This window comes from Chaetodon auriga, chromosome 13, assembly GCF_051107435.1.
Source record: "Chaetodon auriga isolate fChaAug3 chromosome 13, fChaAug3.hap1, whole genome shotgun sequence".
NCBI classification, from domain to species: Eukaryota; Metazoa; Chordata; class Actinopteri; order Chaetodontiformes; family Chaetodontidae; genus Chaetodon; species Chaetodon auriga.
The window spans coordinates 24,171,743-24,275,759 of record NC_135086.1 but is presented as its reverse complement, the minus strand read 5'-3'; the positions used below and the strand labels follow the sequence as shown (position 1 = coordinate 24,275,759).

Below are 104,017 nucleotides of genomic sequence, written 5' to 3'. Positions count from 1 at the left end.
TGCTTAGGTCTAGCAAGCATAATGTTTACAATGGTAGTACAGTATGCTAACATTTGGAAAACACAAGTTGATTTACTAATTATGAACTTTGAATCCAAATACAGTGATCTCCACAGTGATCTAATGGTATCTGGACATAGGTTGGAGACATAAGTTACTGTGCTAATTTCAGTGAGGAAAATATGTGGCTCTTCAGACAGCACAATGGCTCAGCGGTCGGTACTTTCCCTCACAGCAAGAAGGTCTTCCATGTAAAAAGAGAAAACTGTTTTATATTTCATATTTCAAAGAAAATGAGCATGTCCACCTAGACAGGTCACAATGTTAAAATATGTCATTTAATTGCACATGATGGCTTGACATTGTGATCCATCTTTTAGCTGTAAGACTCGGTTTCATTGTTGCATCTCAAAAAATTGTGCAACAATTGACGAGCCTAAGAGAGCCATTCAGCAGTCCACTGTTCCCTCAATGGGGGAGCCACCTCCGAAGGCCACCATTGTTTGCATGGCCTTGTTATTTTCCCTATAGGCAAACAGCTCTACTCAGGAGCTGCATTCTCCTCTTGTTCATTTTTCTCTTGTTCGTCACCTTCTCAGTCATGTTAGAGTGACTGAAATTACTGAGTGAGTGAGTTAACTGTCCATCTCCTCAGGAAAAAGACAGTAATCTGCTGTGTGTGCATGTGTTTGCGTGCATGTTTGACGGGGGGCAAAATTGTCTCATCATAGTTATTTTTTAAGGCCTGTCGCTCCATGTCTCTTGTCTAGAATACAATTTAAATGAGCCACTCTGGAGGAAGCACTGAGCATCTCTGCTGATCCTGCATTAACATTTTGTTGACAGATCCAGCAAGTGTAGTGCATGAAAGCGTCTGAGCAGCTGAACACTGTGAAACACCCCTCATCCATCTTCTTGTGGACATTACATAAACACACCAGGTTCCTCTCTGGCTCTTCTGACTGATTTTCCCTGACTGAGCACATCATTACACCCAGTAAATCAATTTTGCATAACATACGTCCAGACATGAAGAGTGCACCAGCTATATCTCAGTGACAGGACAGAAAGTGGAATCTTTCTGCTCCAACCTTTTAGGTCAGCAGTGTTGAGACAGCCAACACACTGAAGAACACTTGAAATACTGATGTTGGAAAAATAGGAAAGAAAGAACAACGAGTCAATAAGAAAACATAAAGAAATTCACCTATACTGATCAGATGAAGAGATGAAGTCAAAACAAAGAAAAGAAACAGCAGGTAAATAGGTTGATTTACCTTTAGAATAACTGGGTTTAGAAAATGGAGGCATGCATAAATAGGTGGATTTTATTTTCCAATGTATGCTCTCCTTGGTAAGATTCCAAAGCTTGATCCCTTAGAAAAAAAAAGTGGTGGAAATAGAATTGAGTCTCCAATAATAGTTTTGTGGCCTCTTGGAGGCAGCAAAAACAAGTTGTGAACACAACATTCATATATCATCATGATATGGTGAACTTGAGCAAATTGCTTTTTCATCCAGCAACAATATCATTCAATTGAAGTCATGTTTTGGGCTATCTAATGAATATAAGTCCAATGTCTCTTAGCTCCATCTTTGGTCTCCACCAACCCCTGAGGGAAATATCTGACTTGCTGCTAAATGCTCCATGATGTGCACCAGCTAACCTCTGTGTCTATCAGCTGTTTGGTGCTGAGAAGGTAATATATAGTGTTTTTTTGTTTTTTGTTTTTTTGTTTTGGTTTTTTTTGGGTTTTTTTTGCTGAAAGCAGCTGAGTGAACAGAGAGTGACCAAAAAAAATGCTAAAATAATCAAATCAACAAAATCTGCGCAAGTCAATAAAATCAGGCCGGTGGGGTTTGCAGCCACATGGAGGACAGAAAAAGAATACTTTGCAATGTGATGTTTAATCACATAATAATATATCAAAATTTAGATAGACATCAAAGCTCCTGTAGACTCACAGTCCACCCACACAGGTGTTTTCACTTACATTGCGTAGTTCGACCTCTTTTCATTACTGTGTGGGCATGTACACACTGAGCTCGACTGACTGTTGCTTTTGTTGTAACTTTTATGGCAAGACAAATCACAACTTTGATATCGTTTTTTTGCACATAGAGTTGGGTGACATCCATAATACCCAGCATGGCTCCACCAGACCTATACATGCCCAGAGGTGTAAGTAGCCAGTATTGGAGTAAAACACCTTTGTTTGTTGGGTTTCAGCCTTTCATCTGCAAAGTACAGGAACCAGTATCTGCAGCTATCAGATAAATGTAGTGGAGTAAAGAGTGCAATATTTCCATCTGAACTGTAATGGATTAGAAGTATAGAAATGCAAAACATGGAAATAATGAAAGGATAAGTACCTCAAAATTAAAATTGAAGTAAACAAATGCAGTACTAGTAAATGTACTTAGATGCATTCCACCACTGAAATAAATGATACATGGAGGTGACAATTTCAATTTTATAGTGGAAGTTCTTCATCTGTATTAGAGTGAATGGAAGTAAAATGGCATCTTCTGAAAGGAGGAAGATCAGTCTTGATATCTGTGAATATCCTGGCTGTGTGTACTTAAGTCCAACTTTTAAAAGGGAACGGATGACCTGAATGGCTGGAATAAAACCACAACACTGGTATTGAACTGTGTTACAAGAGGCGCATCTGATGAACCCACCAGGCATGAGTCAAGAGGTATCCTAGCATAAAAAAAACCTTGACTGTCTCACAAAATGGAAACTCTCTGGCATGTATCAGAGACATACTGCTTTCTTTCAGAGTTGACTGCTGGCTCAGGGTCTGCCATTTATCTGCCTCCTCTCGTGCCTCCTCAGCTCAAACACACCCTCTCACTGGGATCTCAATTAATGTGACGCAACCGGGCTCTCTAAACAAACCGCACTGTGCTGCTTTGGTACAAACTTCAGTTTATATTTCCAAGAATAGATGCGGTAACTACCATGTAATACTAATCTGGTGACGTTTAAGAAAAGCGCAGAGGATGATGGGGGGGTGAAGGGTTGAAAAGGGAAAACACACTAGTTCATCCCAGATATGTCCGTTTTCCATTCCACGAGGGCTATCAATAGACTTCGCTTTGGGAACCTCTGATTCCATCATGAGTTTGTTTTGCTGTTGTGTCTCCATGACAATTTCCCTTCAAAGAGAATGCTCCAGCAAGATAATTTCCAAAAATATACACACCCTGAACCAGAAGGACTGACAGGGCAGCCAAGGTCTCCTCGTTCAGATTTCATTTCCTGAAGAGTGTCCCTTGTCTCTGTCCCAGGGTCTTCCAGTAGGACTTGGCCAGGATTTTAGAAATCAGGAATCGAAATTCCCCTGCTGCCAACACATTTTTGGATTTTTTTTGTTTTGTTTTGTTTTGTTTTGTTTGTTTGTTTTCAGTTTATGTTTGAATTTTACTATGTAACAGTTAAATTATAGATACTGAAACTTTTTTCTCGCTATTAGATGATGTACGTAAATATTTTTTCAAAGACTTCTCTCCATACTGCCATACTTTTTTTGAGTTAAACAGCAATAGGGTACATGACCCTGTTGTTCTTAGCTCTTAACTGGTCCAAAATGTGTGTGTTGTCCACATTGTGATGATACAGTTACGTTGCTGCCACTGTGGCATTTTCATTTGTTTGAAGGACTTGTGTTGAGGGCTGAGGGGGAGTAGGTTTGGGTGGGGGTGGGAATGGGGGTGTTACGCAATGCATGACATGGCAGGGTGAGATTCAACGTCTGTTGTGGCAACCCAGGAGGGAAACAGTGGCAGTTCTGCAGCATACAACAGTTAATATTCCTATCCACCATTACTACACTATGGGCTAAGGCTTGAGTTCACCGCCTGGTCAGGTTACAAAACATGTGCTTCTGCTTGCACCTCATGTAAATTTAAAATTTGCTCCACATAGCAGTTCTCACTTAATTTAACACAGTGTACATGTGGCTGACTAACATCCTGCAAACACAAATCAAACTAGATATGTGAAAGAGCAGTGAAAGCTGTGCAGGCTATTTGTCTGAATTTTAAGCCTGTGTCAGTTTTTCAACCAACCTGTGGGAACCTTTTCTCTGCATGTGTGAAGCAAACAGAAGGTGTTTTACTGCCATCCGCTTGTCTCTTCATTAGAATGCAGCACCAGCCTGCAGCTGCACGCAGAGCGAAGAGAGAGGAATGATGAAACCAGAGCTAAAAATAGCTGCCTCCCAGGATCCCCCCTCATACGGCATTGTAAACACTCAGAAAGCCAGCGACAGGCAGTACCGGCCTAGGCCTCTGTGTGTGTGTGTGTGTGTGTGTGTGTGTGTGTGTGTGCGTGCGTGCGTGTGTGTGTGTGTGTGTGTCTGTGTGTGTGTGTGTGCATATATGGCTTATGAGCCAGTGTGTGTTGGACACATTGCGGTCCTCCTCACCCTCCTCTCTTCGTCATAAACCACTGTTTGGTTTGGCAAGCATGCATCATCAAGCTGCTGTACAATTAAAGCCATCTGTGGGGTTTTTACTTGAACAAGTCTGGGGAACGTTACCGCCTCACAGCTTTTCAGCAAACACAAAGCACTCGCCTTGATAAACCCAAGCTCAGTCCATATTCCCTTTATGAAAGTACAAATTGTCTGCATTATGCAAGCATGACAACAGGCACTGTGTTATTCAATCACTTTTATCACAAGGTCTGTCATTACATGAGAGGGTGCCCACTTTTTACATAAGCAATGTCGAAGTCTGTAGAGACAGACAGGTAGGTTATCTTCCTGCTAATCTTCAAGTAAATTAGGCAGTATCATCAAAATAAGACGTTATCAAAGTGTAGCAGGTAATCTTAGCTGATTCTGTGGAAGATTTGATGATTTGATCATATGCATAAAACACAGCAGAAGAAAGAATCAGGTCATCCAATTTAAACTGAGTAGCATTAAAAGTGCAACAAATCTGTAAATAGGTATCCATGTGATCGACTGTGCAGTGTGTCTAAGATCAAATAATTGTTAAAATCAATGTGGTTCATTTTGGCTGTTCTCATAGGAATCCAGACAGCTGGATTGTCAGGGCGTCTCTGTTTGATGCAAATGAAATAAGGAAAATGACAATGCAAACAACCTCAAATCCCCATACAACAAATCCATGTGACCAAAGAGGACAACATGTTCCCCACAGCCTGGAGATAACAGAGGAACCCTAGAGATATAAAACTGTATATTTGGGCCAGATGAGCTTCAAACAACCTGAACCAAAAATACTACAGAGCATCATCACCACATTCAACCCAACGACTGACTGAATGGAAGGTTTATTTGTGTTGGATGCTGATTTAGAGTATTAATACCTCTGATCAATGAGACTAATACACCTGAGGGATGAAAAGGGCAATATATGTATTGCTTGCTTAAAATCAATTCAACACGGTAACCCCATGAATAACAATAAAAGCTGTGTATTTCATTTCCACTGTCTGCGGAAACACATGATACTGCAAACTATGCTGATAAGACCCTTAAACCCAATTAACGCACAAGACTTCAGAATTCAGGTCAGATCAGATCAGATTTCAAGCATAACATATTGGACAACATCAACCAATTTAATGTAAAAGCACAAATCAGCTCCTGTAAATGTTGGGTGTACCTTGATGTGCATGTGTCTATAAATGGGACTTATCCAGTGGTATATTTTAAACAGGCAATAAAGGCTGTTTATGTAGCAGTCTGCCATTAATGATAAACATAAAGTCAGTGACTTAGCTGCTGTCCAAAAACATTTCAGTATCACTCCCATGCAGTCATTCTTTCTTTATGCAGTAACCTAAAATGTTTGTCTTGCATTCCAAAAGATGTTTTTCTTTTGTGCAGGGCTGCATGTCTGTGCAATAATACAGCCTTAATGTTCTCAGATCCAGGATGGATCAGAGATCATAGAGAAACTGAGGGAGATGGGTTTCCATGGCAATACTGTTTCTTTTTCCTTCTCCCCAGCTTGACGTCACATCAGGCTCCCCGGTAAACCTTAAGCACAAAGGTGCGTATGCATAGACGAGAGCAGAAGAGGGAATGAATACAAAAACGGGAGACAGTGACACTGCAGAGATCCATATTCATGTGGTGAAAGTAGCATGAATCATCTATTGACCGTTGAGGCAGTACCTCCTGTTTCTCCATAGTGGCCAACTTAGTACTACTGTGTGTCTTACATGTATCTTTCATGTTGTATTGCTTCAACAAAATAATTTCTTTTAGGTCTCTTATCTAAAAATAATGCATTTTTGCTGTCTTCTAATGTTTTATAAAATGATCTTAATGTCAGACAAGGCAGGAAAAATACTGAAAGCTGCTGCTCCTCTAGTGATGCACACATCAACTGGCTTGTAGAGATTACTGAGTTGCATAAAAACTAAGCCTTACCCTAGTTTAATACTCTGTGTACAATTCTGCCATCTTGTGGTTTCCAGTGAAATTTCTGTTTGTTAGTTGTGAATTTAACACAGACACACAGATTTTGCTAAGAAAAACATCAGACAATGAAACTCAAAAGCCCTGGTAATATATCAGAATTCTTGTGATATATAGGCAGTGAATGCTTTTATTGAGGCACTTTATACTGTGAGTGTTAAAATCTTGAAGAGCTTTACATCTGTTTTCATACCAGGATAATATTATGACTATAAACAGGAGTAGTCAAGGTAATTCTGTATTATATTGCATTAAGTTACCTTTTACACAATAACAAATTATTTAGCAACTCGTGCCAGGATGTCTCAAGTCTGGTTCATTTTTGGGTCTAGCATGGTGGGGTGCTTTCCCTGCATAGACCTTGGGTCCAAATTAAGGTCCCAGCAGGTCCGTATGTGTGCGAGGTGCACACTGTGAAAGGCGTGAGCAAAGGAGCATGTGTGTGTTTGAGTGACAGATGTGTGAAGGAGGCTGTGAGAATATTGGCTAACTGAGGGTGTCATGGGCAGGGAGCCACATCACAGGGACATGACCTCTCTGCAGTGGGTCTCCTCAGAGGACAAGATGGTGTCAAGAGACTGAAAGCAAATTTATCTTGTCTGGCTACTGAATAGCAATATCTCTCTCTGGATGAGAGGCTTTAAAGACTTCCTCCATGGAAAATCAAATTTTTAACCTTGTTAATATATCCATATGGTGTTTTATGGTGATACAATACATATCATGAGTCAACTAAGCAGTTAAGGACATGGCTGAGCATTTCCAACTGCAGAGGACCAATGTCTAAAAAAAAATGGATTCAGACAGCCAGAGTTTCATACAGTACATCACATTCCTAAGGAACTAATCTTTTCAACTTGCAAGGCAAGGCAAAGGCAAGGTCAATTTTTTTGTATAGCACATTTCATACCCAAAGGCAGCCCAAAGTACTTTACAGAGAACATAAGCAAAAGCACAAGAAACAATTGATGCCAAAAGCACATAGAACAAAAACAATAAAAGCAAACAGGCATACAGAATAAAACCAATAAAACAAAGAAAAGTAGAAAGAATTAAAAAAAAAAAACAAGTAAACTAATATATAAATAGGAATGAATTTGTTTTAAAAGAAAATTAATTAAAAGCAATGGTAAACATGTAGGTCTTTAGCGTTTCAAAAGTAGTCAGTTATGTCTCTAGTTTTAGCTCATCTGGCAATTTGCAACATAGATGAGCAGCACAGAAGCTAAAGGCAGCTTCACCATGTTTAGTTTTGACTCTGGGAACAGCCAGTAATCCAGAAACAACCAACTGGAGAGGTCTCTAAGGTTTGTACTGGATCAGGAGATCTGATCGGTATCTAACCTGTCAGTGATTTATGGACAAGCAATAGAATTTTGAAGTTGATTCTGTAAGAAACTGGTATCCAATGAACTGATCTGAAAGTTACATACTGAGCTTTTTTCGTCCTTGCTACAAACGGATTCTGGATGAGCTGATGGTGCTGAAGTAATTGCTGTCTGATACATACCTGTGAACAGTGCATTGCAGTAGTCCAACTTGCTTGATTAAAAAGCATGAAAAAGCTTCTGTAGATCATGTCTTTCTTCACTGGCCCGAAAACAGTGGCTTCAGTAATGTCCTTGTTTAACTGGAGAAAATTTTACATCCAGCTACTAATGTATTTTGTGTACTGTCCCAGGGAGTTGACTGAACTAAATTCATTTGGTGACACAACTATATATATATACATATATATGTGCATGTCATCTGCATAGGTGTGAGCCCTACAGTTTTAAATAATTTCAGTTAATGGTATTTTTTGGTAATATTAAATAACAAAGAGTCATACCTTGCTAAACAAAACAATTCAGGACTATGTTAGAGACACTAAACCAGTGTTAATTAGTATATAATGATCAACCATATTAAATGCAGCAGCAAGGTCCAATAATACAAAGACATGGACTTCACTATCTACATAATTTTTGTGGAGAGTATCTTCATAGAAATCATTGTAAATTTGGAATTTGCTTTCCACCACTCAAGCTCAGCTTTTCAAGTCTCTTTTCAAGTTTGGTCTGTGGGATGTTCCTCCACGGTACCTTTTCCTTAACAGAAGTAACTGGTGCAATTTCATCAATGACGTTTAAGATTTTAGAACCACAATTGTCCAGAAGATCATCGACTTACAATGACAGAGAGGAGGGTATCATGGAGATTTCATGACAAATTGCTACACTACTGTATTCACTGATACATATTTTTTGTTCAGACTAATCGAATGTGTCCACTATGAAAGTCCTATCAAACAACCTTTGGAGATAACCTCGTCCAGTATATGCCGTGTGTTGTGAGCAGGCTCTTTTACAGACTGAGAGAGTCGAATATTTTCAAGGATAAAAGCACATTTTTGAGCATTCCTATCATTTGGGTTATCAACATAAATATTAAAAAAAAAAAATTGTCAAAAAATTTAGCTGAACATTTCAATGGCCTATAGATATTTAATAGAATAGTTTTAGTCCTCCTATTTAGTTTAACAGAGAGATTTTGTATGTCCCAAATGAAAATTGTTTACACAAGAACATATCCTTTTTCAGCTACTCTACCTCTTCTTCTTCCTGCTCTCGCTAAGACCTGCTGCCCTGTTCAGGTTTCAGTTGAAAACACAACATCAAATTTATGATCTGTGATAAAATCATCAATCAAAAGGGATCTTAAATTTAGCAGGGAATGGCAATTGGTAAAACTGTGTTGGATACACCCTGTTATGTTTATCTCTAATCAGGACAGGAATTTAAGATATCACACAATAAGGGCAGGTCTCACATGGAGGAGTGCTTTGCAAGGGACATTTGATGGGATAAAATCTAGAATCCCCATTAGTTTTGCAAACAGAGTGAGAGACTGATGATGACATGATGACATATTGCTTACCTGCAGCTTATAGGACATCCATGAGGAAAAAGAAGTCATGTGTTAGTTTCTCAGACTGATGTGATTTTATGACATTTAATCCGACATGTGCAGCTACTGTGGAGATGGAGGTGTGATCATTAATACATTTTGGAACAGCATTGATGATGTCCTGTCCTGTAGCAGATGTTTGTTGCGACTTGAAGTTAACTGTATCCTCAGGCTTGAAGTTAACTAGTATCCTTGGTGGATACTTCTGACAGGGAAGCCCTCTCTGTAGCTGCCAGAGAGGGGGCTGTTTTCAAGGTGGCACCTGAAGACAAGCATCCAATTGGAGTTTGAGAAGGTGAACAGCCCAAGTTTTTCAAGTTGCAAGACTGTTTGGACTGTGTTGCAGCAACAGTGGAAATATCTGGGATCAACTTATCCTTTTCTTCAAGTTCATATTTCAGTTGGGAATGTCAGATTTCACCTTAGAGATGGTAACTTCACAGGGGCCACATAACTCTATGCTGAATGTAATGGTAGTTTAAAATAGTCTCTGTTAGCCACTCCACTAAGATTAAAAAAAAAAAAAAAAAAAACGACAGGAGGACTAGAATATTTATCTGTTTGAAAGGTCACTAGACAATGGCTGAAAAAAGGGTCCAAAAGTCGGGATTTTGCTTAATATCCTGAGTAAAAGCAACCAGCTAGCCTAGCCACCAGGCTAAAAACAAACCTAGTTAAGCTAGCGGCACTCGAGAATTGGCGGTTGAGTTATGGAGTTAAAGACCCAAATGTCCAATGAGTAAATCCTGTGAGGGCCAAATTCCAGGATGAGTCTGGTCACAATCAAGCATAATAGCTCACTTTGCTCATAAGAATCAGGATGATTAAAATGTTAGTTAACTGTAAGAAAGACCAATCAGATTACATTTAGAGCTCACTTAACCAGGGGCCCATTATCCACTGTTCACACAACAGCAAATGCTCGCTGAGTCTTGGAAAAAGGATTGGATTGTGCCCCAGCAGAATTAGCCTATATGGCATGTTGTCCAACCTTGTCGGAAATCCTAAGTATTTATAACTGATGCAAATGGCCACAGTCGAAGGGGGCGTCATAGATTTATGCTATCATTCAACTATGGGGATAGAGTTTCTCCTGAAAGACAATCATTGTGTTGCACTCAGTTGATCACCAGAGAAGTGAAAGAAATTGAATCAAGAATGAAAAAATAGAGTTTAGAGAGATGTTCAAACCCTGGCTCCTTTCACATTGGCACAGCTTCACAATGTAAATTGGGTGTGAATGTTAGATTGTCGGTTTTCAAAAAGTTACTGAAATGGTTGAACAAAACCATCCTTATAAAAAAAATGTTGAGGGGAGGACTTTATGAAGCTACTCACCCACCCGATAAGCAGTTCTGATAGTGTAAACTGGCATCTTAACCGCAGCGCAAGTTTGTTGATGTTTTTTTCTTAAGAAGCCTTCTTGCTGTGCATCTCTTTGTCAGACACATACTTCAACATCATATACAAACCCTTATTTTAGATTCAAACAGCCAGGAACCACTCTTATTCTCCACAAGGAAATGATTGAATTTTTGTACATTCAATAGATCAAAAGAGAAAGAGATTGTAAACACTGGCTCAGCTTCAGTGGGGTTTGGCTGCAGCCTCAGGTTAGTTTATCTGACCACATACAATATTCCTATGTTCATGAGAGCATGTAATGTTAGTGCAGATCAAAGACATTTTACATGCAGCTGTAGTGGTACTCATGGTTGCTGTCATCCTGAATTTAGCTTCAGATGAAACCATGTGCTTCAAACAGGCCAGGGTGTCACATCGCTGCTTTTCATCAGCTGCCTGAACTGCATCAGCAATCATCATTTATTGAGCAATCCATTAAGAGTATTGCTGTGAGACATTTTCAGGAAAACTGCGTACATCATGGCGGGTATTACTCATCATAACACTACAGGCCTAAGCTGTTACCGACAGAGGCATTTCGTCAGCTTTAGCTTTAGCTGTCTAAGTGTTTTTGGTCAATTTTAAAATTTGTTTTCTCTCTGCTATTTTTAACCCTGCAGAAGATTTTGTTTTGCTTTTGACTTTGTTTGTCGACCTTGTCTGCATGTTTCTGTCACTCCTCCTTCTCACTCTGTCTTCCTGCAGTAAGTTAAGTCCATCTCTCTTCTCCCGTCTATCCATTGTTGCCATACAAGGTAACTCTTGCAGCCAGAAACCGCATTCCTTGGATTAACATAGTTCCTCTCAGCTGCTGAGAAAAATCATATCCACACAAGTTATAAATAACTGAGGTGAAGGAAACAGCAGGAATGTTTTAGGACTCAACCTCATAAAAGCAGTTTTTGTCAGTTTTTCATTACAAACAATCATAAAACATCTACATGATACAGATGGTATAATTGAAACTAACTAACTAATCCATACACCCTTTTCTGGAAAACCTATATCACAGACAAATTATTTTCTTATCAGAGTAATTTTATATTTTAAAACATGTCTGGAAATCTTCTTCTTTGCATAATTTCTCAGTTTCTGTTGTGCAATGCATTGTGGAACAACAGTTGCCATTAATAGCACATTCAATAACTGAAGGAAAAAGAGCATGCATACTGATATTATTGACCATACTCAAACTTTGTCACTTTTCCTGGGTGAACACACTACATGGACAAAAGTATGTGAACAACACTGCTGCCTTAATGTACTTAATACTCTTCTGTGAAGATCTTCCACATGGTTCTGGCTCCACTATTGTAGTCCAACACTGAGGTTGAGTGATAAGGCCTGGCTCAAGATGTCCAGTTCATCCTAAAGGTGTTGGATGGGGTTCAGGTCAGGGCCCTATGCTTTCTTCATGGACCTGGCTTTGTGCATGAGGGCAGCCAAAGTATACTGTTGTCTAAAATATAACTGTGCGCTGTAACATTAAGATTATGTCAACTGAAACTAGGGGATGGAGTCCAAATCATGAAAAGAGCCTAAAACCAAAAGTACACATGACACTATGGACTGCAGCTTCAAACATCATCCACGAGAGGGTGCACACTGGCTCAATGTGTGCATTCTCTGAAACCACCTCACTTTCTCTGTCCTATTACCCACTAAAAGCCTCAGCCTCAGTAAACAAAGAGGCTTTAGAGGTGAATAGCTGCAGCTGGCTGAGAGAACATGCTGGCTGGACTCCCTTTGTGTTGTTGGGGGTCACAGCGTTGTTCCAGTGAGCTGAGCGTCAGCACTAACAGCAGCTGGCATGCTCCAGGCTCTTACTGGCAAATCCCACTGAGTCATCAGCAAGCTGCACCTCTTTGTCAACAGGTTTAGCTGAGCTCTGTGACCTCCCTCCTGTACTCCTGTCACCTCTGTGTCATTGGACTCCCAACACTGACATTCAGGCACACCAGAGTAGGACACATACAGAGTGAAGACCAGGAGGACAGACACAATTAAGAGCTCAAGTATACGGTGTGTGCATGCACCTCAAGACCTGTGCCCCAGTAATCATTTGTGGAATGCAACTCATTAGATGTTGAGACCGTTTTAATTTGCATAATGTGATTTAATGTTTTTTGCTTCCTCATTCTTTTTTTTATTTACTTTTTTTTTTTTTATTAACATTGTAGTTTCATTCTGTAGAATAAGGGTGCATGTTTTTACATGAAGGATGAAGATGTGTGTGGAAGCATAGAAGTATGTTACTTTATTGCTTTTATTATGTTGGTATTTTCATGCCATTTTATTTTATTCATATTTATTTATTTATTTAATAAAGTTGGTATGCTGGCCACCTTGTATCACAGAATTTTTGTTACTTTATGAAACAATGTCATGAGTGATCAGTACCAATTAATAAAAATGTCAATGATATTATGAGCTTTACCTTTAGAAAAGATGTCTCATAAACAACATCCAGTATCAATATGTTACTGCTTAAAATATTTGTAGTTGTATCAGATTTCTAGCAGGTTTTGAAAAAAAAATTGTCCCTGTGTTTTGTGCATCACAGAGGAGCTCGGTATCATGTCAAACTTTATATTTACTCACACTGAGTACAATCTATATGATCAAGCTGTAATTAAAGAAGGTCTGCAAAGGCAGACATGTTGGCTTGACGTATTGATTTTATTGATGTCTTGAATGTAGGAGCAATGTGCAGAAAACTTCTTTTTTTAAGTTATATATTTAAATTACTAGTGGAACCAATCTTTAATTCACAAGCTCCAAGTGTGGAAAAATCGTGAAAGAAAAGAGTAATAACTATATCTGAGGTCTTTGGCTATGCCATGAATGCGCAATGCAGTTCAGAGCATCCATTGTGTAACAAAGCTAAAACAAAAAGATTAAGTGAGGTAACTGATTCTGGAAAATGGCTCTCAGGTATAAAAACAAAAGGTACCATGGAACTGCTATTATTATGGATATTAAGGCAATCTTAGTTTTACCTGCATGTATCTATATACTGAGCAAGGAAAAGTCATTTCTGCCTAAATTCAAGCTACTGTTTTTCAACAGTTTGTTTACATCTTGCTAATACTGCATTTAGAGATGTAAAGGGACTGTATTTATATTGCGCTTTTCTCGTCCGACGACCACTCAAAGTGTTATATACACAGAATCGGCAGCAATTTGGGGTTCAGTAACTTGCATGCAAATTACCGAGGCCAGGGTTCCAACCACCGACCTTCTGACAAGTGGATGACTGCTCTACCTCCTGAGCTACAGCCAAAGCATCTCTACCACTTCATCCTTTCTCAGTTAGGTCTAAGCTAAGCTTGTATTTCAGCCTGCAGATGTTTGTCTTGTGTCTCATATATGTGTACACAATAGTGCAGTAGTATTGCAATACCCAAACAATGGTTGATTGAAACAATGGACATCCACATATTCATTATAAAGCTTAGCTCCTGATAGCAACTACAACTTCCACATTTAGCAACCAAATCAATGGGAATATACTGCTAGTTATATAAGTTCCACACATATATGGATATACAAACACAAACAAATTACGTCTTATTAGGCTGATCATCTAATCATTTTTCCTTTTGTAACACACATTGGTTGTCAGTAAGACCCAAAAAGCTTTTTTCTTGTTCTTGAAGGCCATTCATTTATTCGTACTCCAGAACAACAGAACAGAAATTAGGCTGGCAAGTAATGAAAATGTCCACTTTCAGAAAACTGCATGGTGAGGACTTCTGTCTCAAAAGTAGTCACAATATCATGGAATGAAAGTCTTAACCTATATCCCGAAAACAACAGTCAGCCACATGACTGTCTCGGTGCAGCTTTATTCATTGATCCTGATAGCGTACCTTTAAATCCTATCCATACCACTGCTAAGAAAGCTAAGAGGTCCAGTATTGGAAATGAGGTTCTGCAGTCTATTGAATGTGATCAATCTGGGAAAGACTCAGACTTCATGTTGCCCACTTATTTTAATTGCCTCAGAATTTCCTTGTAATTTATACCATCTCTTATTATCAGCAAAACAGAACATGGAGGAATGAGTACACTGAGCACAATCCTTTTTTATTAAATTTCCAAAGAACAGTTATGTAAAACATGAATTTTAAGAATAACAGTCTAAAAGCTGTGGACGCGGCGGAAAGAGCCAACGTTGGGGTTCACGGCTGCCCACTCTGTGAAGCGGCGGTACTCTCCTCTCTCCAGCAGGTACTGGCGTCCACGGTAGTTGGGAAGCTCGTAGAAGACCCAGGCACCATCCTGCACCTGGGCAGAGTGAACCTCGCGGAAGTGCCACTGGTCGGGCAGGTTGCTCAAATCTTCAGTGCTCTCCAACATCTGACCACTGAAATCAGGACGCTCGTAGACACGAATCCTAAACACACCATAAGTCTGCGAGACAAAGCCCGGGAGTTCTGTTAATCTCTGCACAAGAGATGACCCAGCAGCTAAGATGGCACAAGTCCAGAAAATATACAATATGCTTTGAATATTGTTGATGCTATATGTTGTTATATAGTATATATGTTGTTAGTTTTGAGTATTTGTTTTACATTGCAACTGAAGATAAGGTTCCAAATGTATCTTTTTTTCTCATTCCAATGTATTTTCATTAAATATCCAACCTTGTCTTCTAGAAATTACATAAATATACTATTAATTTGTGTTGTGTGCAGCAGGAGGTGGTAGGGGTGGATAGCTGGACATACAACACAAAACACAGGATTTTATGCCACGTTCATGTCATGTGGGATGCAAGTGTTCACATTACAAGACAGGATGGCTGCAGAGTTAAAAATGGTGTGCATTAACTATATAACACAATATCAATTAAATCATTTTATTTAATTGAGATGTAATCACATTGAACAAGACACTTTGGCTGACCCTAGGTGTCCATGTTGCTTGACTTTCACACACTTCTATATTATGAAGTTCCAAGTTGGATATATTGGAGCTTTCAAAATTTCTTACTTTCCCAGAAGTCATAATTACTCAGAAGTTGACATGAGTCATAAATTCATCATATCCAATATGATATGACTGTGACATGACCCTGAACTTCAAGGAGACTGGAGGTTGAGTCCTGTGTGTGGTCAAGTTTAGCCAGCAAAAGCACTTTGTTTAAGTTTTATGCAAAGATCATGGTTTCAATGAAATGTTAATAATAATAATAATAATAATAATAATAATAATAATAATAATAATAATAATAATAATGTTTTAACTTTTTCAATATTAATATAGACCGGAATCTGTCCCTAACCGAAACTAAGGACTGAATGCCTAAACATGATTTGCAAGAGCAGATTTTGTTGGAAAACACATGGTACATTCCTCAACATACATTTGCTGTTTCAAATTAGAAGTATATAAATGGAATTTCCAGAGTGCCAGAACTCAATCATTATTCATATTGAATTACTGAAGTACATCATACTTGCCAGCACTTACTGTAAAGCTTCTCATTGTCATGTTTTCTGAAGGAACTCACGTTTCGTATGATCCGGCAGGACCTGATGCTGTCATTATAGCCCATCCAGCGCTGGTAATCAGGATACTCCCCCCTGGTCAAAATGTACTGGTAGCCCAGGTAGTTGGGCCTCTCATACAGGACCCAGGCCCCACTCTCCACACGAATAGAGTTGCAGCGGCTGAAGTGGGTGTTGAGCTCTGGACAGTCACTGTGACACTCATAGTAGCGACCTTGGAAGCCTTTGTCTTCATAAAACACGATCTGGAGAGGGCAGTGGAAATTTTAAACCAATGTATATGATATATCACATCATATAATACCTTTGTATATGCTAACTCTGGACACATTTCTGAATTGTATAACATCTAAAATTCAACTCAGTACTTGGTAAATAGCAGTCACCTAGCATGCAAGCATGCAACACAGAGAACAAATTTTAAAAAAAAAGGAAGGAAAAAAAGGAAATTGGACAGCTGATGATCGCACAATCTATGAAACAACCCAACAAATGGAGGAATGTCAAGCACAACTTGAGTCTGAGGAGATCAAGTCTCAAACACTTGTAGGAAAAAGAATAACTTGATTGCTACTTGTCAGGGTAAAGGGTAAAGTCATTGTTTATACAACAACTGATGCTGGAGGTTTGGCCTCGTCTAACAAATCAAATAACGCAGACAGTTGGTCTCAAGCATTATCTGCTTGTCTGCCTACCTTTCCCACATGGTCCATGTTTGGGCCTCACACCAATTTTTGATAAGTGTTTGTTAATCCCACCTTTGACATAGACAATATTGCCTACAGGCCTGGTCCAGATTTATATATGCAGTGTATGTGGGCACACTAAAATGCACTGCCAGGGCCATCATTGTCATTTTAATTGCCTCAGCATTTATATCTGCACAATGGCTGATGCTGCAATTGTTTTAAAAATGCTCAGCTTTATACCGTGTTTACTCACTATTGCAACAGCTGACCTTTTGATCTGTCAATGCCTGATTCCAGAAACTATTTATCGATCCAATTAAATTGTCTCCTCTCAAGCTGGTACTGACACTGATGAAGTGAACTTGGCTTGTGGCCACATAGCACTGTGGCTGTAACATCTGTGGTATAGAGTACAAGTGTATTCAGACTGTCATGTTCCACCCGCAGTTTACATCCACGCACAGTCAGCTGACTGCTCTCGGACAAGCTCTGAAAGACCTGGTGGATGGAAGGACATAGAAAAAATTCTCTATCAGCCACTGAATGTGCTTGTAGTCATGGAACACCATGATTCATTACTCAAATGACTGGAAGTTGTCCTACTTGACATAAAATTAATGCTTAAACGATTGGTGCATTAGTTCATCAGTCAATCATAAAATGAATCAACAACTATCTTGAGAAAATATTCATTGTAATTTTTCAAGCAAGTGTGGAAAACAATTCGTATTTTCATTCTCTCAAGTGAGAGGATTTGCTGCCTTTTTTTTCCTCTTTCATTACAGTAACCTGAACATTTCTGCATTTTGCACTGTTGGTCAGACAAAAGAAGCCATTTGAAGTCATTTTAATTTCATAGGCCAAATGATTAATCAATTAACTGGCTGTGGAAGGAATCCCTTTGCTTTCTGAAGATTTGTTAAACTTCTAAGTTTTTGTACTGATTTGTTGTAGGTGAGATATAATTTCATTTGTTTCCTTTCATTTATTCGTATAAGGGAAGTTGTGTCCATCTCAGGAGAGCATAACAGAATTGCTGTTATTTAAAGTAAATGACATGATTCAGACCAAGAAAGTATAGAAGCATTGTCAAGTGCTTCATTGTTTGTGTTTATATAGGCGTTCACTGACTTTCACTGTGATAAAAACTGTGATCATACAGAGGCCCCTAATGATCAGGAAACCCCACTGCTCTGTAATTACTACAACATTTATATTAGTGAGGGTATACTAAACATTAGAAACCACCCTCAGTATAATGCAATACAGTTCAAAAGCATCACAAGCTGATGTATCCTAAATGGATGTGTCATAATGTGAATGACTCAACACTATTCTAAAACAATTTCAACAAAAACATTTTAGCTTAGCTGAAACTGGATGTGGATTTTCTTTTAATCTTTACTGAGGGCTTGAACATCACTTGTGGTGATATGTATGATATACCATACTCTATATGTATTAGAAAAATAAATAATTGGCTGTACACTGTTGCCCATAAAGTTGGAATAATTTTGTTTTCAGACAAAATCCTCTGATTGTTCCTATTTAAATGCATCGGTCATCACTTTTGATCAGGTGGAATGATTACATTATGTAAAGTAATCATTATGTACATTATCAAGATATACACTTTATCTGTCAAGAATAAATCACATTGTCACAAAAAAATATTTTATTCCAACTTCATGAGCAACAGAGTAGTTCCATTATTCAGTCATTTATTTCTATTCTGTAATAAGAGAAGGCTTTAAATTAATCTTGACACTGGCAGAAAGAAACATTAGCATCAAATAAATTTATTGCAATGCATTACATTACAAGAAACTTTAAGTGGTTGAATTTCACAGCTGCATGATTCTTCTGATGGAGGCCACAGTTGCTTTCAGAGCTCCCCACTCTGAGTGGTGTCGATACTCTCCTTTCTCCAGCAGGTACTGGCGACCACAGAAGTTGGGATGTTCAAAGAAAACCCAGGAGCCCTCCAGGACCTTGCAGGACTGGACTTCATGTCTGAGCCATTTCTCTTGGAGAGACTTTGTGTTTTCTGTCAACTCCATAGATTTGCCAGCAAAGTTTGGCCGGTCAAACAGCATCAGCTTGTATGGCCCCTTGGTCTGAAACAAAAACAAATATATGTTCAATCTGATGTTTGAGGAATAAAGTGTGTTTATTTTTTGTTTGATGGCTTACATTTTTAATGATCCTGCAGGATCTGACGCAGTCATTGAAGCCCATCCAGTAGCAGTAGTCATTGTACTCCCCTGGACCAATGACATACTGGTAGCCCATATAGTTGTTACGCTCGTACAGAACCCACCAGCCACCTTCTACCTTGATCGAGTTGCATCGGCGGATGTAGCCATGCAGGTCAGCTGAGTCCCCTTTGCAGTCGTAGGACTTTCCATGGAAGTCCCGGTCTTCGTAGAACAAAATCTGAAAAGAATAGAGGAGTATGTAAATAAAAAAGTCTTTTATTTGCAAGTGTGTGTGCACATATTTTCATTTTCATTGACAAAACATCTAACATCTGTGTTTCTGCACAAAATTTAGAGTTATTATCTCCTGCAAGTATAAAATCACTTTTAGAAAAATTGATTCTCACCTTCTCCATCTGTGGTGCTTAAAGTACTAGACACTGTAACAAACGCAGTAGTTTTTATACATGGCAGAGACAATACTGCCAAATGCATGGTTAGCAGTGCATGTAACAGTTATTACAATTCAAATATTCATCTAGATGCTGCCCATTGTTCTTGCTCGCTGGATTGCCTTTCCACACACAATGGTTGTTTAGCAGTGCCAAGTATCTAAACCTCTGTCACTGCTCGATTCATACCGATCTGAAGCGTTGACCTGCAATAAATGTGTTTTATTAATGCAATTTTATGTAAGCTACTGGTGACAATGGTAACAAAAATGTATCTAAGGACAAAAAAATAAAATTTCCCATTAATTAGCTTCAGCTTGTTATTTAGTTCTGGTTTTAATAAATTTCTAGGAGCTTTAAAAAAAAAAAAAAAAAAAAAAAAAGTCAAATGCTTTCTATACAGAAGTTAATTAAGTTCCTTTGTATGTGTCAGAACCCGGCACAATTTCTAGTTTTTTTAATTTCTTTGTCTTGCATGACCATTAAGCTCTGTGGGTAGTTTGGCGCTGTATACAGATATGATAGTTCTGTTGACAGGATGATGGGTAGGCCCACTTAAGTATTCAATTAGATTTTCATATTCAATGAAGTAAGAAAAAAAAGCCCACCTGAATCTTTCTATCTCTGTTATTCCTGTTACATACGTTGCAGAATGAACATGCAGTGGGACTTCTAATTCCTCTGTTTATAGTTTTATCAAGTTATCAAGTTTCATCAAGTTAAGTTTTGATCTTGCTGGGACAAATTTTTAAGGTGATTAGTCAGAAAATAGTTGCACTGTAATAAATGCAATCCACCTGTTCAGGAGACCACATGTATGTCTTAATGTTGCTGAAAATTAATCCTTACTCACAGTTGAACAGGCCAACATTGTCAGTCTGGATTTGACACCCCTAAGCACCACAATGTACATCACTATGGAATATGATTCACTATGAATCAAAGGGTCTATGCAAAAGACTATGTTATTTCTTGTTCATTAAGAATTAAAGTGAAAAGTTAAAGATAATGTCATCACAAACAGGGTCTGTGGTGCATGAACAATAACTTTAAACAAAGGCAAGTTTGTTGACCTGAAATTATGACATTGTGAAGTCAACCTACATCCCAAATCAAGGTCTGCACAGACATTTTTGTGGCTCACCAACTGGCAATATGTTGATGTTGAAATGTTTTAGCTATTAATGTCTAATGGTAGCCTTTTTGTAGATTAATGTTAATGTTTTCACTTATCTGACACTTGTCATGTTTTTCTGATTCTTGCTATATAATCACTGTGTCTGCAAATCTTTAATATGATCTCACACCAGTATGTGTTGAAATGTAATTTGTGTTGGACAATTTTATTGGTGCACATGAGAAGAGCTTAGACTAAAAGTGATCAAGATGTCAGATAACTTGGTAACACAGAATATAAACACCAGTGTAATGGGTAAGAAAGACTTTTATTGATTTGAGTGCAACACAGGGTTCTGGGGAGAAGGGTAGATGTCCAAATGGAGAAAGCAAGAGGGAGGCTGAAAGGTTTTTGAATCTTAACCTTTTGGAACTCTGAATTTCTTAAGGGGTTCAAGAACTCCCTCAAGATTCTGGAAATTCAGTGGCATTAGGGCCATGGAACTTGAAAAAAATGTTGGTTTGGAACCCTTTACGTATTCTAGAACTGATGCACTCATGCTGTGGAACTCAAGGTTCTGGAGCTTGATTTTCTTTAGAATTCTCAAACTTCTGTGGTCTTAGCATTCATATTACTCTTTTAGGTGCTACAGAACCCTGCATGGCCACTGCTGTTCTAGAACTCTGTTATCATGCGGAAGGATCCCACAGCAGGGGAAATGGCACCCCAGTCTGTATAGCTGGGGTACTCGCCACGTTCCAGGAAGTACTGGTGTCCATGGTAGTTGGGCTGCTCATAGAGGACCCATGCACCATCCATCACCACACAGGAGTGAAACTCCTGGAACTTGAGGGCCTCGTAAACCGATGGGCAATCCTTAACACATTCTGCTGCTTGGCCTCCGAAATTCTGCTTGTCATAGAATCTGATCTTCCAGGACTTTCCATATACCTTGAAAGAGTTAAAGAATCAAAGTTGATGAAATTATGTTAGTATTTAATAAAAACATTGTTTATGGTTTGACTTGTTTGTTTTTTTAACTTCATTTATATTGAGCTCATATCTACAAATGGGTGTCTTGGCTGTTTTCCTAGTTTCCTTCAATAACTGATGTGCACTCTGCTGCCAAATCATGAGCCTTTTATCTCTCCTTTTTGTCTGTTGGCCTTTGACTGATTACTGCTTGGTTGGTGCACTCTGTGGTATTTCACAGGAGCTGGGCACTGCAAAAATTAACCCAGAAATGTAACCAAAAAAAAAAAAGCCCCAAATTTGACTTCCCAGACAAGCTATCACTATCTTGTTTTACGTAATTTATACCATGACATAGTGAGCTGAAACAGGTGCATTGACATTAAAATTACATAAAGAAAATCTCTACTAAACATTCAAAGCTTTGCTGCCTGTTTGATATGTTCTAAAAAGCATCTCGTGGTTATTCAGCTTACATTTTTGATAGAGCGACATGACTTGATGCTATCATTGAATCCCATCCACTGCTGGTGATCAGGGTATTCCCCGGGGCTCAGGACGTACTGGTAGCCAGTGTAGTTGGGACGCTCGTACAGCACCCAGCAGCCACTCTCCACCTTAATGGAGTTGCAGCGACTGAAGTAAGAGCGCAGGTCAGAGCAGTCAGTGCTGCACTCATAGCATCGGCCTTGGAAATTCTTATCCTCAAAGAATACAATCTGGATGGAAGAAACAAATTCTGGTAAACTATCATTCCAATATTGTAACAAATACAACAATTTCATCTTGTGCCTAGCTGCCATCAAAATGACAGCAAAGTAGAAAAGACAGTTTACATGCACTAGAGTTATTGTCTGAAAGATCTTGAAAAAAAAAAAGCTTAGAAAGCAGAGTTTGCTCCTTACCTTCCCCATTGTTAATGATACTGCTTGCCTCCCACCCACTGCAGCTGTGTTGTGGTTTATATCGAAATGCAGAATGTGCAGACGAGGGAAAGCTTTTGTCATCTAAATTAGCTTGATTTGCATATCAGCAAAATGGTTTGGTCAAGTTTGATTTCCCTTTGTCCACATGATCTCGTATCACAAAATTGCCAAAACTGACATGGAAAACTTATAAAGGCCAAGAGCCATACTTAATGTTAACTGTGCATATTGTTTTCATTGGGTTCTGATCTATCAAGCAATTGCTTGTTTGTTATTTGATACCTATCTGCAGTTCTTTTATGTCAAACTGGAAATTATTTGGTAAATTATCTTTATTTTACTTTTTTTTTACAGGATAAGATACAGAAAATCATTGTGAGGACAAGGATCATTACAATCTTTGACTGGTTGGCGTCACTGAATCTTCTAACTGTGACATTTCACTTAATTCCAGTACTTAAGCATCTTTGTTGTGCTAGCAATACACCAGTGTGCTATTTTATCCAGACAACCAGCAGGTTAGTTGTTGGTTACAAATTGTCAGTTAAACAATAGTAAAATGCAATGCAAACAAAATCAGAGATTACAGAAAATACAGAATTTCACTGTCTTTTTAGCTCTTTCATCTCTGTTTGAAACTTTAATGCCATGACGCATCATAAAGGACATCGCAAGGTCTTAATGAGTGAAAGAAACATTTTAAACACAATGAAATTAAATCTGTTTCATTACACTGAATATCCTTTTCCCTGCTAAAAGTGATTTTTATAAAAACACAATTCAATCCCAGTTCAAGCTGCAGTGCCACCTCCTTAGAAATGAACTCACAACAGGGAAAATACAGGTGAAACTAATAACATTAATCATTGCCTCACGAAGTGGAGTGCAGCCATGGGTAATGTTGTTAGTTACAACTTGTTTGACTGCCGTGAGAAAAGGTCTATTTGTCTCATTCATGAAAGTCTGAGTGAATTTATTGTTTCTATAGACTTTTGCTCGGTTGACAAGCAAAGAGAATATAAGGGTGTATCGTAAGAGAAGTCCGTACTTGATTCCATGAAGTTGTGGTTTGGATGCGCCATTATATTTGTTAAAATGTCTTTTAAGGACCCCATTAAACCTGTTAACTTGAGTCTCATTGGAGGGCATGTTCATTCTAAACCAATGGCAAAACATATCTGACCTGAAATCATGAATTTAAAAGAATAGCTGAATTTCCTATACATTTGTGTGTAAATGAAACACACAACACTGCATGTACTCTAGGAATTAGGATCTGAATAAATATCGTAATGTAAAACTTAATTGCAATTTGGAATATTTCTAGTTAATAATAAATCCATAACCTTTCTTCAGTGTGCTTCTATCTATATCTCTGTTGCTATTTAATTTATATAACACAAACATAGTCTAATAATAAAGCTTTTCACACTGTATTGATGTTGATCTTGTGTTTTATGCTGAATTAAATAGACCCACCAGTAATTCATTTTAAGTGGAAACAGGGCTCAAGAGGTGATGTGTAGTAGCTAAAACTAATGCAACCCACAGCCCACTATCATTTCTACCAGCATCAAACAAAGACTGACGCTGACTTCCTGTGAGTTTTCAAACTGGCCTTCAAAACTGAAAATACCCATAGCCAGTTCAAATGAAATGAGACATCCATCTAATCATACATACTGTGCACAGCAACAGGTCTTTTTCACCAAAAACACTTTGAATGTCACAGTAGGAAAAAACAAATGTAGAAAATATACAAATTAATTAGGTTAAATTCCACTTAGCTACTTCAGTTTCAGGGTCCAGGGATTGCTCATGCTGGCACGCTGCCATGGCTCAGTGGTACATTTGAATAGAACAGAGCCACTGTTACTGTTAATAATAACTGCAATGACAAGTCAAAGTGTCCGCTGTGAAAAAGGCCTGTCATAAAAATAGAAAGATTTAAAAGACGTATAAGAACTACCATTGAAAAAGTAGTCAGAAGTAACTTAATCATACTAACCTTTGTAAGCTGTTGCAAATTTTGGTTCCAACAGATACTGAGTCACTCTAAATATATCATTTATAGGCCAGTGCACACAAAGTGACATTTTTCCCTTTCAGATAATTGGCAGTAAAGAGTGAAAGGAAACATGGGAAAAGAGAGAGGAGTTACATGTTTACATGCTGACTGTCATAGACTACCAGCCCAGGCAGAGAGCCCCCCCCACCCCCACCCCTTTTCAAAAAGGCCAGGGCTCAAAGCTGACTTTTTCAGCCTTACTTACCACTTACTGTGGTTTAGGTGCATTTCAGGGAATCTCAAATATAACACTGAAAAAATGTGGAGCAAATGTAATAAAATAGACTTATTTAGTTATTTGAAATATTCTTAAGCCATCCATTGTCTGAACTTAACAACAAATTCAAACAAGAATAACATATCAATTCAGACAGTTCAAATTGTGATTAAAGATTTTTCTTGTCACTAATCTTCCTCAGTCTGAGAAATGTAAAAACTGCAGCTCAGTTCTTCTCCCTCCTCTCTTGCCTTGTGTCTTCCACCCATTTTCCCTGCCTTTGTTCTGGATCATGATGGCACAAATGAAATTAACAGCGATCGCAGAGCTGCTTATTCATCAGCTTCCAGATAATTTGAATAACAAAACCCTGTTACAGCACGTATAAAGTATAAAAGCCGCCTGGCAGCCACAGGTTGTTGGACAGATTCCCACAAACACAGATCATCAAACATGGGCAAGGTATGTAGAGAGCAGAGCAGATAACAGCCACTTTTCTGTGCTGGAGAAACTCGGCACACACAATGTAAACAAGTGGGACAAATAAGAGAGGGTCATCAGTTTAAGTTTATAAAAATATATCTGTAGAAGAAAAAGGCCTGTTCCACCTCAGTTTGTACTCTTTTTTGTTCTTGTTCTCTACAGATCATCTTCTACGAGGACAGGAACTTCCAGGGGCGCTCCTATGAGTGCATGAGCGACTGCTCTGACATGTCCTCCTACCTGAGCAGGTGTGCTTCTTGCAGGGTGGAGAGCGGCTGCTTCATGGTCTACGACCGTCCCAACTACATGGGAAACCAGTACTTCCTGAGGAGAGGAGAGTATTCTGACTACATGTCTTTTGGCATGAGTGACTCTATTCGATCCTGCCGTTTAATTCCTCAGGTATGCAAGGATTTTGAAAAGATAAGCATTATTATAAATGAGAATCCATATTCAGGTAATCTTTAATGTAACGTAAGAGCTGTTAGTGATTGAAAATAGTCAGTCTCTTTTATGTTCCTGCTGCATGTTAAAATAATGGTTTGACAGTATCTATTGAGAAAGACTTGAAATTCTTACAAATATAGCATTGCACACTCACAAACACACATTTTACAACATTAACAGAAGCAAAGCTGCAATCTAAATTCTTTCCTCTGTGTATTCATCACAGCACAGAGGTTCTTACAGGATGAGGATGTTCGAGAGGGAGAACTTCCAGGGCCAGAGTCACGAGCTGATGGATGACTGCGACAACATCCAGGACCGCTACCGTATGTCCGACTGCCAGTCCTGCAACGTGATGGATGGCCACTGGCTGATGTACGAGCAGCCCCACTACAGAGGCAGGATGATGTACCTGAGGCCCGGAGAGTACAGGAGCATGAGAGATATGGGATACAGTGGCATGAGGCTCAGCTCTGCCAGGCGTATAATGGATTCCTGTTGAAGCGGAGGAAAAGAAATGTGTTGTCGAAATAAATAAAAGAGGAATCAAATGTCACCTTGTCATCATGTTATTTCATATCTAATAGAAGATTGGCTTTTTTGTGCCTGTGAGAGTAACATCTGCAAAACCTGACTTTAAAATGAGCTAGTACATCATGTTCACCCAGCTCAGTCACACATTGTATGGCAGTATTACAAGTTTAATGTAAAAAATCTATTGACACATAAATAAAGGAGAGGAAAGATACATATGCATACTGTATTATGAGGTTGTATACAAAGAAAATCTTTTAAATCACCATACATGCTATGCATCTGAATCATTGGATTCTGCAATGATCAAAAGCTAACAGATTACCATACACACTATAACAAGTGTAAGTCACAGTTATTTAACTATATTCTCTATTAGAACTCTGTTAGAACTTCATACAGTTTATAAACTTTCTGCATATTAAACAGCACACATGTCCAAACATGGCTGAGTGTTGAGCTCATCTCACTACAGAGCGGTTTATATGAACACACAGTCCTGTGGAGTCATGCTGCCCTGACGCTTCTACACACACACACACACAAAAAAAAAAAAAAGGGTAACTCTTAAAGGGGACCTCAACCAATTTTACACATAAAGTTCAGTTTACTCCCGAGTCTGTATAAACAGTTGTGCACTGTCTTCTGTGGGCCTGGAGGGGTTTTCTGAAGTGTGTTAAAATAATAATCCCCTAATGATGTCATCAGGCCATTATCGCTGAGGGTTTAGGGATCAGTGGTCAGGACGTGGGTGACCCAGCAGTTTTAATCTTGATTCACATTAGAGACTAAAGGTTCAGCCTCTGCTTCTTTGATTTTGACCCCTCTTATAACCCACTTCTCATACATCCCCCTCCTGTAAAAAAGTACACTAGTAAATTGGACTACACCTTTAAAACAGGTTTTCAGTATCTGTGAATACATTTAGTCTATGCTCACTTCTTGTGTGACTCGTTTTGCCTCAAGAAACTTTGATGCTACAAATCATGTTTCATAATTCCTTTCATTTCTTCATGGTTCATTATGTGTACAGTAATTGTTCATAATGTACTATTCAGTTTGTAATTGCTTCAGTTTTAGTTGCTTATCTGAGCTGTGCATTTTGTACCTGGGATCTTTTATACTTGGGATGGGATCTTTTCTTTTCTCACTGCCTGTGGTGATGGACACCCATGCTACATCAGAGTAGCAGGGGTCATTCAGCCTCTGGATTATACATTACAGACACTCTACAACAAACAACACACATTCAGATCGCATCACGTTATCATCGCCAGTACTAAGTAAGTAAGAGCTGTAGATTCATAATACATTAATACATGCTGATTCTTCAAAATATTAGTTTTAATGTTGTCACATAAAATGTATTGTGTACCTGTAGAAAATCTGTTGTACCTGACAGAGAGATTATGTGTTTACACCCATAAATCCATATTTTACTTTATTCGTATCATTCAAAATAACAGTCTAAAAGAACATCATGGATGCAGGAAGTATTCAGATCTTTTATGCAAGTAAAAGTAGCAATATCTCAATGTAAAAACAGAAATAAAAGCCATGCAATATAAATGTTGGCAGTAAATTATGGCAGTAGGATTCTTTGGTATTTACTATTTTTAATAATCTGTACAATTGTACGTAGACATAGTTGTTTTTTCTATTCTGTATCTTGTGAACTTATATAGTTTGATTTTTTTTACCTCTTTATGCCACTGTGCTTGCTTTTTGTAACGGCTTTCTGTAATGACTAAATTTCCCCAGTGTGGGATCAATAAAGTCTTATCTTATCTTTCTTATGCAAAAGTAGGTAAGTATGATCATGAAATTGTACTAGATTTAATGTATCAAAAGTAAAGTTACAAGGTGCTTCACATCTGTACAGAAAATTCAGTACCATAAAATACAAGAGTGCAGAAAAATGCTTAATGAGTAAGAAGCATTTTACTGTTGTAGCTAGTCAAAGTGGACTGATTTGAAGAATTTTGTACAGAAGGTTGTTTTACAATAAATGCTACCACTTTATATATTAAACCTGAGTTTGTTTGTTTGTTTTTTTCTCATAAAACCTCCTAATTTATCTTGAATAGTGTCAAAGGATTACATTTGTCATTATTCTTGTCTGTGAACTGTTGAGTTCTTCAGTGAAGTTCAGAATAAGATAACAGACATCATTTTATGTATTCAGACTGATGATATGAATATAACAAAGTGCTTGTCACCACATACCTAACACTGACAGCACAAAGAGTCCCAGCTGCTACGTTTGCTGCTGTCACCCACCTGTACCCCATAGGAGAGCTGCTACAGTTGGCACTGCACCAGATGCATACAGTCTGGAATAATAACCATTTACAGACCGATTTAACAAACATTATAGCCCTGTATGGAACGCTGCTGAGTAAGATATTCAAAACAATGGCTCCATAGATCATTTAGCTATCATGATGGGTATAAAAGTGAGAGACAGTTTGGCTGGGCAAAGTACCAGTGCAATCAGTATAGGCTTGAACGCCAAAATGGGCAGAGTAAGAGACCATTTTCATGTTCTAATTTAGGTTGATAAATACATTACACACACACACACACACACACATATATATACATATATATATATATAAACATATTACGGATCACTAGCTATTCGTTAAGACTGTTATTTGTCACATTGCTTTAAAATGTACTGTTTTATTTTCAGATCATTTTCTACGAGGACAAGAACTTCCAGGGTCGCTCCTATGAGACCAGCAGTGACTGTGCTGAGCTGACCTCCTATTTGAGCCGCTGCAACTCCTGCAGGGTGGAGAGCGGCTGCTTCATGGTCTACGAACGTCCAAACTACATGGGCCACCAGATGCTGGCAAGGAGGGGAGAGTATCCCGACAACCAGCGCCTAATGGGAATGAGCATGAGTGACTGTATCCGTTCCTGCCGCATGATCCCCATGGTATGAATTTTGTGCTGATTCATGATTGGCCGTCATGTGCGTAAGGTTAAAGATACAAAAAGATTAATGGAAAAACTCTCCAACAGGGTGCAGAAGAACCATTTTGGATTCTTAAGTAACCTTCTGTCTTTTCATATGCCATTTAACAGCACAGAGGTCCATTCAGGATGCGGATTTACGAGAAGGAGAACTTTGGAGGTCAGATGTCTGAGGTGATGGACGACTGTGACTCCATCCAAGATCGTTACCATATGTCTGACTGCCAGTCAGCTCATGTGATGGACGGCCACTGGCTGATGTATGAGCAGCCCCACTACAGAGGCAGGATGATGTACCTGAGGCCCGGAGAGTACAGGAGCATGAGAGATATGGGAATGGGTCCCATGGACATGAGGATCGGATCCATCAGACGTATCATGGACTCCTGTTAGAGAACTGAACAGGCTTGAGACTTTAAAATGTAATCAATAAATATGAATAAAGAAGAGATTAATTCATCATTCATGTTGAGTTTCAAAACATCAATCAGTAAGCCAGAGGGAAATTTGGGACACTATGACAAAATTACAGAGAAAATTGCATGAATTACCGACAGGCAACTGCTTCTGTATGTCAAAAGACAGTTTTGGAGTGCAGTGAAAGCTGCTGTTTTAATAACTGCATCCCACAAGTCAAGACTTCTTTGCCCTACTAGATCTGTTGTGTCATACAAGATGCACGTGACTTTAAAATGAATTTTAAGGGATGCAAATGGTAGCTCTATGACTGTGCATGATTTTCTACAAGTTTCCTGAAATCACTGTAATACATAGATGATACGATACAGTTTGTGTGCTAAGAAATACAGCAAATAAATAAAATATAGCCCAAAAGGAAGACATGTCGGTGTTTTACTAGCATGTCACTATTTCGTCTTAAAGTGTCAAAATTCCAGTAATCAGACAATACTAACAATGGCTGTAAAGCTCTGGTAATTTGCTAGCTTGTTCACTGAGACATCAAAGTAAATACAGTATTTTCACTTTCTTGATGGGCAGTATGAATAGGATGAATGATCACAGCAAGCACAGAATGTTTCAACATACAAATGGGAATGTGAATGTTGTTTTAAGACATACTTATAAAAGTATGAGCGTACCCTTTAATGGAACAGAGTCATCATTAATGTTAATTAACGATGTGCTTTCCTGTACTTTTCCATTACGACCCATCAACTCCTGAGATGGAAAACATAAAAAAATAAAACAAATAGGTAAAAGCTGCAATGTGACTTAATTTTAACAGTGAATGAGTACAATTAGGGCAGGCACAGCAATAAATCGCGTTTTTAGTTATCTATGAGGATCCAAATGGAGAACAGTACAAAGTGGGAAGTGGTGAGAAAAACGGTAACTTCTGTGTTTTTGAGCATGTTCAGTCATTTTACTCTTCTGGGCAAAACGAATGAACACTGGCTTGAAAAAAAAATAGAAAAAGAGGGCACATGATAAATTCGGTGACAATGGTGTTAATTTTGTGTCAAGACCAGAGTACACTTATGGAACATATTCAAACATTTGAAATATACATCATTACTTTATCTCCATCACTATTCCATTATAAAACCATGCCCACAGTGTGAGTGAAACATGTTGGCAACAACTCTCCATAAACCCACCAGCATCCATATTTGGTTTTACAATCATGACTCACAGTGACACTAAACATGACTGAAAAGTGTATTCAAACATTTAAATCTTTAGTTAAAACATCTGATAGCTAACCAGTCCTCATGTTAACAAAAAGGAACCGGCAAGTGGTAATGAGAACATAGATGGTCCCATACTTAATATCTAGATTAAATTCTTTAACCTTGTAGCCCCCAATGTGCTTTTGAAACCAACTAACACAAAAATCTGAATAATTCTACAAAATGTCAGACTACATTGGGTTCCAATAGCTGGTTCCAAGTTGGTAAAATACACATATTCATTAAGCTTACAATCCAAAAAAAAAACAAAAAAAAAAAACCTTTGTGAACAAAAACATTAAAGTATTTATTTAAACAAATCCTCCAAACCTAAATTACAAAGCGAAATTTGTCATCACCTCGCAAAATGACCCATATGAATTGGGATTTTTTTTTTTTTTTGCTTTGTTTGTTTGTTTGTTTGCACCCCTATCAAATAAATGGTTGTTAGCAAAAAGATTCATATAGCTGCTTCTTATCTGTGACATCTAAAGTTAGGTTAGGTTAAGGCAACTCAAACTACTTTTTTAACCACAGTACACTCAATGGACTAAGTCATGAATAAACTGCAGTTATCAAACATACAGAAACAGAACGAATAAGGGAAATGGTCAGTTATGTCTACAATGAGGCAACATAATATAAGTTCAGTATCTAAAAGAAGTCTAAAATATCATATATAAATCCATGCATCCATTCTCAGTCCAGCCTTTGTGGAATTTCCTCATTTGTATGTATCTGTTCAAGGTTGTTGAAGTGACATCATCATTGCCAGAATGAAGAATTTAATATTCAACTGACACTTTTCATGATATTTTTATTTAAATGGATGCTGAATTATACAATAATGAGACATATTTCTAATCATGTGATAAGTGAAATATCCAACACACTTTGGAAGATAGAGATGACTATCATATTACGGTTGGAAGCTTCTCTTTATTTTCTTTATGTTAGACAACAATACTGCCTGTATACAGTACATGCATTTCCACCAGAGTGGTACAGTGTGAGATAATAACCCTTTAGCGCCCTGACTGCTCAGTAGGCTTCTATGACATGTTGCTGGGTCAGGGATTTGCACAATAGAAGCCCTACATACTTTTTTCACATTGAGCAAGTATAAAAGTAACGGTTACCACTGACAGAAACACACAGCAGCCACAGCTCAGTCCCGAGGAACAACCAAACAACCATGACCATGGGCAGGGTAGGTACTGGGGAATCATCCATCCAAAAAAACAATTCCACTTCAATTTCAAATTTAGAAGGCTCAAATTAATTGTGATTGGATAGTCATTAAAAAAGCCTCTCAGAGCTCAGTGAAAATGGTGCTATGAAACATTGTTGTGTTTTCAGATCATCTTCTACGAGGACAGGAACTTCCAGGGGCGCCACTATGAGACCAGCAGCGACTGCCCTGAGCTGACCTCCTACCTGAGCAGGTGCCACTCCTGCAGGGTGGAGAGCGGCTGCTTCATGGTCTACGACCGTCCCAACTACATGGGAAACCAGTACTTCATGAGGAGGGGCGAGTACGCTGACTACATGAGCATGATGGGAATGTCAGACTGCATCAGGTCTTGCCGTATGATCCCCATGGTACAGAAGGATATTCATTCTCTACATAGTATTTCCTTCAGACATATTTGAATGGTTGTCTGATCATTTTTTTGGGCTGTGAATATTTTCTCTTCAGCACAGAGGATCCTACAGGATGAGGATCTATGAGAGGGAGAACTTCGGTGGTCAGATGAAGGAGCTGATGGAAGACTGCGACAACATCATGGACCGCTACCGTATGTCCGACTGCATGTCCTGCAACGTGATGGACGGCCAGTGGCTGATGTACGAGCAGCCCCACTACAGAGGCAAGATGATGTACCTGAGGCCCGGAGAGTACAGGAGCTTCAGGGACATGGGCATGAGTGGCATGAGGTTCATGAGCATGAGGCGTATCATGGATTCCTGCAACTAAATTTTCAATAAATATCATTAAGTAAATTCCATAAAGTAACCCACTCTTCTATTTTGTCTATACATGGTAAACTTTCATTCATATATGAACTGCATAATAGAAAATAAAGATTTTACAATTTGTTTCCAGAGTCTTGTTATCAATTTAAGAAAAAACACTTGATAAACACTGCACCTTTCCAATTTGATGGGATTTTACAATTTAAATGATTGTCTCTGCTGCACACAATTCACCCTTTAGTGTACATCTTTTTCCAGAAAATATACAGACTATGAAATTAAAGAAAGTTTTTAATTCTTGTATTTGTGGTTTGCTTCCAATCATTAAGTGTCTTGGTCAGGTTAATAGGATCACATCCGTATATAATTTTGTAAGAAATCATTTCAAGTCATGTAGGGCCATATTTATTTAACTGCTTTATATTTGTTCTCTTTGACCCTAAAATGTGGCCTTCTGAGACAATGGTCGAGATTAGTGCTCAAAGTAGTTTTGAATACATAGTTCGTTATGTCAGAGCCTGGTTCTGCTGCAGGTTTTTCCTCGCTACTGCTTGCTCACGGGGGAATTGTTGGGTCTCTGTAGATAAAGAATATGGTTTGTACCAGCTCTATATGGAAAGCGTCCTGAGACACCTTCTGCTGTGATTTAGTACTATGTTAATAAAATGAATTGAATTGAAAAGAATTGAATTATGTATTGTCAATTTGCCACGTTTGGACATGTATATATGTATATATGAAAGAAAGCCAGGGTTAAAAAATGAGGACATTAACAGGGCCTTGTGCAAACACACTATTGACTAGCATTATAGCAATAGCAGCATACAGTGTTTTTGGATGTTGAACTGTACCAAAAAGACAGAATATAGTACCTCAGCCTGTGCTGCACCAATTCTGACCAGAATTTTATTAAAGTGCAATTCAAATTTGCTGCAGAACTATTTTAACACAACTGAAATGCACTCAACCACTGAATTTCACTCAAAGCAAAAAATAAAACAATACACAGGTATGTTTAGACAGGTCAGGTAACGGCAACATAGAGGGGGAAAAATGGACGTGATTCAGTTTTTCAGTCACAACCTGAACAAACTTGGATCAAAGATGAGCTTTGACTCTGGGTTTCAGCTTCCAGGTGCAAATCTTTGCACAGTGACAGTCGAAGGAAGGCCAATAATACATTTCCAACGGTTCAGGGGAACTAGAATCAGGCGCTGTGTACAGGTGAATGTGGGGATTGATTAATCTCTTTATGAGAGCAGCAGCGGTGATAATAAAGAATCTTTCTCTAAGCTTTCCAATAGCTGCAAAGATATAACAAGTGTGTGTAGCCCTTTTTGTAGTTTATGAATCTTAATTTAATGATGTCTACATGGTAATGTGCTGTTGTATGTGTTGTAATACTGGCTCTGGTTGAACTTGCTGTCTTTCAGCCAGATGTTCAGTTTCATTGTTCTGGCCAGCAATTAAAGTCTGTTTCAATCAAATCTCTTCATACAGAATGTGATTTTTGTGTCATCATTGTACCTTTACTCAATGAAATGAACAACATAACTTAAGTAATGTTATGTTCAACTTTACAAAAGCTGATTTAATAAATCCAAGTTAGGAAATAGACCAGAAAGTAATGAGACAGAAATTGCTCAAAGAGGAGACAGAGCACTGATTATACAAGCAACTAGCAACAGGAAGGAAACCGATTTGAAGATGAATCTTTTTTTATTTCTTTTTTCAGGTAATGTGCTAGCTAATAGTGAAATTCATTGAAAATTCTTCAGATAAATGACACTGATCTGAAGTGCATCAATCATACCTCGTAATGAAAGAAACTCATTAGCTACGTGTGTGTGTGTGTGTGTGTGTGTGTGTGTGTGTGTGTGTGTGTGCGTGCGCGTGTGCGTGTTTCTGAAAAATGCTGGTCCATGTGACATTATTTGAGAACAGTAAATAGAAGTTGTAGCTGTTGTAAAGTCTGTCTGTGTATCAGCCTTGTGCCTGTAAATGTATTTTGTGTGGCGGGGGTAAAGTATGTGTCACTATTCATGTGGCTACATTAAATAATGGGACTTTAACAGCATATTAATCATCTCTTGCTGTTGTAGAAGACTCAAACATACAAAAACTAAACCTGAAATTATGTTTCTCTGAAGATTCTTATAAACATCTCTGCAAAAAATGAAGGAAAGGGTGATAAGACTTATATTGGAGCTGATGCATACATCCCCCAAATCTCAGCTACGCGTCATGCAGATGTACAAACCAATCAGACAAGTAGATTGGTTTGTTCAACTCCTATCAGGAGGCAGGTTGGAAACAAAAGCAAACATAAACATACTATGTAGGAGCATTGCAAACAAACTATAAATAGCTATAAATGCTGTGAAATAAATTAAAGAAACTAACGTATCTGACTGACCCACATGCACTTTCCCCTACATGCAACATGTATTTTTCCAGTTTAACAATTTCAGGTTGAAATAGACAACCTTGATGCATATAATGCATATAAAAAATCAGTGAACTGGATATGTATGCATTACAATGAAAATGTAGTATGCAAGTGTGGCAGCACACCTTGAGTTGCCTGCGTAAACTGACTTACATGTTCACTTTAAGAGGGATGGGTGCCTCTGAAATATGGCTGTGACAAAACCAATAAAAATTAAAACACTGAATATTTGCATTTTGAATTCCATAAGATTTTGTTGAGTGATTTCATAGTATTTATTAGATTTGTCTACAGGCCCTTCAAAGGGCATGACATTTCAAGATATTGAGAATATTTGGTATTTGAGATCAAATGAATCAATACAATGCAAATAAATCCTACAGTGATAATAATCCTAAACTCATTACCATCATCATGACACTCCAAATTATTATAGAGTTTTTGTTTTTTGTTTTTTGTTTTTTTTTATTTAGCTATTTTACTATATTAACTCTAATTCAAGGGCAGTGTGCATTAGTTGATAGCTAACATTCATGGCCTTCAGGGATGCCACCATGCTAATTTGAGATGACAATAATATGGCGTGCTAATTGTGGTCTTGTTTGAAGTCCTTTGCCCACTGCATATTAAGCTTTGGTAAAATATAAACTCACTGGCTCCCACTGTTTTAGGGGAATCAGAAAGTGAGATCAAGCTTGAAGTCACTGTCACTTGTAATTAGCCTATTAATAGAGTCAAAAGTAGTATATTGTGCAGTTTCAAGCAAAAATGTTTAGACTGACTCATATCACCAAATAAAACATAAAGGAGAATTCTGTTTAGAGGTTGTGACCCTGATGGTATATGCGTAAGCAACTCAAAACTCTATAGGCTTCTATAATAGGCTGCTGGGTCAGGACTTTGAACAATAGAGGGGCACACAGTCTTTGTCTCTGACCAGGTATAAATGTACCTTGTTCAGGCAGGCAGGGTAGCCATTCAAAAACAGTTCTCTGAGAGATCTGTGAAACCACCAACATGGGCAAGGTAGGAAAGAGTCAAAATTATTAAATCAGAGTCATTTGCCTACAAATATGAATGGGGACAGGGCAATGATTTTCATCATTAAAACTCTTCAATACTTTTTTTTCAGATCATCTTCTATGAGGACAGGAACTTCCAGGGTCGCTCCTATGAGTGCATGAGCGACTGCTCTGACATGTCCTCCTACCTGAGCAGGTGCCATTCCTGCAGGGTGGAGAGCGGCTGCTTCATGGTCTACGACCGTCCCAACTACATGGGAAACCAGTACTTCATGAGGAGGGGCGAGTACGCTGACTACATGAGCATGATGGGATGGAGTGGTGGTATCAGGTCTTGTCGTATGATCCCCATGGTAGGTATAAAACACGCCTACGAAGGTGATTTTTAAGTAATACCTTTTAACAAAAAAACATAACATTTTCTCTTGTTTCTCAAAAAAAATAGCACAGAGGCCAGTTCAGGATGAGGATCTATGAGAGGGAGAACTTCGGTGGTCAGATGCATGAGCTGATGGACGACTGCGACAACATCATGGACCGCTACCGTATGTCCGACTGCATGTCCTGCCATGTGATGGACGGCCACTGGCTGATGTACGAGCAGCCCCACTTCAGAGGCAGGATGATGTACCTGAGGCCCGGAGAGTACAGGAGCTTCAGGGACATGGGCATGAGTGGCATGAGGTTCATGAGCATGAGGCGTATCACTGATATGTGTTAATTATACATTTTGACTTTAATAAATGATATAACTTTCTATTTTGTTGTGTCAGAGTTACCCCGTTTCCAAAAATTTGGGAATGTTGTGTAAAAAGTAAATAGAAACAGAATGTGATGACTAACCCATATTTACTGACAATAGCACAAAGGCATCATATCAAATGTTGAAAGTAAGAAATTTCATTGTTTTTTCTGTTTTGTTTTGTTTTGTTTTGTTTTGTTTTGTTTTTTTTTAATTATATCCTCATTAGAATTTGATATCAGCAACATGTTTCAAAAAAAAGTTGGAACAGTGGCAACAAAAGACTTTGTAAAAGTTGTAAAACACTAAAAGAAAAAACATCTGGTAGAAAATCTCTCAATGAATTAGGTTAACTGGGAACAGTATGGTAACTGGTTTGGTTCCAATTTGGGGGATTCCATTGTTTACAGTACATAAAGTTTTTAAATATTCAGAGAATCTCAAGAAATCTCTGTACGTAAGGGACGAGGCAGAAAACCAACATTGGATGACTGTGATCTTCAGGCCATCAGACATCACTGCATTGAAAACAGACACGATTCTGTAGTGGACATCACTGCATGGGCTTCGCTACACTTCCAGAAACCATCATCTGTGAACACAGTTTGTCACCGCATCCACAAATGCAAGTTTTTTTTTTTGTTTGTTTTGTTTTTTTTTTAGGGCATGACATAAATATGACAACAGACATTTGAAGCTTTGAATTTCTAAAAAAAATATATATATATACATTTGGTAGAGCCCTACCAGCTTTCAATCATACAGTTCAACTTAATATAATGTACAAACAAAATTTGCTATACTGGATGTACTGTACCTCAAGCACATCTCTTCAGATACTTACTGGTACTTTCTAACACAATTTTCATGGAACATGTCCAAATGGATGCTTCCATACAGGTGCACTGCATGTTACAATTAAGCAACATCCAATCATGCTCTGTGGCGTTTGTGACCAGGTACAGTGTCCAAGACAAACAGGTATAATGTCTCTATGTAAGTTGAAATTGATTTGGGATTCATTGTACAACCCCAATTTAAAAACAAATGTTGGGAAATAAAACAGGATTTGATAATTTGCAAATCCTTGCTGGCATACTCAGTATGTGTTATTGTAAAAGTACAAAGACAATATATTTAATATTTTACTGCAACATTGTAATTGATTTTTGGAAATATATGCTTATTGTGAATTTGATGCAAGCAACAAGTTCAGACAGGGCAAATAAAGACTGTGAAAGTTGTGGAATGCTCAAAAAATACCTGTTTGGAATATTCTACAGGTAAACAGGTTCATTGGTAATAGGTGATAGGGGCATCATTCACGATATAATATCAGGTTCAAAATCTGTATCCGGACAAATATTGATATCTCTGTTAAATTCAGATGGATTAAATAACATTCTCTCATCCAGTGTAAACCTATGTTTTGTGATAAGACTGTCTGTCAAGAAGCACAGGCACAATTATCACAGATCCATTTTGTCGAGAGTCACAAGATGTCATTCTAGGAACAGGTGTACATTCAAAATTTTTGTACCTGAGATACATCACTTTCTCCAGTACTGTAACCCTATCCTTATACTGTATCTGAGAAACTTCAACACTAACACACTTGGTCTTGGTTTTTCTCCTTGGCCAGGTGGTTTTTCAGAACAGTGAGCACATTGTAGTTCTATTTGTGGTCTTTTTTTTTCAGTTTTTCTGAGATGATTTTTGCGATCTTTTCCTCAGAGTCAGACCACTTCTCATGGTCAGTCCCTGGAATTCCTTCTTAGATCAAACTTTGACTGATTCTCCAAATAATCAACTTTGCCATTCATGTTGTCAAGGTTTCAGTTTATTGTTTTCATGGCATTATAAAGTTTTTTTACCCTGAATTGACAAGTTGTCATTCAGTGACTTTAACTCATCTTCATCTTTCTGGGTGTATTGTAGAATTGATTTGAGGTTACATGGCTCCTTTAAGTCTCCATAGTCTTTTGTTGATGGGGCCATGAGCATTTGGGCAAAGCCCTATCATTGGTACTCCCCTGTTGTTGGAGCATGTCTGGGGAAAACAACTTTTGTTGTTCTAGGAGGGCACATACCTGTGCAGTGGTGATTGGGTCCTCATTACTTTTCACAACCTTTGGTGGCATGATTTTACTCCACCTATGTGAGGATGTAGTCCTTAGAAATCAAAGGCCAGGAATCAGGCATGACATTTAGACTGATCCAATAGATAAGAAAGGGACTGTATTGTATTCAGGTGGGCTGTTTCAAGCTCAAGCCCTCAGGAAAGCATGGTGGTGGCCATCTTCTTTCCATGAGTTCTTGCATCCATTGTGGGGGGGGAAATGGGCTTGAGCGGATGGATAGGATTTGGGCTCGTTTACCATGAGCTGGACTGTTTTTGTTGTTGTTGTTGTTGTTGTTGTTGTTGTTGTTTTCAATTAAAATTTAAATACATTAAAAATTACAGTATATTAAAAATAGATTCATACATTGTATTGTTTAATTTGCAAACACATCCAGTCACTCAGTACACCGTTACAAAAAAGAAGTTTATATAAGTATACCATTAGTATAACTCTTTTAAACTGATAATAGGAGAGTATACTTTCAGTTTACTTTTGATGTACTTATCAGAGATATATTTAACAATGTTATACTTAAGTATACTTGGCTTATACTGAAAAGTGTACAGAATAGTCTAAGTATACTTGGCTTATACTGAAAAGTATACAGAAAAGTAAGTACATTTTGCTTATACTCGTACTTGAACTTTTGATCGAGATATACTTAGGAAAAGTATAATAATGTTCAAGCACATTTGGATTGAAGTTGTGCTTATTCTTGTGATAGTAGCCTATTAAAATATTTTTCCCATACATATTGGCTTCTTTGAAGTATACTGCAGTATGTTTTACATAATATCTCATGAACTTACATATTCCACAAGTAAATTTGCAGTCACAAGTCAGCTTTGGGGTGAAATAGCTTAGGGTAAATAGTACATGGGTGGAACTGAACTTGATCTTTTATGCAGTGTTATTAACCCACACAGAAACACAGAAACATTTATCTGATTTTATTTGAGAAAAAAATTGATATTTCTTCCAAGGTCTCAGTAGTGTGACACACTTGATACATACTGGCTGCTATTATGAGCCGTCCCTTACGAAAAAGAAGTATACTTCAAGTTCATTTTATTAAGTATACTAAAGTAAAGCTTAGGTATATTTTTCCAAGTATACTTTATGCAGCAAGTATACTAAAATCAATGTACTAGTAGTATACTACTTTTGCAATACTTCTTGGGACTAAACTGGCCCACTTTTAGTTTATATAAAAATACATATTAAGTATACCTAAATAGTAATCTAGTAGTATATTTTAAAGTGTGAAAATAATATAGAAATAGTAAAGTATAAGTATGATGTTAACTTCACCTAAAAAAGACTTTAAAGTATATAAGTAGTAAACTAGCAGTATACCTATAAGTTTACTTGTAGTACAGTTTTAGTACAAAATAAAACTTAAATGTAAACTACTTGTGTACTCAAAGTTTACTACCCTTAACCTTAAAAAAATGTACTAAAAAGTGTGCTAGAAGTATACAATTAGAAAACTAAGAGTACACCTGTAAGTTTACTTGTAGTATACTTGCAGTGCAAAATAAAACTTAAATGTAAACTAACTGTGTACTCAAAGTTTACTTCTCTTACACTTAAAGTATACTTTTTATAAATTAAAAATGGGCCAATTTAGTCCCAAGAAGTATTGAAAAAGTACACTCAGAAGTATACTACTAGTACATTGATATTAGTATACTTGGAAAAAAAAAAATATATATATATATATATATACACATACATACTTAATAAAATGAACTTGAAGTATACTTCTTTTTGGTAAGGGTTCAAGGTTGCAACCTTGATATGGCAGAATTTTTAAAAATTCTGCTGAGAGGACATAAACATAGACTTACCATCATACCCACCCCTGGCATATCCAACAGACACACACACAAACTGCAAATCTGTATTTCCATTGAAACAGAAATCTACATGCTTGCAACACTACAACACTGTAAGCAAGGAAATCCAGAAGAGCAGTTCTTCCTCAGGTGACTGAGAATGTCCCTGCAAGATTTGATCAAAATGTGTCAGCGAAAAGAGTCTATCAGCAATTATATTGAGAGGGATATTATAGTATCCATGAGGCATGAACGGTCACTGAAAGATTTGATGAGTATGAAAATTATGTGAATCATATGCTATGGCCTTCACAGTCATCAGCTGTCAACCCAATTGAATACCTATGGGAGATTGTTTGGAAGAAGGGTGTTCTCCCTCCAGAAGAGTACCAGAGACTTTTATAATCAATACCAAGGAACACTGAACCTGTTGTGGCAGCATGTTGTGCCCCAACACCTTACTAAGACAATTTATGTTGATTTTTTCCTCGGTCACTCATCTGTATAGACTATAGTCTTTATCAGTTTGCCATTGAATGAATTTTTTCATCCAGGTGTAACGCTGAATGAATGAAGTCTTTAGTGCCGTATCATTACTGTTGAAGCTAGTCAGCTACCCCATGTAACTGGTTCTTAGAGATTACAAAGAATAGGTTGACATTATTTACTTAAGGTAGCTATCTCATTTTACCGTAATAACATTAAGTTAACCACTGCATAGAGTTAATCAAATGTTGACATTAAAACTCAAATTAGCTGATGACTAGTTTGGTATAACTGTGAGAGAATTTTCTATCACAGGCCTTCTGTACAGTTAGGCGCCCAAAGGTCTCAAGGTTGGATAACACAGAAATGTCAGACGGAGACACATTAACATAATATTTAGAGGCCATTCTAGCAGACATCAGACAGGAATTCTCTTCTCCTGATGTTACTAGAGAGGTAGCCAAGGTCTTATAGATAAACTGTACAGACAGATACCGGCCCGATTCGAGGAAGAATGCTTGAGGTCTCATTTTAAAGGAATTAGGTCAAAGGTGTCCTCGGTTAGAGGGTTGGATGTCATACGTAGGTATGGGTATTTATACACCCCATTAGAAAGGACATCTTCAGACTTTGGTGTGGCACTACCTTGGTTCACTTGTGGACAATGTGTTGCTCATCAACTTCTCCTTGATGCATCAAGCCTGCAATAAATACTTCTGCCTAAGACATCTGAAGTCTCCTGGTGAACTCCCTCCTTCAGCTCACAAGAATTTCCACTACAATAACCATAGATTGTATAAAGCATGGACGTTGTCTTGTCACCTCATCCATTGGTTTCTGAAGAACCATTGTGAAGCTCAGTGACAGCGGCTACAGCTGTCGCCATCTTGGCAGTGCCTGCCTCTGCAAAACTCCTGGATAAAAAATGGGTAAACAAGTGCAGTGTGGGTGGAGCTGAGGCGGGCCAAATGAAGCTTGGTTTCTGAAACCTACCATGTGGCTTTCACTCAAAGCAGCCATTCCCATAATTATGCATAACTTTAAGCCTTAATATAATTCAAATGACAGAGTTATAGAAAAATTACAGTCATCATCAACAGGGAAATTAACTCTGTAGACCAAGCCAGTTTTTGTACCAGGCTGTCAACATGTTTATTTTTTATGTAAAGTTCAGCATTTTAATATGAGGGTATATGGGAATTGACTCGTTTTTGGAGCCAGCCTCAAGTGGCCATTCAAGGAACTGATTTTGGCTATTCCGTGTTGGCTTCATTTTTCAGCCACAGAGGTTTGCAGCTTGGGTATAACCAGTGCCTTTGAGAGAAAGGGTGTACCCAAACCCTCACTCCACATGGCTCTTGGTATGACATAATCACACCATTTAGTCATGTACATATAGTACTGTAGTCACTGACTGCTGTATAAACTTTTGTATGCATGACAATGTTTTTTGTGTTTCTTGACAATCGCTGATCCAAATTACTTCACGCTCGACAAAATCTATTTTATACTTGCACTCTTTGCTACTTTGGGCTGCAACTGCTGCACAACAATCTCCCTCAGATTAAATAGTTCTATCTTACTTTATGCATCTAATGAATTTTCAAGTGGGATCTAAAGTATTATGAAGTATTGTTCAGTGTCCATCAAGTCATGCAGAGAGAGGGGCTTTGTTACTGAAAAGTCCAGGGAGTATAACATCAACTTCACGTTTCTGATGGGACGGTTTGTTGTAATTTGGGTTTACACTTGCCAGTCAATTTTCACATTTAACATGAAGTAAATGTGGATTTCAACATTTGACTTCAGTATTGTTGCATGTTTTTTACATGCTCTACAAACAGCTGGATAAACAAGCTTTGTTATTATAGTTGAGCAGGGGAGCTGCTATGTAGATTACCTATGTAGGTTACATTCCTGTAACAAACCACACCTGCAGAATCCATTTGGTAACCACAAATATTTATAAGAAATTTATGTTTGGAGGCTGAAATCTCTACTTGTCAGTGTTGCAGTCCAATGTTAATTACCTCATACATTATCCACTGGCACTGAGCACTAGTGCATAGCAGGGGTGGGGAACCTTTTTCCTACTTTGAGCCACTTCAGTTTTTATAGAATCCTTTGAGAGTCATCCTGTGATAGCTCAAGGTCTTCTGAATCTCCACCAGGGGGAGCAGTCGGTGGTGGACTTCTCCATCAATTTCTGGACTGTGGCTCACGAGAGTGAGTGGAACGCAGCCGCCCTCCGAGAGGCCTGCACAGTTAGGCCTCTGAGGCCAATGACATCAATGTCAAGAACCACTTAGACTCATCTCCTCTGCCTTCGAATTGCTCCAGGGGCCCAAGATCTTCACCAAGCTGGACCTATGCAATGCATATCATCTGCTCAGAGGCTCAGGCTTGGTGGTCCCTGTTCTTCACCTGTTTCAACTTCACCCTCTCCTACCAACCCAGCTCTTGGAACATCAAGCCCGATGCTCTCTCACACCAGTTTCAACCACCCCCAGTCCACTGGGCAGGTGGAGTGGATGAATCAGGAAATGTAGACCACTCTTCGCTGCATGGCTTCACAAAACCCCTCCTCCTGGTCACAACAGATCTTATGGGGCAAATATGCACACAATACCCTAGTCAGCTCCGCTACCAGCCTGTCTCCCTTCCAGTGCACCTACAGGTTTCAGGCTCTGCTCTTCCCTGCACTGGAAAGGGAGGTCTCCTGCCCCTCCGTTCGCTGTTGTCAATGCACCTGGGTTTGAGCCAGTCTCACTCCTCCACACTGTGGGTCGTTATACCATCCAGAATACTGTGAAGGTCAGAGGATGTGGCTGTCCATTCAGGACTTTCTGCTCAGGGTGAAATCCAAGAAAATGGCTCCCAGGTTCAGGTCCAGGACCTTTCCCCATCCAAAGAATCATCAGTCCCACAGTGATAAGGTTGAACCTTCTGCGCTCATGCCGCTGGGGCCAGGTGCCAAAGAGAGATCATGGGTTCCCACTCGACACATCCTGGATCATGGACTCCTCACCCGTTTCCACTTACGGCAACCGAACAGCACAGCAGGGCCCCTGCAGCTTCGAGAGGGAGGATAATCAGGACTGTGCTGTCCCCTGTGGAAGAGTATTTATTCTCAGACAGAACCAAACTCACTGACAAAGAAGAACCACTGCCAGAAACTGGTGAGGAAGATTGATTGATTGATGTTTTAAAACAAGTGGTGGGGATTTTAGGATTCATTGTGTGTACCCTTGCCTAAATGTATAAGGTATGTGGACAGTGGTAAGAGTGGTGGGTATACTCAAGACATACAAACAGTGTATAGAACTTGAGCAGAGGGAGGTTGTTGTACCTATCTTTAAGCTTGTCATTGTTTTGCAGCTCAACTATTTCTTGTTGTAGATTTTCAGGTATATCAGCTGGTTCCACAATAAACAGTGTAGCAATTATGTTCAGTTCTTTATTTTTACTTTTTATGTCCTGAAACCACACTCAGCGGCATATTCAGATGTCACAGCAGGCTTTTGTTCTTGGAGAGTCGGAAAATGCACAGTGTTACCTCTTTCCAGTTCTACTTGCCACAGCTTTAATTTTGCTTCAAATGATTTCATATTTGAAAGCAGAGAGCTAAGAAGAAGCTGGCTGGAGGTTGAGGTTCAGCTTGGAGAAGTACTTTGTCATGTCCACCATGAAGTTCAGATCACGTAGATACTTTCTATCACTGAGGCCCACATTAGGTTTTTCCTCCATGACTTTTTTAGACAATCCAATACATTTTTACTTTTTCCAGTGCTAGAGTTCTGCCGTAACATGAAGGCACTCAAATTCTCCTTCTGAATGAGGTTTCAGCTTCTTAGCTACTAGCTTGCTCACCACAAAATCTGCCTGCAGAAGACTGTCCCTGTCAGAAAGTAGTCTTGTTAAAGCTGCTTGATGGGTATCCAACCACTGCGAAAGAGCATTAACTCTATCCAAACACATTTGTCCTTACAGCTCATCCAGTTTAGCATTTTTCAAGCTGTAATGGTGTTTCATCACTGCATGTGCGTCCCACCAAACTAACTTCAGCACAATGGTTTGACTTTTACTTACACAAAACAATAATAATTTGTCCATTTCTCTTGGAAAATGTAACACTCTGCTTCTACTTTCCTTTTCTTGACAGTTGTCATGATGCATATCATTGATGACACAAGACTGCTTCATGTGGGTTGCATTCACCATGACCATGACCCAAACAGGCATACAGCTAGAAAGGGCTGTCCAGAAAGAATCTGAATTTCTGGGTTCATTTGTTTGTATTTAAAATTAAATATATTATTATTATTATTATTATTATTATTATTATTATTATTACGGGGTAACAAATTGTTGCCCTTTGTTCTCATTTTCAGGCCTTTTCTGCCTTTCTTTCTTTGTTCTGGCACCGTAATTTTGGTTTTGAGTTCTGTACAGAAAGTGCCAGGTGGGCACTCTAAACACAGACTGAGACAAACTGTCAGCAACCGCTCACTATTCCTGGTGAGCAAGGTCAGGCTGAACCATTCAGTGTTTGTATTGAAGGGTGTCATGTTGGCTGCATGGATCATTTTAGCAAAAAAAGGAATGACAAACACACCACAATTATATTCGGCTCATTTACTGTATATTAGGGGTCCTAATAATGTCTTCAGATAATTAATGTTCAATATTCATGTAGTATTTAGTCATTCAAGCCCCCCACCCCCCACCCCCTATGGCACCCCTGCAGATGTGCATTATATACTGGCATGTCAGACTGTTGTGGTCACACAAAAGGATGCTCATGTATATACATTGTCCACTTACCAATCAGAGGGCCATACAATGTATTCTGAAATGTGTAAAAAGAGACTATTGTTAGTTACACTGTATTGTAACTTCAAAAAATGCTCATTGTATTGACTTTCCTATGGAAAAATCCATTCTAAAGTCTTCTAGGGGATCCAGTCACATGGAAATGTGACAAATGCCCCTCAGCACTCTATAGGCCTCTATACCATGTTGCTGGGTCAGGAGTTTACACAATGGCAGCCACAGATTCTTTGGGTTTGGTCAGGTATAAAAGTAACAGTTAAAACAGGACCACCATCAGTGTAGCAGCAGCACAGTTCTCTGAAGAACTAAAACAACTACCATGACCATGGGAAAGGTAAGCACACTCATCTCACCCACTGTTTTTAACTAACTATCATTTATATCAATATTATTTTTAAGCTTAAATCCCTGTTACTTCTATTTTGCCCCTTTTCAGATCATCTTCTACGAGGACAGGAACTTCCAGGGGCGCTCCTATGAGTGCATGAGTGACTGCTCTGACATGACCTCCTACCTGAGCAGGTGCCACTCCTGCAGGGTGGAGAGCGGCTGCTTCATGGTCTACGACCGTCCCAACTACATGGGAAACCAGTACTTCATGAGGAGGGGCGAGTACGCTGACTACATGAGCATGATGGGAATGAGAGACTGCATCAGGTCTTGCCGTATGATTCCCATGGTAGGTATAGAACAGCCTCTGGTCATAACTTGGTTCTATTACGGATGACAACCCTGACAGAACTTGATATTAAGATGTTAATTAATTTTTGTTTTATAAAAAAAACAGCACAGAGGCCAGTTCAGGATGAGGATCTATGAGAGGGAGAACTTCGGTGGTCAGATGAATGAGCTGACGGATGACTGCGACAACATCATGGACCGCTACCGTATGTCCGACTGCATGTCCTGCAACGTGATGGATGGCCACTGGCTGATGTACGAGCAGCCCCACTACAGAGGCAGGATGATGTACCTGAGGCCCGGAGAGTACAGGAGCTTCAGGGACATGGGCATGAGTGGCACAAGGTTCATGAGCATGAGGCGTATCATGGACATGTAAAAACAGTTGTCTCCAATATGTCTAAATAAGCAAAAACAATAAAACACTTTTTTTGACAAAATATTTTTACCTGTTGTGTCATTTAATACTAAATAAGTGCATGACTGGGAAGCCAATTCCAGTGATTTCTAGTGCACTGGCCAAACACTGGCATGGGATATCATGATGGAATGCACAGAAATATGCTTTTAAAGATTTTACTATTGCGGATTGTCCTGCTTTGTTCTGTAGTAAGATAACTGGACAATGACTGGCCAGATCGAGCCTGATCTCATTTCCAAAGCATCAAATACTGATGTTTTGTCACGCCACTCGGTCTTTCATACAGACACAGTGGGTATCCTTCAGCACCTGTATGAGACGCACTGGGCTTTCAACTAACTCCACTATAAACCCATATTCATATTAGACCTGCAGAGCAAGCTGACATAGTATAAAGGCCGAGAAAATCCTCAGAGGGGTGGAGGAATCTTTTCCTAAACCTTACCAAGTAGTTTTGGTGCCTAAATAAGACCAAGCGGTCTAGGTGCCTGAACCTAATCAAACTGCCAACATTAACCACATGTTTAAAGGGTTTCTAGCCAGAAAACATTGCAGGGATAAGAATATGTTCAATGGCCGGAGCAGTTGCTCCAGGCATGGGTGGCTTTATATTGGAGTTCGTTGAAAGCGTGGTGTGTCTCATAGAGATACTCAAGGGTGCCTTGTACGTCTGTTTGGATTGCTGAGGGGAATGACAAAGTGACAATGTTTGACACTGGGAATGAGTACAGGTTGCCAGATTGCCAAGAGATTTAGAAAGAATATTCATAATCCCCAAAGGATGAATCCAATGGTTTCAATGACCCCTTGACCTTTACTCTAGTGCTTTTGTCAGTTCAAAATTGCACCTCACCAACACTTTATATAGATTGTCCAGACTATGAAATGCATTTATTGACCCCAGCCTTTGCTGACCTTTTCTCTGGCAACACCATCAGTCCACACAAATTATTAAAACCTAATTGCCTGACAAATTTACTAAGCACAATTATGCAACCCAAGAGGATTAAACCTCTCCAAATTTACATTGAAGTTATACAAACTAATCGGCTGGTTGGAATGAATTGTGCTGAACACATTCATGCTCCAAAAGGACAAAACCCTTTTAATTTTGAAATTCTAGCACCACCTTCAGGGAAATCCTGTCAAAAATATTGACCCTACTCTGAGCACTACTTTAAAGAGGTGCTTAGGTTGGTGTTGGTGTGGGATAAGGTGAGAAGAAATTCCAAACTTGTTTTACTGTTTTGTTTTTTTAATCATATGTCAAACAAAAGCCACCACTGTCTTTTTTGAATGTGTGCTTTCATTTTACAAAGCCATTGCAAGGAGGCATGAATGACCACTGTAAAAATATGGAGTGAAACAAAGTTGAATCAATGTGATTTGTGTAAGGCAAATAAACAAGAGTTTGCTGATGTTATTGTGCTGGCCTTTATGCTACTAAAATTCAACTTGGATCTTATTTTTTTCATTGTTTTCTTTTTGTACCATTACTAATTCTTGACAAAAAAAAAATAAATAAATTGTGAGGTGTGCGTGGTGTTAACTTTTTTCAGCTTCTGAAAGGACAGAAAATTAATGTACATATCACAGTTACAAATTTCTCAACTTAGTTGCCGCTACATTCTCTGTATATATTCTCTGTAATATATTTTACCCAATGAGGTCACTCAAACCACAGTATGTACAAATGAATGATTCATTTTTGGAAACTGATGTTTCCAAATTTTCCCAAAAAATGGTCCTTGGCAGTAAACACAATAAATTGCTATTGAATATATATATTTATGTGAAAAACTATGTACTACACACTATCTATCTCTTTGCATTTATATATTGTACATTTTGGTTTCATAACATATACAGTATTCTCCATGACTCTAAGTGAAAAGAAATCTTAACTTTGTACTCTATGCATCTCTGTATAATTTGGTAATTTATCAGACTCTTAAAGTTGCTCCCCTTTCATTGATTAAACCCCAAAAACTCATTACATACATACAGACAAAAAATGTCCTCATGTCTTACATTGGCTTAGATGTCACTCTATACTTTCGCTTTCATGTAGTTTGTGCTGATTTAAGTAGTCCCTGGCTCTATTTCCACTCAACCCCAAATTATTTTTTATTTCATGCAGTGATGCAATTTTTGCTGGCTGTGTGTGGAATAAATTTATTACACCAAACCTTGAATCAAATAACCACAGACAGAAAAAATATGCATTGTACAGGTCATACACACGTTTTTTAACAGTCACATGGGCCAGCCTATTCACATGTTGCAAGCACTGTTGGGAATGCTTTCTGTAACGAGAGAAAAGACTTTTCTAAATACTGCGAGGTACCCAGTCCCTGAAAAAATGAACATAACCTCTGCATTCTATAGGCTTCAATAGTAAAGTTGCTGAGCTAGGGGTTCTCTGAGGGGGGCCACTGATTCTTTACATTTGGTCAGGTATAAAAGGAAAGGGTTAAACCAGGTAGACAGGCAGTTCAGGAGCAAGAGCAACAACACATCTGCAACCAACATGACCAACACCGGCATGAGCATGAGGGGAAAGGTACTTTAAAGAATCTTTTTATAATTAGACTAAATTACTGTTTACAAAATGAGATCAACACATTCACCTCATGACTTGTTTTCTAACATTACAATTTCCTTTTCAGATCATCTTCTACGAGGACAGGAACTTCCAGGGGCGCTCCTATGAGTGCATGAGTGACTGCTCTGACATGACCTCCTACCTGAGCAGGTGTCACTCCTGCAGGGTGGAGAGCGGCTGCTTCATGGTCTACGACCGTCCCAACTACATGGGAAACCAGTACTTCATGAGGAGGGGCGAGTACGCTGACTACATGAGCATGATGGGAATGAGAGACTGCATCAGGTCTTGCCGTATGATCCCCATGGTAGGTATAGAACAGCATCTGGTCATACCTTGGTTCTTTTATGGGTGACAACCCTGACAAAATTTGATATTGAGACTTTTTTTTTTTTTTAATCCAAAAAAACAGCACAGAGGCCAGTTCAGGATGAGGATCTATGAGAGGGAGAACTTCAGTGGTCAGATGCATGAGCTGATGGACGACTGCGACAACATCATGGACCGCTACCGTATGTCCGACTGCATGTCCTGCAACGTGATGGACGGCCACTGGCTGATGTACGAGCAGCCCCACTTCAGAGGCAGGATGATGTACCTGAGGCCCGGAGAGTACAGGAGCTTCCGCGAAATGGGCATGAGTGGCATGAGGTTCATGAGTATGAGGCGTATCATGGACTCTTGCTACTAAATGTTCACTGAATATATGAAATATCACCAAATAAAGTAATTGCTGCAAAACTTTTTGACTTTTGTCAAGCTTATTGGCCAACTGTCACAATAAAATACATATTATGCAGTATTATACCAAAAAATGTATCACGGACCTTCAAATTCAATATATTTGAATTTTGTTAGACAGTAAGCAGTGGTTAGTGAGTAAACTTTCATTCTAAAATGTTTTCAATCTAAGGAAAAATTTGGCTGTACATTTTACTGTTAAAACCAATAGGCAAAGGCTAATCATCAGTTGAAAGGAGGATAATATTCTGGGTATTTCACAATGCACAACATTATGGGCTACAGATCATTGAAAATTCATTCATTCATTCATCTTCTTTACCCGCGCATCCCATTTCGGGGTTGCGGGGGGCTGGAGCCTATCCCAGCTAGCAATGGGCAAGAGGCGGGGTACACCCTGAACCGGTCGCCAGCCGATCGCAGGGCTACATATACAGACACACAGACAGACAACTCACACACTCACACTCACACCTATGGACAATTTGGAGACCAATTAACCTAACTTCTGTTGGAGGAAGCCGGAGTGCCCGGAGAGAACCCACGCATGCACGGGAAGAACATGCAAACTTCACACAGAAAGGCCCTGCCCGACCCAGGGTTCGAACCAGCAACCTTCTTGCTGTGAGGCACGCGCACTACCTGCTGCGCCACCGTGCCGCCCTCATTGAAAATTGAAAACAGAATTACATTTTCAATGCAAGATTTAAAAAACTAGTATTCGCACATTTACATATTCCAACATTTATTTGTGAGGCACGTAAATTGTAATCCTGTACTGGTGAAGTTTATTTGGTTATTCAGCATAATTCAAGGGTTCTGGTTATACTACAGTGGCCCGTCAGAACACTGCAGCTAAGAAGACACATGCAAATAGTCAATACACAAGCAAATTCAGAAAACATCTTCATTAATTTGGCAACACATATGCACCATTTAGAAAACAGGCTGCAAATACAGAGAGTTGTACAACAGTTGTACGCATGTTACATTTCTAAATTAAGTTCAAAACGTTCATTTGTTTTTTGATGTTCAAAAATGTGCAAAGTTTGCCTGTGTGAAGTTTCAAGACAGCAAGTAAGTGACTAAGAAACAAGCAATGGAAACATTAGACGATCACTATCTTGGCCTTGCTATTAAGACTCGTCCTCTATAGAAAGGCAGTCTGTTTTCCTAGTAATCATTTCATTTAGGCATCAACTGTGAAGTGCATTTCACTGTTGCATGCTTTCTCCTCTTTCATTCATGCCCGATTTGACCATCTTGCACTGGGGCCTGAGTCTAGCTAGTTAGACACTCTGTTGTTTGACAGAGTTTGAATTGCTGACTCATGAGCAAGATTGTTTATTTTCATTTTTATTTTCATTGTCATTTATTCATATCAATTTTTGGCAATGGTGGTTGTTTAACAGTGAAGGCAACAACTGCCATGATCCCATGCTACAACATCATCAACTCCATCTTTTGTTGTTGTTGTTGATGTTTCATTGACAGACCCCATAGCTGCAGAAAATACATACTGTAGATTTAACTTTGACACATTACGAAGTGGGAGTGTGACATGTAAAATTACAGTTCAGTATTTACTGCAGTTTCAGCTCATGGTTCGTTATGTTCATGTTACAACAATTAAAAACATGCAATATACGAAATTTCTATTAATGTATTTTGAATATGTAAACGTGGAACAGTGCCTCATTGGGAAGCCAATATCTCCAATAATATTGTCTTCATGCAAACACAAAGTTAAAACTAAAATAAAACTAAAATAAACATTGTAGCAATTCAAAACATTGTAATTTTCAATATGAAATCATGCATCCAAGCATATTCATACAATTAAATTATTTTAGGTATATTTTTACCACTTACTGTATTTTTTATTTTTTATTTTTTTTTTAGTCTTTGAATAAGAGATAAATTGTTGTAACTCTAAGTTTAATTTATGCCCTTTCATAATAAAATCCACATTAGATTTACAGAGACACATTAAATTGTTTGAACACCAGATGTGAATTACCATGAAGTACAGTTGTTATTATTACTATTGTATACAATACTACAGTTCAGAGTGTTACACTAAATTTTATTGAATGGTCTCTGGCATAACACACTGAAACAGGCATGACAACCTTAGATATAGAGGGAAATAAAGGCTTTGTGTTACCTGGTCAAAAGGGTAAATTTCTAAAGTCTTCGAGTGCCCACTCATGTGATTATATGACACTGTAACACAGGCCTGTAAAGCGCTCCATACCATGTTGCTGAGTCAGGGATTTAAATAATGGGGGCCCACTGACTGCAGGATTTGGTCAGGTATAAAAGCAAGGGTTAAACCAAACAGGACAGCAGTGCAGCAGTAGCAATAGCAACAGCGGCAGCTCACCTACAAGTATGACCACCACTGATATGAGCATGGGCAAGGTAAGCTTGTAATTTTAAACACAAATGACAAATGTCATGACTGTTGTTATTTACACAGAATATCCAATACACTTGCAAAATCAAATTATGTCAGTGGTTTTATAGTCGGCTAATGTAACCCATGTCCCCCCAGATCATCTTCTACGAGGACAGGAACTTCCAGGGGCGCTCCTATGAGTGCATGAGCGACTGCGCTGACATGTCCTCCTACCTGAGCAGGTGTCACTCCTGCAGGGTGGAGAGCGGCTGCTTCATGGTCTACGACCGTCCCAACTACATGGGAAACCAGTCCTTCATGAGGAGGGGCGAGTACGCTGACTACATGAGCATGATGGGATGGAGCGGTGGTATCAGGTCTTGCCGTATGATCCCCATGGTAGGTATAGAACAGCATCTGATCATACCTAGGTCCTATTATGGGTGGCAACCCTGACAAAACTTGATATTAAGATGTTAATTAATTTTTGTTTTTTGAAAAAAACAGCACAGAGGCCAGTTCAGGATGAGGATCTATGAGAGGGAGAACTTCGGTGGTCAGATGCATGAGCTGATGGAAGACTGCGACAACATCATGGACCGCTACCGTATGTCCGACTGCCAGTCCTGCAACGTGATGGACGGCCACTGGCTGATGTACGAGCAGCCCCACTACAGAGGCAGGATGATGTACCTGAGGCCTGGAGAGTACAGGAGCTTCAGGGACATGGGCATGAGTGGCATGAGGTTCATGAGCATGAGGCGTATCATGGACATGTGTTAGACACTTTCATTTTGAAATAAAAAAATAAAAGATAAAATTAAAACTTGTGAGTGTGACTTTCTTCTGTTCTTTCATGTTTACAAAATAATTTAATTTATGTAATACATTGAATAAACAATGTGGATCACTAATGGAAATCAGAATATAAAGAGGTGTCTAAACTAAGCATCAGAAAATGATTTTCTTGCCACTTTCCACTTGAATAACTGTTCATGAAAATGATTTTAAAAAAGACATCACAGGCAGCGGACACTGTAAAAACATATTGTCACATAAACATTGAAGATTAAAGTCCTTCATTTAAAAAAAATGGCAAACATACATTACATATACATACATTGTGCAACAGAACATAAATCACAATAAAGCCAATTAGAATTAAATACCAGAGGAATCAGAAGTACAAATAATTACAAATTATTAATCTTGTGTAAGAGGATATGACACTGTTGTAAAACGATGCTACACAGCTGGAATACACTATAAACTCTGCATTTGATTTGCATGTAAGAAATCATTTTTGTGAGATTCTTGGCTGTGTTCCACCATATCTCACAGATATTTATGACCTCATCTAAAGCAATGGTTGATCAGTTTGAGGGAGTGTTCAATATCCACTATTACTGTGATTTTATTTTATTTTTTTACATGTATTTAACGGGGTAGAAGTGTGATTCAAATCTCTTTTCAAGACTAATCTGGACAAGACATCACCATAAAATACAATACATACAGAACAAACAGCAGGTTACATGCTATAAAGATTCTAACCAATATCCAGTTAAGATGCATGAACAAGTATGAGTCTCAATCTAAAAGTAAAAATGGTACATTTATATATATAGTTCACTCTTTATTATGTTTTTTTGTGGTGCTGTCTAAATCTTCACTGAAAATTATTATATAAAAAGTAGATTGAATTGCAAATTGTTACCATGTGACCACCTTTAAGAATGCATTGTCTGAAGTCAGCTGTTGTAATTATGCAACGAGTTAATAATATGTAGATGGTGTGTGTGCGTGTGTGTGTGTGTGTGTGTGTGTGTGTGTGTGTGTGTGAATACTGTAAGTCTACATATAAAACAAGCAGACAGTATGTGATAGAATAAAAAGTGAAGGTTGCCGTAAAGCAAACAGGAGTTTGCTGCAGCCTTCGCAGAAATCATGCACACTTTTAAAATAGTGAAAACACCTTTGTGTGAATGCTTCAGATCATTTACATCCATGGTGACTTGTGGGACATTTTTGCCAGTCCAGCAAGAAAATTTGAGATGCCAGAAGAAATTTGCTGAACTGAAGATTCATACTGTGCCATAAATATGATTGACATGCACTTTGTATCTTATATTTTTCAGTATGTTACTTCTAAGCCAGAAAGAGTTGAATCATCTTGATCATATTCAAAGTAATCAAAAATGTGAAACAGATACAGAAGCTATTTGATCTAGAATGATAGAGCTTGTGAGAGGTTACATAATAACCCTTTCCCATCAGCATTCACAAACAGAGGGACTAACATTGCATGCTCATGCTGACTCATGACTTCCATACAATACTGCCATCGATTGTTTGGATGTCACGTTAGGTATAAAAAAGGCTTAAATGCCGGATAGGATTGCTATAGCATCACTCATTGTATCAGCCACCATGCACGGCAAGGTAAGTTTATTGTAGACACTTAACTGTAATTGCTGCTCCGACGATATTTGCCAGTTCTTATCATTACTTCATTGTAATCATATGTTGTATAGTTCAAATAAAGGCTACATGAATGCATCCTTTTGGTACTATTGCAACACTAAAATAAGGATTCCATAAAGATAGCTGTTTACATCAGTGTTGAGATTAATAACAATCCATCAAAATGCGTGATACTGAGCTTCAACTGCTCTTCTGGATTCTAGATCATCTTCTACGAGGACAGGAACTTCCAAGGTCGTTCCTATGAGACCAGCAGCGACTGCGCTGACATGTCCTCCCATCTGAGCAGGTGCCACTCCTGCAAGGTGGAGAGCGGCTGCTTCATGATCTACGACCGTCCCAACTACATGGGTCAGCAATACTTGCTTAGGAGAGGGGAGTACTCTGACTACCAGCGTATGATGGGTTTCGGTGACTGCATCAGGTCTTGTCGTATGATCCCCATGGTAGGTGGCAAAACATTCAGATGTCAAGAAGAACTGAGCACTACATATCTCACATGACTGCAAACAGGAGCTAAGTTTCAATCAGAATGACTAATCACTATGTATTTACATTGTCTATTAACAGCACAAAGGGTCCTATAAAATAAGGATCTACGAGATGGAAAACTTTGGAGGTCAGATGTATGAGCTGATGGATGACTGTGACAACATCCAAGACCGTTACCACATGTCTGATTGCCAGTCCTGCAACGTGATGGACGGCCACTGGCTGATGTACGAGCAGCCCCACTACAGAGGCAGGATGATGTACCTGAGGCCCGGAGAGTACAGGAGCTTCAGGGACATGGGATACAATGGAATGAGATTCAGCTCTATCAGACGTATTACTGACTCCTGTTAGCCTTACAAATGAATCTGTTCTACAACAAAAAAAAAAAGTCTGACCTCAGAAATGAACAAAATGTATTAATTTGATTCATTGTGTTTGTATATTGTATGAATTGAATGCAAAATTTTAATACACAGTGGATAAAGAGATCTATTCTAGATGAGTGTTGATGCTCATTGATTGTTTCCATTATCTTCCACATTAGTATCCGAGAAGAAAGACTTCAAATGTTAACATTTTCAAACTTGTTTTTTCCTCATATTCTCACCTAAAAAATCTCTTGGTTGCTCCTAAGTATTATTCATAATGGTTTATCTGATATAAGGGGAAAAGTTTCATTCCTCTTCTGTACATTAAAGGAAATGTGTAATTAACGAGAAGTGCTTTAGTTACCGTAAGTTATTTACAATTAAGGTTGCATTTGTAAATGAAAAAATTATGCATTTGTAGTAGCTCTAGTAAAGTAGTTATTACTGATGTTGTAGTTGATAAAAACAAATCTATTAAAGTGTAGCTTTGAGAATAAAAACATTAGGTTCAAGATATGGAATTACTTTTCCCATAAACTATCACATACTGTCCTAAGTTGTATAATATTCCATTAACTGCAGGCTAAGCAAATCCCAGTTTAAATTCTCTGAAGCATTTTTCCACGTGGTTGATGCAGTTGTTAAAGGCACAATCCATGACAATCCATTAGTTGTGTGCAGCATACATTCCATCCAAACTTGGACATGTGGTTTCAGATAAAGATTAGGTTTACATGCGGACCATGTGGACTGATTGAAATGCTGCTGAACACCCCATATGGACTGGGCTTTTAACATGCTAGCAATGTTAAAGAAGTCTACATGCAGTATTCAGTAACTCATCAGTTATTATTGTTGTTGTTGTTGTTGTTGTTGTTGTTGTAGCATTAGCACATTTGGGGAACACCAATTGAATTAGAACTGGATACTCTTTCAGAGAAAATTAAGTCTTCTCAGTTAGCTAGACTGAGCCTAAAGCTTATTGCTGTCTTCCAAAAAACAAAAGCTAAGTAACCAGAAACTATCATCCAAATGCATAATCAAAACAGTCATTTTACTGTGATTATCTGCCACCTCTTTATCGAGTTGTTTTAGCCAACAGCATTTCACCACCAACTGTACTTTGTTGTATTTAGCTATCCAATCTGCCCATAAGTGTAAAGTGGGTATTGGTAACAGGTAACACAGGCCCCATGAACTAAATGATCTAAATGTTGGGTTAAAGCTAGTTATAGCAATGTTTGATAAAAATGAAAAAATGAAAATGAAAAAAAAGTCTGGTCTGCAATACCACAAACTTATCAAATTGTTTTGGCTAACAACTTGATTCTGTCTACAGCATCATTTCAGTTTCAGTGTGCAGAAGTACAGATGTAGGCATTTTTGAGTGTTTATTCTGAGTAGAATACAATTAAGGCCATGTTAGACACAATGCAATTTGGGCTGCACTCACAACTGCTTTCAGCACACATCTGACTTAGGGGAAGTTGCAGAGAACAGAGCAAAATAGGCAGTTTACAAAACTTCTAGCAGGACTAAGTCATTTCTTGTTTTTCATATAGGCTACACAAATTGCCTAGCTTCTAAAAGCTTCCTGTGAAAACTAATCTGAACTGTGTGCTTGGTTGGAAATATGTTCCCACGATACAGCTTTCCTTCCGAGATCTCAATACAGGCTTAAACTTGTATTGTACAATTCAGGGTATTCAAACTTGCATGATATTAGATTTCCCTCCATTTTGCCTTCCATGCCTGGCTGGCTGCCTCATTTCTATTGTTCATGTGGTTATTTTTGAGTGCGAGCTCACTGAGTGGCATATCGTGCACACGTTTTGCTAGACACAGCGAAAAGCCATTGCAGTGAGGCACAAGCCATTGGAAATAATGGGTTTCAGAGCACAGTGGTGCCATTGTCACATTGTGTCTGAAAGGGCCCTTTGAACAAAAAGTTAGTTATGTATGTTGACACACATCTCCCCTAATTGCTGTATATTTGTGAGAAATCTTGCTATGAATATTGTACCTGTGACCAATAGACTTTTAAGGAGACCTGAACTCCCTGTGGTCACAGAGATGATGTGTTCTATGGTTTCATGATCAAATCACCAGAGTGGGTTCTCCTATATGATATTATCCATCCATCCATTATAGTACAGAAGGGAACCAACCTTCAACCTGATGTATTTGTGTCAGTTTTACTTTTGGAGATAAAGGCAAGTCAAGGCAAAGCAATTTTCTAATTGGTTTTACAATCATATTTTCTCAATTTCATCAAAGGTAAAGCAGATTCAAGTGGTTACTAATACAAACTTGCAAATTGGTAACTCATAAGAGGATAAATTCATAAATTCATTGGTCAACATATCTCTTCATTGGTATCAGTTAAAAGTGTGAGTAAACATACTGAAAAAATATTACCTAAAAACGAAATGAGGTTCTCTATGTGATCATTTCTGGGCAAGACTTGAAAAAACTGACACAACCTTTTGTTTGTTTGTTTGTTTGTTTGTTTGTTTGTTTTTGCTCATGATGATAAGGGGCTTGTTTGTGTTGCTATTTTCTCCCCAAAAATGTTTTATTAGATCTTTGTGCTGTTTTGGAAGTATGCTGCATTAACATGCTGTATTAACATACCTATAGATACTCTCTACTCATGGTACAAGTTTGTTTATGCTCAACAAACAATTAGGATTTTTAAAGACTGGTTTTCAGCTATTTGTGTGAATAAAAAGTCAGCATACAATTGCAAATTATTTGAAAATTAAGTTTAACAATAAATCAAAGACAACTAAGAAACATGGTTTGGTTTTGGTTTTATGTGCAGTACTAAATTCACTTTCAACAATCATTAGTCGAATTACAATAGATACAAAAAAAAATGGAAAATATATCTAAAAGAACTATTGTTCTATAAATCAATGTTTTAGCCATTAAAAAACATTAGATTAGAGGTAACATTTAATGAGCCCTTAAAAGAAAAGTATGTTTGTGGAAAAAAACAGTCTCTGTTATTCAGCAGCAAAAACAATACAAAGCGGGGCCTCTTCTCACAAATGCAACCACCGCAAATCACGATCTGTTAAAGGTCACTTTGAATTGAACCGTACACGGGGGCCTCTGCTCCATGTTGCTCTGTCAGGAATTTGAACAATGGGGTCATGTATCCTTTGGGTGCGAGGTCAGGTATAAAAGCAGCAGGGGGACATCAAGAAAACTGTGCAGTCATTTTGAGCCAAAACAGTGTACCTGTAACTGTAACCATGACCATGGGCAAGGTGTGTACAGCTTTTTAGTTTAGTTGGAATTGATGTGGAAAAAATTATACATATTATATTATTATATTATAATCTTTGATACACTGTGGTGTTATAATAATGGTTTCTTCTCTTTTTTTTTCAGATTATCTTCTATGAGGACAGGAACTTCCAGGGTCGTTCCTATGAGACCAGCAGCGACTGCGCTGACATGTCCTCCTACCTGAGCAGGTGCCACTCCTGCAGGGTGGAGAGCGGCTGCTTCATGGTCTACGACCGCACTAACTACATGGGAAACCAGTTCTTTGTCAGGAGGGGAGAGTACTCTGACTACCAGCGTATGGGAATGAGTGATTGTATCAGGTCTTGCCGCATGATCCCCATGGTACTATAACTCCCTTATTCCTGATTACGTGAAATTATACCTTAGATTCATGAACAATATTGAACCAAGCAGAGCAAAATTATTTAATTAAAAGTGATTCATTTTCACTCATTTCAATTTACAGCACAGAGGCCAGTTCAGGATGAGGATCTATGAGAGGGAGAACTTCGGTGGTCAGATGAATGAGCTGATGGACGACTGCGACAACATGATGGACCGCTACCGTATGTCCGACTGCCAGTCCTGCAACGTGATGGACGGCCACTGGCTGATGTACGAGCAGCCCCACTACAGAGGCAGGATGATGTACCTGAGGCCCGGAGAGTACAGGAGCTTCAGGGACATGGGCATGAGTGGCATGAGGTTCATGAGCATGAGGCGTATCATGGATTCCTGTTATTAGAGCACCAGTGTGTTACAGCAAGATTTTAAATAAAATCTAGTGATTCTCTTTTAAATGGCTTTCTCCATTGCTTATTACAGAGTAATCTGAAACTCACACAACAAAGAACAACCTAAAACCAAAGTACATGGGACATCCAAACGGTAAAGAAAACATTACAATTATTAAAAAATTGGTACATATTTTTGATATATTAAATATGCTTTATATACAACATCCAACACACAACAAAAAATGCTTTTTGGTACCTGTGCAAAAAAAGTTATTTGTTTAGACAGCATGGATACTGATTTTCTGTGTCATCATTTACTTGATGTAAAAGAAAGCGAACACATATATGTCAATATCAATCAAAGACACAGTATCAATTTGAATTAATGGGTGTGACCTTCAACTAAAGGCGTGCTTTGTGGTAGATGGACACCTTGAATCCTCCATGGCACACGGTGGCCTTTCTTTGTATTCAATTCAGTCAGTAAGTCAGTAAGAGCAAGATTGTTAAGTTGACCTGTTTGGGACTTTTTCTTTTTTTTTTTCTTTTTTTTTTCAGGTGATGTGATTCTAAACAAAGGTCATTATTTTCCAGGCAATAACAAATAATTTTATTGGCTGAGCCTGTACAAGGCAGACAACAAGCCTTCCTGTACCACAGCAGTGGAAGCAGTAAGTTAAATGTACTAAATCAGTACAGGTGATATATTTCACATCTGTGCACTAATATATTTTGAGTAAATGGAGAAAAAATGTAAAATAACATATAGAAAAGTACCTTCTTTTTCAAGCACACTTACATTTGTTTATGTTTCTATTCACTGTCGGTTCATTATATTAATAGATATGTAGATAAAGTAAATCCATATCACTGATTTACACATGTATATGTTGTTAAGAGTTTTCAGTTTTAATTCTATTCTTGTCAAAAGAAAATAATCAATTTGTTATGAAGTCTGTCATCCTGTTGACATGTAAAAACATAATCTTTCATAGTTTGGAGGTCATACCTGAATTTCAAAAAGGCTGACATTCATAACAATTTATTAACATTACAATGTTTGTACTCCAAGAGAATTTAAAAGAGCCAAATTTGCCAATCAGAATTGGATTGTGATACACAATGGGAAAGGTACAGCCTTTTGTTTTGCTCACAGTCTTTCTCACCAGAATTTAGTAGATTTACCCATTTTATGGTAAGTTTTCTGACCATAAAAGTTTCATTCAGTAATAGACCCTACTCAGGTGGTTGTGTAACCGGTCTTGAATTACATTATCATGATCATCTTTTTTAAATATGGATGATCTGAGTGCAAAAAAATATATTGAAATTATTATTAATCAATGACTTTCTTATCTTGCCACAAGTTAAATATGTGTTGTGTTTTTCCTGAAATACAGTATGTACTTGCAACCTCAATTCAAAAAAGTTAGAACGCTGTGTAAAACATAAATAAAAACAGAATGTGATAGTTTCCTAATCCTTTTTTGACATATACTCGACTGAAATATATACAAAAACAGTACATTTAATGATTTACTTTATCAACTGATTTTTGTAAATATCAAAATCAGAATTGTCCTTTTTGGTCAAGTATGTGTGGAATACATACATTCAAGGAATTTGACTGTAGTTTAAACATTGCACTCAATGTACTAGCATAGGAAAAAGGACATACAGTTCAAAGAGGACAAAAAAATGAATGTTACTACAAAAAGACAAAATAAACAATAAACAATATATACAAAGAGTGCTGAGGCAGTAAAAATTATATACAATGAAATTTGCAATGTGCAAATGATTACGGTATGATTATGTTGAGAGTGACTGTGAGTGATGAACGTATATGTCAAAAACTGTGCATTATTATAAATAAATAGCCAGTCAGTGGATGTTTTGGTGTCAGAGATTTAGTGAGACTGTATGACTAGCTCACTGTTCATCAGAGTGACATCTTGTGGGAGGAAAGTTTTTGTGTCTGGCTGTTTTGTTGGAACACGTTGTGTTCAGGTTGTGAGGGGTCTGCAGGGATGCTTTCTGCCTGTTTCCTCAGTCTGGAGGTGTGTAAGTCCTGAATGGAGGGCAGGTTGGCACCAACAATTTTCTCAGCAGTAGAGTCCCATGCAGTCTGTTCTTGTCCTGTTTGGTGGTAGATCCTAACCACAACCTAGCAGCTGCTAAGGCAGGTTGAACTCCCTGATCTAATCCAGGAAGTACATCCTCTGTTGTGCCTTCTTGATGATTGAGGGTATGTTTGAAGTCCACCTTAGGTCCTGAGAGACCTGACGTTTTCCACAGTGGAGACAATGTTGTTGAGGCTGCTGAGGGAGCAATGTTGAGGGGCTTCTCCTGAACTCCACTATCATCTCCACAGCTCTGGGCACATTCAGCTCCAGGTTGTTCTGGCTGCACCACCTGTTCGTCCTCCCATCTCTATGCAGATTTGTCACCATCTCGGATGAGGCCAATGACTGCTGTGTCCTCTGCAAACTTTGTGGGCTCTATTTCCGTTTCTGCTGCCGGCGCGCAGGAGGCGCAGCGCAAAGTCAGGTGCGCTTCGCTGATGGGGCGTGGCAGCACAGACTTTGGTATTTTCGTGCACTGCGCTGCGGGGGCAACTCCTCCCTCTTCTCATCTCAGTCCCACCCAGCGGCGCAACTCGGAAGGAGGGAGGGGAGAACGGAGTCATCCCCTCATCCAGAGGGGTGTCCCCCTGGAAGACTGTAGGGATGCTAGAATTCGCCAGGATGAACGAGTCATGTGCCGACCCGGGGAAATTGGCATACACGTTTGTCACCTGGCAATTTGAGTCACAGATCACCTGGATATTGATGGAATAGACCCCCCTTCGGTTCACATAAATGTGGGCTTGGGTCTCTGGGGCGCGCAACTGCACAAGTGCAGTCGATTGCTCCCAGGACCCCAGGGAATCCAAATTTCAACAAGAACCCTTGCTTAGTTTTCAGCGGACTGACTGATCCCCACCACCGAGGCCACGGTATGTTGAAAAGACCCGGTGGCAAAGAAGGTCAGAGCTGCTGTCACCCTTACCGCAACCGGGAGAGCGCAGCCGGGGTGCGCATCGGAGGCCACGATGCACGCTACCATGTCGATGACCTCCCTTGGCAGATGTAATTTGTTCCTGTGACATGCAAAAGAGTAGATGATTAAAGAAAATTGCATAGCCTACAGTGTTGAAGGCATTATTCTCGTGGCCCACCTGCACTCCTGCTCACTCATGTCTAAATATGAGGTCCTTAGATGGTAAATCCTTGGCCTCCTCCTCCTCCTCCTCCTCCTCCTCCTCAAAGCTGTGATGTACTCCATCTTTGTAGATAACGTTAAGTATTACAATGATAATATTTGTATTTGGAATGAAATGACGTGGGTAATAGCAGACAACGATCATCACTTACGTTTTTTCCGTGTGTCTGTCTCTCTCTGTCTCTCGAGTGCTCTGAGATAGATGCAGTATATATGCTCTGTAGGATGCCACGGCTGTTTCTGGTTGGCATAGTGACATTAATTGATTAGTTTGCATCCCTGTTTCACCTGTGTACATTTAGTCTGCTCCGTCGGCTGATCCTGCTGACACTTCCCCCTACTGCGCCGCAACGTCCATCCTGGCGTACCTCTGTGCACCTCGGTTTACCAAAATACCAAGGGGTCCATCAGGGGGGGCCTATGATGTCTTTCAGCTGAGTCAAAAATGGTCCTCAGAAGTGCCTCCTGCACAAAAAGACCTGAGTGTCCTCAGCAGACGCAGTCTGCTTTGGCCTTTCTCATATAGTGTATTTGTGTTGTCACTCCAGTCCAGTTTATTATTCAAGTGAAAACCCAAGTACTTTTAGGATTCCAGCAGCACAATGCCCATTCCCTTGATGTTCACTGGGGTAGGAGGAGAGTCAGCATCTTTGGTTGTCCTGCACTGATCTGGAGTTCCACTGGCACCAATCCAAAAACCACCTGGGACAGTGTTCTATACTTCCTAATATCCCCATATGTGATGAGGCCAATAATTGCAGAGTCACCAGGTAACTTTTGCAGGTGGAAGTTAGCTGATTTGTGCATGAAGTCTGCAGGGTAGAGGGTGAAGAAGAAGGGAGCCAGCCCTTGCAGGGCCCCCTATGTGGAGACAGCCATGCAAAACTCACAGTCGTGTATCCTCACGTACTGTGGTCAGTTGTTGAGGTACTCCATGATCCATGCTGTGAGGTGGTCCACCCATATGTGCTCCAACCTGTCACTCAGCAGCATGCGCTGTATGATATTGAAGGAACTGGAGAACTCAAAAAACATGATTCTCACAGTGTTGCCAGCCTTTTCCAGGTGTGAGAGAGAGATCTATATAAGAGAACAACAGTGTCTTCCACTCCAGTGACAGTGATCGGCGAACTGTAGCGGGTGCATTGATGAGCTCACCAGGGGGCGGAGATGGACAAGGACCAGCCTCTCCAGGGTCTTTATCAGGTGTGATGTCAATGTCATCGGCCTGTAGCTATTGAGGTCCTTGAGGTACATGGTCTTTGGCACAGGTACCATGCAACTTCAGGTTCAGGTTAAAAGTTCAGCAATCCCATGCAACTGGTCTGCACAGGACTTGAGAAGCCTTGAGCTGATGCCATGTCAACTCACAGCCCTTCTTGCTTTGATCCTCCTGAGTTCTTTAGTCTCTTGGTTTGATGCCGTGGATGTGCGTGGTGGCAGTAAGCTTAATGTTGTCGGAAGGACAGTTTGGTTTTGGTGTAACAGTACACAGGGGCTGCAGATGATGGGGGTTGCAGCAGGAAAGATTAATTCTACTGATGAAAATCTTCAGGTCATTCACCCACTTTTGGTTCCCCATATGCTGGGAGTTGGGTTCCTTATAGTCATAGATGGTTTTAAGGTCCCTCCAGACTCCACTGATGTTGTTCTGCACCATCTCATCCTCCATCTCCCTTCTGTAGCTGTTTTTTCCATCCCTGATTCTCCTTCTCAGCTCCCTGAGTATATTCTTCAGCTCCTCCTTATTTCCTGACCTAAAGACCCTGGGGCCTCATGTATAAAGACTTGCGTGGATTTCCTACTGAGACATGACGTGCGCTCAAATCCAGAAAACGTGATACGCACAAAAATATCCAGATGTATGAATCTGTACGCACGCATGAATCCAAGCATATATCCTTTGTGCATCCCAATCAACGTGGAATTGAGCGCACATGTTGTCCACACCACTATTTAAATACGCAAATCATATTTAAATGAGCCCTGCACCTGGGATTCGGAGAAGAGGGGCCCACCCTGTTTGAACAGAGAGTCACCGCAATTGTGGGTGACACTGCTCTCTCAGGGGTGGTGGGAGCACATGTGGGTGACTCTGATTACCCCCAAGGTAAATACCTATGTATTTGTGTAACTCACAACAAATGTGTTCATACGGTAGCCTGCTCACAGCCCTATAAGATATTCATGCGCAAGTTCATGTGTAAATGTATGGTATTGAATTTGGTTTGAAATCTTTTGAATTTAAATTTAAACATGGCAGCATATTAAAGAGGATATCAAACACTTTGACTTATGTGTGATTACTCAATTTATTATTTTAAAACACAGAAGAGGACACACAGTCGCAGCCACGTGCCACAGACTCGGGGGATTCCTCCAGCATCCCCAGCGTCTCCGGCGCCAGTACGCCGCATCCACCGGCTGCTGCTGCTGTCCACCCCACTGGCCGTGTTCTCACCCGTGCTGTGCTGGAGTCACAACAAGAAATCATTAGAGCAATAGGCGGCATAAATGATCGCCTAGATCAACTACTAGGCATCCTCACAAATATTGCTGAATCAATAAACGCATTGGTGAATAAGTGAAATCTGCGTCCTTGCCTCTTTTACATGGAAATCAAATGTGTCCAGGCCCGAATGGCCTCCTGGGTAGGATGCACATTCATGGGTCCAGCTTCTGGTTCGTCTGGTGGGGGGATATGCTGCTCTGGCAGTGGTATGGCATGCCGGTGTGCCACATTGTGGAGGACGCCGCACGCCATCACAGTGCGGCACACCTTCTCAGGACTCCAGTCCTGTCCAGACAGCGCCACCGTCCCTTCAGCAGACCGATTGTCCTCTCAACAACAGGCCGAGTGCGGGAATGGAGGTCATTGTACCTCTGCTCTAGGTCAGTCTGAGGGTTGGTGAGAGGGGTCATCAGCCAGTTCTTAAGTGGGTAGCCACGGTCGCCTGGGGTCAATTGAAAGCAGACAAAGTAAACTGGATTTACAGTTTCCGTTCGTTAATTTTATACACTGGTTACATGGATCGCACACTATTGTTGCAAATTAGTGCAGAAGTGCGCCGGGGAAAAGGTGAGGCTGATTAAGACATTTCATACTTTACGCATGGGGTTATTAACATGAGTACTTTGCACACAGAGACATCAGGGGCTTGTTAGAAAGATCTTAAGCTGTAGTTTAACCAGCAAGAAACAGCAAGTCACTAACTTTAACCACTGACTAGTAATGATGCTGTGAAGACAGGATAGAATTTGGGGGCGCACATGCTGAATGCGCATCACGGGGATTAATATTAGGACAATTACACGAATAAATTTACTCACCAAGAAGCCACCCATCGCACAGTGCCAGCTTATAGTCTGTTCCCAACCATGCTGTTACTGTATGTATGAATCGTGCGTTGAACCAGGCCACCTCACCACAATGTTGGTTAAATTGTGTGGTCAGCACATGTATGGGTACAGACAGTGCATGGCTCCTCACTGTGTTGTGCTCCAAGGCCGGCCGCAGCTCTGCACACAGTTCCAGGAGCACTGCCCTCGGGAACCTAAAGCGGCTGATGAGCCAGTTGTCATCATGTGCCAGTAAATCCTCTCTTCGTATTGCACCATTTGCAATGTCTTCTAATACTGCTAAAGCAGCCATTGTTTTTAACATTTTTTGCACCACTTTGCAAATGCCTTTAAATCCACTCGTGTAATTGCAGGTACGTGGGTGTGTTAATTGTTCATCGGTGTTAATTGTTCATGTGTCTCTGATGTACACATCCCAGCATCACCTCTAAGTGTTGCCAAAGGATCAACAGCTGTAGAAACGTGTGTACGCCAGCCATGAAGTTGGCGTGAGGCACTGCACATTTCCAGGGTCATTTCACTCTTGATACATCTGAACTTTGCCGTGAAAAAGAGCGTACGCCATGTTTTTGTGCATACGCACCCTTTGTACATAAGGCCCCTGGTGTTTTGTTTTTTCTTTGAGGAAAGCTTTTAAATCAGGGGTAATCCAGTCCTGGTGGGTACAGCATTCTCCACACAGAAGTAGATGTAGCTGTAAAAGATCACTTAGTTCGGATTGACCAACCACTGCATAAAAGTGGGCGAAGGACAACAGGTTGAATATTTGTAAGAAAACAATTTTTATAAATGTTATAAAAGTTATTATAAATGGTAATAAATAAACAAAATGTTAAAACAAGGCAGGGCCAGGTAAACTACAAGTCAGTGGAATAGGTGCTGACAGTCAGTGGAATGGAGGAAGTCAGTAGTAGTTAATAGTTGAATATAGGGGACAGACCTGTCGCTGGGTGTGCCACATTTCCCTGCATGTGGCAAAGCCGAAGAAATACACCAGGGATGGCTACACTGTTGCTGGTTGCTGCTCCGCTGGTCAGTTTTAACGTCCATGTTGCTTATTGTTCCTGATGATCCTGCCAGCAGCTGCTGCTCTACACCATATGCAGCTCTCCAGGCTTGACCCAGCTGTGTACGTACTGTAATGAACCCCAGCGGCAGCTACAGCACACTGCACAGTGTTCACAGGAGAGGATGAAAAGAAAGAAGAAGAAGAAGAAGAATCGGGGGAGACATTCCCCTTTATTTGTCACACACATGCGAACACTGCACACAAGGTGAAATTTGACTTCCGCCTTTAACCCATCCTGGTCGTCCCTCCTCCGCGGCAGACCAGGAGCGGTGGGCAGCCAGACCGGCGCCCAGGGACCCATCTTCGCTGTCACCATTGGTCAGGTGGTGATCTTCTTGCATGTTTTTAGTGGGGGTATATTTTTACGGAGGATACCCCAGGTGAACACGGGGAGAACATGCAAACATGCAAACTCCGCACACACACTCGAGCAGCAGGCACCGAAGGCATGGTGGAGGACACACCCGGTGCCCGCAGCGAGAATCGAACCCGGGACCTTCTTGCTGTGAGGCGACAGTGTTGCCACCGTGCCACCGTGCCACCAAAAGAAAAGAAAGAAGAAAACATTTACATATACACCACAAGACAGAACACCACCACCCACAGGACCACTAAATACATATACACACAGGGAGAAAGGCTTCAACACTATCACCTGCGCCAAAAGTCTGTACCTGTGCGCCTGTGCACCGGACAGGAACCTGGCAGAACCTAGTGTGGGTGTGCTGGTTAAATGGCTGCAGATTGAAGGTCACACCCTAACACACCTGTATCCCATCATCCCACCCCCATGCAATCACCTCATGTGATAGACACACCCACAGAACACACACACACACACACACACACACACACACACACACACACACTTAACCAATAGTATGACAACAATCAAAATAATAAATTACTCCAAGCCAATAAATGATTATCACTGCAAGCAAAAGAATAATAAATCAGAGCAATTACATTTAAATTACATTAAATCAGGCCAATTCCGGGCTACCCTGTTACATCGTCCTTTATATAGTGTGTGAGAGTATCAATGTCCCTCCCCCCTTGAGCATCACAAAGTACTTCCTACATAGGTGTATCAAAACAGTCCTACAAAGCCTCATCAGCCTTGTTGTACCATCTTTTCATCGTGCAAGTGCTGCCTGTGTACAAGAGGTTTGTATACAATTAAAGTCACAGCACAAAAACAACTTCTCATTTTCATCTCCGCATAAGGTCTAGATCGTTACAGTTTGTTTTCGACCATGATTGTTGCCATTTTGCAATGATGTAGCCCACAAACCCATCCACTGAGGCTATTAACATTTATGCTGCAGGAGTGGTGTAAGATGCTATGGACTATTTCTACTTCACTACATTATCTTATTAGATTTAATTTAATAACAAAATTGTGATAGTCAACCTTTTTTCAATGATAAACCTTCATCAAGCAATAAATGTCACTCAATCTCCATACAACTAAAAAGGTGGCTACAGAAGGATTTGAAAATAAAAAAAATTAAAGGAATGTCTATTTTAATTAAAGTAAAACATGTCAGCTGGTCGGCACAGACTGACCAGGTGACCACCCATCTTCACACAGATTTTCAACAAATCACCTGAGCTGTGTGAGGTTCCCTTATGCTTCAAATGATCCATAATAACTCTGGTGCCAAAACAGACCTCTATCTCTGGATTAAATGACTACAGACCTGTCACCCTGACATCTGTGGTCATGAAATCCTCTAAGAGATTGGTGTTGACTCAACTAAAAGACATCACAGGCCCCATGCTGGACCGACAATTTGTCTACCAGGCAAACAGGTTCCACACTGTAAATTAGTGGGATTGGTTCCTTTGGTATGGGACACATGAAACCCGGGCTGTCTAAATACTGCAGTCCCAGGGCAGAAATGCACAGCTATGGCACTGACTGCTTATTTCACTCATTATGTATCTTATAGCATATAAAAAACATGTGTGCGTATGGACATGTATAAAACCATTTTAGATGTAATGTCATACATTTTAAGTTTTTCACGTTAACACCATCTGCATTTTATGATCTTTGGACATGCAGGAAAGGACAAAATCAGGTGACTGACATTGGTCTTCATAATCAGGTGACTCTCATCGTCATGACAACAGTAATAACAAAACTAGTAGGTTAGGTTAAGGATAATATCATGCTTTTTGTTTTAGTAATTTAACGTGCATGCCTGACGTAACTTACAATATAAACATGACATAGGTTAAATATGTTACCCAAGTTATTTTACAGATGTAAGTTAAAACAACATTGGCTTGTGGTTTCACACAGGACATGAACGTGATCTCCTGAATGAAAGTCCTGTGTTTGTTTTACCTATCCATCCACCCCAGCCTCCTCCATATGTGGACTTTCTCAATCTTTTCACTATGTCAACTGACGTTTTTTTCTCTATGACATCAGCACCAAAAATGACAAGCGAAATGCTTGGAATGTTATTCATAAGTCATTTGGTGAGACCAGGCTGAAAAAATGATTTATGATTGAATAAGATATGCTGGGCAATAGCCAACTGTATCAGCTTAGCTTGTGCTGTATGCAAAAATGTTACAGTTGTTTTCTTTCCAGCTTTTATGTAAATGGTATAAACTGTTCTAAACATGTATAAATATGACTATAACAGAATCTAGTGTAACACTACCACTAAGGCCTACAAAATACAGAGGTGTTGCAATAGGTGTCTATTGCAAAGACGGTTAGTTCCATCTGTCTGTGACCCTTATTTGTTGAGTCATGTTGGCTCAATAGAGATATGCAAATCCGAACATGTTTCATGGCTGGATGTATCTCTTAAATTACAACATTTTTGGTGATGGGATTTAGTTTAGGTGTTTTAACAGCTAAGGACAAACCACACAAAAGAATCAAGTGCTGTACAAATTATGTTATGAATTACACATCATTTTTATTTACTCAAGTCAAATACAGCAGTCTAGCACATATCAGTGATACGCCTCATGCTCATGAACCTTGTGCCACTCATGCCCATGTCCCTGAAGCTCCTGTACTCTCCGGGCCTCAGGTACATCATCCTGCCTCTGTAGTGGGGCTGCTCATACATCAGCCAGTGGCCGTCCATCACGTTGCAGGACATGCAGTCGGACATACGGTAGCGGTCCATGATGTTGTCACAGTCGTCCATCAGCTCATTCATCTGACCACCGAAGTTCTCCCTTTCATAGATTCTCATCCTGAATGGACCTCTGTGCTGTAATACAATACAGGGAAAATGTAAGTATGGATTTTATCACACAACCACAAAACTAAACATGAAACAAATTTAGATTTATAAAAACCAAAGGGATGTAGAGAGTAGGTCTCTTACATAAGGGATCATTCTGCAGGATCTGATGGAGTCGAAGGTCATTCCCATGCTCATCATGCGCTGCATGTCATGGTACTCTCCTCTCCTCAGGAAGAACTGCATGCCCATGTAGTTAGGGCGCTCATACACCATGAAGCAGCCACTCTCCACCCTGCAGGACTGGCACCTGCTCAGGTAGGAGGACAGGTCAGAGCAGTCGCTCATGCACTCATAGGAGCGACCCTGGAAGTTCCTCTCCTCATAGAAGACGATCTGAAACAGAGACCAGAGGAAAGATCTGGATTTATATCAGTGCTAACTGTAAAATTTTTATTTATTTTTCTGTGTAAAAGCTATTATTTTGAAGATATGGGAAAACACACATAAGTAAATATCCCATTACCTTGCCCATGATGGTGGTTTAGGTTGTTCCCAGTGGATGGTTCAACTTGCTCTGCCAACTCCATGACTCCAGGGCCTTTTTATACAAAACCCCAGGGGCCACAATGCGTTGTTATTCAAATGTGCAAAGCTGATGAATTAGCAGTATGATTTTTGCTGAACAGGGCCTATAAATGTGTAACAATGGTTCTCCATACATTTCTGGCAGCAGTCATCTGCATTGTCTATTATAAGCATAAGCTTTGTGTGTGTTCTATTGTCAGTCAGAAGGTTCTCCGCATATGGTCTGATCCAGACTGATGGAAAGAACATGACATTGGGCCACATCTCTAACAAACGCGTGAGAAACCCAGAACTATAACAAATATTTAGTTCGTATAAAGAATTAAAATATACTGACTTTGCATTTTTGCAGTTTTACAACAGTTTCCCCCCACTGATAACAAATCCCGTTTGGTGAATAAAAAACGTTGTTTCATGCAAACTAATGTAAATCAACTATATTTAAAAGGCAAATTGTGCTTTGGATTAGTTTACTAATGCTGATTTACTCTAAAATGAGTTTCCATGATATAGTGCCAAGAGCAACATGAGATATCAAATAGGTATTAATCTGGGAATAGTTGTTATTTTGTAGTATTCACTACACCTTATCCAAACTAATGCAGATTACTTGAAAAAACTCATCAAAACAGCAATGAATGAAAAAGAAAAACGTTAGCTACACTATAGATTGTTTAAGAGTTGTATTAAACTCTGCTTGAAAGAATTTACTCATTTAAAAAAAAAAAAAGGCTGATTTTGTGTTTTTCAATTGGTGATTGCTGCACAGTTTATGTTGATTATGTACAGTAGGAGTAATAGTCTATAAAAATGAGTGAGTAATACTAAGGCTTAGTGCTTTTAAAAGAAGTCAGCTCATTTATTTGTTGTTTTATTGTCTAGTTTTAAAGAAATAAATAAGGAAAATAACAATGTGTTTGAAGGAGTTCAGCAAGTGCGGTGTGATGAAGGAGCTCTGTTTTTTATATCACAGCTTGAATTTCTTGCTTGTTAATGAACTGAACTGTTCATTAACAAGAACTGTTAACTTGAAATAATAAAGCCTGACTCCTCATGATAACATGTTAATTTATCACAACTGGCAAAATAATTAATAACAAAAACAAGTTTTCTCTTTTTCGGTCAGCAGCAGTTCAAATAAAGCCTATTAGAAGTCAGACATTGTTAAAGCCATAAGACAAAGTAAGTCCAAAATTTTTTAGCAGGTTAACTTTTTATGGATTGATCAATAATAGATACTAATCACTCTCACATGTTATGGTTAAATTAGTTGCTACAGTTGTCAAGACTCCATCTATGCATGCTGGCATGGCACATCTGGTCTCTGGTAAACATCATGATTAATAAGAGGAAACACGCTTTTGTTTTCTTTTGATTAAGTGTTGATTATCTCGTTATCTTGGGATAGCAAAGGTCATTTTCTCAAGATTCTGAAATAATTAATCTTGGTACTAGAAAAATAATTGCAAGCACGGCTGTTCTCGGCTTCTGTGCAGTGAAAACAGTGGATTGCCTAAATCATGTTCAGCGTCAACACTCTTCAAATCTGCACAGAAAAACAAAGCAATACTATATTTCCATCACATTTTCCACATAATTTTCATTCATTTGAAGTTTGCACTGGAGCTTTCTTCATGTCTGGCTGTCTGTGGGGCAGAGGTGAAAAAAAATAAAAAGGGCACCAGCTGCACAGTGCGGCCCCAGTGTGCAGAAAGTCATGATTTATTTGTGGTGAAACAGTTCCCAACCCTTCTCTAGCATGCTGGAACACTGTGTCAAACATATATAAAACAAAAACATAAATAAAACTGAATGTGACCATTTCCTGATCCTTTCTGACATTTACTCGACTAAAACTGCACAAGACAATATATTTAATGCTTGACCTCATCAGCTTCATTAATTTTTGCAAATATCTGTTCACTCTGAATTTGATGTAGCAACATGTTTCAAACATGTTTGAAGAAGCAAGAGCAACTAAAGACTGGAAACACCTAAATTGGTGGAGTTGTGTCCATTGGGTTGTGAGGTACACATTTTTGGTATTTGTGGTGGCCCGGGTAGGTCAGGCTCCAAATGCTTTCAGAGGCCTTTTCCCAATCCAATCTGAAGATATGTTCCAAGATTTATGATGACTGGGCAAATTGTTCATGAGTTATGGTCATTTTCTTGCTAAGTCCCAGCCCTTGCAAAGTTTTTCAACCAACTGACCATTTATAGTAGGACTGTGTATCTCAGGATCGCAATGCTAATTTTTGTATTGATACAGTCAAAAAGTTCTATTCATATTACAGTTTTCCAAAAAATGTAAACTTTTATGGTCAAAGAGACTTTTTGTGTAGAGCACACTGAGCTGGACTGTGTCCAGTTCCAAGTAAATCGGACTAAGGGGTCTGAAGCACTTGCACATTGTTTCTAGTTGTGGGGCTGAGTTGCAGCTAGAAAGATGCAACTCAGCTCATTCCACCTAGAAAATTTGACAGAAATTTAAGCAGCAGCATAAGACAACAGATAATAATAATAATAATAATAATAATAATAATAATAATAATAATAATAATAATAATAATAATAATAATAATAATACATTGGCACAAACACAATAGGGGTCTGTCCCTTCGGGGCCTGCTATGAGTGCACAGGTGAATGAAAGGCAAAAAAGTGCTGTCTATTTAACAATTTTTTTAAAAATGCATTTTGAGAAGTAATTAGAAAAATTGTCACTGATTCTGCAAGTTAAGGAACTGATGAATCTGAAATAATCATTTTTTCATCGTAATGTAATTACTAAAATACTGGGCACAGGAATGTCATTTTTGGAGGATGATTGAGAAACAAGCATGTCCATCTGATGCAAATGTCAAATGAACAATATTTAGAATACACTGGGCTACTCCTGGTGCCCCTCTGAAAACACATTCCAACAAAGCAACTGACAGTTTTTGTGAGTGGGAAGCCAGTTAGGGATCATGCGCCAACAACTCTAGTTGGACAATTGCATGAACGGGTCTGGGGTCGGAGCGGGAAACCAAAAGAATTTCCTCACACCAGGTGGACAGAAGTGGGTGGCAGCACCATTGTTCTGCAGGACTGCAGTGTGTAGAGGACAGGCCATTTCAAATATGGAAAGAAAAAACAGGGAAGAATATCACAAAAAGTATAGTAATAGGTTACATTAAAAGTATGATGCTTTCTCTCTTTCTCTCTCCCCTTCTCTTAATATGTCCCTCTCTCTACTAACTATAGGTTGTCTGTGTGTGTGTGTGTGTGTGTGTGTGTGTGTGTGTGTGTGTGTGTGTGTGTGTGTTTGTGTCTGTGTCTGTGTGTGCAAGCATGCCTAAGAGTGTGTTAAACAAACAGACGGAGAGTTGCAAGTTAGATTAGCTCCTTCAACCAGGTTCTGGTGTTATGGATCCTGTACCACAGGCTTTACAGGGACAGGGCTGGCAGAGGGCAGAGGGTGACAAGTTTAATGCTGTTATTAAATAAATATGACGACTATTACTGTTTGCAATTGTAATTCTAACATTTCTAATGGCATTCCATTAGATAAAGAGCTTGACTTCATGATGATGTTTGAATTGACATATGACTGAAATGACAATATCCCACCCCTGCTTTAAAATAAAAGGACATCCATAAATAGTCCAGAAATAATACCAAAACTGTAATTTGTGAAATTTAATTACCAAGTTAATTACCAAGACAGCTTGGGCTACAGCATTTGCTGTGATGGTGCTAATTCTGTAAGGATTGTTTGTAGGTTTTATTGTAGTATATAGTATATAAGTTTATTACAATAGTATTATATAATAATTGATGGGTTGATGGGTAGGTTATTTGCTTTGGACCAGTTGCAGTACAGTTATGGCTGCTTACTCCTCTTGTTCCCTATATAGTTAAGAAGGAAGTACAATTTAAAAAAGAATGCCTTTTACCCTCTTGTTCACAGTAAGTACAGGATATGCAAACCACACAGTGCTGGCAGCCTTTTTATTGCTTTTATAAAGCTTATTTACTCAAGGCAATTACAGCTTTTTACCTTTTAAAGCCAATGTTTGACAAATCAATGAAAACACATTCACAACAGAGGTTAAAAATTCAACATCTTTAATAAACAAAGTGTTTGATATTTACAGCAAGGTTTTCGCTTAATGGCTAAAATTCAGTGACCCTCCTGAAGGAACCGACGATGGCACAGGTGGCGCACCAGTCGCGGTACCTCCTGTACTCCCCAGTTCTGAGGAAGTACTGTCTGCCTCGGTAGTTGGGGTACTCATAGAAGATCCAGTAGCCATTCATAACATTACAGGAGTAGACATGGCGGTGATGGAAACGGTCAGACACACAGGGACAGTCATCCATGAACTCCATCATGTGACCACTGAAGTCGGGCTTCTCATAGATACGCAATCTGTAGGAGCCTCGATACTGGGAACCAAAAGAAAAAAGGTTTCAGCAAATGATATGTCTTCTGTAACCACAAGCTTCTGACAAATCAAACCTAAAAATGGACTCTGTTGACACAAAAATATGCTCATATGGCAAAATCCTTACCTTCTATTAAGTCATCCTGACTTTTTGAAATGAACACAGACTTATATGCTACAGCTATGCTGAAACTTCTTTGAAATTTCATTGCCTCCTCTGTCTTTAGAAACCACTCACTTACCACTGGTATCATCCGGCACGAGCGGATACAGCTACTGAAGCCCATCCATCTCTGGTAGTCAGGATACTCTCCCCTCCTCATGAAGTACTGGTGGCCCATGAAGTTTGGTCGCTCATAGATCATAAAGCAGCCGCTCTCCACCCTGATGGAGTTGCAGCGGCTGAAGTACGAGTGAAGGTCCGTGCAGTCATTGCTGCACTCATAGCTTCGACCCTGGAAGTTCTTGTCCTCGTAAAAGATGATCTGGTGGAAAATAAAAGTGCAAATGTGATGAGCTGTAGCGTGAACTTTCAGCAAAAAGAGAATAAGGAATCAGCTCTGTGTTCAACATATAAACATATTAACAGCGAAGTGAACAGCTTTGTAGAAAGTAACATTTAATTTCAGCAGAGAGGAAAATCAGTACTTACCTTGCCCATGGTCTCCGTTGGAGAGATTCCCCATGTTTTCAGGGCTTTTTATACTACCTCTTGACAAACAAAGTATTGTTATTCAAATTCTCTCATAGTTATAATTGAAGGCTACTGGCACATGTTTACCTTTTTGTTGGAGCACAACATTGGGTCAGAAATATGGATTTGTATTTGAAAAAAAGGATAAATAATTAACTAGTTTGGTGTTTTGACATGCGTGGACAAAGGAAAAGACTAGTATGGTATCCACACATCCAGTGGACAATGGCTACAGAACAATATGGAACAGCCCTTTCGCATTAAATATGTTGCGCAACAGAGCAGGAAACCATTCACTCCCCCTAATGCTCTACCTGAGCTACCCCACTGTATGCAAATAAGTAAGTGTATACTGTGCTGTCACTCTATATACTGCATTGGACATTAAGATTTTATTAGGATTTGTACATTGTTACAACATTCTGTGTGTTATCTGTATGTGTTTGGGATGCCTGTATCAATTTTTCCTTCATTGACTAACATCACCTTTACTCCCAGGTTCAGGTGTGGTATAGCACTTCTGCTCAACTGTCTTTGTTTTGACTTAATGGACTACAATTCCCTTGTTGTATCACAGCCATGTTTGAAGACTTCCTCTATAATATTACAGTGCAAAATGAGTACATGGCCTCAATTTTTGGTCTAGCTAGAGCTAGTTGTTATTATTTTCATTTATGATGTTGTGTCTTGTTTGTTTAATTACAATTACTCATATTATATTATTAGGACTTTTCCGTATCAAAAGGACAAAGACCAGTGATAGCTTGATTTCATTTATAAATACAAGGACTGCAGAGGATATGTAGCAAACTCTCTGTTTCCTTCATCCTTTCTATGAATATACACCTGTGATGTAGTATGAGTTATGTCTTAAAATGTAAACTTATATTTATGTTTAAATGTTACTGAGGTTGTTACTGATGTTTGACATAAAAGTTTAATATCATTTAGTTGTATAAAATAAATGTGACTATTGTCATTTTGCTGTGAATATATATACATTGTATTTCAACTTTCATTGTTATATTATTCTATCACTTTTGTATTGTTTTTTTTTTTTCTAAATATTAAGAGAAACTTGAACAGAATGTTGTCCTCATAATCAACAGGTGTATTTTAAGATATATTAAAGGTTTGATCAGTATATGTTAGTCATAAAAATGCAATATGCCATTCATCATCTTAATTTCACTTTTTTTGATCTTTTATGGTAAAACTATGAGATTGGGGTTGAACTTGTTTTCATGCAGTGCATTTAAAAAAATTTAGCCTATTTGCCATATATTACTTTGAGATAACCCCTGAGATAATGTCCTGCTTTACCAGATCCATCCTGATCTTTTGCTATTCATCTTTTATTCTGTAATTTGTTGTTGGGTCTGTCCAGAATCATTGCATTTGTGACATTCAGGTCACCTTTTCATGGCAGTCCTGTCTCAGACAGTCTGTGCTGCAGCTGTCTCTATAGTGTTTTGTGTTTAACACTAATCGTATGGATAAATTCTGCCAGTATAGAGACCTGCTAATCCCATCAGGGGCACATAGCAGGAGACAGCGACTCTGACATTGTTTGCCAGGGTATGCCTAAACATAGAGGAGATTAAGCTAGGGTGAACAACCTAGCCAGAAGCTATGGTAGATACATTGTTTAGCACATGGAGCCAGAAAGTAGATATGTTTCTATCACAATCAACAGGAAGAAGAAGAAATCTTCGGGGTATTTTACAAAATGACTATAAAGCCTTAAGCCTTCCTAATTATTATTTCTAGTGACCTAAGTGCCAGTTGTGAGGCAACAAACTACAGCTGGCAGATACACAGAAGAACAGAGTAATGTTTTATTAAGCACTTAAAGTTTATTGGGAAAATAAACAGTTAACTTTGAAAGATGCATTTTAGCAAAGCTTGACTTCAGTTGGTGTCTGTGATTCTTCTGAGGGAACCGACTCTCGGGCTGGTGCCTCCCCAGTCACTGTACCTCCTGTACTCTCCGGGTCTCAGGTAGTACACTCTGCCCTTGTAGTTGGGCTGGTCGTACAGCAGCCAGTGGCCATCAATCACATTACAGGAGTTGAAGTCAGACATGCTGAGGCGGTCCTGGACATTTGGACAGTCGTCCACCAGCTCATGCATCTGGCCAGACATATCGGAGCGTTCATAGAGCCTCATCTTGTAGGAGCCTCGGTGCTGGCACAGGATGGAAAACTCTGTTACTGAGTCCAGTTCAATAATACATCTCACTGATATCCAGAGATATTTGTGTTGTTTTTAAGGGTCTCATGAGGGACTTCACTACTGACATAACACTGATTTACAAAACAACAAGCATTTAAGACAGAATGCAAAAAATATATCAGTCTATCAAAAAATCTCAAACAAAGTCTTTATGACCTACCTGGGGGATCATACGGCAAGATCTGACACAGTCGTTCATTCCAATCACACGCTGGTTATCAGAGTACTCTCCTCTCCTCAGGTAGTACTGGTTGCCCATATAGTTGGGCCTCTCATAGATCATGAAGCAACCACTCTCCACCCTGATGGAGTTACATCTGTTGAAGTAGGAGTGAAGGTCGGCACAGTCACTGCTGCACTCATGGGAGCGCCCTTGGAAGTTTCTGTCTTCGTAAAATATGATCTGCAAAAGCAATCATTGCACACAAACAAAGATAGTTTCCGTTTTTCGCATGAATTTCTAGTTGAGCAGAGAAACATAAAGAAGAAACTCTCAAATTATTCAGTAAATTACAAGTGTGTAGAAAGTGTGGGTTAAAGCACAACATTTCATTTTCTTTACCTTTCCCATGGTTATGTTGGCATTAGACTGTATTACCGGTCAATGCTGTCCCTGAGCCAAGCCACTGTGCTTTATAAAAAAAAGAAAGAAAGGACAGCTGTGTGATTGCACAGCATAAAGTATTGTCATTCAAATATATCCCTCACAGTGATGATGGATCAGGGGTGGGGGTGTGTGGGTGGGAAAAATCTGTTTATGTATAGATGACTCTTGGTCTGTGATGAGTTATTGTTCTTTCCTCCATGTTCATCACAATTTCCCCCCAGAAAATGCCACTGCACAATAGACTGATAGAGTGCACAGCATCAGCAAGATTAAATTGATATTAATAGGGCTGACACATGATAATCTGTACAATCTATCAGCTAAAGTGATATTGAGATTTTTGTTTGTTTGTCTGTTTGTTTGTTTTCATCTGGAATGGACAATCATCTCTGAGGTAGAATCAGATGTTGATTACTTCATATGAAGGATTTACAGAATATAGATGTCTCACTGATCATAGATCATTACGGTTGTACAAAAGCTTACTTTTATTGTAAGTTCTCAGGGCTACAGAATGCAGAATTCATGCTGCTTTTAAATGTCTGAGGTCCTCCTCATAACTGAATGGACTATGAAGACTCCATTTTGCAATTGCTTTATTACGATGGTGAGTGTTTGATCAAGAACAGGTCCAAGAACATTTTGTTATTGTTTTGTGTGCTCTTGATGAGTGTGATGAGTCTGCAATGAGTCCATCGTAATATCAGGGAATCAACCATTCTTATTCCAATTAATGCTTGAAAAGCTTTTCAGTACACTGAGATTTTTCTTAATCCTTGATGTAAAATCACATAATAATACCAGTCTTTGCCACTGAACTTCCCGTACACTATTTTGTACTTCCAATAGACTTGAAGGCTATTATCTGAGCATGAAGCCTTTCCAAAACCTCCATGCAGCTGTGGGATCCCTCCAAACAGATCAATAGTCCATGATGCGTTTGATGGAGCCAACCCTGGCGTTTCTGCCTCCCCACTCACTGAACCTTGTGTACTCTCCGGGCCTTATCAGGTACATCCTGCCCCGGTAGTTTGGGTGCTCATAGAAAAGCCAGTTGCCATTGGTCACATTGCAGGAGAAGATCTCATTTATATGGAAGCGGTCCATGACACTGGGGCAGTCATCCACCAGATCCATCACCTGACCTCCAAACTCGATCCGTTCATACAGACGCATGTTGAACAGCCCAGGCTCCTGGTTTTGAATGGGAGAGGGGGATCGTTAGTAAAGCATTCAGAAACAGATCCAGCCGTGGTTATACATTTCTGATAATAATACATTTTGTCCCATGTGCTATTTACACTGTAGCTGTAATGATGACATGCCACCTTATACAAACTGTCCTCTGAAAGATGCGTTATTGAAAGGTGTTGATTTCAGTAGTTCAGTCATTTCCTAATTTCTATGAAAACCTCCATAATAACCACTGTCACAATCATTTTATAATGATATTGATGCTGTATATAATTATCTTATGTTGTATTGTTGCATTATGTTGTAACACTACATGGTAGATAATGAATCATTTTAACATATATGCACCAGAGTCTAAGCAACAGAGTTTTTTTGAAAGCTGATACAATAGTTCTGATTTCATTTTTTTAGATTTCTGCTAACAACCTGGCTGTTGTGTCAGTTGGTTGGTCCACAGCTTTGGTCCAAACTGAAATAGATGAACTACCATTGGATGGATGGAATTATTGTGCAGACAGTCATAATCCCCAGAGGATGAATCAAAGTTATATTGTGATGATCTCCAGACACCATGAGATTAACGCTTGTGACTTGTAATTATGTGAGTGAAATGTCTTGACACTATTATGAAATAGTGATCATTTTCAATGTGGAATTGTAAGAGTTAATTGTTGTCAGAGAAGAGATTCTCCATCAAATCAACCAGCATGATCGTACCAACATCCAGTAATTAATAGAATTATAGGCTATAGCTCAATATATAATCCAACTACTGTATCTAATAATAATACTGTGGTTGGTGTAAGCTCTTGTCTTAGCCTAGAAACAGTAGCTCACCATGGGAATGAGGCGACAGGAGCTGACAGAGTCATTGACACCGTTCCAGTGATGGAAGTCAGGATAGTCTCCTGGGTTCAGGTAGTACTGGTTGCCGTTGTAGTTGGGTTTTTCATAGATCATGAAGCTGCCGCTCTCCACCCGGATGGAGTTGCAGTGGTTCAGCAGGCACATCAAGTCCGCACAGTCATTGCTGCACTCAAAATGGCACCCAGAGAAGTTCTTGTCCTCGTAGAAGATGATCTAGACAGGAAATTGGAAATCGGAATGTTTTGGTTTTTTTTTAACTTTATATTGATCTGCTGCAAAACCTGTTCAACACAAAGAAACATACAGTACATTGTTCTGCTTAACTGACCTTTTTCTGGTCATTCTGCTTTTAATTCACCATCAGTCCACTTTTATCTCTTTTAATTAAAAAAACAGCAATGACTTGATGAAGATGATAGAGATTTCAAAAGAAAAACCTCAGGGCCTGTTTGCACTTGTTTGCTTTCCAATAAGAGCATTTTTCCCATCATGTATCAACATGAGCAGCATACTGTCATCCCCCTGTCCTCCTGGGAGTGTGTGCTAGGAGCTGTGATGTTTACCTTCCCCATGTTGGCCGGTTTGCCTGCCCTGTGCCTTGCCCTGTGTGATCCATCCAGCTCTTTGAAGACTCCCACCTGTCACATATATAGTGAATGTGAAATGCAGACTCTGCATGTGTCATTCATATTGTAATAGCCAGGAATCTTTGGCATTTGTGCCTCTGTGTCATCCTGAAGAGATGTTTAGGAGTTATGTTCATAAGGTGAGAGCTGACCGGTTGTTTGGAGTTGGTCTGGTGTTGTGACAGGAGGTTTTTGAATGAAACAGTCCTGAGCTCTTTGTCGTCACTGAATGGGTGGTGTTTTTATGTACTAATCCTAAAATTAGGTTGTGGTCTTCTGTTTTTTAAATGCTCATGGATGAATTCTGGTGTCAGTGGAGTTATAGGTATGGATAGATTTTTTTTTTTTTTTTTTTTTTTTTCATCTATTTATCTTTAAGTGTGTCCAGATTATTTTTTCTTAATTTTATCTTTTTATCTCTTTTTGCAATTTTGTGAAGTTATTTATTCTTAGATAACAGTGTTATTAGTAAAGGAATTATAAAGGAGTAACTACAGCTCCTGTATTTCTAACTGTCTTTAACAGTGAACATACTAATTACATATCATTTGCAAGCTGTGTAGATATGGTATTATCAAATTGAAATTCTCACATTAATTTACAGTATTGTACAGTTAGGTACAAATGAGTATTTGTGTCTCTTATTTTTTAACAGCATATTAGTTGTGTTATCTATAATTTCATCTATCTACCACTGACCTCTGGTGGAGAGGCTCATTTTTGTCCAAATAAGTACACATATACAGTAACTACCCACTGCTTTAACAGTGAAAAACCACTCTGAAATGTTTAATCTCTAATCTTGTAATTCTGTATTTCTTTTTTGTTTACCTATGTTAAAAGAAATATAAAGGTCGACAAAACAGTGTCACAACAAGCTTCATTTTGTAGCTAGTTTGAGTTTTCGATAGCATTTCATTTTAACAGCAGATGGTGTTAAATTTTAATTTTTTCCTGAGCAGTTTCAGGATTTCTGGCCCCTGTTGTCTTAAAAGCTGATGGAAAAAAATCACTCTTGACCTTAGAAACACAATTCCACAACAACTGAACTGTGCTGATCAGCTGATGAAGATCTGCTGATGAAGATCATGTGATATGATCAAAAGTACCACAACAGCTACCACAGTAAATGAACCTTGAGATTGTCAGACATAAAGTATATGTATCAACGAAAAGTACACTGAGTGAGAGGGACAGGCAGAAAGACTTTCCTTCAGCTCTACAATAGATAACGCTTGAGTCTCAGTGTGGTACGTATCAGTGCTTGCAGCATTTTATTCAAGCCTCTGATGAGAGTCAGGATGTCAGGCCATGACCCCATCACATCCTCATGGGAGAACATGCCCTCCAAATGCAGAGAGCAAGAACAAAACTGAATACACTTGAGCACTGATGCCATTTTATTCAGCATGTGAAACAAGGCATAGAGCAGACATTTCACAAGAACCCTTCTTCTGTCTTTAGAGATCCATGAGTCGCCTGATGGAGCCGACCCTGGAGTTGTTGCCCCTCCAGTCACTGAAGCTCTTGTACTGGCCAGGCTTCAGGTAGTAGTGACGTCCTCTGTAGTTCGGCTGCTCATACATTAGCCAGTGGCCGTCCATCACGTTGCAGGAGTTGAAGTTGGAGATGTGGAAACGGTCCATGAGGTTGGGGCAGTTGTCCGTCAGCTCCATCATCTCACCTCCCATGTCAAAATGCTCATACAGCCTCATCCTGAAGCTGCCGCTGTGCTACAGAGGGCAGGACGGTCAAAGAGTCACATCTCAACGCAAGCCAAACGTTCTTAGAGGAGGAAGCCATCCTACTTTTCAGACGTCATTCACAATTCTACTTCTCAATGTCAAAGATCGTTGTTCCTTATTAAAAGCAAATACTGGTTAAGATCTGTTGAACGTATAGTTCGACATTTTGGGAAATACACTTATTTGCTTTGTTAAGATTTGAGAAGACTGATAACAGACATGTCCACAGAATGAAAACTAAGCTGACATGAGCAGCTAGTTAACTTTGCCAGCCTGGCTCCATCCAAAGGTAACAAATCAATCTGTAAGCTTGTGTAACTTCTTGGAGTCTTCACTGGTTGCCTGACAACTGCTCCAAGCCTTTAAAAAGTCCCATCTTTACACCTTGTTTTTTGAATATAATAAATAAACAAGAATATGTTAACTACTGAGATGCTAAGCTAAGCTAACCAGCTGCTCATAGTAGCTTCAGATATCTGAATCAGAATGCTTCATTGATCGCCAGGGGGAAATTTGGCCAGATGCAGTTGTTCCCCTGATACAACAGTAATGAAATAGAAAAAGGAAATCAGAAACATCGTAGAGAATGTAGAATCTGAGAGGTATCAATCTTCCATCTATCTCGACTAGACAGTGAATAAGTTTCTTTTCTAAAGTATCAGTCTTTTAATTTTAAGTAATAACTAATTTGAGGATACAAGTTGAGCTAAGCCAACTCTTGATACCTGGAATCAAACTACAACTTGTGTTTTGGTAAAGACAAATACTAAAGTTATTGGTGGATTTAGGAGTTTTCTTACAAAAGTTACAGGAATCTGAAACTTAAAGAAACCTTCATTTCTGATTATTATCTGTGAATTGTGGAAATGCAGTTCAATGAGGTTTTAATTCAATTCGATTTTAACACGTACATTTTTGTTTAATGTTCAGTTGAAGAGACAGGCTTCTTAAAACTTCCTCAAATCAAGTGGCGAAAGCCCCTAATTATCAATGCAAGGGCAGATGAGGAGCAGAAGCAATAATTACAGCTTGACTTTCAGCTGTTTCTAATCAAATTCCAATGTTTTATCCCTTAAGGTTATTTATTCTGTGCACATTCAAACTTTTTATATTTTCCAAATATGAAGGTTTGGAAGCTCTTTAAAATTAGGGGGATCACTAATGTGCTGATTTTTGTGTGACATAATTTGGATCATGCTGAAAAACATTTTTAAAAAAAAAGAAAAAAAAGAAGTATATTATTGTACAGAAGGCCTTACCATGGGGATCATGCGGCAGGACCTGACACAGTCATTCAGGCCAGTCATGCCCATGTAGTCAGAGTACTCTCCCCTCCTCATGAAATACTGGTTTCCCATGAAGCCAGGACGGTCGTAGATCATGAACATGCCACTCTCCACCCTGATGGAGCGGCAGCGATCAAACATGGAGTGCAGGTCAGCGCAGTCACTCATGCACTCATAGTGACGGCCTCCGAAGTTTCTGTCCTCATAGAAGATAATCTGGTGGAGCAGAATAAATCAGTTTTGTCATATTCAGCGCTAAAACTTGTTTTATCACAGTGATTCACAGAGAGCATAGGATGCACTTGTTGGACATTTGTTTTGTAAAACTGGACACAAACCTTTCCCATAATGGCTGCTGCTGTTGATCAAACTGCTTCGTGCTTTTAACCACCAAAGGTAAAGCCCATCTTTATATACATTACCCCATGGGAGTACAGGTGCTGCCATGTGTGTTGTTATTCAAATGAGGTCTGGTGTCAGCAGAAACTCTACAGGAGTCTTCCCACTCCTGTTTGTCATGTCCTCTATTAAGAGTTAACTGCCACTGTACGGCTTCTAGCAAGAGCCACAGAATGGACAGGCGCTGGAACAGTCAATGCTGAGCTCTTTTACATATCTTCTGTTTGTTTCAAATGGGATGGATTCAGTGTATTTCAACACTACATAAGACACTGTAAACATGGGCAGATATGCATATGAAAAAATAACCATAAGCAGTGTTTTCTAAATGTGTTCTATATAGCTAGTAAGAGATGAATGGTGTGCAGAAAAACTCATTTTCACTGTTGATGTTTTCTGTCAGTCACTGTCTAGGAAAGCAACTGAGAGAGCTAAATACAGGAAAAAAGACAAAAATAATGATAATAATAATAATTTGAATGTCCCAGAATGTGAATCTTATTAACAAGAAATGAAATAAATATCTGGGATTCCAGATTTTGTTATTGAAATTATGTGTGGCTTCTATGAATGTTAGGGTCGCACATAAATCCCGACTTCATGACTAGATTAAAACAGTGGAAGGATTAGAAAGTGTGGGAAACATGAGAAAAGCACTAAACAAAATAACAATAGTTTAATCACTACTACTACTATATAATACTATATTAATAATATTAATACTGATATGGCCACAAATTATTTGGTTTTTTCTTCTGTGGCCCAAAGTAGGCAACATTTTTATCAGCCAATTCATTAAATCAGCCAATACCAAATTCAGAAGCACAGAGAAAATCGTTTAGAATAGATTCATTTATTTAGTTCTTTAAAACAATATCATTGAAATGCCAGGTCAATCATTTTATCATAGCCAAATGAAACATCCCACTCCTTATTGTACCATAAGACACATTATATTAACACTACCTGTTTCAACAAATACATGTCTTTTAAAGGATAAAGAATATAGGAAGAAGTGCGTTTTTAATTAAACTGAAATGTAAATAAAATCAATAGAATCCAGTGAGATTCCTGATTAAAAATCAGTGATTCTGCGGAAGGACCCAGTGGTAGCGCAGGTGGCCCCCCAGTCACTGAACTTGCGGTACTCTCCGGGCCTCATGAAGTACTGCCGACCGCGATAGTTGGAGTGCTCATAGAGGGTCCAGTAGCCCTCTATGACGTTGCAGGAGTAGATGTCACGGCTGCGGAAATGATCCTGCACTGACTCACAGTCGTCACTGAACTCCATCATCTGGCCCTGGAAATTGGGACGCTCGTAGATGCGTATGCGGTAGGGGCCCTCGCTGGTCTGGAGATATACAGTGAAAGTAAAATACAAAATTAGAACAGGAGCTGCATTAGTGCAAGAAGCTTCTCCACTGCAGCTGTACATGTGTGTCTGTGGTGATTCTTTAAGCAGAATGTCTATAGTTTGTCCAGAATCTCCTCAAAATTATCCTCCAGTCTTTTAAAACGTGAACATTTAAATTTAGAATTCCAGGTTTCATCAGCACTTAAATCACCATAAATCATTTTTTCTTCAGCAAATGAAAAACAACTCACTTATCTTCACTTAAATTCAGCCAGTGTGGTACCTTGAGAAGTTTGTGTTTGTATCCAAAAAGTATGATTTTTAATCAAATATATTTAGTATTTCTTTTCTTATGCACACACAAAAAGAAAACAGCGCAAAGCACACACTGACACACTTAAAAACAAACAAAACATATGAAACATACAGAGAAGTTGCTTCTCAGACACAAAACATTCTTTTCATGCATTGGTAATACCTAATAAAACATATCTGAAGTGGAAAAAAACCATCAAATGACTTTAACATATTACTAACTGAAGAGCTCACACAAAACAAGGTTTGCACCAAGGAGCACTCACTCGACTTCTTAATTATCTTTAAGAGCACGCATTAATACATACAGTAAAATGATCACTCACATAAGAGAAGGTACGACAGGAGCGGATGGTGTCGTTGTAGCCCATCCAGCGCTGGTAGTCTGGGTACTCTCCTCTGGTCAGGACATACTGGTAGCCGGTGTAGTTGGGCTTCTCATACAGCACCCAGCATCCACTCTCCACCTTAATGGAGTTGCAGCGGCTGAAGTGGGGGTGCATGTCAGGGCAGTCTGTGTCACACTCATAGGAGCGGCCCTGGAAGTTTCTGTCCTCGTAAAATATGATCTGAGTTCAGGAGAGAAAGCAGAAGCAGAAGAAGAATCAGAGTTATATTTGTCACAGTGGAGCAGACAAGTTCATCATAAATATGTATTATCTTACACTGACAGTACAAACTTCCCACAAGCAGTATGAACTAGAAAATTCTGTTTGAAATTTTTTCCTGCATGCTGACTTCTTTCAACATAAAGCCAGTAAAAGAAGTCAAAGTCAGTTTTAACACTGGCTGAGTTACAAGTCTTGGTCACAGCTGTTTTCTCTTATCAAGATGTAAATAACTCTCTTACCTTACTGCCCATCCTGCAAAGAGTGCTGGAGCCAGTCACCTACAGAAAATGGTGGTCTCACAAAGCAGGACCAGAGGCCCGCTATATAAACCTCAATCAAAGGGTTAGCAGATCCCACTTTAGCTGTTTTTTCAATGAGCAGGGATTTATTGCGCTGGCATCACTGCCAAAAGTCTTGATCCTAGGCATAGAGCAAAAATCCCTGAATCATCAAAGCAAAAGTCCTACCAGGCAAATTACTGACCCACTGTGCCCTCTTTATTGATATGGACATCAGAGAGACATTTTATCCACTAATCCATCATCAAGTGGATGCTTCTTTCCAAGCAGAATGTCAGAGGTCATCACAAAACAACATGGACTTTAACTATTTGTTGAATTTGAAACAGTGGTAAATGACAAGCCAGAAAAAAAACAGAACATGTGAATATCTATGTATTAATAACAACTGTATTATCAGTGATACCATTAAATGAATCATTGTCACTGATCATCTAGATTGGGCTGCATCAGCTCTTCATAAATCCAATACAAAGTTTGAATGAGTCCTTCCTAAATTCTACCTAACTACTCGCTCGTTCACACCTTTGAAACTTCAGAAACGTGTTCGCTCGTAAAGACATTAGCAATGTGTGAGCCATTTGCTAGAGAACTGCTGTAGCTCTCATGTGAGGAGCAATCACTTATCTAAACCAGTGTTTCCCAACCACTGTGCCGCGGCACATAAGTGTGCCATGAGAAATCATGAGGTGTGCTGTGGAAGATTATCCAGTTTCACCTGATTGGTGCACTAAGGCTTAGAGCACCAATCAGATGAAATCTTCCTATGTGTCTTTCTTCAATTCCTGCAAGAATATCAGCGTTGTGTTCAACTAAACAGGCCCAGGTTTCACACTGAGTAAGTAAATGGACTAAATTGAGACTGCATTTTCATTAGATTTCAATAAATATACTTTTTGTGACATTTTTGTTTGGTGGTGTGCCTTGTGATTTTTCTGATGTAAAATATGTGCCATAGCTCAAAAAGGTTGGGAAACACTGATCTAAACAGGAAGTCACTGCAACACAGGCTAGTTTTAGAGGTACAACAGATATATTTTTTATAGGCTACCATGTAGGTATTTTAATTACATGTGCATACATGGATAAATACGCTTCAGTTAGTCAGATGGGTCAGATATATTAGCAAGCTAACATTAGTTCTGTCACTTGCTTCAGTTTCTGTAGCTACACAACAGTCCCTCTGTACCACAGGTTATCAGCCAGTATCACCATCCTTTTACTGTCATTATCACACTTGGTAATTAAGATTTGTCTACATCACTCGCTTCCAAATGCTGAAAATGTAACGTAAATGTTTGAAGATCGTCAGTGTGACAGTATAAAGTGAAGACCAAAAGTAAAGACAGTAGACGTGAGAAACTAGTACTCAGACACTCATCGTCATCATGAGGACAGAGCACACTGCAGGAGGCACTGCTGGAGGGTGACCTCAGTCCTGCAGAGACTCCTGTGAACCCTCATACTGCTCCGTGCTTTTCTCCTGGTAATCACTGCTGTCCTGAGAGTGACAGGGAGGAGAGGAGGCATTAGATAAAGATGCTGTCTGCTCAGATCCACAGGGTGGCAGCAGAGGCCTTTCATGCATGGTTTGGAGAACTTGTTCTTAAAACCGCCTCATCTTTTTAACCATTGGCTTAAAAATAAAAACAAGTAAAGAAGTCTTTTTTCTAGTTTCTCCCATCAATTTCAGATTTCCTTTTCCTCTGAAATATTCTGGATTAAAATAGCGAGAAATATTGCTGAAATTAGGATGCTATGGATACTTACACTCAGGAAGGAGTGAGACGAGGAGGACAATGATGAAGATTGCACTGCCACTCGTTCAGGTGGGGCACTAGCCTTCACCCTCGCAGACAGCCACCTTTTCAACTTTAGACCTATGAGAGATTTTGAAGGATTTTAAAATCATGGACATGTCTACTGAATCATCGGTTTGAAGGATAAATCTGAGGAGCGAGTGATGTCAAACAGATTAGGACAGAAATAAAATACTTATGTACAATTCAGAGATACTTGCACTTTTACGTGAGTGTTTCCATTTTATGTTACTTCATGTCATTACATTTCTAATTCTAATTACACTTTTTAGACAGTTTAATTAGTAGTTACTTCATTAATGACCATTTTACATAGAAAACATGATCAACTGATAAAACATCGCAACCAGCTATTAGCATGAACAATCTAATAATATAATTTCTATTAATACAACACTCACAGGGACCAATTTTCTGCAGACAGAATACTTGTAATACCTATAGTGCATGTTACTGATAATGCTCTGTCTTTTTACAATGTTATATTGGTACTTTCACTAAAGTAAAGGATCTGAATACATCTTCCATCACTGAGAAGAGGAAGCAGCTTGAGAAAAAGTTAACACATGGTCACACTAATTTGTTGTTTCCAAAGCTTTCAACCACATCTTGTGGCCTTCCTCAGCAGACAGAGTTACTCTGTTGTCATGGTGATCTCTATCACAACTGTTTTTTGTTTTTTTTTTGTCGAGCTGCTGTTTGCAAGGTCAAAAATGAACTTTCAGCTGAAAAAAAAGCCCAATTCTGCTCTGGAAAATGTTTTTTTCTGTCCTTTCCTTCTTTCCTCAAATCTTTGTGTCACTCTTTGACAGATGCATGCACCTTGTGATGACAGGTCATGAGTCAGCATTGTTTAGCTATTAAGGGCCACAAGCCAAACAAAGTCTGGGATCCACTGTGTTAGATAATACCAGATAACTGTGTTTAATATTCATACACACTTACTGTGCTTCTTGGAGTGGTGCACAGCCTTGTAAGAGCTGAGCATGGCAAACGGATGGTAGGACAGAGTGAAGGGATACACGATTGTGCCCTAGGGTTTAAAAAGTAAATTTAACTTTTCTACATTAGATTACAATTATTAAGTTCACAACAAGGAAGATACAAAACCAGTGGCAGTAACCTCTACAAATATGTGCAATATATTTGGACTTTGTGTCTGTTTCTTCTAAACAGGAGTGTGAAGTATTAGCCAGGACACTTGTACCTTGGATTGCTGGTTGGGGTATGAGGCAGCTGGTTTACACCTGTACAAAGCCAAGATCTCCTCCACTGGGAGGCTGTTCTGAAGCAAGAAAATTGTGTAAAGGTTAGTGGCTAGCAAATCAAAAAGCAAAAACAAAACAAAAAACAAACGTGCTGGTTAATTAATTTGTTCTTTTAATTTGGTGCAACCTGATTTAGGTTGACTTAATAAAAATATACTTGGTGAACTGTTGCACACAGTGTCTCCCTTTTCTAGTGGCCACTTGAGCCAGGTCATGATACTGATTAACCATTACAGTAAACATACAGCATCAAGCCACCAGTGTGAAGTGAACCTCAGGAGTGATGCTGAATTTTTAAGTGAAGCGGGAGAGTAAACCACAGCTCTGTAATGGGACCAAGCATTGTGATGCACATGTTTACATTCACCTTGCATCTTTCTGTTTGAACTGGGATTGTGAGGTACCCTATTTAATATGCCTGTTCATGTCCTCTTTCACTGCTCAAAACGGATACCCCGTCTAAGCTGATACCTATATTTAACCTTACTGGAATGTCAAGCTTGTATAAAAGCTGCATTCATGTATAAATGACACTCACCATTATCATCCCTGCAAAGGACGACAAGATCATAGCCTCCCGTTCTAAGCGATTTGGGTACTGGGCACTTCCTGAGCTGCTTGTTGTTCCACTATGGTAGAGAGGAAAGTGGAAAGAAGTTTCATTTAAAACAAGTCAATATACAGCTAAAAATGTGGGTTCAAAATTTGGAACCTAGAATCTCATTTCATCTATGAGAGCTAACAGATGGTCCCTGTTAGGGATCCCCTCCTTCAGCTTTCATCAGGTTTGGGCATCCCTCCATGTAACCACACGTCCATTTTCCTGCCTTCACAGGGACGAGGGTTTTGAGAGGTACTTAGCAGAAATCCAAATTAAGTGGGACCCAGTGGGGGGAGTGTGGATAACTACAAGTGGACCATGCCCACATATTTTGGTATTGCTCACACGCTGAGAAGGGCTTTAAAATTCATGTGACATTTTTCTCACTGTATCTTGGACTTGTTCCTGTTTGTCTAATCTACCACCCAAGGGAATTGTGATTGGTTTAATGCCATACAAACAAGCCAGAGTGGTTTGTTTTTTGTTTTTGTTTTTTTTTTCACCTATAGCAGAAGGAGAATGGGTGCAGCCAGGCATTTCTCCAGCACTGACACAGAGCTGTGGGCATAGGTCTGGATAAGGCTACCCCCAGCCTGACTTGATTGGAACCTGTCTGCACCAACCAGCAGGTCAGTGTTTCTAAGAAAAACTGCTGAAGTTCCAAAATAATAATGACTTTAGCTAAACTTCAGTCTTTAGTATAACTTTAGTGTAAAGAAGCTTACATGATGTCTCTGTCAAGCACATCTCGTCCCTCTTCTTTCTCCATCCACCAAAGGGCAACGCTTATGGCAAGGTCATAGTGAGCCTATAGCATGCACACAAATGAAATACTGTATACAGCAATACCACACTGAAGTACTTTTTGCAACTACACTGCCTGGCCAAAAAAAAAGAGGTCACACACTCATATATTTCATTGGACCACCTCGATAAGCTTCTGCAATGTCACAAGATTTATTTCCATCCAGATCTTGCATTGATGATGGGAAAGTCAGACCACTGCACTAAGCCTTCTCCAGCACATCCCAAAGATTCTCAATGGGGTTAAGGTCTGGACTCTGTGGTGGCCAATCCATGTGTGAGAATGATGTCTCATGCTCCCTGAACCACTCTTTCACAATGTGAGCCCAATGAATCCTGGCATTGTCATCTTGGAATATGCCGGTGCCATCAGGGAAGAAAAAATCCATTGATGGATGAATAACCTGATCATTCAGTGTATTCAGGTAGTCAGCTGACCTCAGTCTTTGGGCACAAATGTTGCTGAACCTAGACCTGACCAACTGCAGCAACCCCAGATCATAGCACTACCTCCACAGGCTTGTACAGTAGACACTAGGCATGATGGGTGCATCACTTCATCTGCCTTTCATACCCTGATGCACCCATCACGGTGGAAGCAGGTAAATCTGGACTCATCAGACCACATGACCTTCTTCCATTGCTCCAGAGTCCACTCTTTATGCTCCCTAGCAAATTGAAGCTTTTTATTCCGATTAGCCTCACTGATCAGTGGTTTTCTTAAGGCTGCACAGCAGTTCAATCCCAATCCCTTGAGTTCCCTTTGCACTGTGCATGTGGAAATGCTCTTACTTTCACTATTAAACATAGCTCTGAGTTCTACTGTTGTTTTTCTGCGATTTGATTTCACCAAAAGTGATCGCCGATCAAGATCAATCAGGATTTTTTTCCGACCACATTTCTTCCTCGAAGACGATGATTCCCCGCTATCCTTCCAGTTTGAATACTGCGTTGGACAGTTCTTAACCCAATTTTTTTGGCCAGGCAGTGTATTAGTTGATTCATTCTTAGAAGTATTTTCTTTTTAAGCACTGCTCGTTAACTTTGTGCCTTCTATTAACTGATAACATGGAATCCCAGTGACCAGCTCTGCTTCATTAACTCAGTGATTTTACCAGGTCATCAAGCACTGTGGAGGTCCTGTTCCCCTTTGGATCAAAAGACCTTTCTCGGAGTTTCTGCCCAATGTAATCCCCACTGTTCAGATTAGAAAAATGAATCAGTTGCCATTTTAAAATCTGCTTTATATTGTGCTTTTCAACAAGCTCTGGGCTTTGAACATCCACTCACATCAGGGCCTCAACATCTCTCTTCAGCTGCCTTGTCTCCATTTTCTGAATAAAGTCCTTTCAGAAAGGATTCCTGCAAAGTCAGTAAGACATCAAAAAAATATTTTGTAAGTACAGTATCACCTTCATTACCAGGATGGTGACTACAACTGAGTGAAGTGGAAATCCACTGATGTAACAGATGAGGGGGGCTATTAGGAGTTAATTCATTGTTGAGGATGCAGAGCAGCACAGTCAGGACATGAACCTTACACCTTGTTGGGCCCACATAGAGAGCTACCAACAAATGCAATGAGACAGCTGTCCAGTAATTCCAGTCCACCTTAAAAGTACATTCTCTGTCATTAATGGTAAAACAAGTGCAACAAATTCAAGCCTGAATCCAGCTCTCCTGTGCAATAACATTTTAATGGGCAGATAAAAAATTCCAAAGGCAAACATCTGTACTCACCACACAATTCTGTCTGACTTTAGTGTTGAAGAGCAAAAACAGCTTACAGAACCTCAGTTTATATGATAGAAAAAACCTGGCTGGCTGCAGTCATAATACATTGAATCTGCCAACAGCTCTCTGGGGAACACAAGCCTTTCACAGTGATGTGAAACAGACCTCTCAGGTGAACAGCCTGGATTGAATAATTTATGACCAACCTCCTGTCAATCTCTAAAACTATTACCAACCACACACCACTGGGAAGGAAGTGGGACATCAATTATCAGAACATACAGATTGGCTTCAATAGCCCTATTTGCATGATATTAGCAGGGTACCTCATTCGATTTAGAAACGACCCCCTCTCCCCACATGTCAGGTTAGTTGTTTCGCTCACTTTCTGCATGTGATACAGGCATATATACATGTTTACAGCTCATTTAGATCAAGTGACAGATGCTTTGTGGCTGTACTTGATTATGTTGACCTTTTGTTATCTGTCATCACTCATTTTAAACATCAGTATTGCAGGTCTCACAGCACAGGTGTTCAGCAGCTCAACATGTCGCATGAGCCGCAATCAAATGCAATACTTGTTCGATAGGTTGACAGCAGAAAGTTGATGTTAAAAAATGAAAGCACAAACCAGAGAGATGCCAATTTGCGTGAGACTGTTGTTATCACATAACCTCAGATATCGCCATTGCCATATCGCCATGCAAATAGGGCTACACACACACACACACACACACACACACACACACACACACACACACACACACCTACCTACAAAATGTGGTTGTCCACAAACATGTTTGACTAAGAAGAACAAACAACAAAAAGCTGTTGAATGAAAACCAACAACTTAAAACGAACCAGGTAAATAAAAAAAGAAAGAAAAAAAAATCAGTCCACCAAAATGGATCCTTCCAACTGCGGGTTGCTGACAGTCTTCTTCTGCCTCTTCTTCTTGCCATCCTTAAACAGCGGAGAGCTCAGAAATGTGCTATCGGTGAATTTATCTCCACGTCTCATTTTGCTGTTAGAAAAAATAAATGCCATGAATTACTCAGTGCTGTTTTCTGGTATAATCAGTTCTGACATCAGGTTCATAGACAAGATGTCCTCACCTGTTGAGGGCCGGCTCCTTATAGCTGACCACACCGTGTCGTCTCCTGGTTCTCCCTCCGTTTTCTCTGTCTGGGGTTGCAATGGTGTTGGTCAGTAATGTTAAGACTCTTCCTGCTGTAACACACAATAAATCAGGTTGCCTTTTAAACATTTTGTAACATATTTAGGCCTCTTTAACAGATTTAGTCCCGTCCTCACTCACTTACTTGTGGGTTTCCAGCCATGCAAATAGTCTTGCTTGGATTTTGAATACTGGTATCTACGTATCTCTCAGATTTCACAACAACGCAGTGGGGGTAAACGTAATTTCATTTCTCACAGCAATGAAAAAATTGCACTGACTAAAATCAATTGCCACATCTCTTTCAAGAATCAGTGTTTACGTTACTCTGGATGATGCACAGCCCATGCTGTCAGCCCTTTATTAACTAAAACTGTTCAAATAAATTCCTTTCACCTCTTTTGTGTTGGGCTGAAGGCAAAAACATCACAGATAAATATCAAAAAACCTGAGTAAATACAACCAGAACAATCTGTGGGCTAGATCTTCTAAAGGCTGCACATTCAGGGTTCTGGATGAACTTCTTCCACTAACAGCACTGGTGCTCCCAACTGAAACTTTTCAGAGCACCAGCACAAAGTTTAGAAGCACCACTTGAATCATGGTGCAAAGCAGCACACTCATTTTTCCCATCTTAACTATATTACTGATAAATGTTTTAGTTATAAATATACTGTTATGCATATTATCATATGCATTAGTCCATCATTAAAGTTCTTGTGCAGTCAGTTCAATGTCTTCTCGAATGAAACATGGGGGGACATTTGCAAGTCGCACTGATTCTCAAAGTTATAAAATTTAGGCACTATCTCCGAAAACGGCCACAAAATGCAGCTAAATGGTGGCAGCCTGGAACCCTGGAGCGCTCAATGTCTGCTCAGACATCGTAATCTTGTTTCCTTATTCTCTGATCAGATAGTTCCTGATTGAAATTAAAATTTATTCAGTTTTATTTTTTGATAAAGTTGCCTCCTGGGCTGCTTGTCTTTACACAACATTTAACTTTGGGCAGCATTTGATAGATGAAGAAAATGGTTTTGTAGGGGAAAGAGTACAACATCAAGAAAGGTATATTTTTGGCACTGAAACTCAGGTATATCTGCTGTTTCAAACATACCCAGATCCAGATGTCACCCTTTAAAAACCAAAAACCTGAACTCTGCACTGACCGTGTCTTTATATCCATCAATGGAATGTGGTGATGCCATCTAACTTAACATAAATAACAGCTCTTGCACTCAAGACACCTGCCCAGTTAGACATGCAACGACACTCAAGTGAAAAGTCAAGGTAGACATGTCATTTAAAAAAAAAACAAAACATTATAATAGATACCACACCTGGAGAGGCTTTAGTTGTGGCAGCAGGAGACTCCTCAATCACTGCCGCTCTACATGACGCCTCCCTCTTGGGAGTAGTGAGTAATGAGTCCACCTCCGTGTCAGCAGTGCTGACGTCTACAGTCAGCCATGGTGGCATCTCATCTGTCAGGAGGTCACCCAGATTCTGATGAACTGCCTCATCACTAGTGTCCATCATGTGGCTGTAGGAATGTGACACATCAGATTTCCATGTGTTGTTTAGTGAAACACTTTCTTGAGTTTTACGCCTATAGACAACAAATGTCTCCCTTGGATTCCTGGTTTCTACAGGTGTACGCAGCTTGGATGTCTTTCTGCACTGCTTTGGATTCCCCTCCATCCTGGACTTTGACTTGTTGGATTTTGAATCACATGAATGTTCAAAGATGTCATCCTTTTCACCGGTGACAGAGTGTGAGTCAGCCACTTGTAAATCATCTTGCTCTGTATTTCTTTCTGGACGACCAATGCTGTCCCAGAGATAACGTGCTTCATCCTCAGATATGACTCCTGTGTTTCTACAGTCACTTTGTTCCTTCTTTTCCATGTCACTTAAATGATAAACACACTCCCTCTGCACTGCTTTCTTCTTACTGGATCGACTCATTGCCCCTCTCCTGGCTTTTTTAGGTTTCTGAAACTCTGTTCCAGACATGCAGCCTTGGTCTAGGTCTTGGTCCAGCACTCCATGGTTATCATTGCCACTCAAATTATCTTGAGGGCTTCCTGAATCCTGAGTGGCCAACCAAGAACGCTTACCGGTGCTTTGTGTTTCCACAACAAAAGGCCCACCACTGTGCCTGTGTGGATTTGATTCTGAATGTCGCCAAACAACACTTTCATCTGTTACTCTTGACAGTTCTTCTGCTTCACAGTTAGAAGATGCTGCAGAAGGCATTAAGTCCTGCTCTGCAGCAAACACTTGTGCTGATGCGTCATTTGAAGTGCTATCACTGTCCACTGAGATAACAAATGTCCCTCTGCATCTTGATTTGTGACTTCCCCCTGAATTATTCAAAGCCTTCATTTCGCTCTGCAGTTTACTGCCCACATGTTCATCTTCTACTTCATTGCAGACCTGTTCCAATTTGGACTGACTGCTCTCACTTTCATGCACTGGCAAAGGCAAAGTGACAAAAGTTTTCCTGGCAAAGGAGGACACCCTCCTTCCTTTAGTCCTGGACCTCCTGCAAGTGATTTTGGACCTAGCTTCTGCTGCAGTATCTTTCTCTTGTAGTAATTTTACACTTTCACCGGCTTTTGAGAGCTTCATTTCAGAATCCACAAGATAATCGTCCAGGTCAGGTGAGACAGTGCCACAGCACTCTGTTTCTAACTTGGATTGGTCATGGGATTTCAATTTGTCCTTCGTCCTTTTCTGATGGTTGCCAGCTTCACATTTGTTCAATGTGGGAATGCGAGAGGGAATGACAGTGAAACAGTGTGTTTTGGTTGATGGAAGCTCAACAATCTTTGAGTCTCCAATATTCTGTAATGCATGGTCATCTGTCTGTGACAAAGTAACAGCGGGAGAATTCTGAACCTCACACAACCTAGACTCTGCAGAGCTCTCCACTGGTGGATTTTCAGCCTTACTTGACCCAAAGGCATGTTCCTTCTTTGTCTTCTTGCTTTTCAGCTTGCCAGAGCTGCCTGTTTTTTTGGCTTTGGCTTCCACAGTGACTATTTCAGAAACATGACTTAGAGTCATCTCCATTGTTGTATTCAGAAGTACAGTCTTCTCTTGTTTGTTACCATGTTCTGGTTCAGTTTCCCTGACTGAGCTATGTGGAAGAGGAGCATCATCAGAAAGAGATGTCTTGGGTTTTTCACATGTGCTTACAACTGTGGGGGTTTGACTGTTCTGAGGACAGAGGACTGACTTCATATCAAACCCAGACTGAGACAACATCATTGACAGCCTCTCTACTTCATTCCTTAGGCTGCTGGATGGATGAGATGTTCCAGTCTGGGGAGACTGGAAGCGCTGACTTGATTGCCTTTCCTCAGCATCTGGGTTGTTATCTGTGAAACAGAAGTTGTGAAAATAAACAAATTACTATTTTGTGGGAACTCCACATCAGTATCTCAGGGCAATTAACAGCAACTGATGATGATTATAACAAAAAATTCTAAAGCTCCTTACCATTGCAAGTATAAGTGGAGTTTTTGGGTCGGTTCTGGATATTGAAGAAATCTGCACAGCTGTTTTTTTCAGGCAAGGCCACTGTTATCTTTTGGAGGGGACACAACAAAGCCCCTGACATTTCTGGCTGAGGAGGTACCTGATCTGTAGGACTAATAATGGGAGTTAGGGAGGGGATATGGAAAAAGCAACAGAGAGAACAAAACAGCAGACGTCATTCACAACTGCCTAAAACAAAAAAAAAAAAACAAAAAACTGTCATTTCTTTGAAGCACAGATCAACATGAATACAATATTTGCTCACCGTTCCACAACAACATTTTCTTCATTGATGTCATCAGATAAGGTCTTGTCTTCCTCAGGTACATTTAAAAGTCCCTGTGTGTAATAAAAACAGTTGCAATCACATTTGTCTGGTATAATTTGAATTTGCTGAGCACTTTCTACTGCCATAGTTCAGTCTTCTAAATAGGTGTGAATTTGATTAGATAGCAGTCTGAATGTTAAACCCAGGATGGAACACAGAAGGTAAAGATAAACATTGGTTTCTTATATCAGAATAGAGCAAACCATTGTGAAATCAACTGTCATGTCAGTGCTTGACTGTGAAGATCCTGCTTTGCTGCTCAGTCTACTTTAAAACAACATAATGCAGTTCACCATGATGTCCTGTTCTATTTCAACAGATACATACCACACCCATTCTAGGGTTGGGCGGGATGACAGTATATGCTATGTGATGGTAGAAACATATAAATTTTATCCCTTCCGCCTTATCTACACAGTGTCATTTGCAGAGTATGCACTGCTTCTCTGCTACACAGCGAGTTGTGGGTGTGTTAATGACGTCACAGATTGTAGCTGCTTGATACTCTTTGCTGCTTGCCTGTATATTGCCAACATGTCCAAATATATGTAGTACTGATATCAACACAAAAATCATTATGGATAAGTCCTACTTTTCCTGTACACTGTACTCAGGCGCCACACCTCACATAAACCAAAAGGACTATTTCCAGTACATGAGTACACATCTGACACAGACACACGTGCTACATATGTGAAATGACAACTCTGCACAATGTCCGGGCTGCAATCCGGCTGCCTCGCAAGGTTACTGACTTGGCCAGCAGGACACGTCACACTCTCACATGAAGTGAGAGAAAATGCACCTCTGTTGGATCTCTGTTCTCATTTGGAGCCTTAAAACTTCCATCTTTAAAGAAAGGTAGTTTTATGGAAGTTCCAGATGAAAGCAGAAAATAATCAAAGTGTTGAAGTATGGTACGGTATGGTTATTTTAAACCATTTCTTCATTGAATTTACATAACAATTACTATAACGCGATAAAAGATTGTGGCCATGTCGCCCACTTCCCCTCATTACTGTGAACTACTGAAAAAAACAAGCTGGCCCTCAAGAGCAACAAGCTGAGAACTACACACTTCCTACACAGCATTTCTGTTAACACAGGTCTCCGGGTGAAGCTGGTTCAGTGTCACCACTTCACTGATATTTAAAACAACAGACCAGACCCCTGACTTTTCATACCCCATTAGTAAATACTGTACATAGGAAGACTGCGTTCCTGCATTTTGCACCAAATAAATGGAATCGATTACAATGGACTTTAAAGTCTCTTCCCGTGGGATGAATTTGAAGTAAAATTTTGGACCTTTTATAATAAAGTTGATTGAATGCTTGTGCTCGTGTGTGATTGGCTTTATTTGTTGTGTGTTTTCCCTCTGTAACAACTTCTTCTAAGAGGTCTGTCTTGCAAAAGACATCTGTGGTGATTTTGAATGCAACTTCATTCATAGTGTCCACCATAGGTCACAAACTTGCCATACAAAACAGCAGTTCGTAATACTTAGTGAGAGGAATTCTTACACTGTCTGAGAATAGGTCAGCCGCCATGTCCAGGTGCTGCAGAGTGTTGCTACGGAGGTTTTTAAAGATGAGGAGCTGTGAGGGAAAAATGAGATGAAATGCAGTCAATACAATCAATCATCATATCAAACACAACATATCTGGGATAGTCTGTGCATTATATCGTTGTATGCTCAGCAATGATTACCATCTGCCAAACAGGCCTTGATGTTAACTACAGCATTTCCAAATCATTTTAAGCAAACCAACCAGTTTCCTGTCCTTGTATTTCCTGGTGGCCAGCTCGAAACACAGAGCCTCTAGTTGTTTGTGAAGGTACACAACATCCTTCTCCAGCTGCCTGCTCCTCTCCTTCTCCACCTCCAAAGCAAGCGCTAAGGCCTTGTTGTTGGTCTTCAAAGAGACCTTGAAGAAGGAGGAGCTGTCTGGTGAGGTCATGAGGAAGCATCACAATGTTAATTTTTGGCAGAAGAAAAATGTTGCATCTTGCCTTCCATCAAAAAACATGTCTGAGAACAACAAAGCTCTTGGTATAATGTACTTGCACAATAAGGCACAGAATTGGTTTGCGAATGTGTTCAAATGAATGACAGACTCACTGAGAATCTTATTTTTGACCCTTAATGCGGCAGCTTTGGTCTGCTTGGTAGCCGCTCTGGGTTCCATTATCCTCACCGGTAACATTACGGGATGAACACAAGGCGTTGCGTGAGTGACGAAATCAATAACCTGGAAGCAAAAGAACGTGTAGTTGAACACTTGTGATTTAGCCCAGCACAATCAGCATCTTGGACCAAAGTCGACCGACGCTGGATTTGATGAGTGTCTGTACGATTTGGCCTAATCTTGCTCACTGACGTTACGTCGCATACCCACATACTGCCTAAATTAACGTACGAATCGAAAAGTAAGTAGCAGACCGGCCGTTGTGCGACAAAAATAAAGCTAACACCTACAGTTTGCCATCCAACCAACACTTTTTTCCATTTGCAACGTCTGCATGCCAAGCAGAGAGCGAGCATAGGTGATAACTTCGCTGAAAAATTCGATTAAAGTTGCTCGTCTTGTCAAAACGTTCGTTAGCATCCGATAACTGATGCTAACTAGTGTACGTTGACTAGCAGTGTAACTAGCACGCCGCTCCGGAAATCAGTACCAAACTTACCTTTATTAAACGTTAAACAGTGGTACACGTTGCCTGATGCAAAAAACATATATATATGTATCCTTGATAACGACCGTCAACTGAAACAGAAAGCTCATCGTGACCGCAGTGCTGATTCCATTTCAAACACTAACAACAAGCGCGCCTTCTTTCTGCGCAACTGCTACGGAAGCGCTCATGGGCGTTTTCGAAGCTGGGAGCCAATCAGACACGATAGCCTGAGCTTTCCAACCCTCAGTTGATCTGTTCAGGCAGACTCTACTTCACAGCTGCTCCACCAATCAGACGTCTTGGTTTGCATTATTGACAAACTGTTGATGTTATGATTAAGATAATGTAGGATGTTGGCGTCATCGTTCAATTTTAAATATGACAGTCGAAGCGAAGGATGTATAAAGTGTGTGAAGCCAGAGAGGGAGAGAGTTACCTGAAAGTTATTTTAAGGGTAATACATTTTCTTCAGTTAAAAGTGGGGGAAAAAAAGGGATCAAACGGGCTGAGAGTGCCTTTTTACTTACTTTGGCAGAGCCCTTTTGTGAGAATTCTTTAGGAAAACCTTTGGTGTTTTATCAACAGTAATACTGCTGAATATTTTATGCTCTTTTGGAAGCATGCACTGTTTGATTTCCTAGAAAATTGAACTCTCCAGATAGATAGATAGATATTATTGCCAATGCAGGTGGCACAAGGTTTACAATGTAAGAACAATGATTCTGAATTTAAGAATCAAAGACATTAGATTTATACTATATATGCTGTACAACATGCACTATAGTACACTATACAGCTACATTATGGCACTACATCTATCTATCTATCTATCTGGCAAATGTCCACTCTTTGGCCAACAACACCATCATCCCAAAAGTTCCCCACTTTCAACTCACCCATTTCACTGTGCCAGTCCTTCTGCAACAGCTCAGGAAGTACAACTTGCCTCAGGAGCTGCTAATCCAGTTCTACACTGCAATCATACAATCTGTTCTCTGTTCATCCATGACTGTCTGGTTTGTTTGGCCACCAGACAGGACAGCAACAGACAGACAATCAGTACTGCAGAGAAAATCATTAG

At 39.4% G+C, this 104,017-nt stretch overlaps 19 protein-coding genes and 1 pseudogene across 26 annotated transcripts; 9 read left to right on the top strand and 11 right to left on the bottom strand.

Annotated features, from left to right (window-relative positions):
• Positions 1–14,963: 14,963 nt before the first annotated feature.
• On the bottom strand, positions 14,964–17,103 carry LOC143330481 (gamma-crystallin M2-like). Its single transcript, XM_076747109.1, has 3 exons — positions 17,095–17,103; positions 16,339–16,581; positions 14,964–15,236 (listed from the first exon to the last, which is right to left on the bottom strand). Exons 1-3 carry the CDS (start codon positions 17,101–17,103, stop codon positions 14,964–14,966), a joined length of 525 nt encoding a protein of 174 aa, XP_076603224.1.
• Positions 17,104–18,869: 1,766 nt separating this feature from the next.
• On the bottom strand, positions 18,870–19,639 carry LOC143330685 (gamma-crystallin S-1-like). Its single transcript, XM_076747410.1, has 3 exons — positions 19,631–19,639; positions 19,219–19,461; positions 18,870–19,142 (listed from the first exon to the last, which is right to left on the bottom strand). Exons 1-3 carry the CDS (start codon positions 19,637–19,639, stop codon positions 18,870–18,872), a joined length of 525 nt encoding a protein of 174 aa, XP_076603525.1.
• Positions 19,640–21,467: 1,828 nt separating this feature from the next.
• LOC143330946 (gamma-crystallin M2-like) lies at positions 21,468–22,678 on the bottom strand. Its single transcript, XM_076747731.1, has 3 exons — positions 22,670–22,678; positions 22,241–22,483; positions 21,468–21,743 (listed from the first exon to the last, which is right to left on the bottom strand). Exons 1-3 carry the CDS (start codon positions 22,676–22,678, stop codon positions 21,468–21,470), a joined length of 528 nt encoding a protein of 175 aa, XP_076603846.1.
• A 2,750-nt stretch (positions 22,679–25,428) lies between these two features.
• LOC143330948 (gamma-crystallin M3-like) lies at positions 25,429–33,090 on the top strand. 2 transcript variants are annotated; one of them, XM_076747735.1, is made up of 3 exons: positions 25,429–25,437; positions 32,472–32,714; positions 32,812–33,090. In XM_076747735.1, exons 1-3 carry the CDS (start codon positions 25,429–25,431, stop codon positions 33,088–33,090), a joined length of 531 nt encoding a protein of 176 aa, XP_076603850.1. The 2 variants fall into 2 exon arrangements, with proteins under 2 accessions (XP_076603850.1, XP_076603848.1); XM_076747733.1 differs by lacking the exon at positions 25,429–25,437 and adding an exon at positions 32,308–32,322.
• LOC143330765 (gamma-crystallin M3-like) lies at positions 25,615–26,407 on the top strand (the record flags this gene model as incomplete). The annotated part of the gene is made up of 2 exons (XM_076747525.1): positions 25,615–25,860; positions 26,132–26,407. Coding segments are annotated over 2 exons (522 nt in total), but the record flags the coding sequence as incomplete, so codon positions are not given.
• Positions 28,956–29,814, top strand: LOC143330947 (gamma-crystallin M3-like). Its single transcript, XM_076747732.1, has 3 exons — positions 28,956–28,964; positions 29,135–29,383; positions 29,533–29,814. Exons 1-3 carry the CDS (start codon positions 28,956–28,958, stop codon positions 29,812–29,814), a joined length of 540 nt encoding a protein of 179 aa, XP_076603847.1.
• A 3,465-nt stretch (positions 33,091–36,555) lies between the features above and the next one.
• LOC143330950 (gamma-crystallin M3-like) lies at positions 36,556–37,281 on the top strand. The gene is made up of 3 exons (XM_076747737.1): positions 36,556–36,564; positions 36,671–36,913; positions 37,006–37,281. Exons 1-3 carry the CDS (start codon positions 36,556–36,558, stop codon positions 37,279–37,281), a joined length of 528 nt encoding a protein of 175 aa, XP_076603852.1.
• A 9,587-nt stretch (positions 37,282–46,868) lies between these two features.
• On the top strand, positions 46,869–47,642 carry LOC143330492 (gamma-crystallin M3-like). The gene is made up of 3 exons (XM_076747125.1): positions 46,869–46,916; positions 47,019–47,261; positions 47,370–47,642. The coding sequence occupies exons 1-3, from the start codon at positions 46,902–46,904 to the stop codon at positions 47,640–47,642; spliced, it is 531 nt and encodes a 176-aa protein (XP_076603240.1). The 5' UTR covers positions 46,869–46,901.
• A 2,572-nt stretch (positions 47,643–50,214) lies between these two features.
• LOC143330491 (gamma-crystallin M3-like) lies at positions 50,215–50,980 on the top strand. Its single transcript, XM_076747124.1, has 3 exons — positions 50,215–50,247; positions 50,354–50,596; positions 50,702–50,980. Exons 1-3 carry the CDS (start codon positions 50,215–50,217, stop codon positions 50,978–50,980), a joined length of 555 nt encoding a protein of 184 aa, XP_076603239.1.
• Positions 50,981–53,415: 2,435 nt separating this feature from the next.
• Positions 53,416–54,214, top strand: LOC143330333 (gamma-crystallin M3-like). Its single transcript, XM_076746834.1, has 3 exons — positions 53,416–53,454; positions 53,588–53,830; positions 53,939–54,214. Exons 1-3 carry the CDS (start codon positions 53,425–53,427, stop codon positions 54,212–54,214), a joined length of 549 nt encoding a protein of 182 aa, XP_076602949.1. The 5' UTR covers positions 53,416–53,424.
• A 1,647-nt stretch (positions 54,215–55,861) lies between these two features.
• LOC143330403 (gamma-crystallin M3-like) lies at positions 55,862–56,761 on the top strand. Its single transcript, XM_076746967.1, has 3 exons — positions 55,862–55,873; positions 56,119–56,361; positions 56,486–56,761. Exons 1-3 carry the CDS (start codon positions 55,862–55,864, stop codon positions 56,759–56,761), a joined length of 531 nt encoding a protein of 176 aa, XP_076603082.1.
• Positions 56,762–60,038: 3,277 nt separating this feature from the next.
• On the top strand, positions 60,039–60,820 carry LOC143330402 (gamma-crystallin M3-like). Its single transcript, XM_076746966.1, has 3 exons — positions 60,039–60,053; positions 60,178–60,417; positions 60,542–60,820. The coding sequence occupies exons 1-3, from the start codon at positions 60,039–60,041 to the stop codon at positions 60,818–60,820; spliced, it is 534 nt and encodes a 177-aa protein (XP_076603081.1).
• Positions 60,821–71,477: 10,657 nt separating this feature from the next.
• LOC143330949 (gamma-crystallin M1) lies at positions 71,478–72,261 on the bottom strand. The gene is made up of 3 exons (XM_076747736.1): positions 72,253–72,261; positions 71,871–72,122; positions 71,478–71,753 (listed from the first exon to the last, which is right to left on the bottom strand). Exons 1-3 carry the CDS (start codon positions 72,259–72,261, stop codon positions 71,478–71,480), a joined length of 537 nt encoding a protein of 178 aa, XP_076603851.1.
• Positions 72,262–76,472: 4,211 nt separating this feature from the next.
• Positions 76,473–77,911, bottom strand: LOC143330293 (gamma-crystallin M2). Of its 3 annotated transcripts, none has more exons than XM_076746744.1 (3): positions 77,891–77,911; positions 76,987–77,229; positions 76,473–76,745 (listed from the first exon to the last, which is right to left on the bottom strand). In XM_076746744.1, the coding sequence occupies exons 1-3, from the start codon at positions 77,909–77,911 to the stop codon at positions 76,473–76,475; spliced, it is 537 nt and encodes a 178-aa protein (XP_076602859.1). The 3 variants fall into 3 exon arrangements, with proteins under 3 accessions (XP_076602859.1, XP_076602861.1, XP_076602860.1); XM_076746746.1 differs by lacking the exon at positions 77,891–77,911 and adding an exon at positions 77,397–77,417; XM_076746745.1 differs by lacking the exon at positions 77,891–77,911 and adding an exon at positions 77,397–77,405 and having other exon boundaries at positions 76,990–77,229.
• Positions 77,912–79,349: 1,438 nt separating this feature from the next.
• LOC143330565 (gamma-crystallin M2-like) lies at positions 79,350–80,247 on the bottom strand. 2 transcript variants are annotated; one of them, XM_076747234.1, is made up of 3 exons: positions 80,236–80,247; positions 79,834–80,076; positions 79,350–79,625 (listed from the first exon to the last, which is right to left on the bottom strand). In XM_076747234.1, exons 1-3 carry the CDS (start codon positions 80,242–80,244, stop codon positions 79,350–79,352), a joined length of 528 nt encoding a protein of 175 aa, XP_076603349.1. In that variant the 5' UTR covers positions 80,245–80,247. The 2 variants fall into 2 exon arrangements, with proteins under 2 accessions (XP_076603349.1, XP_076603348.1); XM_076747233.1 differs by having other exon boundaries at positions 79,350–79,618; positions 79,830–80,076; positions 80,236–80,244.
• Positions 80,248–81,201: 954 nt separating this feature from the next.
• Positions 81,202–82,913, bottom strand: LOC143330564 (gamma-crystallin S-1-like). 2 transcript variants are annotated; one of them, XM_076747231.1, is made up of 3 exons: positions 82,905–82,913; positions 82,312–82,554; positions 81,202–81,474 (listed from the first exon to the last, which is right to left on the bottom strand). In XM_076747231.1, the coding sequence occupies exons 1-3, from the start codon at positions 82,911–82,913 to the stop codon at positions 81,202–81,204; spliced, it is 525 nt and encodes a 174-aa protein (XP_076603346.1). The 2 variants fall into 2 exon arrangements, with proteins under 2 accessions (XP_076603346.1, XP_076603347.1); XM_076747232.1 differs by having other exon boundaries at positions 81,202–81,471.
• A 1,514-nt stretch (positions 82,914–84,427) lies between these two features.
• Positions 84,428–86,229, bottom strand: LOC143330851 (gamma-crystallin S-1 pseudogene; annotated as a pseudogene).
• A 1,060-nt stretch (positions 86,230–87,289) lies between these two features.
• LOC143330012 (gamma-crystallin M2-like) lies at positions 87,290–89,424 on the bottom strand. The gene is made up of 2 exons (XM_076746154.1): positions 88,393–89,424; positions 87,290–87,748 (listed from the first exon to the last, which is right to left on the bottom strand). Exons 1-2 carry the CDS (start codon positions 88,567–88,569, stop codon positions 87,473–87,475), a joined length of 453 nt encoding a protein of 150 aa, XP_076602269.1. The 5' UTR covers positions 88,570–89,424; the 3' UTR covers positions 87,290–87,472.
• Positions 89,425–89,434: 10 nt separating this feature from the next.
• c9h2orf80 (chromosome 9 C2orf80 homolog) lies at positions 89,435–96,167 on the bottom strand. Of its 3 annotated transcripts, XM_076746152.1 has the most exons (10): positions 96,107–96,133; positions 95,978–96,010; positions 94,760–94,831; positions 94,585–94,666; positions 93,391–93,473; positions 92,603–92,693; positions 92,004–92,081; positions 91,742–91,829; positions 90,747–90,856; positions 89,435–90,477 (listed from the first exon to the last, which is right to left on the bottom strand). In XM_076746152.1, exons 3-10 carry the CDS (start codon positions 94,798–94,800, stop codon positions 90,409–90,411), a joined length of 642 nt encoding a protein of 213 aa, XP_076602267.1. In that variant the 5' UTR covers positions 94,801–94,831; positions 95,978–96,010; positions 96,107–96,133; the 3' UTR covers positions 89,435–90,408. The 3 variants fall into 3 exon arrangements, with proteins under 3 accessions (XP_076602267.1, XP_076602268.1, XP_076602265.1); XM_076746153.1 differs by lacking the exon at positions 95,978–96,010 and having other exon boundaries at positions 96,107–96,167; XM_076746150.1 differs by lacking the exon at positions 96,107–96,133 and having other exon boundaries at positions 95,978–96,095.
• Positions 94,974–103,061, bottom strand: sgo2 (shugoshin 2). Its single transcript, XM_076746149.1, has 9 exons — positions 102,946–103,061; positions 102,380–102,509; positions 102,030–102,205; positions 101,781–101,855; positions 100,195–100,268; positions 99,891–100,042; positions 97,724–99,769; positions 96,322–96,436; positions 94,974–96,230 (listed from the first exon to the last, which is right to left on the bottom strand). The coding sequence occupies exons 2-9, from the start codon at positions 102,462–102,464 to the stop codon at positions 96,098–96,100; spliced, it is 2,856 nt and encodes a 951-aa protein (XP_076602264.1). The 5' UTR covers positions 102,465–102,509; positions 102,946–103,061; the 3' UTR covers positions 94,974–96,097.
• Between the last annotated feature and the right edge of the window lie 956 nt (positions 103,062–104,017).

Bases quoted from the DNA above. Each gene is read 5' to 3' on its own strand.
- LOC143330293 (XM_076746744.1), bottom strand. From the start codon at position 77,911: ATGAAGGAAAAATTGATACAG. The intron at 77,230-77,890 runs GCATCCCAAACA...ATTTTCCACCAG, and splicing joins TGAAGGAAAAATTGATACAG to ATCATCTTTTACGAGGACAA. The intron at 76,746-76,986 runs GTAAGTGAGTGG...TTTGGTTCCCAG, and splicing joins CGTGCCGGATGATACCAGTG to TATCGAGGCTCCTACAGATT.
- LOC143330402 (XM_076746966.1), top strand. The intron at 60,418-60,541 runs GTACTATAACTC...TTCAATTTACAG, and splicing joins CTTGCCGCATGATCCCCATG to CACAGAGGCCAGTTCAGGAT.
- LOC143330565 (XM_076747234.1), bottom strand. The intron at 79,626-79,833 runs GTAGGTCATAAA...ATCCTGTGCCAG, and splicing joins CTTGCCGTATGATCCCCCAG to CACCGAGGCTCCTACAAGAT.
- c9h2orf80 (XM_076746153.1), bottom strand. From the start codon at position 94,800: ATGGAGACAAGGCAGCTGAAGAGAGATGTTGAGGCCCTGAT. The intron at 92,694-93,390 runs GTAAGCTTCTTT...TCTCTACCATAG, and splicing joins GTGCTTGACAGAGACATCAT to TGGAACAACAAGCAGCTCAG. The intron at 92,082-92,602 runs GTGAGTGTCATT...TTCTTGCTTCAG, and splicing joins CCTTTGCAGGGATGATAATG to AACAGCCTCCCAGTGGAGGA.
- LOC143330948 (XM_076747733.1), top strand. The intron at 32,715-32,811 runs GTACAGAAGGAT...TTTTCTCTTCAG, and splicing joins CTTGCCGTATGATCCCCATG to CACAGAGGATCCTACAGGAT.
- LOC143330685 (XM_076747410.1), bottom strand. The intron at 19,143-19,218 runs GTAAGCCATCAA...TTTTTGTTTCAG, and splicing joins CCTGCAGGATCATTAAAAAT to ACCAAGGGGCCATACAAGCT.
- sgo2 (XM_076746149.1), bottom strand. From the start codon at position 102,464: ATGTTACCGGTGAGGATAATGGAACCCAGAGCGGCTACCAAGCAGACC. The intron at 96,437-97,723 runs GTGTGGTATCTA...TGTGTGTTACAG, and splicing joins CACAACTAAAGCCTCTCCAG to CAGGAAGAGTCTTAACATTA. The intron at 96,231-96,321 runs GTGAGGACATCT...TTTTTCTAACAG, and splicing joins AAGGAGCCGGCCCTCAACAG to CAAAATGAGACGTGGAGATA.
- LOC143330491 (XM_076747124.1), top strand. From the start codon at position 50,215: ATGACCAACACCGGCATGAGCATGAGGGGAAAG. The intron at 50,248-50,353 runs GTACTTTAAAGA...TTTCCTTTTCAG, and splicing joins GCATGAGCATGAGGGGAAAG to ATCATCTTCTACGAGGACAG. The intron at 50,597-50,701 runs GTAGGTATAGAA...CCAAAAAAACAG, and splicing joins CTTGCCGTATGATCCCCATG to CACAGAGGCCAGTTCAGGAT.
- LOC143330947 (XM_076747732.1), top strand. The intron at 29,384-29,532 runs GTATGAATTTTG...GCCATTTAACAG, and splicing joins CCTGCCGCATGATCCCCATG to CACAGAGGTCCATTCAGGAT.
- LOC143330403 (XM_076746967.1), top strand. The intron at 56,362-56,485 runs GTAGGTGGCAAA...GTCTATTAACAG, and splicing joins CTTGTCGTATGATCCCCATG to CACAAAGGGTCCTATAAAAT.
- LOC143330333 (XM_076746834.1), top strand. From the start codon at position 53,425: ATGACCACCACTGATATGAGCATGGGCAAG. The intron at 53,455-53,587 runs GTAAGCTTGTAA...ATGTCCCCCCAG, and splicing joins CTGATATGAGCATGGGCAAG to ATCATCTTCTACGAGGACAG. The intron at 53,831-53,938 runs GTAGGTATAGAA...TGAAAAAAACAG, and splicing joins CTTGCCGTATGATCCCCATG to CACAGAGGCCAGTTCAGGAT.
- LOC143330012 (XM_076746154.1), bottom strand. From the start codon at position 88,569: ATGCACCCCCACTTCAGCCGCTGCAACTCCATTAAGGTGGAGAGTGGA. The intron at 87,749-88,392 runs GTGAGTGATCAT...GTATATCTCCAG, and splicing joins CCTGTCGTACCTTCTCTTAT to ACCAGCGAGGGCCCCTACCG.
- LOC143330492 (XM_076747125.1), top strand. The intron at 47,262-47,369 runs GTAGGTATAGAA...TAAAAAAAACAG, and splicing joins CTTGCCGTATGATTCCCATG to CACAGAGGCCAGTTCAGGAT.
- LOC143330946 (XM_076747731.1), bottom strand. The intron at 21,744-22,240 runs GTAAGCTGAATA...AACTCTTTCAAG, and splicing joins CATGTCGCTCTATCAAAAAT to GTATATGGAAAGTCCTGGAA.
- LOC143330564 (XM_076747231.1), bottom strand. The intron at 81,475-82,311 runs GTGAGCTACTGT...ATTCAAAACCAG, and splicing joins CCTGTCGCCTCATTCCCATG to GAGCCTGGGCTGTTCAACAT.
- LOC143330481 (XM_076747109.1), bottom strand. The intron at 15,237-16,338 runs GTGAGTTCCTTC...TTTGTCTCGCAG, and splicing joins CCTGCCGGATCATACGAAAC to ACTTATGGTGTGTTTAGGAT.
- LOC143330949 (XM_076747736.1), bottom strand. The intron at 71,754-71,870 runs GTAAGAGACCTA...ATTGTATTACAG, and splicing joins CCTGCAGAATGATCCCTTAT to CACAGAGGTCCATTCAGGAT.
- LOC143330950 (XM_076747737.1), top strand. The intron at 36,914-37,005 runs GTAGGTATAAAA...CAAAAAAAATAG, and splicing joins CTTGTCGTATGATCCCCATG to CACAGAGGCCAGTTCAGGAT.